The following is a 142,949-nucleotide window of genomic DNA, read 5'->3' as shown; positions in this document are numbered from 1 at the left end:
CCTCTCTCCTGTGTTTCCTGTACATGTACGTAAAAAAAACTTGCGGACAAAGATTTCTTTTTCATTTTTTGAATATAATACATAAGTTAGTTATATAGGGAAAAAAACAAGACAGAATTTTCGGATTTTTCACCTTCTGCTAAGAAAAATGCTTTAGTTATTTTTAAATATTTTAATTAATACACGCAAGAAACTGGCCAATTTCACTGTTTTTTTCCTGGGGTAAAAGTCAATAGAATGACTCCCTGATCTCTAATTTTCATATAAAGGACATGCAGATCGTATATAGCCTCCTTAACTTGTGTGTGTGTGTGTGTGTGACCAATTCGGAAATTTACTTGTTGAAATCTCAATATCTGAGCACAATCACTGCAAACAAATCTAATTATAGAACATTGTGTTTAGGTCTCTATACCAAACCAAACAAAAGTAGGAAACACTTGCTCCATTTGTGCCTAAACAATTGAAATTCTATTTCTCTGATTTTTAGGGGAAAAATTGTCAAAGAACCAAAACAGTCCCCTCCATGATAAGAAGATATAGACAGAATACAGCAATATAAATGGAGTGTAAAAATGCCATGCTTTCAAGGGAATTCTTCAAAGTCTCAGGGAATGAGCAAAATAAACAGTGAAGGTTGACCCCCTCCAAATTATTGTTTAATAACCAGCTATTTTATATTCTGTCTTACGAGGTAACATCAAATTCCAAAGAAGAAACTCAACAATCATGCATTGCATCAGAAATAGACCAAAAATAGCATATCTAGGAATGAAAAAAGGAACAGAAGGTTAGAGCAAGACTACAATGGAAAATTTACGAATGCAGAGCTGGAAGCATACAAAATTTGATCAACTCCACCAGCAAATGTGACCTTTAGCATCACATTCATTAACAGAATGCTACAACATCCTGGAATATCATGTATGAAAAAGAACAAGATAGACCTCTAGGTCAAATGCAACACATAACTAATATCTATCATTTACTCAGAACAGCAAAAAACAAAGGAAGGACTTGATGAACTTTTGAATCAAGTATAAATGCCACAACTCAGACACAAGCTGGTCTCAAGAGGTAAAAGAGTTGATCAGCTTGTATTCCCCAAGTCATTCTCAACAAGCAAAAATGAAATAGTTGCAGCTGTATTCATCATGGATGTCAATAACAGACCAAGCCATTGTGGAAAAAGAATACACACCATACAATAGTCAAATGAAATTCAATTTGTTCAGTATGAAAACAAATAAATGAAATTAACGTATACTATTTTATTGATTGACACATGTCCAACAATCAGCATATGCTCTATCAGTCATGAACTCTACAGCACCGAAACTACAACAATTACAAATTCCAAAAATCAGAAACAAAAGAAAAGGATGGTTCTGGCTTTGTTTTGATACAGCACACACAGAGTGCCCAACAAAACAGAATCCACCAACCACACACTCTTCTTCAACAGAAGACAAGATATTCTTCCTTGTACAGCATCAATTAAACATATACCAAAGACAATTATCGTGCAATGAAAGAACACAGAAATGTTAAGAAAAACAACTATAAGAATCATAATGAACAAGGAATGTTTTCCAAGTACCGAACCAAAAGAATTCATCTCATCTCGCAACAGCTTTCTTGTTTCCATAGTAACTGAGGTACCACCGCACGAATTTCTTCAACCCTGTCTGCAGATCCGTGGTAGGCTTATATCCAAATTCCTTTTGAGCATAACTAATATTCGCGTGCGTATATGGAACATCCCCATTGCGTGGCAACTTCATAATTTTCCTTTTAGCCTTAACCTTCAAAAGCCTTTCCAAAATACTAACAAGATCAGTAACCGGCACAGGCGATGTATTCCCCAAATTGAAAACCCTCAATTGTGCCGGCCCTTTCTTCTTCCCTCCGCTCCCGGTACTCTTCTCTGCCGTATCCAACGAACCCAAACAACCCTTCACAATATCATCAATGTAGGTAAAATCCCTAGCAACATTCCCATGATTCGCAGCCTCAAAAATTGGTATAGTCTTCCCATTCAAAATATCCTTAGTGAAAAAGAAATATGCCATATCCGGCCTCCCCCATGGTCCATAAACCGTAAAAAATCGCAGCCCGGTGAGTGAAAGCCCGTAAATATGATTATAAGTGTGTGCAATTTCCTCACCAGCTTTCTTAGTAGCAGCATATAAACTAGCAGGTTGATCAGTTCTATCTTTCTCAGAGAAAGGCACTTTAGTATTAAGCCCATAAACAGAACTGGATGATGCCCAAACAATAGCTGGTTGTGGATTTGCATCTTTACAAACTTCCAACAAACTAACAAAACCGGCAATATTACTATGCACATAAGAAGCAGGATTTTTCATTGCATACCTAACCCCAGCTTGAGCTGCCAAATGCATCACATGTGTAAAAGGCACCACTTCAAACAATTTCTTCAACAAAGAAACATCATTTATATCTCCTTCCACAATAAAAACACCACTTCTTTCAAGAAGTGCTTGTCTTGCTCTCTTCAAAGTTGGATCATAGTAATCATTGAAATTATCGAGTCCCAAAACACCATCTCCACGGCGTTTAAGGGCAGAAGAAACATGGGTTCCAACAAAACCAGCTGCTCCTGTCACTAAAACAGAGAACCCATTTCGAGACCGGATTCGGGCGGAGGTCCGGACCCTTTTTTCCCAAGCAGCTCCGCCCCAGGTAGCAGAAGTAAGATAACGGCGTGATAGATCGGAGTTTGATGAAGATGGCGGGGATCGATAAAAGAAGACAAAGATTACGGCAATGAAGAGAAAAGACCAGATAGTAAGCTTGGCTACAGAGGAATGCCACCTTGTTCTTGAGTAATATGGTGATTTGTCCATCTTGAATTTGCCTGGTGTTGATGGGGTGTGATCAAGATGAGACATTTTCTTGAAAAATCAAAATATGGGTTTTCTTTTTCTCTTGATTTCTTGATTGCGAGAGGTTATTGTTAGGGTTTGAAGGAATGTGGCTGATTGATTGGTGGTGGTGGTGGTGGTGGAAGGGAGCTTAGGCCTGGCTATTTTAGCTGTTTTTGGTATAAGGAATCGTTTTTTATTTCTGGTTTCTTGGAAGGATGGACTGCTGTTGTTGGTGACTTTCTCTTTGACAGGAATAAAGAGCAAAGGTTCTTGATTTTTTGTTTAAAATGGTGATTGAAAAGAATGGTGAGGCATGAATTTAGAGAATGGGAGAGAGAGGGGGGGTTTAAATTTTAGGTGATGGGAGATCAAGAAGAGTCAAAGAAGTTGAGGTTAATTTGGTTTGAGCTGTTAAAAATAGGGGGGCGAGAGATTTTTTTTTACTGTTCTTATGAGAATTTTCAAAAGTGAGAAATGGAGAATAGAGGGATTCTGCTTAAAATTCTATCATTTCTATATGTAGTACTTGGATTTGACTGGATGGAAAACCTACAATCCGGGACAGCCAAAATTTGCAAACCCACCCTTTATTTATTTATGGCAGCTTGAGAGGCAGTTTCTTAGGAGGAGTGGCTAGCATGAGATTTGAGGATGACGATGTGGATGGGGTTTTGAGGGTAATTATGAAGGAGTTCTTTCCTCGTTCCTGCTCTTCATACCATTGAAATGTGTGAGTGAGTAATTTTTCTCATTAATTTTGAGTTTCATCAAGGTTCAAAGTATGTAAACTACTAGGTTTGAACTGTCATTGATCACATAACAACATATGGCAGTAATCTATCAATTTAGATCTCATCAACTCCAATCTTCTTGTAATTGACTGTGTTTATGATCCTTGTGTACCTATGGTAAAAGAGTGTTCAAGCAAACTTTGGTCCCAGTTTTCAGCTTTTTTCACTCAAACTATGGAAAGGGCCAGACCCAAAATTGACCATGCTTCATAGAACATATAATAGGAAACATGACTATACTTGAATCATGATGAAAATTCTAGCAGTTTACTATACATTTTTCACTGTCAAAGGGAATTTTAAGTAATCATAAGAAAAATGCTGCCTCATAGACCAAATAATAGGTGCACCTTTTTTCTTTTTCATTCTCTCTTCATACATTATATAAAGCAGTATCATAAATTTAGTAGGTGTGAGTGATTATGTGTTGGTGGGTCTGGGTACCGTTTTAGTGTAATAATGATACTTATTCCAGCTTACCATAATCAATAGCTAAATTTGCACAAGATTGTTACCGGATTAAAGATTAAAAAAAATGGAGCACAATCCTTTCCAAGCAAGACAGATCAGTGACGTTTTTATCAAAAGATTAGTGGGTTATTGTGGCGATAGTCAACATTGTAGTGAGCATTGACAGTGCAGCACAAAACTTGAAATGAAGGCAAAAGCATGAAAGCCCTTCTAATGAATCTTTATTGATGTCTTAGATTGAAAGTTATGTTAGACTAGCAGCTAGCTATGCATCATGTGGAATGGTGTAATGTAGGGATTATTGTAGAATCACAAGCCAGCAGTCCAGTTTACTTCCTTTGAAAGCTCAACGTGGCTCAAAATGAAGAGTGATGTTGAAGAAAATTATATCCGAGTTTATATTTGGAAGGAAAAGCAAAGGAAATAGTAATTTTCATAGCCACCACCCACCAGGAGCACACTGTAGACCCCATGTGAGAACCTGATGAAAAATAATAATATAATAACAACGCAGAAGGGGCGCCCCTCTAACTAGTTCTATATTTATATACTTCGGGCAACATGTTCCATGCCTATTTCATGCCTTGCGAGTCGGTGCCAGCTAAAGCTTTGGAGGTGAGATTTCACAGATATGGAGACCAATGCCTTCTTCCCAGTTTCTTTGATGACTAGAGGCACGTGAATGTCATGAGTGTCAAGCGTAAGAGGGTAGCCCAAAAAGCTGTGACAATTAGAGAAATACAAGCATCTCATTATTGATAAAGCTGCTAGAAACCAACCAATGCGGTGAGCATTTACATGTTGTGATCAAGAAGGGGCGAAGAATTGTAACTTTTAAGCCACAATTGTGAAAAAGTTATTCTCTTTAGATTTTTATTTCCGGCATGCCGGAATCAAACCATTAAAACTGTACTTGAGATTGTCATGCGTAAAGCTACAATATGAACTTGGATGTCACTTTAAAAGAGACCAGACTAGGAAAAGTAAAGGATGACCTTTACTCCAAAATCTTGTCTTAGAGAGTGGAATTAAGTTCTGTTAGACAAACCTGCTCAACTCAAATTCCATCCCATATATATCTAAAGGGAGAAAGGTAGAAAATATTGAAATTTATTGATTTAATCACTTCAAGCATTCATTGATTGATTAATGGAGAACAAATATAACCATTTAAGTTCATAGTTAAGGTCTAGCACTTACTCTCTCTCGAGTCAAAAATAAATTAACTAAGTTTGGCTTTTCCTTTCAGAGATGACCATTCTCCAGCACAATAACAACATCAGCCGTGAGTGGTTTAAGTGCAACTCAATGCTTTGTTTAACTTGCATAATTATAATAAAATATTACAGCGTGATACATGATAAAAAAAAGGGTGGGGGGGGGGGGGGGGGTTGATTTCAGACTACCATGGTTGCTAATGGTAATGGATAGCCTCGTATCTCTCTTGTATACATGGTGAATGATTTAAGGGCAACTCAATGCTTCGTGTACCTCTCAAGGACTTCAAAGTAGTCTGGGAAAGTTTTTCGAGTGCAACCAGGGTCCTTGATGGTGACTGGGACTTCTCCACAAGCAGCAAGAGAGAATGCCATTGCCATCCTGTGATCATCGTAAGTGTCAATCTCTGTTACATTTAGTTTCTCAGGGGGGGTAATCACACAGTAATCTGGTCCTTCTTCAACTGTTGCTCCCAACTGAAACATAAAGCCCAGATGTCAACATTAGCAAATTGTTTTATCAAGTACTCTTCTGTGTAGAAATTAAAATGAATAGAAAGCCTCTGAAACTGACCTTCCTGAGTTCCTTCCAAATAGCAATCATCCGTTCCATTTCTTTCACTCTCCAACTTGCCACTGAGAATTAGAGAAACCAACAGAATGGGACAAGTTACATACCAGAGAAAAATTGTGAATCCTGGAATTCCTTGTTAGCATGAGCAGACAAAAATACAAAAATCTAACTATCAATTCATTATTGTTGGGTCAGTGTGACTTTTAGAACTCCAAGGCCAAATGATGAGTATTTATGGATTTTGAAAGATAAGGTTGGTTAATGTTTATTGCTCTTTCTCAGAATCAGAAGTTAAGCCCCGCTCTCATTTTCCATAATGGCAAACTAACATGATCTACCAAATAGTAATCATGAATCCATTGTTTATCAATATGAAATAGTTTTGAAAGTTTAGGATCATATAGATAATAAATTTCTAGTATATAGGTCAGTTTCCCTCAGTGTCATTCTATTTAAAAGCTAAAAGGTACTCCATTTGTCACATTTAAAAGGTTAAACATACCATCTCTTATGGCAGTAGGGCCATTGGTGAAAAGCGCAACAACAGCCAGAGTCATAGCAACATCTGGCATTTTGTTCATGTTTACATCAACAGCACGCAAGTGTTTCCAACCAGAAGAATCTCGTGGCAGTCCAGTGACAGTAACACTGTTCTTGGTCCAGGTAACTTTAGCTCCCATTTTCTCAAGAACCTCTGCAAATTTTACATCTCCCTTAATTTCCAACCAAAAAGAAACTTGAGTTAGTTAGATCGGTGTTAAGCACTGAATGAATTCATATAATACACCGTACTTGTCTGATGCATGTAATATTAAGATGGATTTGTGATATTCTCTCCCTCCATGGAATTTATTAGGAACTAGGGAGTCGATCTGGACAGTGGAATGAAATTTTGAGAAGAAATCTAACAATATTTTTGACACGTGGAAAGCAATGGATGTCGTAAGCATATCTACACCACATTCTTAAATTATTACATGCAAGTAGAAGACCAATATATTTACATGAGAAAAATACCTGCAAACTGTCTGTTCCACAACCTTCAACAGTGATGGTCCCACCAGTGATTGCTGCGCCAGCTAGGAAGTAACCGGCACTTGAAGCATCACCCTCAACAAAAGAATTTCCAGGAGACCTGGTTGAATTGTCAGCATGTTACTTCGGGTGCAACATTATTTCAAACGCTCATGCACTGTGAATACTAAATAAACCTACTTGTATTTTTGACCTCCTCGAATGAAGAAACGATCCCAGCTATCACTATGTTGTATAAAGACTCCATAGCGCTCCATCAACTTTAAAGTCATCTCAACATAAGGAACAGAAATCAACTTGTCTATTATCTCAATTTCCACATCTCCAAGGGCTAAAGGAGCTGCCATGAGCAAAGCAGTCAAGTATTGACTACTTATCGATCCAGCGAGTTTAACCTGAAAATGAAGACAAGGGAAACATGAATTATGAATGATTCATTCCATCATTAATGACAACAGCATTGAGTGTTTGTTTAAAAAATATATTTCTAAAAAAGAAACTAACAATGAAGTTGCCAGCAAAGCCTAAATTTAATTCACAGAAGCAAATTCAAGTTCAAAATGCAAAAGTATTATGCTGTGGCGGCTGAAGAATATGAATGCCCTTCCAAGAAAGCTCAATGAATGATTAACAAAGTGATGGGTGTTTCAAGTTCAAGTATCTCATTTTGGATGAATAACCAGAAGCATGTACATTGAGCACACATGAGAAAACATATATTTTCTTAATGATAGCAGAAAGACTACTCTGATCAGTCACAAACCACACTCAACTATCACCAACCAGGGTTACCACCTCATTTGATACTATGCCTTTTTCAAGAATTAAGCAGTAATCAAGTTAGCAGTTAGACTGAAACATAAGATCACTTAGTTGTTCAATACACTGCCCTAACCCATACCTAATGCCAGAAAAACAAAAGGAAGAAGTAATGATGGATCAAACATATTATAAAACAGGAAAGATCAACGTAGAAGATGACAGAAATCACACCTTTCCCCCTGGAAGGCCTCCATTTGCATTTACACGAACAGGGGGGCAGTTTGTAGGAGAACAAGAAACATCTGCACCAAGCTGCTGAAGACCAATAACCAAATCACCAATTGGTCTCTCTCTCATTCGTGACACCCCATCAAGTATGTAGCTGAAGTGTATTGAATGATACCACCAACAAAAAAGAAGGAATTACTGTAAGTACAGAGCTCTGGAAATGGTAGGATTGATATGAAAGACACAGAGATGCACTCTCATAAAGTGAGTGCCATCCATTGTTGTATTCTACAGGTAAATTATACAATTGAACAAAATTGGGCCATTGATCCAAGTAAAAACTTTCAAAATACATAATGACACTGAGAAATTATAATCTATTCTACTTGGGTTGTTCCTATGGGGATTATACACCCTCAAGCTTATAATCTGAATTCAACTTGGTGATAGTGATTAATGCTTATGACAAGCTGATGCTTGTTGAGACCCAGTAGGAATGTATTTTACACATAGTTCGCCCCCACCCAACTTTGAAAGATCAAAAGAGCACATCTATTCAACCCCTCTAAACGGGTAAGATTAATTTTGTCCGCATCAATATTTATTTAAAAGGAAATAAAGAACAAGGTGGGGAGTGGAGCAATATAGACAGACCTCAAATTTCCACCTGCAGCAGTAACTGCAGCTGTAAATGGCCGCATTGCCGTTCCAGCATTTCCAAGGAAAAGTCCAACATCAATCTTTGCTTCTTTTCCCACTGGAAACTGACCACCACAACCTTCTACGATCACTTGTTCGAGTTCCGTGTTCTCTTCCAAACATAGTCCAAGTGTTCTGAGTGCACCAAGCATGTAATGAACATCATCACTATTCAACAAATTGTCAACAACAGTCGTACCCTGAATGACAGATGAAAACAAGCATTAATGACAGCCAATAAAGTTAACAGGCCAAGAAATGTAAGACAATAAACACATTGCATACAATATTCAAAGCTATTTATTTTATTTATATGAAAGTAAAAGCAAACAGAAGTTAAAATCTATCACTATATAATCTTTATTTTATCATGAATTTCACTATACAATCATCATTGTCAGTGGAGTCCATTCTCCTGTATATTGTCTTTTTACTGAATATAGTCAATGTCATAAAATAATGTCTTTGGTAGTTGCTTGTATTTGTTTGTGTTTTTAACATGGTATTGAATTTGTTTATTTTATGACATTGACTATATATTAATGTTTTTTTTTCCTTTCAACCACATTTCTCAAATCTCTAACAATTCACCTATTAAATTTCATTTCCACCAATAAAGCCTCAGTTTTTCAAATTCTATTCTATTAAACTCACATCCCAGAATGCAACAAAGCCAGCTACTAAAAAAATTACGTCAAAACCAAAAAAGAAATAAGCAATTTCTAGCATCATATATACATATAAAACATTACCTCAGAGAGAGCAGCAAGGAGGAGAATCCGATTAGACAAAGACTTAGAACCCGGAAAAGTAACAGTACCAGAAATATCTTTGATGGGTTGCAAAACAATCCCAGGTACAATTGATGGCTTATCTGATGTAGCAACTGAAGCTAGAACCTTTAAAGGTCCAACCTTTAGTCTGCAATCACCCGTTTTTTTTACTTTGCTTTAATCCCAAAGAAGACCCTTTAATGAGCTGTGATCTAAAGGAAATTGAAGATAAACATTTGGGGTTCTGGGGTTTCGAAAGATTAGGTACCGTGTAGGTGTTTTGGGCTCCACTGCTGATTTTGCTCACTTGAGCCATGGCTTTCACTGTCTCTCTTTTCTTTGTACAACACAAGTACACAACACCCACACTGTGTTTTCTTCGTGGTTTTTTTTGAAGGGGTTTGATTTTATTTGAGTTTTTGGTGGGCTTGTGTGTGTAGTTGTAGTTGGATACTTGGATTCACCAACTAACTTTTATTTTTTGGAAACCCCTTTTATCCTTAAATTATTGCCTTACTCTTAATTTCATCCCCATCCAATAAATTTTATCAATTTCATTCCAAATCTAGTCCAACTATTACATTAGCTCTTATTTCCATCCCAAATCTGTTAAAGACTAGACATTTTTGCTCTTCTGTGCAGGAATCGTCCTGTGTTTTTCTTGGGGTGTTTTGGTTGTCAAAAAGAAAATTTGTCTAATTTCTAATTGATTTAGGATGAAATTGATAATTATACAATATGGTAAGCATGTTGATGAGGTTTCCCTTCATTTAATTTTTCAAGTTTTCTGGCTTGCTATTAGTTTGTTTAATCTTACTCTGTTTTATAGCAGAATACAGGGTTTTGTGCTATGATTGGCTTGTACCTTGTGCTGAAAATAATCAAAATATTGTACACTGGAATCTTTATTTAGGGTTTATTGCGGGTAGTTTAGAGATTTTTGGCACCAGGAACAGGGGTGCGCCGGTTTTGATCTTGGAAATCCAGTATAATGTGTATATCCCCAGTCTTTCATCAGCTTCCATGCCGAGTTACCAACCCTTTGTCTGGCTCCTATGTACTAGCTAGTCATTTAGGTTTGGTTTAGCACCAAGCAACTGTGCTTCCTTTTGTGGGCCCCAAAAAAGTGGGTAGGTATGGCACAAGCAAATTATACTATATTTGTATTTTAAAAATATTTTAAAAAAATTATTTTTTTATTTTTTATTTTAAATTATTATTTTTTATATTTTCAAATTGTTTTGATATAATAATATTAAAAATAAAAAAAATTAATATATGTTTTTTTTTATTTAAAAGTAATCAGTACCATACCAATAAATACTCCGAAAAAAGTTTGGCAGGCCTGTCAAGATTTGACTTAAACCTAACATAAGAAGATTATAATGAAAGGATTGACATGATACTAGTTCATGTCTGTCTGTCTTGTTAAAACAGGAATTAACACCAGTTAATTTTGATATATTTTTGTCAATAATATCTAAAAATATCTAAAAATTAATTTAAAACAAAACATTTAAAAAATAACAAAACGACCTTAAACATCTAGTAACCTTGGACTTCTTGTTTTATAAAACTTGCTAAGGAAAAAGTCTTAGTTATGAAAATGGAAAGATCGAAAACCAAAAAATAAACAAAGCAGTTTCAAGTATAAGTGTGTATAGTAATGAGATTTATAATGTTTTTTAAAAATATTTTTTAATTAGAAATATATTAATACATATTTTTATTATTTACATTAACACATCAAAAGATATACATAAAAATATTAATTTAATATTTTTTAACTGAAAAAACAATTTGAAAAGTAATTCAGTTGATAAACAACAAACACTCACTTATACTGGCTGAGAATGGGCCTTGAATTGCCTGTGACATACTGGCTGCTAGAAGGGATAAACTGAGCCCAGTTATCTCAGAGCAGAAAGATAAATTCTGGGCCTGGTCTATGGATGATCTCCATGAGGCGATGACCCAACCCTAGAGGGAGAATATGCTGTGGATATATAAAATTCTTTCATGAATGTGACTAATGCGACGATATAGACATCAGATAAAACCATTGTAGATGTCTTGAAGGTAGGCCCTAAATACCTCTACTTGTGTGCATTTAGAAACAAAATAGAAAGTAGCTTTTGGTTGTAGAGGATGATGTAACATGTATAGATAGGAAGCTGAGATTATGAGCTCCAGCAACCACAAATTATCGACTGGTCAAGGTCTCCCTTCCTTCCACAGCCGTAAGTGGACCCTAGCAGTTTCAACTTCTTTAGTTAGCCATCGCTCCATAATCTGGCAGCTTGAAATGTGATATCATTTTTGTAAACACAGAAAACAAGTAAAAGAGAGATGAAAACTGAGAATCAGAGCAAATACCTTTGCGCTGCTTAATAACATGAAGGAAAAATAATAATTCGTCTTCAACTCATTCAAGTAACCAAAGAAAACTACAAAACTCAAGAGAGGTCCAAGAGTTGTTACAAATTCAGGATTATTCATAAACCTAAACTCTATCTTTGATCCAGGTTCCTCAACTGACCACTTACAAGCAGCAGAAGAATATTTAATCTGAGTCTTTTATTGAAACAAACGAGGCCAAGTAATGAAACAGATCTCCCGGAACAGCCTCTCTGTATTTTCTAATCCAAACCTCAAATGCGCATTTAGCAAGATATCGTGAACGAATATAGATCCGCCTAGCTAACTTCTTTGGCTGCTGCGATAACAGCCTCCGCGGTAATACCAAACTCCTTGTATATTTTACCTGCTGGTGCGCTTGCTCCAAACCGGTCAATTCCAATAGCCTTGCCTTTGGCTCCAACAAGCTTCTGCCACCCAAATGTTGATCCAGCTTCAATGCTAACCCTAGCTGTTACAGCTGCTGGCAGAACACTTTCCTTGTACGCAACTGATTGCTCATCAAAAAGCTCCCATGAAACAAAGGAGACAACTCTCACAGCCTTGCCCTCCTTTCTAAGTTCCTCGGCAGCTTTAGCTGCAATTTCCAACTCTGAACCAGTACCCATCAGGATGACATCAGGCTTGTTACCAGAGGAGTTATCTGAAATGATGTAGCCACCCTTTTCAACTCCCTCGATCGAGGTTCCGGGAAGTTGGGGTAGCTTTTGCCTGGAGAGGGCAAGGATAGAGGGTCTCTTACTGTTGAGGACAGCAACTTTGTATGCACCAGCAGTTTCATTTCCATCAGCCGGGCGGAGCATCAGAATGTTGGGCATTGCACGGAAGCTTGCCAAGTGCTCAATTGGTTGATGGGTTGGTCCATCTTCTCCAAGTCCAATGGAATCATGGGTCATGACATAGATGACTCCAGCCTCACTCAAAGCAGAAATCCTTATGGCACCTCTCATGTAGTCAGTGAAAACAAAGAAAGTAGCACAGTAGGGAATCAAGCCAGGACTGTGAAGTGCAATGCCATTGCAGATGCTTCCCATTCCATGCTCTCTAACACCAAACCTGACATTGCGTTCCTCAGGGGTATCCTTTTGGAAGTCCCCAAACATTTTCAACAAGGTCATGTTAGAAGAGGCGAGATCTGCACTGCCACCAAGAAGACCAGGGAGCACTTTTGCAAGTGCATTTAAGTTTTGCTGAGATAGATTTCTGGTGGCATCTGCTGGGCTCTCGGGAGTGTATGTCTGCAACATTAATTAAAAAAAAAGTAAGAAAAAGATTGCCCTTATTTCAAATGCAACATCTACTGACTGTCATAATTTTGCACAAGCACTTCTCTAAAAATTCACAAATAGGACAAGCCAATTCTACACCCTGCTAATAACTGTGTTTTGCATTGAAGGGTGGGGCAGTTTATTGAGTGCACAAATTGTGGAACACCATTTCCAGCATCCATAATTATGACAGAATAAACCACTCATGTTAATGGTGATGCAAATATAGAATCACCAAAGAGGTCCTCATGGCAAGATCAAGAGCAAAAACAACTGTCGAGGTTACACTCACGGGAAGTGCTTTCTCCCAACCAGTAGGTAGTTCACCAGTCATGATAGACTTGAACTCTGCAGCTTCTTCACTATACTTCTTCTCATACTCAGCAAACTTGGTGTTCCATTCGGCTTCGAAAGCAGCACCAGCTGGGATGTGGCGGCTCCAGTGCCTAAGAAAAAGCCAGACAGTTTTTAAATACCAAATCAACTCAAGTAGCATGATAAACAGACGGAAACATAATCTTGGTTTACATACTGCTTAACATCCTCTGGAACATGGAAAGGCTCAAATGGCCATCCAAGGTTCTGCCTCGTAGCATCAACTTCCTTGGCACCCAATGCACTCCCATGGACACTGTATGAGTTTGCTTTGTTTGGAGATCCATAACCAATGGTTGTAGTGACCTTCAAAGAAAATAAAATGTACGGAAAGTTTAAAACATACCATCCAATTAATTTATTGAATATTTTTAATAGCAATTCCAATGTTGCCACCAATGAACCACTATAGTGATCTATCAGTGGCTAATCAGAAGACGTCCTATATGATTTAATCAATGTAACAAATCAATTTGCCATCTCACTTCAAAACAAACCACAAGAGATGATATGTCTAACCTTGATCAAAGTGGGTTTGTCTTTTACAGCCTTGGCCTCCTTGATGGCAGCCCGAATCTCATCATATCCATTGTTTCCATTCTTCACCCAGATAACATGCCACCCAAGACCCTCAAAACGTTTGTCAACATCCTCGGTGAACGCAATCTCAGTGTCACCATCAATGGAGATATGGTTGTCATCATAGAAAGCAATCAGCTTTCCAAGCCCCCAATGTGCAGCCAAGGAGCAAGCCTCATTTGAAATACCCTCCATTTGACAACCGTCCCCCAATATAGCATATCTAAATGAAAACCAACACAGAGATGATGTGGCCGTGTAAGATAAGGCTCAATAAGTTGGCATGGAAGAACACTAACAAGATACGAGATTGAGACAGTTATCATACGTGTAGTGGTCAACAATTTCACTGTCCGGTTTGTTGAAGCGAGCAGCCAAGTGCTTCTCAGCAAGTGCCAAACCAACAGCATTGGCAACACCCTGTCCAAGAGGACCTACAGACGAAAATATAAAATTTTACTTTTGAATTTTCGCGAGCACGTATAAAAATATCAAATTATAGATAAAAAAGTTCAAAGTTGAAACTCTTAATCCTACCAGTTGTGACTTCAACGCCAGGAGTCTCGAAGTTCTCAGGATGTCCAGGTGTCCTGCTTCCCCATTGACGGAAACTCTTCAAGTCTTCTTCCTATTAAAATCAAAAGCTCAATGAACATGGACCGTAGCATAATTTAGCCCCATTGCATAATTCAAGCCTGATTTTGTACAAGCAACAACATCTTTAAAGCACTTGAAAGCCACTCGATAGCATCAAGATAACAGAAACAAACAAACAAACAAAAAACATCTAGACATCAAGAAATGGTACTATAAAATGTTGGGTTATCTCTGGTTACTTAATAAAACAAATCCAGATCCATTTCTCATGAAAAAACACATAACAAAAACACCTTAAAATATCCAAAACTTCTATCAGAATTTAATTTAAGAAACAAGAATAAAGAAAGCACCGACCTTGACACTATCATAACCAGCAAGGTGAAGCAGAGCATACTGTAACATACAGCCATGACCAGCAGACAAAACAAACCGATCACGATTGAACCAGTATGGGTTCTTCGGATTATACCTCATAACCTCATCGTACAAAATATGACCCATCGGAGCACACCCCATAGGTAAACCGGGGTGACCCGAATTGGCCTTTTCAACAGCATCAATAGCAAGAAATCTAATTGTATTAACCGACTTCTCCACCAGTGAAGTCTCTGTCGTCGCATCCAATGTCTCCACTGCCGCCGCCCTTACATGACGGGAAGACACACGACGCCGGCGGTTAGTGGTTGTGGTGGCGCGTGAGGCTGTAGAGGTGGTGGATTTGAGGCCGGAGAAAGCAGGGAGGGAGACAAGAGAGAGGCGGCTGTCACGGCGTTGGTCAGTGGCGTGATGAGAAATAGCTCTAGCCAAAAGGGCTTGAGACAGAGTAAGAGAAGAAGTGGAAGCCATTCTTGAATTCTGAAAGACTGAAACTCTGTATTTCTATCTCTCTTACGGTTGTTGGGTCTGTTGATATTTTTAGGAAGAGCTAAATTTATTTTAGAAAGAAAGAGGCAAATAGGCAAGGGGCAAGACAACAACCTTAATTTAGAATAAATTAGTCGTTTAGTCCTTCATGTTTAGAAAAACTATAACTTAATACTTGGTGTTTGAAAACACATAATTTAATCATTTTGGCCTTTTTCTTATTAAATCATCTTAATTTTCTACTTAACTCCACTAATTGGTTTTTTCTATAAGAATTTAGAATTATAAAATAACACAGTTGGATTTTGAAAAAAAAGAGAGGAAGAAACCCAGATTTATATCAATAAGACAAGCGGTCAACAAGAGTTAATGACTAGGCTATATGTTTTAAAAACTAAAGGATTGATTTATAATTAGATACAAATTAAAAGGACTAATAAAATAATTTACTTACATTTATCATTGGACTTCTCGCATGTACAGAGAGACAACTGGTTTGGTTGAACTTTTAACGTTAGATTTGGAGGAGGGTGTAATCTAGACCGGTGAGTGTGGGTAGGGAATGGGAAAATTATCTGCCTTTCATTTTCTTTTTTTCCTTGACCATTGGATTTATAGAAATGGAGGAAGAGATAGAATCTATGCCTTTGACTATGGGTAGGAGTTTGGAAAATGCTCTGCCTTTCGTTTTTTCTTTAATAAAAATATTCAAGGAAAGGAAAAAACTATTGATTTTTAATTGTTACATATATATATATAGTTGTGGTTTTTCAATTCAGCTAAAAGAATGCATTTTTTTAAAAAAAAGCACGTCATCTATTTCAAAACTTAAATATTCATGAAAAAAATTATTTATCATGACTTTACTTGTTAAATTTTGAATTTCACTGATCAGCTTTTTATATTAAAAATATAGAATTTCATAATATACATGGATGAAAAATGGGATGTTGCTGGATATGCATTTTTATGCTTCTTTTCTTAATGACTCAGAAAAAAAAAAATTGGTTGAATTTTTGTATCAGAATAAACTCACGAAGTGTATGTACCGATGCTTGTTTTTTATACATGATTTTTTTTTATTCGGTGTCCGGGTTAGTTTATGTGTACTTTAACTGATTTTCACGGATCCTGAAGTTAAAAATTAAATAAGACTCCAGTAACCATCAATATTAACAACCACATGGCTCGAACCTAAAATTATAAGGAAAACAAACCCCTTGATTCCAAATTCTTACCATTAAACTACCTACTATATAGTTATTTTATACATGACTCTGGTTTCTCCTAAAAGATTTTTTTTTATTTTTTATTTGTCTCTCGGCATTGTGTAACCAGCACCAGCAGGCTTCTAAGTAAATTATCTTGCTCTGTAAATTATAATGTACTATTGAAAAAAAAGGAAAAGGAAATGAAATCCCTGGCAATATATCTAGTTAGAATGCAATGATCAAATGATATGATATGTTAATTGACCGCATTCTTATATTTAATTATATAATTTTTAAAGCTGTAATGTGATGAAATATTATCTGGTGATTTCTTACATTATATATATATATATATATATATATATATATATATAGAAAACCATGGAATGAAGAATTATAGACGAATAATCATTCAAGGATTTAGTTGTGATTTTTTTCTTACAAGGATTCAAATATAGTCTTAAAATAAAAGGACCAGGAAACTTTCTAAGAAGGATCGATTTATAAATAAAAATAAAATATAAAGACAAACAATAGTTTTTTTAGAAAATTCAGAAACTTAAATAAAACTTTATAAAAAGTCTCAATCACGTTACTAAAAAAATCTGTAACCAGCCAAACAAATGCAATTCACCAATCCATTTTACTACATTATATTTTGCACTGAATTGATTATATATATATATATATATTCACTGAATTGATTGTATTATTTAAACATGTCGTGAATGTACTAATTTTTGTGAGACGAGCAGCGTAGATATCTATATTGTGTTTCAATTTAGGTTTTATTTAAGATTATTTATACAAGTTGATTTATTTTTAATTTAAAATTCATTAATATATATGGCTAGAAAGAATTTAATTTGAATATAATTTAGTAAAATAACTGCGTTAAAAATTTGTTTTACTCAAAAGTAAAAATCGTGTCCTACTCGAAATTTAAAATTCTCCAATTTAATCCATATCTTTTTTATAAAAAAAATTCTTTTGATTTATTTTCTACAAAACATTTTTATACTTAATTTGTCTTTGTTTTGAAATGTTTATTTAAATTATTTTCATAGTTTATTTCAAAATTAATCTTAATTTAGTGGGTTTCAAACACTGCGATCCAAACAAAAGAATGAGCGGAGCTAGGCAAGGCTAGAGGAGGAGGATGACGATGGCGGCGGCGGCGTTATTTTATCCAATAATTTTTATCTTTTCAAATAAAAAACTACCATATCATATTCTCATTGGTGGTCTATTTATAATAACCAAAAGCCAAACCAAGTGGTGTAAAAGGCCAAAGAGCATCTGAGCATCTGGATTTTATCCCACTCGCGGACTCTGCTTGCTGCTTCCACCAAACTAAATTCATGGTGGCTTGACGATAGCTTGATTTATGAGATATTACTCTAAGGAGCTACCTTAGAGCAATTAAATATCTGTCTAGGCTATTTTATATTATTAATAGTAAAATATAAACTCATGACTTTTTAATTAATAAAATATAATTTATATTATTTCTAATAATATTAACTATAAAATCGAGAAGTTAGGTGAGAGTAACTCATATGATTTGCCGTATAATTCTAGTGGTTAGACTAAATAATTTCCATGAAATCATGTCCCATCTGCCCTTTTCCAAGTACCTCGCGGGAATCGAGAAGGCCACTTGATTTTTAGAAATTTTAAAAAATTTATTTTTTTAATTAAAATTTAATATGATTTTTATGTTTTGAATTGTTTGGATGGGTTGATGTTAAAAATAATTTTTAAAAAATAAAAAAATATTATTTACATGCATTTTAACATGAAAAGTTATTTTAAAAACAATCGCTACCATATCACTAAATATAAAGGTAAAGGATGGTAAGATTCGTTTATTGTGTTGTCAGTAGATTTAAATTTATATAAACATACTTGAAGGTGTAAATAGCTTGTTTAACACCCAATAAAAAAATAAATTTAATCTTAATAATTAAAGTTGATAAAAAATAGACTGATCATTAATAGAATAAAAATCATAATCTAGACGTCCACGCTCAAATATACAACAAGAACAATAAAAGCCTACGATATCGATTACATCAATATATCATCGATGATAGTGTCTTTCAAAATTATTAATTTTAAATAAAATAACAAGCTTGGGATATAACAATATATATTTTTATTTTATTTTATTTTTACAAGTAAAGTTTTTTCAAGTCATTTTATAGTTCATTTAAAATTAACTATTTCTAAAGTAATCGTAAGAATATATTATTCACATTGATATAATATATTCAAGAAAATACACTCTTCTAAATTCTCACTTTTAAGAGTCAAAGTCATGAAAAAAAGACCCGTTGAAAGTATAAGCAACTTTTTTATATTATTTTGATATGTTAATATTTTAAAATAAAAATATTAATTTAATATATTTTTAAATAAAAAATACTTAAAAAAATAATATAAACTGCTGGAGGCTACGAATAAACTTTTATTTAGCGTGACATGATTGAGTGTACAACTTTTCCTATAATATTAAAAAGAAGAAAAAATCAAATAAATCCCACAATGGCCAAGGCTGGGGTAGGTGTACCAGAAACAAAAGGCAGTGGGTTGTTGGCAATCGGTGGTTGATAGCAAGTAAATTGCTTTGCGTTGAGATTTTGTTCAAAATTAGGTTAGAGAATCCTGTCATTCAACATAAGCCAGCCCATCATCATTTGCCTACAATTTGATTACTATTTAAGCAGATGCGTATGCTCACCAATGTGGTGCAACCTCATTGGTTAATGGTTGTTATAATTTACTGTACTTCCTATTCACATGCTCACCAACCACAGCATATATTATATTCCTCTTATTTCTAGGTGCAAACATCTGGAGTTCAACTTAACTTTCAAAATGATAAATGCATCTATATTTCTTTCCATAAGCTTTCTGCGTCGGTAGAAAACGTAGTTATGATTGTTTTTAAAGTTTTTTTTTTATTTAAAAAATATTAATTTAAAGTAAAGAAAAAAATAAATAAAATTTTAATTTTTTTCTAAAATACATTTAAAATATAAAAACAAACAAGAATGAATCTTCAACACTGCTAGACTGTAGAGGATTATAAAGGCATGTAGTGCGGTCAAAATATTATTTGTTTAAAATTTAATTTTTTTATGTAAAATTAATGTTTTTAATATTTTAAAATTATTTTGATATATTAATGTTAAAAATAAATTTTTAAAAATAGTAAAATTATTTAACTATATTTCTAAAAAAAAAAAACATTTTAAAACTAAACTTTTACCATACTGATACTCAGAAGTATACCCAATCAAATGCTAACAGCCACATAATCTTTAATTTGGTGAGCAATTTATATTAGCAAGGAATTACAAAAGGAGCTTGCTAGATTAATCTGCCCACATTGTCAATCATCCTGCTGGTTCAATCACATCAAAATACCAGTAAAAGTCTCCAACATGAGCTATCTCACCTCTTGTCGATGTTCATGTCGGTACCATTTGTGAAAATCAAATTAAAAATGTTGACATTAAGGAATTGAAAAATCTCAATTGATAACAGACACAAGTAATGTTAGCCTGAAAAAAATCTTATCTGTAGAAAACAGTAATATTAAAAGCGTATAGTGTTTTGCTAATTTTTACTCTTTTTTTTTTGTGTTTTCACTAATTTTAAAAAAATAATCTCTGTCCGACAACTCCAGGTTGCAGTTCAGGAAATGAGTCCAAACAGTGATCAAAACTGGACTTGAGTTGATGAGAACCGCTTTTGTTTCATGATATGATGCTGGAATGAAAACAAACAAGGAATCAAGATTACAATAATTCACCACGTCTGAATTCTACTTCTAAACTCAGTTTCATTTGCAATTTAATAGATAGAACTATGCAACCTCTGGTTCATTTCCTTAAAAAAAAAATGATTGATAAAGAAAATGAAACTGCAGCCTGTACAATGTCCTTGTGAAAATTTTTAAACCAGCTTACTACGTTTACAGTGCGGAGCAGAATTTCGGATCCCTCTACCAGTCACAGAATAAGGTGCTGCTGCTGGTCTAAGGTAAGGTGACTTGTCAATGTATGCATATCGTTCATTTCTGTTCCAGTACAAAATGATCCGATTAGTGCAACAACGTGACCACCTATCACCTACACAGCATCATGAAACAACACAGTTAAGAGATCCAAGTGACACGGGAAACGGACTAGAAAAGCAATAGAAAAACAAAAAACGACATGCCAATAACTTCAGCAACCATGCAAAGAACAAATTTTAGTAAGTCGGGAGCCAATAGAGATTGAGCTTACCCAATGAAAATGATAATTGGAAGGAACCTTCCATGTACCTAGTTGTCACTTGATTCAATAAAACCACCTTGAAGAGCAAAAAAGTCCTGAATCAGTGACAAAAGGATAATAAAGAACAAGCCAAATTTAAGACAAAGTCCTGTCGCATGACGACTGCATAAATGGCATCATTATTCTTTTCCTAAAGGAAACATGCAACATCATACTGATGAGATAAGTGGTAAGCATGCTCAAAATAAACTGATATCAACACAGTTCCAAGAACTTTTCTCAACTCTGTCAACTGTTGTTTGCATATCATATCTGAGATTCTGAAAGGGGAAGAGGGGACAGAAAGAAATCTGCAATATAATGAACATATATTTGTTACCGCTAAATTGCACATTTTTGCAAGCTTCACAAGCTTTAATGCCATTTCACCAAGTATTCGGGTCCTGAGGGCCAGGTCTTCAAAACCTTGACGGAAGTGGAAAGCAACACTATCAATGATAACAATCTTAACCTGGTAAAAAATTGGATAATCAATCAAGGGGTAACAATTGTAATGCACTAAATGATAAGTTGACCCTATAGCTTTTAGTTCACGCAAGGAAAGGCAGTAAGAGAATTGGAAATTTAGTTGTCAAATATTAAACCAAAGAGAAGTGTCTCTATTAGCAATTATAAGTAGGAGTACACATAGCGATGGAAAACTGTTCAGAAGCATACTACAGCATCCCATGGAAAAAGAACAAATTGAGACACTTCTTGTATCTAACTACATCACTTACATCTTTGTGATCTGAAATGAACTCTTCCAAGTAATTTATCAGGGCAATTTGCTCTGTATAACTGCAGATGCGGAAAAAGTATATATTTTGTAGGACATCCTTGCCCTGGATTTCACCTTGGCAGGCTTGCGAATCCTTGTGTAAGAACCTTTTATATTCTGAAATGTCCTCTACACATGCTTCAGCAATTTCTTGAGCACGCTCTCCCATAAAACTACCTTCTGTATCTAAGCATGGCATAATTTCAACAAATTAATGGCATAAAGATAACAAAAGGTCTGCTCCGAAAGCAATAAAACATACAAAAAACATCATGAACTACCTATATAAATTGCCTTTCCTCCTAGGCCACCACAAAAAGATGGCATTTGAACATTGACAGCAAGTTGGATCCTGTGAATTCAAATATAAACTATGCTTCTCCAACAAAGGTGCAGTGTGCAGATGAAAAAGAATACAGAACAAAAGGATAAAATTGCATACCCCAGCTGTGTTTTACCAATGCCTGGTACTCCACCTATAACGAATAGGAAACAACAAATAATTAGAAAAAAAAACCCTGATAACAAGAAATTCAGGAACTATTATTGCTCAAAGAATTTATAAATTCACAAACTAATAGCTTCATTAACTTAGAAAAGAGGAAATGATGACAGACCAATTTCTGTAACTTGTTTGCAACTTATTCCTCCACCTAGGATGTCATCCAAATCCGCACAAGATGTGGTAAGGCGTGTCATCAAAGACCTCTCTTCATGAAGCAGATCCCAGGCATTTTGTGGATCTGTAGTCACAAAAAGATGCAAGTGGTGAGCTGATTGCATTCAATTAAATCACGTAGAAAATACGAAAACAGGCAGAGGGGATCCAATAACCATTATCCTGCACTTACTGAACTGAAGCTGATACATTTTACACATATTGTTCAGGGGTCAAAGTTTATATGTTAAACTATAACATAACATAACACAACAGAGAGAGAAAACTGTGATCATTTCATTCCATTAACTTCTAAGTAACCAAATATTTAAATAGAAGTTTATAATTAAATTTAAAATGAGCAGATATGTGCCTTTAGCAAAGGTAAGCAACTTTCAACCGCAAACCATTTCTGTAGTGCATGAAAAGTCACGTGGTCACACTTGCGAGATGAATTGCAAAGTGTCTAGTCTAGTGTCTAGCATACAAAAGTATCAATTGGCAGAATCGTTTTGTAGCCAAGTATATCACCAGCTAATCGTTGTCACAGCATTACAAATCTTGTTTGGCTGTATTAGGACTAACAACAAACCCTAGGAGAAGTTGGACACCACACAAGACTACAATCAAAATAAACTACCAACTGCAATCCAGTCTTTGGGATTGAGGCTTTGTTGTTGTTGTTCTTGTTGTAGAATAGCATTGCTTCCATCCAATCCATCCATCAGACAACCAGGTGATGATGCTACCTTCAAAATTTCAAGAGCTTCACCATTTGAAATTTCTAAATCTTTTCAAGCACAAACAAAGTAAGCAAAATGAAACCATATCACACTAAAGGAATATTAAAACAAAACAAAAGGAAAGTGGAACAGAAACGGAATCCCCGCAAACAAGTGACATGGATGCAAGAACTAAAACATTTCCAGCAACCCCATCATGAAAAAGATTACAAATTCCACTCAAAGAAAACAAAACCACAAAGGAACACGTTTACTTCAAGAGGTTATGCTTCTAGTGATATTACAACATAAACATCAAACTGAAACCCCATTCCCATTATGAAATATCTTGAAAAATTCATTATATACAAAACCCAATTACCAGTATTGATTCAAGAAATAGATTACAGTGGTAAAAAGCGCTTAACCATTCGCTTAGGAATAACGACAAACACTTGGTGTGTGTAAGAAAGATAGGAAAAAAAAAAACAGAAAGATCAGAGAAGCATGACAAGTAGCGAGTGACTAGAAGAAAACTATGGTGCTTGGAAAGTAATTTACCAGAAGCAAGCTCTGAATGAAAACTAGAAGCAAGTAAAGCGAGGGAAGTGTAGCCTGCTAGCTGTTACTACTCCTTTCTTTCCCTCTCTGCTTCGTTGACGTTGGTATCCTTGAAATTTCGAGAGCGAGTAAAAAAAGTTCGTCTTTTTTTTTACAATTACGGAAATACCCCGCTGATTTAACTAAAAATGAAATTTAATTTTCATTTTTAAATGTTTAACAATATGGTATATTCTTTTTAGTAAAGTTTCAAAATAAAATTACGAGTATTAAATAAAATACAATATCAGAATTATATTTTGAAATGCATTAAAAAATATATAAACAAAACATTAGAGAGCAAAAATGGGGAGCTAGATAGTAAGAAAGAAGATTAAATAGTTTCTAGTTCAAAAAATAGATAGACTAGTGAGTTAATATTGCACTTTAAACTTAAGGAATTCAAAATTATTTATTTCACTACATTAAATCTCAGTTTTCATAATATTATTTTTATTGCTAAGTTTTAAATTTAAATACTTAATTTCATTTATTTTGTTGTGCACTAGCTTCGGGAGCATTTTACTCCACCATATTAATAGAATTTCAATTATAATCCTCTCTTAATCTAAATTTTAATAGTATAATAAAATAGAAGCAATAATTAAAAATTGATATGGACATATGAAGATCTGACACGTACAAGTTTGAAGTGGATATTAATTAGGAGGGTTGACACCTTTGCATTCCTAGTTTCTAGAAGGTAAATAATAAATATTAATTTGTCATGATTGTAAATGGAAAGGGATAGTAAATAATTACAAGTTGTCTGAAAAAACCGTTCCCACGAAAAGCCACCTGGTTATTCAATAAATAAATTCATTGCATTGCTAATTACTAGGAGGTAAATAATAAATAACTAACGAACATTTAGCTCAACTGGTAATAAGATAATTGTTTTATATTTAAAAGGTCTTGTATTCATTTTTTTTAATAAAAAAGAGAGGTAAATAGTAAATACTAATTTATCATGTGATCTAGATTCTAATGCTCTTTGTCAACCCGTCCCTCTTTCGACCTTTTCTGCCCTAACAGTGATGTCTACTCGTACTTCTAATTAACTCCTTAAGTGACTCTAATCAGGATATCTCTGCTGATATATACCACACTTACCCCAAACCCTAACTTGGTTTATGATGTTGGATTGAAAAAGCAGACAGATTAATTCACAACTCTAACACCTTCTTCTTCTTTTTTTGGTTTATTACACTATTACAAACAGAAACACTAGTGAAATTATTTTGTCAATAAATTATAGTAAATTTTATAGACTACATATTTTCTCGTTGTATTCATCAGTAAACATTAACGGAAATATTTACTTGCTATATACCAAAAAAATTACAATGAAAAAAATCTAAAAAGTACGATAACATATTATTTTTATAAACAGAATTATCGATGGATTTGAATCCGTCGGTTAAATCCATCCGTAATATTTAATTATAACTTGACGAGTGACCCTTGATCTCTCTCCCTTTCCTATTTGTTTTTTTTTTATCTGTAACAAACAACACACTCCTCCTCAAGTTTTATTACAAATCAACCTCCTACTATAAAATTCAGTTACTCCAACACTTAGTTTGTCAACATCAATATTTCGATTCAAATTTTATTGAGGATTCTTCACTTTAAGTAAGCAAAACTACCTTCTTCTTTTTTAATTTGAACTCAATTTTAAAATTTTAATTTTTATTGTATATTTTTGTAGTATATATTTTGAGTGATTACTTGTTTTATAGCTTTTTTTCCATAGAAATTTGCTGTATGAATGTATGATTTGTACATGTTAGGATTTGTTTGAGATTTTATAAAGTTGTATTTGTTTGTAAATTGATGATATTTATTTTGGATTTGTGACTTAGGTGTTTTGTAATGAAATAAATAATGGTTTATTTAACGAGTCCATTTTATATTTTGTTGATTTCATTGTAGAGTTGAAATTTTTGGTAAATATATAGAAATTTGAATTTATGTAGATAATTGATAATAAATTAATAATACTATTAAGATAGATTGAATAAGTTTGAGTTAAAACAATATTTTCAAATTTATTTAGTTTACACAATCAATTAATACATGTTGTCATTAATATTCTATATAGATTTGATATAAGTAATAAATGATTGTTCATGAAAATATCAAGATTCATTTGAAGAATTGCATCTGATGAATTATTATAATGAAGTCGAGAATTTATTAATTGTACACTATATAAGAATTCATGCAAGGCTCTGGATCCTAACTCATAGAAATTTCAGTATGAGTTTCTTTTATAGGTGATACTATATTCCACATTGGTTGGATTATAAGAAAACCAAATAAAATATAAAAAGTAATATATGGATATATGCAGTAAGAAATTCTTATTATACAATGAAGATAGTAAGCCTATGGACCCATACATGAACAACTTAGAAGGAAAACACAAAAGGCACTGCTTTTTCCATCGTTGGATCAAACTTTAATTGGTTCCCTTAAAATGAGGATATATATAGATTTCTTTTGTTGGAAAAGCTATTGATTAAGCATAAATATATTATTAATGGAATAGGAAAGGTATACTGACACCATGCAACCTTAGATCAAATATTAGTCCTCTTATTGTAGTATAAGCATAGTAAAAAACTCATAAATAAATAAATAAATAGAAAAACAGTACTACAATAAAGGCCTACCCTGTACAAATATAAAAGCATGAGAACCATATAGGTGGTGATCCAGTAGTAAAAGTTTGGGACCAAGAGGTTTGCTCTCTTTGTGGTCTCAGGTTCGAGTCCTGTGGTTGCTCATATGATGGCCACTGGAGGCTTACATGGTCGTTAACTTCAGGGCCCGTGGGATTAGTCGAGGTGCGCGCAAACTGACCCGGACACCCACGATAAACTATATATATATATATATATATAAAAGCAAGAGAATAATGATTTCTTGCTGTCTGAGGAGGTTGAAATTCTTACTGCCTAATACGTACATGGTAATAAAAAGTATATTTCTTTATAAACAAAAGATTATATTATAAAACAAAGGATTTAATTTCATTGACTAAACAATAAAAGTAACTTGAATGTTAGGTTAAAGGAATTTCTAATGTCCAAGACATCAGCAAATTATCGTTCTAAAAGCAAAAAAACAAACCAATCAGATCATAATGACACGGAGCCATATATAAACAGAACATATTTCCATGCACGAATTACAACTAAATGAAAAAAAAATGATTAAAGAAGATCCAAGATGATGGGAAATAGCTTAAGATTATAGACTTCTATAATTTACACAGTAAACTTTATTCATTCACACACACACACACACACACATATATATATATATGTAGTATGTGGGTGTAAAACCAGAAAGGATTCTCGAACAAAGGTTTATATTTAATTTAGACAGATGACCGGTAATGGAATTAGTAACCCACATTTACCCCGAATAGCTTGACCGGCTTCTTCACCTCAATCTTGTAAAAAGCACAGCTAACTTTATTTTCAAGCTTAGAGAAAGTGATTTTATCACCAACATCGAGATGTTTGCTGGAAACAAATTTGCTCCAATCCTTAGAGATAACAGGTTTCGGATGGTTCTTTTTGCGAATGGTGCAGCGGAAAGTCCAGACTTGCCCACACTCATCCATTACGTGAAAATCCACTGCATGGCCTCTCCCAAAGCATGGCAAGGACCTGAGACACTTGGTTGGAAATGACAATCTTTTCTCAATGTCGGTCTTGGTTAGTGACTTGGAAAAGATTGCCATATGTACAAGTATTTAGGGGCAAGTGATCAGTTATTTCTCTCTGTGGTATGTGTGCTGGAAGGGTTTGTTTGAGCTTACAAGTGTTTTTTATTTCTGAAAAACTGGCTTTATATAGACGAGGTTAGTTCGATAGTTTTTGTGGATTTCGCTATCACTAAGTTAGTGCTGATAGTACAGGGTATAGCAGTGACGATTTTTTTCTTTTAATAAATTTTAGAAATTATTTTCGGGATCTGTTTTATTTAAACAAAACCAATCATATAATACACCAATTATTAATCAGATAATTTTAATATACAAAACCCGATACACTTGTTTGGCTCGTATTTATGGATTGTTTTAAGAGGCTCATGTTTGTCTGATTCTATGACTCGTCAACTAGACCTTCAAGTTCGATGCTACTTTAGGTGTTCTATATTATAGCTTCAGATCTTGAAAACACTTGTGACTAATTATGTTCCTATACTTGAGATCATTCCATTTAAAATAGTATGCATGCACACTATCTTTAATGGATATATCTGTTCTAATTCATTTCCTTACAACTCTCATCTCCTTAGCTTTTATCAATGTATAATCCTCCTCTTGATAGTACAGCTCCCTCATTGTATATACTGTATTGGAGCTTTGCCCCGGAGACAGATGATGTTGACACATTCCTCAGGAAGACGCAGAGTCTGAGAACTGAATGATTTGTTTTTCATTTCTTTGGATGAATGCATGATTTGATACTTTATGTCTGCCAAGTGTTAATTAATGTCAGCTCTTTTTATATCAATATATATGTGGAGATGAAATCTGATTGTGAAACGTAGAAACTCATGTTTATTCATTGAATCAGAGGTTATATATATACAATAAAGATAATGTTGCAGAGTTCTAATCAAACACAATAATTAGAGTTCCATTCTATACAAATCTTATCACTAGCTTAAATCCTATTCTTCAGGAGGTTCAGTTGGAGTTAGTTCCATACTTGGATACTTGCTTACATGCCCCCTCAAGATGGACGGGGTCAATGAGTCCAATCTTGTCTTTAAGAAGCCAGAACTGCAAGCGGGGTAGTGATTTCGTCAGTGCATCAGCTAACTGATCATTCGAAGATACATGAGACACTCGTAGAGCACCTGGTTGAACCCTTTGTCGAATGAAGTGAAAATCAATAGCAACATGTTTCATTCTTGAGTGAAACACAAGATTAGAGCTCAGCTGGGTGGCACCAATATTGTCACAGTAGATGACTAGAGTATGACTCACTGGAAAATGTAGTTCAGACAGTAAAGAGCATACCCAGCTGATTTCAGCTGCTGTGTCTGCAACTGCTCTGTATTCAGCTTCAGTGGATGAACGTGTCGTGGTGTGTTGCTTCTTGGAAGACCAGGAGATAGGATTCCGACCAAGATAGATTACATAGGCGCTGGTGGAGGATAAATCTTCCATGTTTCCCCCCCAGTCTGCATTAGAAAAGGCATAAACTGAACATGGAGAATGACGATGAAGTAGCAGACAGTGGTTGACAGTGCCAAGTAAATATCGAAGGAGACGTTTCACCAGTTTCCAGTGGACATCTGTGGGCTTGTGCATGAATTGGGAGAGCTTGTTTACAGCGAAACAAACATCAGGCCGAGTTAGAGATAGATACTGAAGGCTTCCTATTGTTGCACGATAGTGTGTAGGATCAGCCAGATGAGCACCCATGTCTAAGCTTAGTTTACAACCAGGAGGCAGCGGAGTTGACGTGGGTTTTACATGAGCCATGTTGGTGCGATGTAGCAGGTCCATAATGTACCTGTGCTGTGAGAGAAGCTTGCCACCAGTGGGATGAGACTGAATTTCAACGCCCAGAAAATACTGCAGAGAGCCCAAATCTTTTAAGGAGAACCGAGCTGCTAAACGCTGAATGAATTGATTGACAGCATGTTGATTATCCCCTGTAACAATAATATCGTCCACATAAACCAGCAGATAAATGAGGTGAGATTGCTGATGGAAGACGAAAAGTGAAGTATCGGCCAGGGAGTTAGAAAAACCCGATGCATGCAGAAAATTGCGTAGTTCATGATACCACGCACGAGGTGCCTGTTTCAGGCCATAAATTGCTTTTCTAAGTTTACAGACAAACTCAGGTTTGTCCAGATCATGAAAGCCCGGAGGTTGGGCCATGTAAACATCCTCAACAAGAGTGCCTTGTAGAAATGCATTATTAATGTCAAGTTGGCGAAGTGTCCATCCATTGCTGACAGCAATACTGAGAACCAGGGGGACTGTCGTAGGTTTCATAACTGGACTGAATGTGTCATGATAGTCCAGTCCAGGACGCTGATGAAAACCTTTGGCGACAAGTCTGGCTTTGTAACGAGCCACGGTTCCATCTGCATTTCGTTTGATCCTGAAAATCCACCTACAGCCAACCAAGTTAGAAGCACAAACAGGTGGGACTAAAGTCCAAGTTCCATTGCGTAACAGAGCACTATACTCTTCATTCATGGCAGACTGCCAGTGTGGGTCTTCTGTGGCCTGGGCAAGGGTGGTGGGTTCTTGAGGCTGAGTGGTAAGGGTGGTAGTATACGTGAGTTTCTGAATGGGTTTGTGAATATTGTTTTTGGACTGGGTTGTCATAGGGTGACAAGGAAGAGGTGCTGTCGGTGTGGGTGTGGTTGCTATTGGGTTGAGGATGACCGGGGCAGATATAGAAATGGTGGAAGATGGGAGGGAAGGGGTTTCTGATGGGTTAGCCAGCCCTGATGAGGGATGAAGGATCACTAGCGGGGGAGTTCTTGCTTCAGGTGCTGCCGCAGAAGAGTGTGTAGAAGTGGATGATGGAATGGTGATAACTGGTGGAATCCACATGTCAACTGAAGTGGATATGCATGGTGGCTCCTGTTTATGTAAATCATGGTATGGAAAAATATGCTCGATGAAGGACACATGCCTGGACACAATGATTTTTGAGGACTCGGGTTCAAAGCATAAATAAGCACTTTGTGATAGAGAATATCCTAGAAAAATGCATGGTTTGGAACGAGGATCTAATTTATGAGCAGTGTACGGGCGTAGCCAAGGATAACATAAACATCCAAAACTATGAAGTTTTTCATAATTTGGGGAATGTTGAAAAATAACTGCATAAGGCGAAAGATTTTGTAACTTGGTAGTTGACATGCGATTGATGAGATAGACCGCGGTAGCAAAAGCATAAGACCAAAAAATACGTGGCAAAGATGCATGAGTTAAAAGTGAGAGGCCTGTTTCTACAATATGCCGATGACGGCGTTCAGCAAAGCCATTGTGTTCAGGGGTGTGTGGGGGTGATGTCAGATGAGATATTCCATGCATAACAAGGAATTCTTTTAACGCAATATATCCACCCCCATTGTCAGAATACAAAGTCATAATTTTTGTCTTGAAATAATTTTCCACTACTGCTTTAAAGCGAATAAAAGTGGTTTTGACATCAGATTTTTTTTGTAGCGGATAAAACCATACGTATTTAGTGAAGTGATCCACAAAAAAAAACATAATACTTAAAACCATCAACAGACAAAATAGGTGATGTCCATACATCAGAAAATATTATTTCAAGCGGTTTATGAGAAGTCAAAGTGGAGACAGAAAATGGTAGTTTGTGACTCTTATTACAGTGACATGCATTGCAGACAAAGTCTTTGGATACTGAAGACGAATTCAAATTATGCTTACTTAAAATTGTTTTTAAAACAGAAACAGCTGGATGTCCTAATCGAAGATACCAATTTATGGGAGCTGTTTTGAGACTGGAAAAGGCATGAGGGGTGACAACGCACGACCATTTGTACACACTTTCTTTGGTTTTACCCTTTACGCGAATTTCCCCCGTCAATAAGTCCTTCACAAGAAAACACCAGGGTAAGAACTCAACAGAAACATTATTATCAACGCAAAATTGATATATAGAGAGTAAATTGCGTTTAATATCAGGCACACATAATATATTGTTAAGTTTAAAAGAGTGAGCAGATGAATGAAGAGTAGAGGAACCCAAGTGTGTAATACGCAGACTTTTACCATCCCCTATCATAACATCATCTGTGCCGGTGTAGGGCAACTGGTGAGCCAAATTTTGGAGATCTGCCGTGATGTGGTGGGATGCCCCACTATCCAGAAGCCATGGAGACTGAGTCTGGGAACTAGTATCTGCAAGGTTGGCCTGCGGTTGCCACGGAGTAGGACTGGAATTTTGGTTGCTGTGGAGGGGAACAAGACGAAATGAGGGATATTTTTTCGCTGTGTGTCCTTGAATGCCACAAATTTGGCAATACCCCAGATATGGCCTTGGCTGAGATCGGCTGCTGTTGGAGGTGCCGTGAGTGGTTAAAACTTGTCCTGTGTACCGGTGGTGTTGGCTGGTAGAGGGGCGCCAATTTCCACCTGAGTTATTGGATGTATATCGGCCAACGTTGTTGAAGGGATACCTGCTTTGGTTTCGACTGGAGAGATGTGTTGTGGGGGAGAAATTAACACCCTTACTGGCTGCCTGGAGTGAGGCTTCGAACATTAATAATTTTTCATGAAGTTCATCAAAGCTAATGGAATGGTCTCTGGCTTGCACTGCTCTCACCAATTCTTTGTAGTCATCACCTAGTTTTTCTACGATTTTGTCCGTCAGGTCTTCATTGTCTACAGGGGCCCCTAGGACTGCAAGTTCATCAGCTCTAGCCTTGACTGATTGCAGGAAGTCTGTGATGCTGAGATTGCCTTTGGTTAGCGATTTGAGATTGGCTTTTACCTGTTTAATGCGACCCCGAGATGGAGTGGCATATATGGCTGCAAGGATATTCCATGATGCGCGAGCTGTTGTGGCGCGAGCAATAAAAGGAATAATGGTTGGTGTAATTGATCCTATGATGGCGTTCAAAATCAGTTGGTTTTGACGTATCCAGGTATGATATTCTGGATTTAAGGTTTGAGTGGTGGGGTTGTCTGTATTGGTGGTAAGATATTGTGATGGGCATGGTTTTGTGTCGTCTATGTAGCCTTGCAGATCATAACCAATGAAAAGAGTCTGAAACTGAAGTCGTCATGACAGATAGTTGGTGCTGTTGAGTTTCATTGGAGCCTGAGCTGTAACATTAATGGTAACAAGGGTTGTGTTTGAGGAATCACTCATAGTGATTTAGATAGAACAGAAGAAGGGAAGAAGGGAGTGAAGAGAAAAAAAAAACAATGCAATTTAGTGCAACTGCTCTGATACCATGTGGAGATGAAATCTGATTGTGGAACGTAGAAACTCATGTTTATTCATTGAATCAGAGGTTATATATATACAGTAGAGATAATGTTGCAGAGTTCTAATCAAACACAATAATTAGAGTTCCATTCTATACAAATCTTATCACTAGCTTAAATCCTATTCTTCAGGAGGTTCAGTTGGAGTTAGTTCCATACTTGGATACTTGCTTACAATATAACCTCTCATAGGATGTTCCTCGAACAATTTCGGAACTCCATCTTTTTGACTATATTGACTGGTGTTTCAAGTCGGACCGGAACAGCTGGTCACGACCAAAAAGCTTATGACTTGGCCAGATAATCAGTTCAGGTTGAAGCCAAAGACCGGACATGCAAGAGATGCTTAATCGAATTCAAATATTGGTTGAGCTAGTGGGTAAAACATTGCCACGATTAAAAAGAAGAAAAAAGAACAAAAAATGATGATAGCTTAATTGCAGGGATTGAACTTGATATCTCTATCTGTTAAAGTTAATTGCTCATCATTTTACCCTTTTTTGTTTCTATTTAATATGTTGCAAAATATACATACAAGGACTTAAGATTCTCATCGGTAACCATCTAATTAAATGATCTAGTAGCTTCAACTAGTTATTGTCCAAGTATTGGATTTAATAACATTGAAATTCACAAATTTTGGGTATTGATTTCCCCCGGCCCCCTTTATGTGGACAAGTGGCACACAAGCGGGCCTAGTTTGCCATTAATGTTTCCCCTATCGTGCAAACTGCAAACCTACAACGAAATTCTATTGAATGATTAATTCTTGGTTCGTTTCTTGATTGGAGTATTGGAGATACCTTGCCTCAATCTGCTCTCGATATATCCTAACATCATGTGGCCCTGCCCCCTCCTCCACTATCTACTACCCTCGTCTTCGTCGTCTTCCTCGTAGTTCCCTCTTTTTCTTCTTTTTTAATCTTTAGATAGGTTTCATCTCTAAGAACATTCATGCATGTAACAACATTAGATCAACGTGTTGCACAGACACGGCACCTTTTAATTACTTTATGGTCTAGTTGGAATTGTACATTCTATAAGTAAGTGGTTGTGAAAAAGAGATGTTGATATGGTGCAAAACTACTTTGAAAAAAAGTATTTGATGCTGAAATATGCCATGTGTTTCTAATTACTATTTAAATGAAAGAAAAACATTATTTGAGACTGAAAATCTTAGTTCACGAGTTATTGTTGATTAGGGACAATCAGATTAACATTGATTCATGGGAATAAAAAGAGATTGCAAGCAGTAGTGGCTAGCAAGTGAATAACACGATGCATAAGAGCAATAAAAATGGAGAAAGGGTATCTGGTTTATAATTAATGAATTTATGTGTAGTTTGGGGATAGTTTTGTGGGCAAAGAACACATTTATTCCTCAACTATCACTCAATTTTCGTTATGATCCCTAAACAAACAATTTCCAATTGCATCCCCTATCCATTTAAAATACCCGATTAGCGCTCTCCTTAATTAAAAATCTTGCCTTTAAAGTCATAAGAAAGAGAGACAATTATTATCATAAAATGACACCCTTTTTTCCATAAATCTTTTAATTTTCCCTTCGGGGCTAATTAGGTAATATTTGATATATGTAAATGGTAATTAGGATGAGATTCACGTTGCAGATGGAGGGCAAGTATATTCTTTGCCCTTTGTATTTAGAAGAAAATCAATTCAAAGCTAAAAGGTTACGTAATAATTATTGTTTATTTAATTTTTCAGACAAATTGTATTAACTCGGTCTTTTTACAACTCTCTATTAAGAAATTTAGTCCACTTTATGATAAGAAATTATAAGGTCGGAAGCCTTTAGAAATGGTCAGTCAAATTGGTTCGGCGCCCTTTTAACTTTATTTTACAACAGTAAAAGTTGCAGTCCATTTCCAAGACATCCGAAAAGTTGGAAAAACACTGCCCGTTTCCAGGTAGAAACACTGAGGTCTCAAAAAGAAGACTTTTTTGTAATTAGAATAGACTCATAATACATGTACAGTCATGAAGATAATTCAGAATATACTACCAGAAAACCGGAGAAAAACAACGAAATTACCGACAGAATTTTTCCGTCGGTAATATATACCGACGGAAATAATTCCGTCTCCAAATCTGTCGGTATATACCGACGGATTTAGTCCGTCGGTAATTCCGTCGGTATATACCGATGGAAATATTCCGTCGGTATATACCGACGGTTGTGCCGACAGAGTATACAGTTCGTCTGGAAATACGCAACGGCATGGTGACGTCAGACGATTTTACCGACGGAAATTACCGAGGGATTCAAACTGAGATGGCCGTACAGTGACGTGGCGCTGTCACCGACGAAATCACCGACGGAATAATTCCGTCGGTGATTCCGTCGGAAAAAACCATTATATGCCCCCATCTGCCGACACTCTCTTCTTCTGTTTCTCCTTCTTCTTCTTTCCCATCCCACCTCTCCCCTCCCAAACTGCAGCCAAACACCCATCCCAAACTCTCCACTATTCTCAATACGAGCACTCAAGTTTCTTATATCTTGTACGTGGTCACAATATCCGTTTCTTGTAGATTTTATCATTTTTTTGTAAGTAAATCTATCCTTTTTAGTTTTAATATTTAATTGTGAATTTTATTGTTTTAGTATATGTATTTTGTTAACGTTTGTACTTGTTTAATTGTTATTTGTCAAAGAAACTTGTAGTATAAATGTATAATTTTGTAGTTGTTATAGTTTGTTTTAGATTTTGTCAAATTATATTTGTTTGTAAATTGTTGAAATTTTGTTTGAATTACACCGAATTAAATGTGTCGTTGTGATGAAATAAATAATTAATAGCTTGTTTAAGTGTCTTGTTTAATTGTTATCAATTATATTTCGAAGTTGTGATTAATTCTGTAAATTTATATATGTATAAATTTGCATGTATGAACGTTGATAGTTGATAGTTGATAATGAATATTTAACATAAGTGTTGTTTTAGTTTGTTGGATAATGTCGGGGAAAACCAATATTTTTGTTATGTTTTATAGAGGTTCAATAGAAGTCATGGATGATCGTTCATGGATGTATCGGGACTTACCCCAAGGATTGCGGAGGATGGATTATTGTAACGGTGTCCAGGGTTTTATTAATTTCGCAACATCTATTCCGAGGAATTTTACTGATGGCGGTATTAGGTGTCCATGCAGGAAGTGTAAAAATTTAAAGTTTCTGCATCAAGATTTTGTAACGATGCATCTTCTAACCAAAGGGTTCATGGAAGATTACATGTGTTGGTATGCTCACGGAGAACTATTTGTTCCTGATGAGAGCATGGAAGAACAGGTGGTTGGGTCAACTTCTAGTGCTAGTAACATGCATGAAGTTGGAAATGAGAACAGTAATCCTTACAGGAATATGGTTATAGATGCAATGAGAATGAGTGAAGCTAATGTCAGGGAATGTCCAATCGTAAAAGAAGAACCTAATGCAGATGCAGCAAGGTTTTTTGATATGTTGAGAGATTCTAACGAACCATTATGGGATGGCTGCACAAACCACAATAAATTATCAGCCGTAGCACATGTGTTCACCATCAAGTCAGATCACGGGTTGAGTGAGGCCGGTTATGACAGGATTATTGAATGGGCGAGAAACATTTTACCTGAAGGGAACAGGCTGAAAGAGAACTTCTATGCTGCCAAGTCCATTTTTAAATCGTCGATGGAGATTCCATTGTTTCAATGGAGTCAGGTTTCCAAACATCCTGAGTGGAAACCTAATATCGATGCATGGTTTAAGCGATTTCAGGTCGGTGTTAATTTTTAATTTACAGCTTATTTTTAATAAATGATTTTTATAATTTTATATCTCGTACTATTTTTATTTTATATGAATTATTTATATACACAGAACAAATTTGAGTGGGATAGGGCGGACAACAATGTTGTGAGGAGGATATGGGAGAATCACGCGGCAACTAGGTAACATCGAAAATAATATTTATTTTTGTTTTATAATTTTATGTTTTAAATTCTAATTTGATACTATGGAAGTAGGTTGCGTGATTTTTGGTATGACAACAAAAAAAAATCAAAAAGACATGCAAGGGATAACGGTCTTGAAGGATGGAATGAGGTGGCGGTTTGGCAGGAATTCAAACCGCCATTCATCTCGGGGGAAATATGGACGGCATATATTGAGCACGTGACCTCAGAGCGGTTCTCACGGCGCTCACAGTCTGGCGCCGACAACCGGAACCGGCAAATTTATGGTTCGGTAACCACGCACACTGGCGGATCCGTCCCATTCAGCGCACATGCAAAGCGGATGGTAAGATTAATTTTATTGAAATATATCGTTAATTAATTTGTCGTTCCTTATAATATATTTAACTTTCAACCTATTTTTTCCTTACAGGCTGCGTCTCCTGGACGTGAACCGAGTCCAATGGAGCTGTTTCTAGAGACGCATGTGCGGAGTCAAGACCGCCAAAGAGGGTGCAGCAGTTCGTGGACAACCGTGCTCAGCACTTCGTGGTTTGTTCGTTCATTCATTTTATTTTGTAAGTTATTATTTTCTTGAATTGCATCTTGAATTGCATTTGATGATTTTTTTACCGATGGAATTTTCAGGAGACCTATAATAGCCGGTTGAGGGAGAGATATGGGGACAATCCGTCGACCCATCCAGATTTCGATCCAGATTTGTGGATAGAGGCGGGATCGTCTGGTGGACCCGATAAAAACAGGGTCTACGGGCTCTCCAACACTACGGCTGACAACTTGCGTTCGACTCGTAGTGTCTCAACTGTTGGAAGCTCTCCATCAGTATCGAACACCCAGTCTGAGGAGTTCATTGCGTTGAAACAACAATATCAACAACTCTCGACGAATTATGATGAGCTCCGTCAAATAGTCATGGAGATGAGATCAAAGATGGGTGACGATACTTGTGCAGCTTCTTTTTGACCGTATGGTCCCGGGAACAACCAGCCTCCTCCTCCTCCGCCTCCTCCTCCAGCTCCGCCGCTATTCTAGTTTAATTTTGTTTTTTAAACACATTAAATTTGTAATGAATATTATTACTTTTACATTTTTAATGTTTAATGCATTTTTATTTGTTTATTAAGGTTTTTTACAATTAATAAATTATTTTTTTATATATATTTTAAATAAGTACCGACGGATATACCGACGGATAATATCCGTCGGTATTACACAGAGAGTTGCCGAACAATTACCATCCATGCCATATTTACCGACGGACTTACCGACGGATACTATCCGTCGGTATTACACAGAGAGTTGCAACAAAATTACAAGCCATGCCATAATTACCGACGGATTTTCCGTCGGTAATTACCCTTGAAATTACCGACGGATTTATTATGTCGGTAATGTTCCCGCGGGAAACTTTTTTTTGGCGCGCTCGTATCCGTCTGTATTTCCGTCGGTGTTTCCGTCGGTGGGTGGTTTTTTTTATTTGCGACAGAATTAGCGACGGAAATGGGATTTACCGACGACTGTTTTACCGACGGACGTGTTCCGTCGGTGATTCCGTCGGTATGATTTTCACCGACGGATTTCATTGCTGTCACCGACGGAATGAGTTCGTCGGTAAAACTGGATAATGTTGTAGTGATAAACCATAAAATGTTCGTCTGCACTCTGCAGGTGGTGGAGGATCAGACCTTCACATGCAGAAGCCCCCATTTCCAGGCCAAGCTTCGTTACAATATTACAGTAGCTAATGAGATGAAAACCATGGTATTTGTTCTCCTCGAGATAATAGCAATATTGGTCTTTTACAAACAACATTGTTTACAATATTGGCGACTTTCTATATCAAAGGGAAGCTGGTGGTAGCAGAAGTTTGAGCTTTTCAGATATGACAAGTTAGAGAAGATAGATTCCATTACAAAGTAACGATCGAAACTACTTGTTTATGTCAATCCTATGACTGGTACTTGTTAATTGTATGTTCCAAAAAAGAAGAAGCCAAGAGGTGTCGGGCTCTACTTGGTTGAGAAATGAAAAGGAGAGGGAATTCCATGAATAAAAGAGCAAAATAATAAAACCTCACTTTAATTCATTAATATTCCACTTCCATCATTTTCTAGGAAAAGGCCAGCTTTTTGTTAGCTATGTAGTAATAAAGGGGGATTGAAACAATTGAAAAATAATAAAGGTAAATCTAAGGAAATTTTTTTTTTTTTTAGTTTAACGTAGGTGTCCGGGCCAGCTTGCGCGCACCTCGAATAATCTCACGGGCCCTGAAGTTAACGACTATGTAAGCCTCCAGTGACCATTATATGAGCAACCACAGAGTTCAAACCTGAAACCACAGGTGGAGTAAACCTCCTAGTCCCAATCTAAGGAATTTTAAACCATGAGATATAAGTGAAATATTGATGAATATAAGTTATCCATAATGGTAGGCAAGGGAGATGTGTGTCTAATAAGATCTTTTAATAGGTTTGGGTCGGCTTAATGGCCCAACCCCAAGCCTAGCCCATTAATGTAGTTGGTCAGATAAAACACCTAAGGCTAAGACAGACAAAAGCTTTCAAACCACAACTAAACTCGTCCTTTTGGTTCGGTCAAGAATACATTGTCCATGTCGAGTGTAAGATTTACTTGATGGTTAAAAATAAACATATATCCCTACTTAATCACTAGAATTTAACAATAAATTTTTTTAGTTTTAGTGTGCTTTTGACCATTGAATTCGATCAAGGACGTGATATTATTTTTAATATATAAAATTTACTTGAAAATACCATATATATTCATTATGTTTGTTAAAGCCGTGGAATTTAAATCAATGTGACTAATTACAGTGGATTATACTTGTGATACGATAAACTTAAATTACAGGAATCACTTTAATTCCCACGTATAATATTAGCCGACAGCTTAACAAACACGCACCATATCGAACTGCTTGAGAATGGTTAATTCTCCCACAAATAGGTTTACATAACTGTGTAGGGTGGGGTGCATATAATTTAAAGCTTGACTCCAGTTCGGTCAATGGATCGAAATCTCTAAACCAATTAAATAAATTTGATATGTAATTTTAATTATGATCCGAGTTCATCGACTCGTTTATTAAATTAATCAAATATGGCCTTACCTTGATCTGGTACAATAATAATCTAATTCAAAATTAATATTATTTTTGTTTTTTATAAATATATTATTCTTGAAAAATAAACAATTGTAGGTTTTTATTTAGGATTTATGTACTTTAAATGCTAAATCATGTTATATGTGTGCTTTTATTCTTTTTATTCTCTACATTGACAAATATTCTTTCAACAATCACACGATGCGTTTTTATTTATCTTTTTCAAGTCACAAACTAATTTTATAAAAAATCCAATAAAATAAAGAAACTAATTGTTTTTGTTAAAAAAATAAAAAATAAGTAAAAACATACATATTCAAATAAAATTTTAAAAGAAAAATTCATACATTTTTTATATATTTCTTAATACTTAGAATCCAAGACAAATAATTTATTTATAAGAGAAAAAAAAGAACATTAAAGAACACTAAGAAATTCAAGTGTCATGAAAAATTAAGAAATTAAATCCAAGAATCATGAAATCTATGAGATTTTAATGGGTATTTAATATATAGAATTATAGATTTTATAACAATTTCAAATTTATAATGTCTTGATTGGAAATGAGTTTTTGTCCATTTTAGTTCTTTATAAAAGGTTAGGATTTTCTTTCCTGCCACTTAGGTTGTGTCTAGCGTAGGCATTTTTATTTTTTTCTTTTAACTTTGTTGTTTCTTTCCTGATTTAGATTAATTTTGACCATTAATATAATTTTTTTATTATGATGATTTGATTTAGTGTTTTTTAATAGGGATACATTTTGATTTTGTTTTAAATTGATATGTAAATTATAATCATAACATATTTTCTTATACATGCTGTGGTTAAAACTTATTTTACATCAAACTATACTTTTAAATGCATTCAATTTTTTCTTTGAAGAAATGGACGGATATCCAAATTCTTTCCGAACCGTTAAAGTTCAGATTTGGACCCATAATCGAAAAACTCCGATTTAAATTCATAAAGATCACACATTCATTAAATAAATTCTAGATTCCGAAACGTTATGATTGGATCCGAATTTCATCCTTTGACAGCCTTAAAACGCGTCACAAAAACGCCTTTTGAAAGCTTTTTCCGTCTACAAAATTCCTACATCTCTCAAAAAGCAAAGGAACAAACAGTATTCCATCATTAACTCATAGGGGAAAGAAGCCACCCAGCAACCCTGCATAAATGGGCAAAGAAAGAAGCAATTACAGACAAGAACAATGATTCATTAAGATATCAGGTCATGTGGTCACTATTGGGTCATTTGTAATTACATGTGATTAGACATAACAAAAAAATATGATAAAATTATAAGTGTTTGGTTTTAAAAAATCATGTTGATGCTTAATGTGCATATCCAATTAGTTAAATTTAACTGGGTTTAATCGATTTTAATCGAGTTAGTGTTCTCCAATTCAAATTTAATCATAATTAAAACAACTAATACTAGACATGTAGTTTGAAGTGTGTTTGTTTTTTAGGTAATTTTTATGGTTGTAGTTAAAAAAATAAGTTTTAAAAATGTATGGCTATGTGTAGTTAGTAAGATTTAGATACGTGTTTGGTAAAAATTATGATTGAGATTTATGTGTAGCAAAAAACATGTATAAAATGTTTGATTAGTTGTGCTTGTAAGTGTGATTGCTGTTGTTTTTTAAAATGTTTTTTACTTGAAAATACATTAAAATAATTTTTTTTAAAAAAATTATTTTTGATATCAGCGCATCAAATTGATCTAAAAACACAAAAATATTAATTTAAAGTAAAGAAAAAAATAAAAAAAATTTCAAAGTTTTTCAAAAATCTTTTTGAAACGCAAAAATAAACAATGTTTTATGAAACTCAGTTAAAAAAAAATGTAAAAACTGTTTTAAAAATACTACATTTTAAATTTAATTTTTTAATGGATCTTGTAATATAAAATATAGTTTGATATATTACCAAATATCTTAGTGTATTTTCTGCACCGTAAACACAAAAGTTAAAGGTAAACAATTGCATCGTTAGTGTTCTTCCTGCTTTATATATGATTTAATATATTTTACAAGGAAATGCACGAGAGACCTCTAAGTCCCTATTACCTGTTCTCTAAATAATTGCTTATTTATCAACTTTATATCATTAAGCACTCACACATGCTTAATGTTAGAGACTAGCTCATCGTATGCTTAAAAGAGGGCACGAGAGGGGCATGTGGGTCGAAGACCATTAAAATTTTAACCATGAAATCTATTTATGCACCTTTTTTTTTTAGGATAATATAGTTATGCTTACTTAAAATCATTTAAGAAAGAAATTAGTTTTGATCGAGGAATCTTTTATAATAATAATAATAATAACAATGATATTAATTGATATTCTTAAGTCTTTTCTATTTTAGTTTTTGAAATTCCTGAATGATAATAATAATTGGAAATCCTTAGTGTTTTGAAAGGTTTAATGGTAAATTATTTCATCAATAATACCTTAATTATTATAAAAAGAAAAAAAAAACCACTAGAGAAAGCGGAATCCACCAACACCTAAAGGCTAAAACCACAAACCTTCTTTATTCTCTCTCCTACCCTCGCATCAAGCTCACTGCTCCGTCACTGCTCACTGCGACCATTCATTCCACTCCCCTGTTGCTCCTCATCTGTTGGCCAAGCCAGACAAAACCTTTTGCCCTGTTTTTTTTTTTTTTTTTTTTTTTTTTTTTTTTTATGGGTAAATAATTGTGAAGGGTCTAAAGGGAGTGGAAATTTCCAATATTATTTAGCAGCACATTGCTCATAAAAATGAGGGGACTAATTAATAATGCAGTTGAAGAAAATATCGAGATCGGTGAACACTAGTACTCATTGGAATCATGAATTCAATGACTCACTTAGGGTAATTTTCAATTTGACAAAATCTTGCTTTGTCGCCTGTATCAATCAACCAGCTGGGATCGATGATAGGGGTCGTAAGTCAACAATACTAATCGCGAGTATTCATACTTGATGTGATCAAGCCACACAGTTGATCGTATTGGGAGGAATCACCAACTCCAAAAAAACAGTAGACTTACAAGATTACATATATAGTGCTATAATTCCTTTTTAATATAGAAATATTCATTTCATTAATATGTGGGGTTATAAGATTGAGTCATATGATCGATCTCTTTTGACACGAGGCACTATTTTCATTATTTTTTGCTGTTTTTTTTTTAATTATTAAGATTTTTCTTAAGTTTTGAGGAGTTAGGAACGAGTCCAAAACATAATATAATAAAAACAATCATAATTTTTTATTTAATTATTAGATTTAGCAGAAATTTTATATAATAATTCCAAAAGCTTGTTTATATAATGGCAATTAACCCAAATTAGATTCGGAAGCTATTATCTGAAAAAAATTCCTTATTTTTTTTTTATTTTTTTCTATTTAGATTGCAATTTTCAATTTAATTAGAATTTTTCACCAATTAGAATATTTTTGTTTTTGTTTTTAAACAGCCTTGTAAGCTTCTAAAAGGTCATTAAATCTGTCCTCAGAGCATCCTATATATGCAATTTATTTGTAGTTCAATGGAACATTTATTAATCAAGTATTAAACCATATCTTGATAAATAAAAACAGTTGAAAAATGAAGGCCTGCTTATAAAACTACAAAAGCAAACGCAGTAATAGCTAGGAACTGATCATATCCATTGACAATCCAGAAACAAATATAAACATTACAGACAAAATGAAATGACAAATCAAAGAAGAAGACAAATAAAATCCTCCTCTAGACTTCAAACCTAAATTAAAACAAGCAAACAACATGCGTGCATAACAAAATAGCACTGAGTAATTCAAAAGCAGAGGGCAAATATCTTACAGAACACAAAGATGCTTATGAACATATAAATATATATATATCAAGGGAAATAACCCAAACTGACGCCAAATATCTTTGTTTGCCTTTTCACTTCAATTTTGTATTGAGCACCACCAGTACTAGCTTGATCTTCGGCCAGCGTAGAGAAAATGATTTTATCACCAACGCTGAGACGTTTGCTGGAAACAAATTTACGCCAATTCTTACAAAGAGCAGGTTTTGGGTGGCTTTTTTTGCGAATTACGCAGCGAAAAATCCACACTTCCCCACTCTGAGCATCCTGCACGTGAAAATCTATTGCATGGCCTCTTCCAAAGCATGGCAAAGACTTGAGACTCTTTGTTGGGACTGACAATCTTGTTCCAATGTCAGTCTTGGTTAGTAACTTCGAAAAGATTGCCATGAGTTACTTCGAGTTTCTCTCTGAAACTAACGTCCTAGTAACTAGTTTTGTAGTGCTTTGCCCCTCACTATTGCCTTTTCTCTCAACGAAGCTGGTTTTTAAACACAGATTTCGTGTGCCACACGGCTTGTGATTATTACACGTTTTAAAAAATTATTGCTAAGATTTATACTTGCCTTTTAACTTTTTAGATTAAAATAATTCTTTATTTTAATTAGGTAAACAGAATTATAAATCCTATCATCTTCTTAGTTATACTAAACTTTTTAGTATATAACTAGCTTATTTCTCACGCTACTTTTAAGGCTATATTAAAATTTTGTTGTAAAAACAAAAAAAAAAATGCTACATGAAACTCTTTGGTATTATTATTAAACCTATTATAGTGAATCAAACCTAAAAACTTTTGACTCGACTCCTTATTAAATTTGGATTTCAAATTAAATTATGGAAGAATTACCTTAATATGACATAACCAACTTGATAGATATTAAAAAAAAATTAAAGGAAAAAAAAATAACAAAGAAAAACAATTTGACTTTTAAGGAAAAATAGAAGCTAATATCTTTTTTATATATAAATACATCAAGGAAGTATTTGAGAAAGCGATGGAGGTTGTTTTTCAAAGTACTTTTCGCTTGAAAATGCATCAAAATAATATTTTTTTTCTTTCATTTTTTAAAATTTATTTTTAATATCAGTACATTAAAACAATCTAAAAATACCAAAAAAAATAATTTGAAGCAAAAAATTTAATTTTTTTTAACAAGCAGTTGAATTGCGCTAACAAACACCCTGTAAGAAGATAATATATTGGATCGATTCTAGTTAATCGATCGAAGTTAACTCGCCAAACTCGTGACTTGAGTTGTTGGCTCCAATAGGTTTAGTAATATTTTTTATATTTTAATTATATGATGTGAGAAAAGAAGACGAATTCAAGATCAATCTAATATTAAATGATAAAATTAAAAAAAAAACACAATAATTTTTTTTAACAAAAACCCAATGTTAAAGGGTTTTTTTTTAAAAAAAAAGATTAGGCCAGGTGCTCTGGACTAAGAGGTCTGACGTGTCAAAGCCTTTAAAAAAAAGGCTCAAGTGCATGGGCATGAGTTAAGCCTGTATTCCTAGGCCATATTTAATATATATATATATTTTAAATTGATGACATGTCATCCGTCCTTTATTTATATATAAATTAAAAAAATAAACGATGTGTCACCTGCTAGGTACACGATGTGTCACCTTCTAATGCCCATCTCAGAATTTGGCCACCACTTTGGTGGTTAGAGAATTATGAGGTAAGGGTTTTCGGGTTGAAAATTTATTTTTTAACTTATTTTTATTAAAAAATATCTAATAAATACCATAAAAAAATCTTCCTAAATATCCTACTAACCTCAAAATACCAAAGAAAATCAAAATCAACCATGACCTAAGAATCAAAACGGAACTTGGCCTCAGTGGGATTGTTGCGGTGACTGCGCTTCCTATATTTTTTTAATTTTTGTTAATAGTAGTGGGATTGTTGCAGTGACTGCGCCTCCTAATTTTTTAGTTTTTGTTAATAGTAGTGGGATTGTTTTAGTGACTGCGCTACAACTTGCTATGTGGTAGTTATGGGCCTATTTTGTTTTCAAAAGTTAATTTTAACCCTTATATTGATGAATTATTTTAATTAGTCCATTTTTAAAAGTTAAATTTGACCCTTATTTTGAAGGGTTCTTTCTTTCGGACCCATTAGAAATGTTGGTTATTTTATTTATAACCCCATTTGTTTTAGTTTAACCCAAATTGTATATCTTCATTTTGGCCCTTCTATATATTTATTATATCCTAACTCTGTCATTGCTTCATTCATTTTACGATTGTGTTTGATTTTAATATAAAATTATTTTAAAGCTAAGATGTTTTTTTACAATGATATTGAGAACAACATGAACTCCATGATTTTAAAGCTCCAATAATGATTTATATATATAAACACGACATGTACGCTCCATAATTTTAAATCAATATGCATGCCAAGGACACTTCATATATACATATAAACAAGATATGATATTTATTTTTTTATAATAGTCAATTTTATTAATTATTACAAAAATCCATTAAATATATAAAGTTCTGCCTGGAAAAAATTTAAAGAAAGATATAAAAAGAAAAATAAAAGGAAAAGAGGTTTAAAAAAGAAAATAAAAATATAAAGCTACATTGTGATACTAGTCTGTCCACTTCATAATTTTAAATCAGCTTGCCAAGGACACTGCAATTCCCTGGAAAATATTACTGAAAGTGAAAGATCCTTCGTAAAGGCGCTGCTGACTCGGATCCAATCAACCGATGAAATGATACCGATGTCTTTGAAAATTTAAGCTCCTTTATGTCTTTTCTTATTCTAAAGAAGGGTCCCGACCAGCTGAACGAATGTGTCTTCTTTAACTAGAAGACACTTGGTTGGCAATGACAATCTATTCCCAAAGTGAACCTAGTTACTTAGAGTACGTTTGTTTGTGTGGTTGCTTCTGCGTTTGGAGCAACCACACCACATGATGTTTGGTAATATCAAAAATGCTATTTAATGACCAGTGGGGCCATGCCAATTCACGTTTTGAACGCAAAATTAGTGAAGCAGCTTCTAGCTGCTTTTTCAAATTTGTGTTCGCGTGCACAGTGCAATTCACTTGCACTGTTTGCGCGAACAGTGCAAGTGAATTGCACTGTTCACGTGAACAGTCACTGTTTACGGGCACAGTGCAATTCACTTGCACTGTTCGAGTGAACCTTTTTTTTTTTTTGAGTGTGTATAGTTTTTGTATATTTTTTTATAAAAAAACTAGTTTTGCATTTTCATGTAAACAATATTTTTTTTCCTGAAAAACTAGTATAGAGCGAATTAAATTCACTCGCACTGTAATATCAAATTAATTTTATTCCTGATAATATTTTATCTAATTTTATTGCACGCTCAAAAAATTATAGAAACTGTAGTTCTTGTCGAATGAATTTTGTACGTAATGGAATTGTAGATGGTTTAATGGCATAATAAAAAATATTTTATATAAAGTATTATTTATTTCATGAAGTAATAGCAATAGTTAAATCTACAACATTTAAATTAAAAATCATCAATTTTAATATATATTTTTTAAAATTATTTTATAACTTTAATTTCAAAAGCATTCTTAACCAAACACATTAAACTACTTTTTATTCAACCTCAATTTCAACCACAGTTTTAACCAAACACCTATTTTTTCAAACCAACCTCAATTAAAAGTACTTTTTATAAAACAATTTTTTTTAAACCACAACCACAACAGCTATATCAATACCAAACACACTCTTAGTAACTTTAAATGCCATGAGAACTTCTTGAAGTATGTTCTTTGATCTCAGATACTCAGCGTCCTAAAAATTGGGTTTTAAGCATTTGTGTTTAATTACATATTGATTTTATTACAAGTGAGCTAGGTTAACCCATAATAATTAAGTAGTAAGAAGTTAATTAGAAGGAGAAAATATTTATAATTCAAATTTTATAATTTGTATTTTTCAATATATATATAAATATATAATCGATTGAGAATCTTGAGTTAATCGACTAATTTAACTCTTGAAATGAACGTACCCCTATAATTCATATCCATGAATGTATCCAGGTTGATTCTATTATCTTGAAAAATGAACTTATTAGCAAGGTTAAAAAAATCAATTTTTAGAGATAAGGTTTTAATTACAAACTTAACTTTTATACTTTAACACTTAAATTTTTTAATTCAATTAAAGATAAAAATAATAAAATTTAAATTCTTAATTAAATGATCATTAATTAAAGCTCTATATTATATTAAAAATCATCTAAATTCAAAAATTTAAATTATTAAATAAAAATTTAATAATAGTTTTATAGTCTAACAAACTTACACGGAATTTGAATTTATACTTTAACAACTTTTTAACCCCTAGTTACAGGTTGGACAAAAAGACTAAAAACCACTTAATCAAAATACTTCATTTGTTAAGTGAAATTCAAGAAATGGTTTTATACTTGTTTTTTTCTAATACCAATTAACACCACATTAATTATTTACGAGAAATTTCATTTAAGCTTTGTTGACTGAATTCAAACCCAACATTTAAATCCTATGATCTCTCTCTCTCTCTCTCTCTCTCTCTCTCTCTCTATATATATATATATATATATATATATATATATTACTCTCTTTTTTATACTTATTAGTGGGATAAGTTTTTTTTTTAATTAACTCTGATACTATATTGAATTAAATAGGTTGTTAGAAAGTTTATTTCACTTGGATAAATATAAAAGATATAAAGTGTGTGTGTATTGAAAAAGGACATTGATCACCGAATCATAGTATTTGCGTCGATCATACCTCAAAATTATTTAGTTGCATGCCTCAAACTATTATAATATTTGCATGCCGAGGCATGTATGCTGAACCCTAAAACCTTAACTATTCATAGAATTCAATGCATGTCTTGATTTCAGCAAGCCAACTTAAATAATTATGTTAATTAGCTAAAATGAGACTTATTATTTAATTTGCTCTCTTGTCGTTAAACTCTTCTTTCTTAGCAACTTGTTGTCGTTGCCTTATTGTTGATATATCTTCCAATATTTATGTCGTGTTTTAGCATGTACTAGTTAGGTGTTTCATGCTCTGCTGCGAACTCACCTTTTATTTTCTTAAAAGGTTGGGTATTGACGCTGACAGGATCCAAATCTATTTTGGGCCCTACACAACCAACAACCTAAAGCTATTTTGAATTCTCCAGCATGCGGGGCCCAAAAATAGTTGGGTCTTGGCGTGCCCAGGCGCTACGTGTGCGCTGGGGTGTGTCAAGCCCCCAGGCAGGCAGCCTAAGCGCCACATGTGTGCAGGGATGTGCCTAACACAAAGGCATGATCCAAGCAACACATGTGGGTAGAGGTATGACTAGCACCAAGACAAGACTCAAGCGCTACATAGGCGCAGGAGGTGTGCCCAACCCCTAGGCAGTAGCCTAAGCGCCACATGTCCCCACGTAGTTTTTCTTCGATAGTAATAACAATTTTTTAAAATTTATTAATAATGACAATAATGATAATAATAATAATAGTAATAGTAATTTTTAGTTTTACCTTTCAAATCAAATATATGGTTGTTTTTCAATATTAAGAATAATTTTTTTCTAATTTAGTAATTATTTTATTAATAATATTAATTATTATAAAAATAATAATATTTATAACACAAAAGATAATATTTTTAATATTAATACTTTTGATTATAGTAAAAATAATAATATTCATAACACAAATAATACTATTTTTAATTCTAAGAATATTTAGAACGCAAATAATAATATTTTTTTATAGTAAAAATTTGAATTCTTATAAAAATAATAATATTATAACACCAATAATAATATCTTTGATATGAATATGTAAATTATAAGAATAATAATAATATTTTGATATGAATACTTTGACTAATAAGAAAAATAATAATATTTTTTAGATGAATACTTCGTATTATAAGAAAAATAATAATATTTACAAAGAAAATTATAATATTTTTTATATTAATACCTGGAATTGATATTTTTAATAATACTACGCCGCGGGCTCACTTTTTATTTTTATAAAAAAAACCATAAATTTTTATAATATAAATGATAATATGTTTTCAATATTAATAGTAATATTTTCTTTGAAATTTATTAATTATTTTATTAATAATAATAATAATAATAATAATAATAATAATAATAATAATGATGATGATGTTTCTAAAACAAATAATAATATTTAGAATCTTAGGATCCAGGAAACTTGGGTCTTGATAGAGGACCCAACAAAATTGGGTCCTTACGCACGACCCATTGATCTTGGGTCTTGACGACAAACCCATTCCCCTTGGTTCCACCTCAATGACCCAAGCGCCAAGTGTCCCCAAGTGGGGAGCAGGCATGGTTCCCGCCCAGCGCAGCCTAAGCGCCACGTAAGCGCAGGGGCGTGCCCAGCACGGAGGCAAGATCCAAGCGCCACGTGTGTGCTTCAGGCAGGAGCCCAAGCACCATGTCTGCGTATGTGTGCCCACCCCTAGGCAGCAGCCCAAGCACCATGTGTCCCCACGTAGTTTTTATTCGATAATAATAAGAGTTTTTTTAAATTTATTAATTAATGATGACACCAATAATAATAGTAATAGTAATTTTTAATTTTACCTTTCAAATCAAATCCATGGTTGTTTTTCAATATTAAGAATAATGTTTTTTCTAATTTAGTAATTATTTTATTAATAATATTAATTATTATAACAATACTAATATTTATAACACAAAAGATAATATTTTTAATATTAATAATTTTGATTATAGAGAAAATAATAATATTCAGAACATAAATAATATTATTTTTAATTCCAAGAATATTAAGAGCGCAAATAATAATATTTTTTTATGTTAAAAATTTGAATTCTTATAAAAATAATAATATTATAATACAAATAATAATATCTTTGATATGAATATGTTGAATTTGAAGAAAAATAATAATATTTTGATATGAATACTTTAAATAATAAGAAAAAAAATAATATTTTTTAGATGAATACTTTGTATTATACGAAAAATAATAAAATACTTTGTATTATAAGAAAAATAATAATATTTTTTAGATGAATACTTTGCATTATAAGAAAAATAATAAAATACTTTGTATTATAAGAAAAATAATAATATTTACAACGCAAATTATAATATTTTTAATAATACTACGTTGTGGGCTCACTTTTTATTTTTATAAAAAACACCATAAAATTTTAGAATATAAATAATAATATGTTTTCAATATTAATAGTAATATTTTCTTTGAACTTTATTAATTATTTTATTAATAATATTAATTATAATAAAAATAATAATATTTCTAAAAATAATAATAATATTTAGAATCCTAGGACCCAGGAACTTTGGGTCTTAATGGAGAACCCAATTCTATTGGGTCCTTATGCAAGACCCATTGATCGTGGGTCCCAACGTCGGGCCCATTCCGATTGGGTCTAGCTACATGACCTAAGCGCCAGGTGTCCCCAAGTGGGTGCGGGCATGGACACCCCCAGCGCAGCCCAAGCGCCATGTGTGCGCTGGGGGTGTGCCCAGCTCCCAGGTAGGCAGCCCAAGCGTCTCGTGTGTTAGGGGTGTGCCCAGCCTTGAGGCAGGAGCCCAAGCACCACGAGTGCGCTGCAGGAAGGAGCCCAAGCGCCACGTGGGCGTAGGGGATGTGCCCAACCCCAAGCTACAGCCCAAGCGTCATGTGTCCCCACGTGGTTTTTCTTCGATATTAATAACATTTTTTTAAAAATTTATTAATGATGATGATGATAATAATAATAGTAGTAATTTTTAATTCTACCTTTCAAATCAAATCTACGGATGTTTTTCAATATTAAGAATACTGTTTTTCTAATTTAGTAGTTATTTTATTAATAATATTAATTATTATAAAAATAATAATATTGATAACACAAAAGATAATATTTTTAATATTAATACTTTTATTATAGTAAAAATAATAATATTCATAACATAACTGATACTATTTTTAATTCCAAGAATATCTAGAACACAAATAATAATATTTTTTTCTTTTAAAAATTTTGAATTCTTATAAAAATAATAATATCTTTGATATGAATATGTTGAATTCTAAGAATAATAATAATATTTTGATATGAATATTTTGAATAATAAGAAAAATAATAATATTTACAACTCAAATTATAATAATCTTTATATTAATTCTCTGAATTGTTGACTATTTTTAATAATACTACATTGCGGACTCATTTTTTATTTTTATAAAAAATATCATAAAAATTTATAATATAAATAATAATATGTTTTCAATATTAATAGTAATATTTTATTTAAAGTTTATTAATTATTTTATTAATAATATTAATTATAATAAAAATAATAATATTTCTAAAACAAACAATAATATTTAGAATCCTAGGATCTAAGAACCTCAGGTCCAGCGCCATGACCCATGCGCCAGGTGTCCCCAAGTAAAGCACGAACATGGCTCCCTCCCAGCGCAGCCCAAGCATCATGTGTGCGCTGGGATGACCAGCCCTCGAGTAAGCATCCCAAATATCACATGTGTGCAGCTTCAAGGGGCACACCTCTAGCCTGATGCTTGGGGCTACTAGTACTAGCTGTAACTTCACACATGTACTTATTAAATAGTAAAATTCATAGAAAAAGTACTTAGAGTTTATAATACCCGTGCTATGGTACAGAACAACACAATACACAATGAATTCATTTACAATAAATAGTATTATGCGTTACAATAAAAGATCAGTTTTAGATTTAGTTATACTTAATATGTTCTGATTTACAAACAAACAAACAAATTCCACACACACATATATATTAAAACATACTCTAAATGGTGTGGGGGAATCACTATTTCCCCACACACATTTCACTGTGGATTACAACAGTAATCCACAGTGATTCTTCTCCTTTTTTTTTTTTTGCTAACTTTTCCCTTTTTTCTTTTTTTTTTTTGTTTTTTTTCAAAAAAAATTCAATTTTTTTTTCCAAAATTACTTTTTTTTTCAACTTTCCTAATTTTTCTTTTTTTTCATTTATTTTTTCTTTTTTTTTCCAAAATTATTTTTGTTAATTTTACTTTTTAAATATTGATCTAGTTAAAATTTTTGCTTTGTAATTTTTTTCTTGAAAATACTGTGGATTGCTGCGATATTTTTCCACATAGTTTTTCTATTTTATTTCTTTATTTTTCAAAATTATATTTTTTGATTTTTTTTAATATGGAGCTGATTGAGAATTTAGTTTTGTAATTTTTTTCTTTAAAACATTGTTTATTGCTACGATGTTTCTCCGCATTGTTTTTTTTTATAATTTTCTCCGAAATTATATTTTTTTATTTTATTTTTAATATTGAGCTGGTTAAAAATTACAGTTACAATATGTGAGGAAAGCACTTTAACTTTCCTTGAAAATTACTGATGGTTGCTACAGTGTTTTTCCCCACATGGTTTTTTTCTGTTTTCGTTATGTTGTTCCCTAAAATTATCTTTGTCAATTTTATTTTTTAAATATTAAGCTGGTTAAGAATTGTAATTACAAGTAAATACAAGTTTTTCCTCAAAAAACACTATGGATTGATACAGTTTTTCCTCACATGGTTTTTTTCCAGTTTCTTTTGTGTTTTCTTTTTTTGTAATGTTTTTTTTCAAAATCATTTTCGTCGATTTTATTTTTTTAAATATTGAGTTGGTTAAAATTTAACTTTGTAATAAAGCTTAATCATGTGGGGAAATTATTGTAGCTTTGCTCATAAAACATTGTGGATTGCTACAGTGTCTCTCCACATAGTTTTTTTTTTATTATAATTTTTTTCAAATTATCTTTTTCAAATTTATTTTTTTAATATTGAGTTGTTTGTGAATTACAATTACAAGTCATTACAAATAAGGCTAAATGATGTGGGGAAGCACTGTAGCTTTCATCACAAAACACTGTGAATTGCTACAGTGTTTCCAACATGATTTTTTCCCTTTTTTTGGTGTTTGTTTTGTTATTTTTTTTTCTAAAATTATCTATGTTGATTTTTTTTTTAATATTGAGCCGATTAAGAATTTAGCTTTGTTATTTGTTTTTCTTTAAAACACTGTGAATTGTTGCAGTGTTTTCCCATGTGATTTTTTTATGATTTTTTCCAAAATTATCTTTGTCGATTTTTTTTTTAATATTGAGTTGGTTAAGAATTATAATTACAATAAAGCTAAATCATATGAGGAAAGCGTTGTAGTTTTTCTCACAAAACACTGTGGATTGCTACAATATTTCTCTAAATAGTTTTTTAGTTTATTTTATTGGGAAAAACGCTATAGTTTTCCTCATAAAACATTGTCAATTGCTGCAACATTTTTTCTCATAGGTTTTTTTCCTTCCAAAATTATCTTTGTTGGTTTTTTTTTTAATATTAAGTTGGTAGAGAATTTAGCTTTGTATTTTTTTTTTTGCTTTTTATTAACTGAAAAGCTAAATCATGTGGCGAAAGTACTGTATCTTTCCTCACAAAACACTGTAGATTGCTACAAATCATTTTGTTCAGTTTCTAAGTTTTTGATCACCAACACAACTTTTTTTTCTGTCATGAAATATTTGTTCCATCATATCTTTAATTTCTATTACTTATCTAGTGCTGATTCACAATTATAACACTATCAAGTACATTTGTTTTATAAACCCGTGCCAGGAATGCTTTTATCGGGATGATTCGTTACGGTATAAGACAGTGGGAAAAGAATGACAGTGACAGGTCTTTCAAAAGGAGAGTGCCGACTCAGAAAGAAGGGACGTTGCTTCCCCAACTGAATTAATTATGGAACATGGATACTTTTGTTTAGTTGAGCACAATCTAAGCTGCTTTATGTAACAAACTCTCTTTAGTTTATTAAATTTCAAACACAGAAACCATCCATGTATCTTCTTTAATTATTTTATATTATCGCCATGGATGTTTGGAGATTGAGTTGTATGTTGTCGTATGCAAACGGTGGTCCAGAAACCTTAGAAATTCTTTGTCAGCGTTCATGTCCTTGGCCCCATTTTGCACACCAACCTTCCCAAGAAGATCTATTGCATTATAACAGGATTCGCTTTAGGAAAGAGGACGCTTTTTTTTTTTTGTCGTGCTTGTCTAGCGACATCACTTGCATTGTCACAGGAATAATTCAGTTTTAGCCACCAAAAACTCCGAATGAAATACCACTCAAGGGTGGCTACTGGCTAGTGGAGTACTCAGGTTTTGTCCTTATCTTTACTGTTGAGATTAACCCCACTATCCTCGAATAACCACGAAATTCCCACTGTCTTCCTGGATTTTGGAATGCAAACACTATAGATAAAGTCATTCTACAGTGGGGTGTTCTGATTTAATGCAGATTTCAGCGTAGAGCAATCACTTTACTATTCTGTTGTGGGGAATTCGGAATGCCAAAAACAAACTCATTTTTTAAGATAAAGAGCTAGATTGGAACTTTATCTTTGATCTCGTTCTTCATATGCTAGCACTTTGGCTAAGAACTATGAATTATAATTTTATTTGCAGTGGAAATGATCTGGTAAGAGGTCATGAAGGCATTCTACTGATCTAATCTAGTTAACGTTGACTTGTGTATAGTTTTTACTCTTGTTTTCCTGTCTTTTTCTTTGCTGTCTTTCTTTTTTTCTTGTTTAGAACTCTTTTTCTCTATCAACTAGATTGTCGTTAACTTATTAGTAATTTGGTTCTCTTTTAATAAAATCTCGATTATTAAAAGAAGAAGAGCGTTTCCATTGTCTTCCTGGTACGTACTATAGCTAGACTCGCCACCTAGAGCCAAGTGGAGCTAATTTGACCTTTCGAAGGAATCCTAGCTATGGTATAGTAATAGGATATATAGTCCTCTTTTATTATATAACTACTAGATTAAATTGAAATCACTATGAATCGAATTTGTTTTATTGAAGGAACAATTTGGTATACAAATTGTTAGGTTAAACTTACATGACATAAGCTCTCATAATATTATATTGAATGAAGCTTTTTTCTTTTTCTGGACAGCATTTTGAATGAAACTTTAGTTGCAGAAAAATGTTACTCTCTATATATATATTTTATAATGTTGCTTAGGTGCTGTGGTGTAAAATTGTTGTAAAGTTCCCCTTACAGCCAGGAAAAGCATAGCGTTGAATGGGCTGATATATCATTGATGACATGGGAACCAGCTGCATCCCTCTTCCAGTACGGCAGAACCCCTCGTCGTCGTTACCTGTGGAAAAACTACTGATAGAAACCTTTAGATTTCTTAATTGTATGCAACAACGTCAAATCAGTCCCTCTCTGTAAGATTATAGATCTGCGGTGGAGTTGGTGTTTGATCACCCATTTATAACCGACATGCATGCTCATCTAGCTATACGTATTTTGTACAGATACAATGCATTTCCTTTTCCCATCTAATTAAAGCTGGCATGCAATCTTGGGAAAGTTAAGTGAAGATCACCTGACAACCTGTATTATGGAAAGGATGTCTCTTTTTTTTTTTTCCTTTTTGTCGTTTACTTACAGTATGTATATAGTTTACTTAATATCTAGTTTACTTATATCATTTGTAGTGTATTCCATTAATATTATTATACGCAACCCTAAAAATATATATATAAATATACAAAAGATTATTGTTATTCTCTTCAAAATCCATTACTATTCATACAAATAAATATTGCTTATTTTTATTATTATTAACATGGATGTGGGGTAGTTTACGTGTATTTCGAATAATCATACAAGTCTTAAAGTTAACTACCATGTAAGTCTCCAGTGGTCCTAAAATTTATAGAACTTGAACTAGTAATCTCTAAAAATCAAATTCAAAACCCCCACTAGTTATGTACATCACTGTAAATTATTGCTTTTCTATTTCTAAATTGGTGTTCATCTCAATAATGGACTCTACAAACATAAACTCGCACATGGCTACACCGATTCTTTCTGTTGCTGCAACGATTCCTTCCCCTGTTGACGTCCCTTCCTTTGTTGTAGCTCCTTCATTTGGTGGATATTAAAATTCTTTGGTGGTTTCCCTTCTTCTGCTACCATGATTAATTCCTCTGTTGTTATTACCAACGCCTCTGTTATTGTCTTTCTGTCTCTCATGGCTGTAGCCATCTCTGCTGTTGTTATTCCTCAATCAAACACTCAATAAATAATCTTTTTAAAACTATCACGCATCAATTTTTTATACTGGAGAATGCAAATGAAACCTTCCTTGTTAGGCTAAAGAGTGTTACTTTTTTATTCTAATTGTCTTTGTGTATTTATAAACACTAACTAAAAGATAGGTTGCAAATAAGTAGAAGTGTTAGTGGACATTAAATAAAGTGAAAATTATATTGATATTTCTATAGTTTAGTTATTTTTTTTTACTTTATCTTTATTTTTTTAGAAATTATAATCTATATATAGTATGAACATAATTTTTAAAATTTGATAACATATTACATTCTTACTAATGCCAGCAAAAACAAATTCAATAAAAAACTAAAAAGCACTCGTTATATTAAAATAACAAAATTACCATAATAGTAAATAAAATAAAATAATCGCAACCCTCACCTTTTTCTCTGGCAAAGAATACTACCTTCACCAAAAGAATCCATTCTTTTCAATGATAACAATGAGCTTCTTAAAGAAAAAGACATGGTGCCATTGTGTAGCCAACGGCAACTCCAAAATGATTCAGGTGCTGGACAAATCCACGTATCTTGACCATCAGACCATCGTCTGACAAAATTAAAAATGAAAATAAAAATAATAAATTAGGGTTTTTAAAAAGATTCAATCAAGCTAGCTCCATGTAGCATCAGGACTTTTTCCAAGATTGGACTGAAGTCACTGAACAGCATCCATGTAGTTGTAGTTCCTCTTTCCGGTGAGAGGATCCGATCACCAGAGCGGTAGCAGACAGAGAGCAGAGTAGAAGTACAGGAAGTGACTAGAGAGAAAAACAAGTTGAACATAATTATTATTTTTTATTTACTTGAAACCTTACTTGGTCATATCAAATTTAAGGGGAAAATGGTGTAAACAGGTTGCAATGAATTACCGGTTCGCTTGAGGCCGTCAAGAAGTACAAGAATAATCGAAGTTTTTGAAGGGAAAAAACGGGTTTTAAAATTAATTTGGAGTTTTTTAGGGTTTTGAAAAAAATAAGAATAATTAATTTACAATTTGCAACTACAAATAGATTAAAAACCAAAAATTAGCTTTTGATTTTAGTGAGATTTTGTGTTATTAAAGAGAGAAGAAATCAATTTCTTTTTCTTTCATGAATAACAAATTTTGGTGATCTATTTGTCTTTTCATTTAAATTTAAAATTTATTTTGATATTAGATTTAAATGGTAATTTTTAAAGAAAAAAATAGAAGTAAAGTGAGAAATAGATTAAATTATAACCGTGTAAGGGTAATTTTCTCTTATATAAATATCAAATAATATAAAATTTGGAAGGAAATAATAATAATAATAATAAAATATTTCCATTAAATTTGGTACAGGGCATGTGATTGTCTTTCTTTCTCGTTTCAATAGCAACAACACTTGTAAGAAAAACTTTTACCAAACACATCAAATACTTTTTACAAGCACCACAGTAAAAGAAAATCCTACAGCGTTCCCAGACTATAATAATTGAAATGGCCACGAATCATTGAGATTGCCACGTACGCACTTCGGCTAGCAAAGTAGACCAAGCTGAGCAATATTGAATAATTCCACGCATCCCAAAATAGGAATTTCTTGTTCTCAAAATGATAATTAGATGAGAAAAAAATTAAGGAAATCTCTGCTGACAAACAATGGTCTCTCAGTGAGAAAATAGGGATATGTTTTTTTCTTTTTACTAATGCACACTGTAGACACAAGCTGTCCAGGATGTACAGATTGTACAGTGAGCTCAAGCTACGCACCTAAGGTCCAGATAAATGGATAAAAGCTTTTGAATTAGCACCAACAATTGAAAATTACACAATAACCATCTTACAGGGAGGAACCGGAAGTCCCAGTTTAAATTTTTCCAACAGCTGTTATAACGTGCTGGTGTCATTTCCCAAATTTTAACTTGTATCCCCGCAAGATCTATACATCAGAAACTCAATTCAGGTTGCGAAGTTCAACGTCAAGGCACTGGATGATCAGTCCAAACATGTTGCTCTGCTAATCACAAGGACCTGTGTAGAATTTAGAGCCACCAGTATCATTGCTGTTGGAGTGACGCTTGAATTATAGATGTAAGTGATGGATGAATTCGAGCTGTTCTCAAAGAGCGAGCTTCACTTCTCCCTTCTGCGTACTCCTCTCCTAGCGGCCACCTTGGCCGCAGATCATACTAATTCACACAGCAAACAAGTATTAGTCAAAGCTGTAACAAGACACCTTAAGCATACACAGCATACCTTTAACTCAATAAGTCAGACAAAAAAATGTCATCATCCATGCTACTAATCAGGCACAAAGTCGTTCTCTTCTATTAATCTGCTCGTTAGAGAGGTATGACTACCATTAGGGCATGGTCTCAGCCATAATTCTCTTCCATTTATAAAATGATTATGTTGCTAAAAGAAATTATAGATTTATTAGATAATTCCTAATGGAAACTTTGTGGCTTGAAATCCTTTTGATGGTTTATCCAAAGCGGGGTCCAAATGGAACTTTGATATGAGAGGGAGAAAAGATTGTCCTGGGTCATATATAAAGCATGAGCCCACTTACGTAACTCTTAACATATCCAGAGCTCAATCATATTCAACTATAAATAAAATATAAATTACTGCAGCACTTATGGATGCTGATTGTTTGGAAGTTAACTGACATATGATAACTACAAGATGGTGATGATGATTCGCCTCCAAATTTTTTGGACCAGTTCTAAGAAACATTGAAACAATGGTGTTACATTATTCAATTATGTGATAGGAAGAGAGTGATGAAACAAAACAAAAGTCAGTCATGAGTTTAAGAACAAACCATATAATCTTCATGTTCATCTGCAGGGGGTGGAGGATCAAATCTACCCATGCAGAAGTGTTCAATGCCAGTCCAAGCTACCATTACACCTATAGCGATGAAAAGCACCACCATCAGTTACTTTCTTCTTTGAGATGATAGTGTATTTGCAAACAATATTGATTGTCAACTTCTGGATCTACATAATTACAAAAACTGACTCTATGCTGGCTTTTAGTGCAGACCTATACATGCCAGACAACCTTAGATTGCTGCAAAGTTGGGTTTTTTATTCAAATTGAAGTTTCTCTTCATCTCTCAGCTACCAAAACGGAAAGATGACCTTATTGCAACAGTGAATACCGAAAGGAAGGTGGTGGGATTCAAGCTCTGAAAACATGACAAGTCAGAGATGACTCATTCTCACTAGAAAGCTGCCTTTTAACCCTTGCATATACTCATTATGGACATTCTTTCTAGAAGGGCTAAAGTTATTTGCGTTTAGGGGTTGTATATCAAAATATATAGCACTTTTCATCAGCATGAGAAGAAAGGAAGAATCTAGGCCATTCAGGGGTTCCAAAAAATTACCTTTTAAAGGATAGTATCAAAATTAAATTGTCTTTAAATGACCCAATAACTAATCTTCCTTTTTGGCCCAAGGTCATGTTTTACCACACCGCAATCCATTTAAAAGTTTGAGCATAAGATCAGAGATAAAACTTACCATTATCAGTACAAAGCTTTGGAGGAGGGCAAACAAGTTGAAGACTGTTCTTCTTCACAACATGATCAAGCCGAGCCCTGACATACTGATTTGATGCAACACCTCCAGAGACCACCTGCAGGAGGTGAGAATATAGATAGCTATCATCATCAATACAAGCCAGAAATTAATAGAAAGCATTAGTAAATCAATAGGTTGTGATGGAGCAAACAGAATTTTAAAATCGCAAGGCATGTCACCAAATGCTTTATTGAAGGCTCGATCTTCCTTGCCCATTCAATTGCCCGGTCACACCTTTCCTCTAAATGCAATACTGCAACTCGCTGCAAGAAACAGCCTTAGAGGGAGCGGAACAAACAAAAAGAGAGTGTTTATACTAGACTTCAATAAAGATTAAAAACAAAATTAACCAAAGGAAGGTAACCTGAAAAGAAGCTGCAATGTCAGCTCGGGACCTTCTATCTTGGCTACTTGCAGAAGAAATGGGAATTTCAGCATTGCTGCACATAATGTACACACACATCAATAGGCAGGAAAAAATGTATAAATTGGCTCATTGTTTGCATAGGCCATTATATCCCTGTGGGGGAATAAGTTACCAGAGATAGCAGGAGTTTGGTGTTTTCTACATACATGTTTTTGGATTCAATTGCCAGCCTCACTTGGGTCTTCAATCCAGCATACGAGAAGTTGCAATCTTTATGCTGTTTCATTGGAGTCTGAACAAAAACAAATAAGGTACTTTGGAGAGAGCTAGAAAACAGAAAAATGATATTCATTTTACGCACTCTAGCAAACATGACAACAATGAGAAAATAAGTAAATGAACAAATAAAAAGTACGATAGTTAACTAACTGAAAATTTTATTGATTCTGCATCACCCTCTCGAGCAAGTTCCTCTAGGGCTGGTCCACCACTCCTGCTCATGTCAAGACCAAGCCATTTTGCTGTCTTGTCATATGCCTCACCAATTGCATCATCAATTGTGGTCCCAAGTTGTATGTAGTGGCCAAGGTCATGAGCAAGGATAAGTAGATTGTGTCCTCCTGAGAAACAGAAGCAACTGAAATCAATGGTATGCTTGCAGCCACAACAACTCTCTTAGGTGGGACGCCCGAAGCTAAGCTAAAACCCATGGTATCATGATGTTGATACTCTCTCTCACACACACACACACACAAAAAGCAATCAACTCAGTCAGTGCAAGTTTGGATTACATGTATGTTGGCTTCACTCTTGCTTGCAAACACCACTATCAGAATCCAGCTTAAACTTTTGATGAATAATATGAATGATTGATCAGCTTTAACTACATCAACTTAAGTCAGATGGGCCTCTGTTGATGAGCAGAATTGAGTCATTGATAATCACATGGCAATTACTTCGTGTTGCATGAACCTGCATGCTCACAGCTTTCAAATCACACAAATATGACCTAATTTGACAACTAAGGAAAGAGCATATCCAACCAAACCTACTCAAACAATATTTGCAATTCCATTGATTTTGAATGAGACTTTTTTGCCCTTGGTTCCTAAGATAAAATACCCAGCTTTCTAAGTATCAATCCAACCCATCCACTCACACACATGCTAACCTTAACATTAAAACATTCAGCAGAGGAAAAGAAAGAATCAATAATCATATGATGGTCTTACCTGAAATAAGAAGGGCCATGAAAGGAAATTGCAACTCACGTTCAATTAACCTAGAATAAGAAACACAGGTCATGCAGATGAGCATTTTATATCTCAATTTTGAGTATGAATCAAAAGCATAGACATACAAGCTTCTTAATGTCCAGTGCAATATGGAAATAAACATGTTTTTAGTATGTTTTAGTACACATTGTTGTCTTGTGTGGCTGAGCTATTCTTTGCTCTTCATTCATTATATCATTTTTGCTTCCATACCTGGCTACTAGAGCATGAGCCTCCATATGGTGGATGCCAATGATTGGTAGATTGAAGCTACCAGCAAGTTTACGAGCTTTTCGTACACCAACTGCATCAGAATGCATAAAGAAATTGCCCTAAGGAGCTATTTTGTACTTGAAACAACAAAATTACGTAACAGTACAGAGGGATGCCAGAATATAGACCTCATAGCACAAGATAAAATCGAAAGAAAAGTTATTTGTTCTCTCTTGCCCAAACATGAACTTTGACCAAAAAACCAAGTTGAAAGCCAAGCGACCATAACACTAGCAATATTAGCTAAGGTTCTTAGAACTAGAACAATGCTCTTGTCTAGCTATTTATCCAAATAAGCATACATTGACATATTCCATAAGCACTTCACGATAAGGCTTAGAAATAGAGCCATTTTTCAACCTGGTAGCACAGGTTTTTACAGGCAGAAATTCATCTGTACCCTGTATAAAGCAGAATAAGGCAGAAGACACTACACAGACAGAATGATCCAATGTTGTCTGAAAGTATAATTGAGTTTCTTTATCTAATTTGTACTGGGTTCAACAGTACTATACAATGGTGACAACAATTTATTCTCAATAAGATCAACAAGGGAAAAAATGAAACAGAAACATATGCTAATCAAATTACCGCGAAGACATAGGCTCAAACCAGGACCAATTGTAACAGCAACGGCAGATAGATTCGTTGCTGTTAAATTAGCTTTATCAAGTGCTTCCTGTACGACCTGTCAAATCACAAATGTGCACTCCCGCACAAACTCACATCCATTACAAAATTAAAAACATGCGTTACAAAAAAAAAAGACTAAATTTCCTAGTTAGAGATGATACCTGATCAATAACTTGGGAGTGTGCTTCTTCTGCCATTTTAGGAGCAACACCACCATATTTTGCAAGCAAATCTGCCTTCATTAAAGTTAAGATTTTAAAAATAAGGTAATGGAATCATACATTAATTGCCCAAATACACAGATTCACAACTGATAATTATTTGTCAATTAAGTAAACAAAAAGTCCATTAATAGGCAAGATAAGCAAAAGCCTATAAACAAATTACACTAAAGACATTAAACAAATACCTGAGAAGAAACAACTTGACTTAGAATCTCACCATTGCCCCTCACCTAAAAAAAGAGCCGAAACCCATTAAAATTAGCACAAAATCAGAAACTATAAATAGTTCAAGAAAGACACGATCGGCATACAACAGCAGCTGCAGTGTCATCACAGCTAGTTTCGATTCCAAGAACAACAAGATCATCCTTAGAAACCAAAGTTTCGAATTGGGGTTTTAGTGAAGTTGAAAGTCTTGAAGTGGAATGAGTGGATAGAGAATGGAGAGGTGACCATCTGGGGATTATTGGTTGGGGTTTAAGGGTTTTGAGACATGATGACAGAGAGTAAGGAATTGAGGGTTTCGGGTAGAACAGATTTAGGCGGGAAATTGTGGAAGATAGGGAAGACAGCATTTTTTTAGAACCAGACACGGATGATAATAGCAGAGACACGGAAGCGAAGTGCAAAAGATTTTATAGCTGTTGTTCCGAGAAAAAAAAGAAAAAAAAGAAAGACATTGCTATAACTATATAGAATAGGGAAAATCACAAGTACCGATTGGTTGCTGTCCGTTATATAAGAAATAAGAATAGTGAAAACAGAAAAGATAAGATAGAATAAAAAATAAAAAGAGATAATTATATTTGACAGTAGTATTAGTATACAAAATAAAATGATTTTATATTTGACTTGGTTATAATAGATAAAATATAAAAAATATAAAAAAATTATTTTATTTTTAATATATATTATTATCAAACTTATATAATTAAAAAAAAATTATTGAAAATATTGATTGAACTTGATCCGGTCACGAGTCTAAAACTTGTTAACTTTTTTGAAAAAAAATTGGTCAAAACAAAATTATTTTGATTATTTTTTTTAAAAAAACTGGATAAACATGATTGATTTTCTTGACTCGTGACTTGAATCTTGTATCGAGTCGATTCCCAAGTTATGTTTTAAAACTACAATAATAATTATTTTTATTCATCGCTAACTTGGATCAACCCGTAGTGACCCTCCCAACCCGTGATCTAATTCTTGCTTCGGTCAACCCTTAAATCGGTTTTTAAAAATATAATAATAACAAATTTTATCTTTACATTGATTTAGATCAAACTGTGTTGACCTTTCAAATCATGACTCATGATTCAAGCCTTATCTTAAGTTGATAATCAAGTTTTAAAATTATAATAATAGTTTATTTTTATATTGATTCAAGGCTGAACTTACTCTCGGTCGACCCTCATGTTTTAATTCAAGCTCAGCTTTTAAATGGTCGAGGAGTGAAGAAATTTTAAATACAAGCTCAGCTTTTATACTTCCACTAAAACGCCTAACGAATCTTGCCTTGTTTCAGCCTTGAACGTCTGTCACAGCTCAGTTGCGTCGGATATAACACAGACTGCAGCTCTCAAAGCTGCCTTGAATTGTTCTGTTAGGTAGTGATTGTAATACTAAAATCTTACAAATAACATCCATGAGCATATGAGATAACTCAAGTGGTAAATTCCAAAAAGTTCAGCTCCTAGCTAGCACCGAGATTTGGCAATAAAAACAACAATACTGAATCCTACCATCAACATCTGACATTCACTTTGAGCGACAAAATGCAAGATTTAAATATTTTAAACGCAAGAAGATAACGGGAAGCAATATTGAACTCGAAAATATTAGTCTTCTTTTACTTTCAATCATGAGAAGAGGAACAACAATACGCCTGGTGTGGAATACAAAATAATTATTACCAAAATTTTGTAGCAACCAGAGAACTAGAGTGACAAGAGACAGATATCTCACTTGAAGGTCAGTGTTCAGCAATTCCTCCGGTGATGCCTTTGAAAAGAGGGTGGAAAATTTTGTGTGATGGAATCTTGGGGCCACTTGCTCAAACTTTATGAGTTGAGAGCAAGGACTTATTAGCTTTGGAACATCTCAATAGGGAACTGTAACATCATTTTGAAATTTTTGCTGCCAGTTCCCTTACCAGCTTAGCAGCAACCATTCCAGTCATTCCATCAACAGTGTCACGTTGCGGATTGAATTCAACCACATCTGCTGCAACAACATCAGCTTGAAGGTTGTGGAGAATGTTGAGAACATCACGGAAAGAAAGACCACCAGGCTCAATATGAGATACACCAGGAGCAAAGGCAGGATCAAGGCAGTCCACATCAATTGAGATATACACACCTTTTACACCCTCCCCTAGTTTCTGTCCAAGAACAGACCATAAATAAAAACGTGTTAAATCCCTAAACCAACTTTTACATGTATATGTTGTGTGTGTGCGTGTGTGAGGGGGGAGGGAGAGAGTGAGACCAGATTTTCCAACATCTGCCGATCCCTTGAGAAGGTTTGCATTTCATATTGCTCTACTCCAAACCGTTTGCCTTGCTCACGCCCTTCTTTTGTTATTGATCTGATACCCACCTAAAGTCAGCATTCAAGCTCATCAATATAACATTAAGAAAAATATCAGCTATCTTCACACTCAAAATCTTGGATGCAAACAATAGATGCACTTGTAACTTTCGAAACAATGAGCGAAAAATACATATCATTTCCCTCAACTTTAAGAACCGATATTGCAATAACCAGAAGCTTTTGTAATACAATCACACTGGAAGGTTTAAAGGGATATCACCAATCTACACCTTTTGAATTGGGTATTTATCATATCATAATCAATTCTAGCTTCAAACATAAATTACATGAACCAAGAAAGTTAACACCGCAGCTTGAAAGTAGAAATATATGCTAAATTAACCACAAAACATGAGACACAGAAAAGCATATTGAGACATACACACATACTTGCAAAAGCCGCCGAGCATAACCACCTTCCATGATTCGGGCAAACGAAGAAGCATGAGAATACTTATTTCCTTCAAAGCAATGATAGATGTCAGGATGGGCATCTAGATGAAGAATATCTACAGGTCCCCCAAGCTTCTCAGAGACAGCTCTTACCACAGGAAAAGATATTGAGTGGTCACCACCTAAGACTAACGGGTGCAATGGGTCCTGAAAGAGTTCATCAAACAAGTTGAAAACCTTCAGTTTCTTAGCCTCTGACATTCATTCAGAAAAAAACTTCTGAAAATTCCTAAAATTCCCACTTATCAGAATCACTGATACCATACAAATTAAACGTGGAAAACAGAAATTAACTCGATTCTCGGAACAGATGCTGAACTGCAAAATTAGAAAATAGTATATGGTAATAAAAAAAAAGGATAATTACAAAAACCCTCGTGGTTTGATCTGAACTTTACTTTTCCTCCATGCTTTTATAAATTATATATTTTTATAAATTACATTTTCCATCCTAGATCAAACAAAAGAATGTTATTAAAAAAAATCAAACAAAATGCAATGTCCAGGATGTAAAATGTTATTAAAAACAAGAGATTTTGTAATTATCCCAAAGATAAAAGCAATCACCTCTTCCATTACTAGCTTGACCGATTCACTAATAACATTCATCAGTCTATCATCATCCACACCACAATCTCGTATTTCTTGAACCGGAACATCACCAACATCAGTTAGCACCCGCGGATCGTTTAATTCTTTACCTGCGAGCAGCCAAGCTTCCTATCTCAGCATTAATCAATTTTAACATCATCAATCAAATCGGACCCCTTCAAAAACAATCCAACAATAAGCAGAATAAAAAAAAAAAAAAAGAGACTGTTCTCACAACCTTCTTCGGTGCTCGAATTCGTGCTGCCACACCAAATGGCCTCTCTAATACGCGGAGGAGCAAACGCCGGTCCTTGAAGAAACGATGAATTATGTCCCAAAGGAACTCCAAGAAGCGTTGCAGATGCTTTAACACCTCCTAATGCGCGTAAGAGTTCTCCCTGTGAGAATAAACGAACGTATAAAATAATTACAAGTTATTTAATTGCAATTAAGATAATTATAATTATACCTTAAGCTTAGCGCGCTCGCGAATAAGCGTGAGAGAAGCATCGATGACCCGATTTTGGCCTTTTTCTAGCAATTCGGGAGGGATATTTGCAGCTTTCAGCTTTGACAAGTAATGGATTCCTCTCATATCTGCAAAAACAAAAACTAAAATTTAATCACCTAAACCGATTCTCGTACTAATCATAATTTAAATCCAAAGATTAATTAACAAAAGCTTGATCATCAAAATTCTAGCACGATTTCAATTTCTCCAGCAGTAAAAGAAAGAGAAGGTGATGGTTTTTGTTTACCAATAGGAAACAGTGATTAGCAGAAGAATCAGCAAAGGGATTTGGGGAGTTGGCGCTTATTTAAGGAGAAATGGCCGTTCAGAATTCCTATGCTGGAGTATGATCTGGTTTTTTTTTTTTGTTTTTTGTTTATTAATAATAATAATAAATAGGTAATGCGGGTTGGTGCGATATTGGATTTATTTTATTATATAATATGGTTCAGAATGAATGTTTGATTTTGCTACAATGATTCGAGCACTCGTCGAGTTTATGAATTGAAAAGACTCTATCATCCTTGGCAAGAACGGGCACTTCTCTTATTGATTTTTCAAGTAACAAGTGATTGGCTAACAGTGGATGCATAGTGTGTTTTTAGATGGGAAGTAGTTTATGTTTTTTTTAAATAAAAAATATATTTTTTAGTTTTTGAAGATATGGTTTGTGTTTAAAAAGTGTATACATGATCTATTTAATTAACAATTCAATATGTTAAAAGCTTAATTATCACGAACCACTCTTATTATTCTCTCTTGTTTTATATGCTTTTACATGGATCATACAATAAATTTATGTTATTTAGATAATATGTAATGTATTTTGAGTATTATTTATATGATGAAAAAAATTAAATATAACACTTCTTTTATTTAAAACAATTTATAATGCTGAATAGCTAACATTTTGTAAAATCTACATTTATTTTTGAATATTTTTTGGTAAAGGTAATTTAAAAAAAAATTAACATAATAATTAAAGGAAAAAGAAAGATAGAGTGCATCTATAAAGGAGATTTGGTTTTCCAATATAAAGTTAAAATTTGATTTATGTTGACAAGGAAAAGAATATTGGATAAAAGACACTTACGGGCGGGCATCCAATGTGGAAAATAAATAAATAAATAAACAAACAAGCTTTACTAAAATGAAGGGTAGATTTGTCTATTGAACTGAAAAAGGAGCGGTCCTGGAGGAAAGTCATGCAAGGACAAAAGACAGAGGGAGAGTGATGACGTCTGTCGTCAATTATGGTGATTTGCCGAGTCACTAGGCAAATCGACGAACTAACCATCTCAAAAGTGGGAACTGACGTCACTTACTTCCAGGTGCATTTTTTTTGTCCTTGCGAATACATGTAATGTTTGAGAATGTTTTTAAACCATGTTTTTTGAAAATTAAATTTTTTTTATATAGTAATATTATTTGATATTAAAATATTATTTTAATATATTTCTAAATAAAAAATATTTAAAAACACAGTCACCAATATATTTCTAAATATACTCTAAATCGCGGAAATGATTGTTTTTTAATTAGTAAGTAAATACAGATAAAGTAAGAATATTAGTTTATTCATGATTCAGATGAATTTTTTCTTATTCAATTCCATTTAAGCAATCAAGTGAAAAGAAATATAATTCTAAGGGCCAAAAATGGGAACTGGTATGAGTGTTTTTGAAGTTTTAGTTGATTCTGTTTTGGTTCGTGAAAGAGTAAAAGTGCCAGATTTGAAGTTATAATCACATAATTCTGGTTATTTGTGTATTTTTATGTATGGATTTCTCTACCTGTGCTCGAAGCATGTTCTTTTGACGAGTCAAATGTTGTTCCATGCTGTGACTTGCCTTTGTCTGAATCAAGTTGATTATTATAGCATATGCACATATTGGGAATGCATGCCATATTTGGAGTTTTAGACTCAAATATTCTCTAACTATAAGATACACGTAGGATATATATTGCAAGCACATGATATACATAGAGTTCGAATCTTCAGTTTACTCGGCAAGTTTCTACTGAGACTCACATTAGTTAAGTGAGTCATTGCAAGCTCATAATATATGTAAAGTTCGAATCTCCACTCCATGCTGCAAGTTTCTAATGAGGATTGAACTTTTTTATTATTATTAATGTAAATATTTAAAATAGCTTAAATGTAATTTAACTAATTTTATAAATCTTAAAATTAATAACTACATAAATCTCCAGCACATTTAGTCAAGTGAGTTGTGGCGTTTTAGGATAGACTGACAAGTGAGTTATTGAAAATCAGCTTGTTTTCAATGGTGGACTGACTTTGAAAATTCTTCTATAGATGGCATGATGTGATGCTAAGAGCTTTTCCTTTGATAATAGGGGATTTTTGGATCGATGCTTGGTGGTCTTTTCTTTTTCTTTTACTCGCTTGTACTTTTTTGTCAGCTTTAGATTTGCTACCGAACTGGAGCTAATATTTTTTCCCTCCAAACTAGCTATTAAAATCCTTATATTTTTTTTTTAGTTTAACGTGGGTGTTCGAGCTAGCTTGCGCGTACCTCGACTAATCCCATTGGCCCTGAAGTTAACGACCATGTAAGCCTCCAGTAGCCATCATATGAGCAACCACAGGGCTCGAACCTGAGACCACAGAGGAAGCAAATCTTTTGGTCCTAAACTTTTACCATGGATGACCAACTATATTTTAGTTGTGCCAGAATAAGGTCCTGCAATCAGATTGAGTATTCAAGAACTGAGCCGATATCAGATCTTTCATGCATCATTAGGATCCATAATTTAAGTAGTTCTCTAACAATATTAAGGTTTTAGTTGGTGTCCTATGTCTGGGCTCCTGATTCTTTGGGCTCAACTGTCGAGCACAGAAGGTTTTCCTTCTAATCAATTTGTTATTGGGATTTGCCTCCTATCAATGGGTTTTGGTAGAATTGTTTGGCTTGGAGGTATAGTGGTATTTTTTTTAAAAGTATAATATCATTTAAACACAAACTATATATTTAAAAGCTAAAAAAACATGTTTTTTACTATATAAAAAAAAACACAAACTACCTCTCATCTCTCATCCAAACAGTCACACAACTCCCACCACATGCAATCTTTTATTTAAAGAAAATGTGATTGTGTGTGGTAGACTGACATTCCTGACTCTCTTGTCCTGTTGGGGTCATGTTGATATACACCTCATGACATCTTTGGCTTCTTCAATCCGTGGATACTAGCTGCTTATACTTCTACGGGTTTCACCCTTTAAAGTTTCATTAACAATGTTTGGGGTATCATCTTGTGAATTTGGAGTGTTGTATGCGACGAGAAGAAAGATTTTGTTTTCTTGAATGTATTTATTAAACATTTTTGTCATTTCACATAAACTGATATGTGATCACTGCTCACAAGATTGCTCTTGCATTATGTACAGTTTTGCTATCTAATTTTTTATTAATGTTTTTGATAAATTTTTAGAAAAAACTAAAAATAGTAAAAAACAATGAAAACCCTAACAAAAAAATACATTTTGATATATTTATATTATTTTTAGTATTTTCAACTTCATCTCAGAATAATTTAAATTTTCAAATGTATTTTGAAGTTATTTTTGTTTTTTTTCTGAAAATTTATCAAAAATATGGATTAGAAATTAGATAGCAACACATAGCATTCTCCATTCAGTTTGCTCAATGGCATGAGCCAGAGTTTTGTTAATTTGGACTTTGTTTAGGCTTATTTTGGATTTAGCATGTGTTACTGGGAATTGCCTGAGTTCTGCTTTCTTGCCTTGCTGATAGTCTTGGATGTTATCCACACTTTTGTGGGAGTTAATTTGCAGGTTGTGCCACACTGCTGTGTTTTCAGAAAGAATCCTACTAGACTACCCATCCGTTGAAAGTAGATATGCAACCCACTGGGTTGAAAGATAATCAACCCCGTGAGAACAAATGTCAGAAGGTCCACCCTCAACCCATGGAAGATTCTGCAAATCAAAATCCAGAAGCTGGGGAAGCCTTGATATCCAAAATATTTACCAACATCTCCTCTCTGAAGTCAGCATACATTCAGCTCCAAGCTGCTCATACTCCCTATGATCCTGATAAAATACAAGCTTTTGACAAAGCTGTAATTTCTGAGCTGAAAAATCTATCCGAGCTAAATTATATCTACAGGGAAAATAACCCCAAACCAATATGTGTTTCTCCTCAGGACTCTCGGTTAGCTGCAGAGATCCAAGAACAACTGAGCCTGCTCAAAACATACGAGGTTATGGTGAAAAATTCCAACCTGAAATCCAGAATAAAGATTCTGAGATTCTTCAGTCTGAGCAGATGATTGAGGAAGCAAACCAGAAACGAGCAAAACTGGAAAAGAATCTTAAGCTCAGGGGTTTGTCAACCGAAGAATCAGAGGGTTCTGGAGATGAAAATGGCTTTTATTCTGTGGATCTGACCCCAGAGCTCTTCACATCTGCATAGAAACTGCATTCAAAGCCATTCATAATTTTTCTAAAACATTGATCAATATGATGAAAGCAGCTGGTGGGATCTTGATGCCGCAGCTAACTCCATTGAATCCAACGTTGTTTATGCAAAGAGAGCTCACAAACAGTATGCATTTGAGTCTCATATATCTCAAAGAATGTTCATTGGGTTTCATCACGAGAACTTCTCAATTAAAGCAGACGGCGGGGCAGTTTCAAAGGAGAGTTTCTTTCATCAATTTCTTGCTACGAGGGAAATGGATCCTTTAGACATGCTATGTCAGAACCCAAATTCTGTTTTTGGGAAATTTTGCACGAGCAAGTACCTGGTGGTGGTTCACCCAAAGTTGGAGGCTTCATTCTTTGGAAATTTAGATCAGCGAAATTATAAAAAAAAGGGGAGGGCATCCAAGAACGCCCTTCTACCAGGCCTTCTTGAAACTGGCCAAGTCGATCTGGCTTTCTCACAGGCTTGCTTATTCCTTTGACCCAAATGTCAAGGTCTTCCAAGTTATGAGAGGAAGTGAGTTCTCAGAGGTTTATATGGAAATTAAGTGTCGTAAAAAATCTGATATTGGATGAAAATGATCCAAAGCCTAGGGTTGGCCTAATGGTTATGCCTGGTTTTTGGATAGGAGGCAGTGTGATTCAGAGCCCTGTTTATCTCTCAGGTGTGAAGGTTGCTGAATGATTACCAAACCTGAACAAATCTTTGCTGTATTGTTTATGTGGTGTGTTTCGTTGTATCATGTCGTAATCTATGCAATTGTATTTCTCGTTGAATGAGATTAGACGAGCCTTCATATCCTCACTGCCCCTCACTCTGTCTCCATCTCCGTCTCATGATCAGTAAATTGTTAAGAGAAAACCAGTGCTATTTACTTGTGTGTCTTGCTTGGAATTGTGGTATCATCTCTGGGATGGATCGACGAAAATGTAAGATAATCCTATTAATGGAAAACAAGTATAAGTTGTGCTCGAGGATCCGCAGGAGAATAAAAAAAGTGGATATGATTGAGCTTGTGGTTGATTCTTGCCGAAAGATTACTCATCCTCAGTAGCACATGGTTTGCGAGGTATCGTCACCATTGAACACGACTTTAAGACCCTACATTATTAAAAATGCCTTTGAATTTCCTGGAAGACCTAGTCTATGATTCTTGTTGGCAATAAATAATAGCTATTGCCATGTTTATAGACAGGCCGCCGCGGGCATCGCCGAATCCTCTCTAGCACAACTGATCCAACGGCAGGGATCAGATAATCAGTTGATCCTACTAATTCTGGCCATTCCAAGTGAAAAGTTTACGTGATTTATCAATGCGTTACATGGAAGGGATCATCATATGGCCTCTTCTGTCAAATTGATCCAATTTTCTGAATCAATAATAAACTTAAAGACCCTGAAACATTGACCAACAAGATGAACGTGCTCCTTCCCGAGAAACCGTGCCAGTGTTTTATGGTTAAATTAAGGTTTAGATAACCATTATCTTTGTATTAAGGTTTGTTTTCCATTACTGCCTATCTAAGAAACTCTTGATGATGCAGGTTTAGTGTTAATGATTTGACCGACCCAGATAAGTATAATCCTCTTTTCTATTAGGCTTTCTTCAAGGACCAATTGAGTATAATTTGGGTTTAATACAAGTAACGTGTACGTAATTAAATCAAGTAGATGAAGTTCTAGCATGTGACAGCCTCTTTATATGCACACATTACCTCATCCTAATGTCCTCAACTCAGTGTTTGACATATTTCCTTTCCCTCTCAATTCTACAACCTTCAACATTAATGGCTCGTCTCAGTCTTTTCATACTGCTTCTACTACTCTCTCTAGTTTGCATTACGGGCGCGGAGAAACCAGTTAGGTTTCCAAGACGCTCCCGGTCTCGGGCCTACATCGAAAACGCATGCACTAAGACCCTTTATCCATCCCTGTGCATCCAATACCTATCAGTCTCTGCAAACTCAATGACAATACAAACTCCACAGCAACTAGCCCAAGCTGCCTTATCCGTGAGCCTATACAAGGCCCTCCAAACAAGAACATTCATGTTGAAAGTGGTTAAGGAGCTCAAGGCAAGGAAATCCAAGGATTACCAAGCAGTGAAAGACTGCTTAGATCAAATTGGTAATAGCGTGGATCAACTTAGTGAATCAGTTAGAGAGCTCCATCGCTTGGAACGCCCAGATGCTGAAGGAGGTGATAACGTCTTTTGGCACATAAGTAATGTTGAAACTTTTGTAAGCTCTGCCATGACTGATGCTAGCACTTGTTTGGATGGGTTTCCGGGGAGGAATATGAACAAGTCAAGGGCCATGATTAAGGCCAAGGTTTTGAACGTGGCTCAGACTGCTAGCAATGCATTAGCCTTGTTTCACCGGTATGCTGCAAAGTACAAGCCATAAGTCTAGATGTAATTAAGCTTTGCTTATGTATCTGGATCGAACTTTGTAGTTCAACATTTCTTATTGTGTAATATAGATGTATGCACGAAAGTGTTCAAAGGAGGCATTTGTGAGTGTGAGTTCTGTGAATTTCTTGTAAAGTTATATACAAAGTGAAAGTAAAACAAATTACATTCAAGAATCAGTAATAACTGAATAGCAATCCCATCCTTTTGCATAAGCTGTGGAAATATTTTTTCCTACATCCAACGCAGTTGATGAATTTTAACCCACCCCCCGGATTTATCTAAACCTTTGACCTATATAACTAGTCCGTCGCAATAAATCCATCCAGAACTCTCTTCAAATGTATATATATGAGCCTGTGATGATCAAACCATTAGCCGAGAATTAAAACCATTAGCCTAGAAATAAGCATCATCAGATTTTATTGCTTAAAATGAATTTTTATATATATATTTTTAAATTATTTCAACATGTTAATATAAAAAAATAATTTTTTAAAAAATAAAAAATATTATTTTAATATATTTCCGAGTAAAAAATATTTTAAAAAATACCGTTAAACACACATTTAATATCCAATATTAATTATATAGCTATCTTATTTAGATTGTTAGCTCTATGCTAATGGTGCCATAAAACAACGGTTCTCAAACTTAGTAAAGACCTAAACAAAACTTGAAGCAATGGCATGAAGATCATAAAGCAAGCTAGATCTTAAAGCAAGGATTTTACATGCTTTAAGGAGCTAGAAGCAATACCTCAATTAATATATTTGGCTAGATATCATATGGAAATAAAATAAAGGTCATGAGAAGGGATTGTTTTTATATTGTAATCTCTCAATTGAGCTAGCATATATATTCTCCACATGAATTATTTAAATTGTCGGAAAATTAATTCGTTAATTAAGAAAAAAATAATATAAAATATAAATATAATACTAGATCACTTTGTCAACCAATCCGTTGTAGTCTAGTTGGTTAGGATACTCGGCTCTCACCCGAGAGACCCGGGTTCAAGTCCCGGCAACGGAATTTTTGAGTTCCATTTTCACCCTCTGAGCGGGTGCACGGAATGAATGTTTGCTTATAACCGTACCAGATCTTTCAGCACCTTTAAAATAAAATCCAAATGATATAAACCCTAGAAACATTTTATAACCTTTTTAACTAACCAGTGTACAACAAATATTAGCACAACGTACAGCCACTCGCAACAGACCATTTTTTTTTACAGGTATTTGTAAAACACACTCTCCATTTTAGATCAAAGACAGTGTTAAATAAATCCAGGCGGGAATTCAATCGTTCCTTTCTCTTCCCTCTCTTCCATATCAACAAAGACTGCCGCAACCGGAGAAGTTCCGACTCTTCTTTAAAATGCCGGTATCGGAATCAGTAGATGAAGACGATGAGCACGATTCCAAAGATACAGTTCTCCAAAAATACTTCTTACAGGAATGGAAACTCGTCAAATCCCTCCTTGACGACATCGTTTCCAATCAACAAGTCTCCGATCTCTCCTCCGTCCACAAGATCCGCTCCATTGTACTACTCTCCGCTTTCTCTCCAACTTTTGTTGTTGTTTCTTTTTGTAATTTTTATTATAATATTTTTTATGCAGATGGATAAGTATCAGCAGCAGGGTGAGCTACTGGAGCCGTACCTGGAGAGTATAGTTTCTCCATTAATGCAAATTATTCGTACTCGAACGATCGAATTAGGTTTTGAATCGGATGAAATTCTTGAAATAATAAAGCCGATCTGTATTATTATTTACACATTAGTTACCGTTTGCGGTTACAAGGCGGTTATTAAGTTTTTTCCGCATCAAGTTTCGGATTTAGAGCTTGCGGTTTCTCTGTTAGAGAAATGCCATGGCGCGAATTCTGTTACCTCGTTGAGGCAGGAAAGTAAGGGAGAGATGGAGGCGAAATGTGTGATGCTTTTGTGGCTTTCTATTCTTGTTCTGGTTCCGTTTGATATTTCTTCTGTTGATACTAGTATTGCCAGTAGTAATGAGCTCGGTGAACTTGAGTTAGCTCCTCTTGTTTTGAGGATTTTGAAGTTTTCTAAAGATTATCTTTCGAATGCTGGTCCTATGCGGACTATGGCTGGATTAGTGCTCTCTAAGCTTATTTCGCGTCCTGATATGCCAATGGCCTTTACCAGGTTTTAACATTGCTCTTGTTGGTGTCTATTTTGAAGCATTGTTGGATAAGCATGGTTGAATATCTGTATTTTGTTTTTATTTTTCAGCTTTATTGAATGGACACATGAAGTTTTATCTTCTGGCACAGATGATTTCTCGTCTCACTTTCAGTTATTGGGTGCTGTGGAGGCATTGGCTGCCATTTTCAAGGTTTGCTTTTGTTGATTTTGTCATATTGTTATGATGCAAATAAGTTTTGCATGGGAAATGGATGATGCCTTTTGTTTGTATTCTTTCTTGTGTGCATTTCTCTTTGTCTTGTTTAATTTATAGTTTTCTCATATACTATTTGTTGTGGTCAGGCTGGTGGTCGCAAAGGGTTAATGGGTGTGGTTTCCACTGTTTGGACTGATGTGTCATTGCTGGAAAAGTCCGGTACTGCTGCTCATAGTCCTTTGCTTCGCAAGTATTTGGTGAAGTTAACACAACGGATAGGTCTTACTTGCCTCCCTCCTCGTTCACCAGCCTGGTGTTATGTGGTTAGTATTGCTAAATATTTATGGACATCCTGGTTTAAACTTCAAGGTTTTGACAAATGTATGGCCTTGGGAGCTGCTAACTATCTTCAGGAAAATTTTAAAACATGTTCTAGTTTGAAAGTTTCTTTTACGAATCTTTTGCTTACAAAGGACTTTGCATTTTAGTACCAAGTTCAGAATAAAAGTACAATTTTAACATGTGCATAATTAATTAGAATCTTCCTTCTGGTTTCTGTGCAATAAATGTAAGAAACTACTCTTTCAACATCAATATTGACATGTCCCATGGCCAGCGATTATCTCTGTGCCTTTCATATGATATCAGTACATTGGCTGTTCAGCTTGTAACATGACTCATGTATCTTGTGGAAATTGAAGTTCGCAGGGCATGCAGGGTGCCAAGCCATCCTGTGTGTCACTTGTCATGCTTTTTTGTTATGTCAGGTGGACAAGACCGCTTTGCATCTCCAAAGTGGGAATTAATGATAAACTAAGGACAGATTTGAGGGTTTTTTTCCTTGCAAAATGCCGGGGCCATTATCCCTTAACATTATCAATAGTTCTTTAACCTGCTGGTTTTTAGATCCTCACTTGTATCCACTTCTTGAGTGCATGGCTATGTGTGTAACTCGTATGGTATATACAACTATAAGCTCCTTAATTATTTATCTCATTCTCATTTGTGTGTTCTAGTTATTTAGTCTCTATCACTTCTTGTTGCTTATATCTAACATGATTATTTTGTAAAAGTTGTTACCATTATTTAAATAATCAAAAGCACAAAACAAAGAATGCTACTCTCATGACATTCTTTTGCCTTATCCATAGGGCAGGACCAGTTCTCTTGGGGAAAATGTCTCCTTAAATGTATCTAAAAGAGCCGATCAATGCAGTCATGATGAGAATATTGATTCTGTCAAACCAGAAGAAAGTGCAAACTGCCTTGAAGATGAAGCCATGGATGTTCCAGAAACTGTAGAAGAGATCATCGAGATGTTACTGGCTGGATTAAGAGACACGGTATGTCAAAAGGGTGAGATTCCATTTAGAGCTTATTGCTTTCTTTAATCAAATACTAAGTAGCTTCAAAGGTTAAATTTTGGATAAAATGTTACCCATTCCTATTCTTCTGTCCAAAAGTTAGTATTAGAAGCAGATGAGTGTTATCATTAATGGGACAGTACTTTGTTATCTCATCAATAGCTGCTATATTTAAAATAACATACAGGCATCTTAATAAAGTAACTACCCTGTTGAGCTCCTGATCTACATATAATCACAGCCTGAGGAACATAGTGGAAACTATGTATAACGCCAGAAAAATCTTTCAAAGCTTTAAATTAGTACTAAAGAATATTTATGAAAACCCATTTAGGATTCAGGAATTGTATGAAGTGAAAAATATAATGAAGTTAAATAAAACAAACCATCACTCTTTCCAGGCTTCTATGAAGCCCAGCAATTATTTCTACAACCCTTGAAAGAGTGCTGAGTGTTGGATATGCTTTCTGATTAACAAATAAAGTGTATTGGTATAAGAATTAGTGAAATGCACTGGCCTCTTCTTGAGGTGCTTGTTGCAGTCAATACAGGTGGGTCTGCAGGCATTGTTTACATGTTTGTTTCTCTCTCGAGGAGTCCCATGTTTTAGTCATGATGCCTGGCAACAAGCAGTGTAGCCTAGTCTGAAGTTTCAATCACCTTATAAAGTGTGGAGTCTCGGATTCAAAATTTGACATGATTGTCTGGATTGTACTGTTGTGCATTTTGCTTCTTTGCTATTCTTGTCTGTCAATGAACAGAACGTATTAGAGCCATGAAAAGGTGTTGAACATGCTTTGTTTTTAATTTCACCATTTTTCTGGACAATTTTGTGTTGATACCATTGACAATGCAGGACACAGTTGTACGTTGGTCTGCTGCCAAAGGTATAGGCCGCATAACTTCACGATTGACATCTGCTCTGTCAGATGAGGTCTTGTCATCAATATTGGAGCTGTTTTCACCTGGAGAGGTATGCTTCTATGTTCTCCTTTTCTCTTTTCATATTTTCTTCGTATTTTGATCCTTCTCTGCCAATTTTGAGGTATAGAGCCATAATTAACTTTCATAACTTTCCAGGGTGATGGTTCATGGCATGGAGCTTGCCTGGCACTTGCTGAACTAGCACGTAGAGGATTGTTGTTGCCTATGAGTCTTCCCAAAGTTGTTCCTTATGTTGTGAAGGTAGGATGATTGCATTTTGATTGGATAATCTTTTCTTTCTTGCTAAATCATTCGTTATTGAAAGATTTGTGGACCATTTATAATTTTGCATTATTTTTGGTTTATCAGTTCTTTCTTTATTTTCTTTTTTCCTTTTCTTAACTGTTTCTAGTTATGAGTCCTGATCTCTTTCTATTTGGAGACAGAAGAAATGGTTGAAAAGTAAATTATTCTTAGCATCAAAAGGCAAAAAAGTCAAACCCAGTGAAAGAATAAACTACTTTGCACATGGACGATGAGCACTGGTGTGATTGTGAACTAATTTTTTGCAGTTTTATTGGCTTCTCCTCTCTCAACATCTATATTGTCTATTGGCTTATAAGCAGTAGAAAATGGTTGTTTTTACCAGTGCTAAGACTCAAAGCATCAATTTATTGGAATTGAACAATATTATATTTTTCTCAACAGGCGCTGCATTATGATATTCGAAGAGGTCCACATAGTGTAGGGTCTCATGTTCGAGATGCTGCTGCCTATGTTTGTTGGGCATTTGGCCGTGCATATTATCACGTTGATATGAGATATGTATTGGAACAGCTTGCTCCACACCTGTTAACAGTGGCCTGCTATGACCGCGAGGTGCGAGTACTCTCTGATAGGATATACTAGCCTTTTCCTATTGTACCAATGTCAATGTCAAAGCTTATGATGCATGATGCTTAGGTCAATTGCAGAAGAGCAGCTGCAGCTGCTTTTCAGGAGAATGTTGGAAGACAAGGGAACTACCCACATGGCATTGACATAGTGAATACCGCAGATTATTTTTCACTTTCTTCACGAGTAAACTCTTACCTCCATGTTGCTGTCTACATTGCTCAGTATGAAGGATACCTTTATCCGTTTGCAGAAGAACTGCTGCACAACAAGATTGGTCACTGGGTATGCTCTCAAGCACTTATATTTTGTGCTTCTTCTATGTTTTATCTCTACAATGATGCTAGCTATATCTATTTCTCTTTGCTTTTGTCTTATCTTTTCGTTTCAAATTATCTGTTGAGACTAGAGATGATATATGACCTTGGTCATTGCTACCTTGGTTGCATTGCATCATCAAGTTTAGTTAAGTTCAACAACCTTTTTCATTTTGAGGTTTTGGGGTGGGTATCTGTTGGCTTGCCTAGGATTATCAGATGTAAAATGCTCATAGCACTTGGCACAACATAAGTTATTTGGCTTAGCTCTTGCATGTCATATGGTTTTTACTGTTGTTGTAGTTTTAAGTGCATGACTGTTGTAGCTGGTTACTTTAGGATAAAGGCTTGAGAGAACTTGCTGGAGAAGCCCTTTCTGCTCTTGTCAAATATGACCCCGAGTATTTTGCAAGCTTTGTTCTGGAGAAATTAATTCCTTCTACTCTCTCATCTGATCTTTGCATGCGCCATGGTGCAACCTTAGCAACTGCAGAAATTGTTTTGGCTTTGCACCGATTTGACTATGCTCTTGCCACTGGTTAGTACTCTTTTTTCTTCTTTCAATTTTTCTTTTTCTCACAAATGCAATGAAAACTTTTTATTTGAACTTTCAGAGATTTAATGTGCATGGTTCCTCTGTTTCTAAAAATACAAACTTTTAGGATTTTTTATTTTATTCCCATTTTATGCTTATATCCTTAAGAGCTTGTAGCTTTAAGGCTATTTATGTGATTAATACTATGCTAGAATAATTTCAGAGTTTGTTTTTCTAACAATGTGAGAGAAAAAGAAATGATATTGAGAAAGAAATCCAGATTGGATACAACCAATTTGATTATATCCTCTACATTATTAATATATCACATAGGAAAATTACTTGTTGTCCACATGCTTTTCTTTTATGAATGATTGTTGAGATTTCAAATGAAGTAACTTTTTGAAATCTTAGACAATAATTAAAGTTCATGCTGGATGTGAACTGCACTAACTCAGTTGTTTTGTTGTGAGATGGCTGCAAAACAAGGTTTGGGGGTTTTCACTCTTTCTCATTTTGAGGAAATGAGATTCCTGTTTATTTGATGGATAAGAATTGGTACATGGGCAAAATTTTATAACTCAGTTTATGCTATCTTCTCTATGCTGGTTCTAGAATCCCAGTTCAAGGAAGAAGCTTGAGCTTACGACTTGCATAAACCAGGTTTTAGTATCTGCTATTTTTATTTTGTAGAAAAACAGAAACAAGTTGCTGGTGTAGTTCCTGCTATTGAGAAAGCACGACTTTATCGCGGGAAGGGTGGAGAAATAATGCGTTCTGCTGTTTCTCGGTTCATTGAATGTATCTCATCATCGCATTTGTTATTACCAGAAAAGATACAAAGGAGTCTGCTTGATACTCTTAGCGAAAATTTACGGCATCCTAATTCTCAAATACAGGTGCTTGTGTTGTAATGTTAGATTTTCTTTGCCAGTACCTTTTTTTTTCTTGCTGATAGTCTGAATTGATGAATCTATTGCTCCAAACATGTACAGAATGATGCTGTTAAAGCCCTAGAACACTTCGTTCGAGCATACCTCGTCACCACAAATAATGAAGGTGCCAGCAGTATAACATCAAAATACCTGGAACAGCTGACTGATCAAAATGTTGCCGTAAGAAGAGGATCTGCAATGGCGCTAGGTGTTTTGCCATATGAACTTTTGGCTAACAGGTGGAGAGATGTGCTTCTGAAGCTTTCTAGTTCTTGCATGATAGAGGTGCGTGTCGTGAAAGTTGTGATTCTTATTAAAAACTCTTGCTTTGGATCGTACTGGACTTCTGACTCATGTTTGTGGATAATCTCTATAGAATAAACCTGAGGACAGAGATGCTGAAGCACGAGTTAATGCTGTCAAAGGACTCATACTAGTGTTGAAGACATTAACTCAGGAAAGAGACTGTTCCAGTATTTGTTGTGGAGAGGATGGCATGTCTCTGTATCATCTGATAAAAAATGAAGTTATGCTGAGCTTATTTAAAGCTCTTGATGACTATTCTGTTGATAACAGAGGTGATGTGGGTTCTTGGGTTCGTGAGGCTGCTATGGAAGGCCTTGAAACATGTACATACATCCTTTGCATTAAGGATTCCAATGGAAAAGCACATGGTGTTGAGTCTGTGTCAGAGAGGCCTAATAATGATGTGGCTGATAATAACCAGGTGGTCTCATTTTTTGATGCAAATCTCGCAACCAATGTGATTGGCGGAATTGCTAAGCAAGCTGTGGAGAAGATGGACAAAATAAGAGAAGCTGCTGCAAAGGTTCTGCAGAGGATTTTGTACAACAAGGCTATATTTATTCCATTTATCCCTTACAGAGAAAATCTGGAAGAAATTGTTCCTAATGAAACGGATTTAAAGTGGGGAGTAAGTTTACAGTCCACTGTTTGTACAGTTACTCCATTTTAGTTGTTATTTGTGATTTGAGTTCTTTGACAAGGAGGTGATTGTGGCTTGCTTGTAGGTACCCACCTTTTCATATCAACGCTTTGTACAATTACTCCGGTTTAGTTGTTATAGCAGACCTGTATTGTCTGGTTTAGTTATTTCGATTGGTGGGTTGCAAGATTCTTTACGGAAGACTTCAATCTCTGCATTATTGAAATATCTTCAACCGGTTGAAACTGAAGAGTCCAATGATAGAAGATCAAGAGAGCATATGCTATCTGCTGACATGCTTTGGGTTCTCCAACAGTACAAGAAATGTGATAGAGTTATTGTACCCACTTTGAAGGTAATGGGATTTTTGTTTTTTCTTAAAGATATGCATTTTCTCTGTTTTAACAAGTAATTGAGGTAAACCTGCAGCGACTAGTTAATAGCAAAATAATTTTATTTAAAGGCTTAGTTAAAGAATCTTGCTGATGATGCTTAGGTAGTTGCAATTCATATTTTCCCTCCATAAGCTGATGAGCTGTCTTTTTTTTTCCCTTTTTTTTTCATCTTTCTATTAGTATTTCTATGTAACAAATGTTTGCGCGCCTGTACACATTGTTTAATTTGGGACAATGACATTCTAAGTATTGTTTTTTTCCCTGAATTTCAAGTTTATTCACGGAGTTTCAGAATACTGACCATTAGTCTTGTGTATTTCAGACAATAGAGATTCTTTTCAGCAAAAAAATATTCTTGGATATGGAGGTTAGTTGTCCTATCTTATTTTTCTGTTGGCTTGCGCAATTTACTTATTTTTGTAAAATTGATGCGAGGATCTCACTGTTAGTACACAGGAAGAATATTGCTTTCAGATTCTGATTTCATTGATGCAAACATCTGCTGTCACTAACAGTGAAGATCTCAACATTACTTCGGACAAATACAAACTGCTGCTATTGAAATCATGAATGAAATTTCCCGGCGGATTTGTTATTTTTCTGTTCCATGGTTTGACGACATGCTGAAATACCTTTCCATTTCAATTTCCAGGACCAAACTCCAGTCTTCTGTGCTAGTGTTTTGGATTCCCTTGCTGTTGAGTTGAAGGGATCCAAGGACTTTGCAAAATTATACTCTGGTATTGCTATACTTGGATATATTGCTTCACTCTTGGAAACCATCAATGCTCGGGCATTCACTCATCTTCTCACTTTGCTTGGCCACCGATATCCCAAGGTTTGGGATTTGGCATTTGATTTATATAGCGTGTGAACACTCTTTCGTTGATTAGCAACCCAGTGAATTGAAATCTACGTTGTCTCTTCTGCTCTCAGATCAGGAAAGCTTCTGCCGAACAAGTTTACATCGTCCTACTACAAAATGGGAATCTTGTACCTGAGGACAAGATGGAGAAAGCACTGGAAATTATTTCTGAAACCTGCTGGGATGGAGACGTTGAGGCAACCAAGCTTCAAAAATTAGAATTGTACGAGATGGCTGGTGTGGAACTGGGACTTCTTGTCAAGCCCAGAGATAAACTACCAAACAAGGACAGCGAGAAACAACCTGCCACGAATGATGAAAATGCATCATATTCCTCGTTAGTCGGGTCAACTGGGTTTTGATTCATATCCCCACACCCCTCTTCCCGCTTTACCGAGGTACGTTTCCTAAGGTTTTTCTCATGGAGCGAGGATTCTTTAACTTTTGGAGTTGTACAATTCGATTGGTCCGTGTATCCTTTTTGTAAATTGTACCATGTCTAAAACAGTAAAATGTGCGGGCCGTCTGACCCATTCGAAGGTCATGGCCGGTCCACAGTGTAAACGAGTGAATTTTTGTCGTAGCGTGTTTCTTGATCTGGTTCCAAACCAAACCTGAATACGTTTGCTGTTTTGCTCAGAATTTACAGATACTGGGCTGGGCTTTGTTAATAGAGGCTTCCTAAAATTACCAATCCATTTTTCTAATTTTTTGTTTGGAAGATTTACATATACTGGGCTGGGCTTTGTTAATAAAGCCTCCCTAAAATTACCAATCTGTTTTTTCTAATTTTTTATTTGGAAAAAGTTAGTTTTTCCCGAGGTTCGTTTTTTCCATAAAAAAAACATAATAAGATGTTATTTAAAAAATTTTAAAAACGTTTTTTATTCTCGTTTAAATTGGCTAAAAACAGGATCAAATATGCTCAAGAAAATTTTTATTCGAACAGATTTTTTTTTCATTGTTAATTTTTTTTTATGTATTACTTTTTTTAAAAAAATTTATTTTTAATAATACATCAAAAATAATTTAAAAACATTAAAAAATATTAATTTTAAAAAAACATCAATGAAATCATCTTTTATAATCAAATCGACGGATTAGAAGAAAAGACATGTAATTGACCTGAAGATCAATTATGAACAGAAGCCTTTCGAGGCACTAGCTAAACACTACATGTCTTCTAATGCAAGTGAAGATCAAGTCAATTTCGTTGTCAGGGATAAAAACAAAAAACAGAAACAATAAAAAATCCAAACTTCACCAACCAAGCCATAATGCAAAGGCCCAAGCAACTGGAATGTGCAAAATTCTTTTATATCACTGGGAAAATCCATAAAACACTAATTGGGTTGTGCCAAAAACCTGCAATCGTGCTTTTTTAAAAAAAAACATTTGCAAAAAGTAAACACTCATCGTCATTATTTAAAAAAAGTTGCAACCATAATTCATAACAAAAATATAGATGAAATTATTGTACATCTCTAATAATTAAGGTGGGGCCTTGGTGCAAAATTGAATGTTTGGTGTCCTGATTGTTACAAACCCAAATTCCAGAAGTCCTCGTGCAATATTTCAAGACCTGTCATGAATGGCACAACGTAGGAACGGATCTTGATGGTACTACACCCTCACTTGAACAAGTTATCAATATCTATTCATTTAGCCAGGGGTACACTTTCGGCGATGAAGGCAACCTTGTGGTAAGAACTTCTACTCCAGTTTCTGTCACCTGCAGAACAATACAATCAGCAAAAGAATAAATATGCGATGCTACAGGGACGATTATACATGAAGTTGCCATTATCAAGTAATGAGAAATTGAAGAATGAGAAATCACTGCAGTGTGAAGAAATTCCCAGATATGGTACCCAGATGCAATGAAGATGCAGGGCCACTTGTCTAAATCGACCGCGATAATAGACCGATAATAGACCGCGATAACTATTAGAGGCAGAAGTAAATGGGGGAGTCATGAAGATAAAACCAAAAGGTCAGTTACCAGAAGCGTGTGCTCAAACTGAGCACTGCGTTTGCCATCTGCGGTGACAGCAGTCCATCCATCAGGCCACATCCGATCACGCCAAACCCCTACTCGGGAAATCATTTGAGTTAGAAGCTACAGGCGACGAAAGCTTTGAGAGAAATTCCATCAATTATAGAACCTTGTAAATTTACCTGCATTAATCATGGGTTCAATAGTGAAGATCTGTCCAGCCTTCATTACACCCACTGCTTTATTTCCTGCTCTGGTTTAAGGCAAACAATGCGCACAAACTAAAAAAAAGGCTTAATCTATTAGGTTATATAGTACTGAAGGGGCAGTTCAGCATCATTTTGCATTTTCAAAGCCTCAAACATTGGTTTACTTTCTTTACTAAATACTAGATAAAAAAGCTGGATTTACTGAGGATACTTCCATAATGTGGAATATTTGGAGCACAATGAAAAAGCTCTCCAATACCATGACCACAGTATGATTTCACCTGTTTTGACACAAAAAACAAGGGAAACTATTAACACGGTCAACAGCAAACTATGAAGATTTCATCCAATGACAGTGCTGAAGTACTTTACCACAGACAACCCCGACATTGTAGCATGACGATTAATTACTTCTCCAATTTCACGAAATCGTACACCAGGTTTCACTAAAAGTAAAAGAGGAGCGCAAAACTCAGAAATAAGAACTCGGAATTTAGATGGGATGATCTAACAAGATAATTGCACCAAAAAAAAGGCCGCAAATCCATATCAAAGTCAAACAGGTAGAACTTTGTTAAACACCTGACCTTTTCAGTTACTACATTCTAAATTAGCTATTATTCTTAAAATTAAAAATCGATAAGTTTCCTGGGTGAAAACTTATACAAGCAAAGCATGACGTCAGCCAGAGTGTGATAGCACATGGAGAATTCAAACATAAGTTCAACAGATCGTACAACCAGAATAAAAAAATGGCACATACCAATCGATATTGCTTTCTCCAAGCACTCATAAGTACATTGGACTAATTGTCGAGATGCTTCATCAACATTTCCCACAAAGTATGTTTCATTAAGATCACCTGCACAATGAATCAACCACTAGATCAAGGACTATCTTCATCACACTTGATTTACTCACAAACGAGTCAGAAAATTTCTTACCATGGACACCTTTATAACACACAGTCACGTCAACATTTACTATATCACCATCCTCTAATTTCCTGAAGCAATAAAAAGAAAAATAGAAGAAATATCAGGAAGTTATTAGAACTTAAGCAGTCATAGTGGTTGTAAAGTCCACTCATGTTAATGGAGTTTTATGACGAAATATGATAGCATGCATGGGTATATATTATATGACAAACAAATAGGATAAAACACCATGGTTCCAGAATGTATTAGCGCAAATTCAGTGCACGAGAAAGCAAGATTACAAAATTATACAGGATTGAACTTGACTCGTACCTGGCATCAGGAATTCCATGGCATATTACTTCATTAATTGACCTACAATAGACAGTCACACCCTCTTAAATTATGGATCACAAGTGAAGGAAACATATTGAAATGGTACACAATAGGACTACCTACGTGCAGCATGACTTTGGGAAGTAGTGATAATTTAAAGGAGATGGATATCCACCTACAGCACGGTTCAAGAAAAAAAGGTTTAGCAAACGAAAGTTAAGACCGAATAATGACACCTATTCACTAGGAGTTAATGAATTTTGAACAACTCTCAGGCATAGCTAGAAGGATAAATACGGAAATCATTAACATCTAAATACCAGCTGCAACAGTTGCCTCATGAACAACTCTGTCAATTTCATCTGTTGTCACACCAGGGCGAATGATCCGTGCAGCAGCATCCAGAACCTCCCTTGCTATCTGATATTAACAGATGTTTTAAATTCACACACAAACAAGAAAACAAGGTGAACTAGTGTTGTTACAATTCCAGTTATGGTTACATATTGCACCATTCTTTACAAACAAAAAAAGAGTCAGAACATGCAAAAAAGCTGATTCTTCAGAAAATGTTTCAATATTATGACTAGGTGGAAGCTGTCTTCAATTGCAATTTCTCAAGAAAAAATATCCCACATCCTCTACTCATTTGCAGTCCATTATTTAGCTTTAAAATGAAGACATTAATGAAGTCTCAATTCCACCGACTTGGAGTCAGCCCCATGGATCTGCTTTCTTCACTCAATTCTTTATAGCCTAAACACTTTGTACGCTGTTGCAATGCTAAATCAAGATAAGAATACCACATCCTAGATTGATTGCATTAAATATGAAAATGAAATTCACACCTAACCTAAGGAAAAATATATCCACCCCTGGCTCCTCACCTGAAATGAAAAACCTTCAAAAACAAAACATGAAAAAAAACATATATATGTGAACTACAGTGGAAAGCTACAGAGTTTTGAAGTTACTTGGAAAACAAAACTGTTCCTACATGTGTGGTGTCCATGCAAAAATATATCATCCATTAATTTTCACATAGGAGTTGGCTTCTCATCCCAGATGGTCTGTTATTTTTATAATCTGCAAGTTAGATTTCCTTGTTCAGGGCATGTATTTCTTTGTACTCTTGTTTTTCACCTAATAAAGGAAGCAATAGATAGAACAATGGTCGATGAAGCTGGTACGGTGCTTGTTGATTGGGTATGAAGCAGATCCTACTTAATTCTCTTTATAGAAACAGCATGGAAGATCTTAAATATAATTTCTTGCACTAATGATTCATCAGATATTAATCCCATTATAGAGAATTTTGACATTACTATTATCCACAAATGCAATCATAGCTTAAGAATACAGTCACGAAATTGGCATGAAGGTTAAAAGACAAGAATGAAGCAAGACAGGTTCACTTTTGAATATACTTAAAAGAGTTGGGGGGCAGGGCAACAACTTACTCGACAAGTTTCTCGCATTCTCTCAATTTGCTCAGGAGTTTTGATCTACGACATAGATAAGTAGATTTAGAAAGAGGAATATAGAACAAAGAAAATAAAGTCCACCATGACTACACGTCAAACAATGAAATAATAACCATGTAGAAGGTTAAGAATACGGTTTACCTCCACAACATGCTGCAAATCACTGCTGGGTTCAATCTTAGGGATTCCCTACGAATTATTGTCAAAGAAGAAAGGTGCATCAGTACTACATTATGCCCGTGAAACAAAAATAAAGGGAGGTTCAATGGAAACAAGAAGCATTCATTGGCTATGTAACATGATAAAAACAAATGAGAAATAAAGAGTCAATGGACAATACACGGATCAAAAGTGGTCGGCACCCCGGAAAATTTATGGTCAAATTTCGCTAAAATAAACAATAAGTAAAAGCCACTACTGAACATTAAAAAATAAAAAAAAAAAAAAAAAAACCCTCACATCAACTGCCCAATCAGGTCGATCAATGTGGGGAGGAACAACACGGTAGGGAGATATTGGATACGGTCTTAACCCCCTGCACAGAACAAAACTCATTCTTATTTCACAACCAATAGAACTAAAATTTGGCTAACAGAAAGGGTTTAGATACATGCAATCCAATCGAAAACAAAAAAAAACGTAGAGATATACCCAGTCCAATCAAAATGTGGAAGTTTCGGAGTTCGACCCTGTCCTCTCCTCACACAATATAGCCAACCTTCACTACTTCCATCCCTATTTTCTTCCTCCTTCGCCTTCGTATGCACTGATTTATGAGAGCTCCACGACGCCTTAAAACAATCCTGCGAACTAATTCAAAACAACAAACAAACAAAAACTTGATTTATCTAATTAATTATTTAAAAAAATCATAGAATTATTGATTACCAGAAAGCGGCAGGTTCACGAGGAAGCTTTAATTCAATGCATTTTGGACACCTAAAATTAAATAAATAAATATATATAAACAATCACACAATAATAATAATTATAAAAAATAATTCAGGTTTAGAGAGAGATTTTTGAAAGAATTAAATACTGGAGATGCGCAGGTTTGCCACATCGAGCGCACGATAAGGTAATAGTAGTAGTATCAGTCGCATCAGAGCCACCGGCCATGAAACCCTGTCAGTCCTGTTTCTGGCTTTGTACTGCCTCGGTGGGATTGGTGGTGGAGGCTAGGGTTTTGAAAGAAGGAAAACGGAGGACACGTAGATGAACCGGTGAAATTTGAAGATGTCTATAAGTCAAAGCTTTAACCAGGGTCAACCAAGACACCTGGTGGGTTTTTATTGAGCCGCATACTGCAACAAGAAAAGAAGGTAGAATATATAATTTTGACCTTAAGATTCATCAATGTTACATTTATGCCCTTGAAGTTGTTAAATTTCCAATATAACCCAAACAGTTTTTAAGAAGTTTCAATTTTACCTTTTACTGTTAAATATCTAACAAAAACTTGCCCCTTTCATACTTTTTCTTATTTTTCTCTTGTTTTTTAACCTAAAATCCCCAAACATGTTATAATATCTCACAGAAACAGTCACAAACCTTTAAAAAAGGAAATCCAAAAGGTATAGGTAGGGGTGTTCAAAATAACCGATTAACCGAGAAAACCGATAAAACCGAAGAAAAATTAACCGAAAAAACCGAACCGAAATGAAAAAACCGATTAAACCGATTGTCAAAACCATAAATTTTAACAGGTCCGGTTCGGTTTCGGTTTTGAACCAGAAACCGGCACAAACCGAACCGGACCCATTAAAAGCCAAAAGTTACACAAATCTGAGGTATAAATAGTTAAACTCTAACCTAACCCTAACAGTTAATATAACATTTATGCCTGCCTCTCACAAAAGCCGCCGCCTGCTCCAAAAAAATTCCCAATCTTCCTCTCAATTAATTTTCATTCTTCCTTTCCTAGTTTCCCAATCTTCCTTTCAACCCACTCCCAATCTTCCTTTCCAGTGGGTTGTTGAATGAGCTTTCAATGTGAAGGTCACAACTTTCAACATCACGTACACATTCAAAGATTATAAGCCTCTGTAACTTGAAAATTTACAGAAGCTTGTACTTGTTATATATACTCCATAGGAGAAGAACAAAGCTACCACAAAGACAATATCTTTGCGCATCTTTGTTACTTGTATCTTTTTCTTTTTATTATCTTTCCTCCCTTTTCATTCTTAGCTGTATTCGTGGTAATGGCTGAGATCGATGGGATTAATGGCAATGGAAACCATGGAGGAGTTGTTTTTGATATTAAAGATAATTATCCTTCATCTAGCTCCATCAAGGAAGTTTCTGTCTTGAACTTCTCTGTGCCTTTCATGCAAAAGGGCTGTAAAATCTATCTTCTTTCTGTGCGGCTGTGCCTGTGTTTTCTCCTTGCCATATGCAAAATCCGAATGATAGGATTAGGTTTCTCGGTTTTTTTTCCAAAAAACCGGATTTAACCGAACCGGACCAGTTCGGTCTGAACCGGTTTTCGGTCCGGTTCGGTTAATATTTCACAAAATTAATGTAATTCGGTTCGGTTGGTTTTTTGGGTCTGAACCGAACCGAACCGAACCGTGAACACCCCTAGGTATAGGTGGTGGTTACAGCGAGGATAATAATTTCCGACTTTCTTAATATTATTGTATCAATATTTATTTAAATGTATGTCTAGTTATTAATTCACATGCCCATTGTTTTAATACATTAAAAGAAAAAATCTTTCTAGTTGGATGATAATAAAAATAAATTATTTTTAAAAAAATTATTTTAATATATTTTTAAATAAAATAAATTTTAAAAAATAATCACTACTATAATATTAATAATCAAAACAATCTACAACAGTATAACCTAGTTCATTACTGGCCATGAAAACAGTCCAGAGAGATATATTGAAGTTTTTCACCAAGTTCATCACACATGATTAACTCTTCATTTATGAACTTGTCTTTTAAATGGTAACAACTTTCCCTGTTTTCTTTCACATATTCTTTTTTATCATTCTTTTTATTCTACAAATGAGAAATTTCATTGATCAAGAGAATTAAGTTAAAAATAGATAAGCATAGAATTATTAAATCTTAGTGATTAACTATTCAGTAAGTATGAAAAATAAGCTACGGTAATGATTGCCTATGATAATTAGCTAATTTATTATGTTTCATATATATCAAATTCAAGTTTTGCAATAATTTCTTGCAATAATTTCAAGCTGATACAGCCTACACTGGAGTCCCTTCAAATATATAATATAATATAAAATACTCAATACTCCTTACCAGGGGTATCAACCTGGAATTAATTAGATTTATATATAAATTAGCAAATTATCTCGTAATATATATCGTGGGTCAAAGTAAAAAATAATTTAAGTGCAAAAACAATTTATAATGTATCTCTTAAAAAAATAAATTTTAACCACGATATTTTCATCTAATATTGAAATAAAAATATATTAAATATCTGAAATAATTTCTTGCGAAACTTGCCTGTATATCTTGAAAAACACAAATTGAAAAGCTCAATATAAAAAGACTAGCCTTATAAGAACCTACTCAACATAAAAGGACTAGCCTTGTGGGGATGTTGAAGTTCAATATCAACTAAAATTTAAATTAATTAATAAAATTTAGAGTTTGTAGAAAAAATTATAGTTAATGTAAGAATCCTTGTTAAAGAAAGATTTATAATATACTAGTTTATTAGAATTCTTATTTAATTAAAATATTGAATTATTTATTATATTATAATTTTCTTTAAATAGTTTAATTCATTGATTATCTAGGATTTAAAGTTCTATAAATAGATTTATAATCTTAAGTATTATACATAAATATAGAAAGAGATATAAAAAAGAGTTATAAAGGTATATTTTTTGAGAAAACGTTTAATAAAATATTATTCATTTTATTTTTTTTCTTGTTCTTATTCTTACAAATTAGCTATTACATCCTTCTTCTTTTTTTTGTTTTTCAACAGGGAACCCTTCAAATCCAGGCCGTTTTACCCTTCTAGCAGTAGATGCACCAAAACCTGTATTTTGATACTCTACATAAAACAAAGTCGAAAATGCATAATTGGCATCCCATTCCCTCCACCCTCTTGGATCGATTAAACCATCAAGATCTAACTGAAAAATTATTGTCCTTGAGTACTTCTTCCATGGCCTGCCTAATTAAGTCCTAAACGGACTTTTGACAGCAACAAATTCCTGTGATGTCCTAACTCGACATCCTTGTGTAGACATTCCTGTATTTTCATTAGCATTGTCTCTTTTTTTTTTAATTTTTTTTAATGTGAGTGTTCGGACCAACTTGCGCGTACCTCGACTAATCTCACGGGCCTTAAAATTAACAACCATGTAAGTCTGCAGTGACTCTAAAATTTATGAGATTCGAACTGGTGATTTCTAGATAATAGATCTAGAGTCTCATCAGTTAAGCTATATAGATTAACATTGTATCTATCTTGTGCTTGTGCTGTTATCATGTTATCTTGGTGATTAATTGGCCTTCTTACAAATATGTCATAATTTCGGAAGACCACTGATGCATCACCAAATATGAAATCAATAGTGCCATATATGTTACAATACTAATAAAATTGCCTTGGGGATTGCACAAAGAGCGTGACAAGGACTGATATGGGAGTAACAGAAAAATTAGAGGGCATGCTGTAATTTGATAGGGGCAAAATTGAAAACAAATAGAGGAAAAAGATAAAAAAAAAAAAATTGACCGAAATAAGAAAACTAGAAGTCCAGAGACCAAAGAGCAAAAGACACGGGAAAAGAAGAACCAATCTAAAGTTGGCGCAACTAAATCAGAGAAAAAAACCTAATTTTGATGGAGAAGCAAAAACAATGTCGTTCAACTCTAAGTGAAATGATGCGTTTTGCTTAAATTAGAGAAGAACAAGATAATTAAAGATGAGAAGGAAACAACGTAGTTTATTCATAATATTTGCAGATTTGTAGCAGAAAAAGGAAGGAAGAAACGATTGTATCTTATACAACTTTAGGGATTAATCTTGGTCCTAATTGAATCCCTTGGTGGTGCAGAAACAAAAAAAACTTGTCTTCTAACATGTTAGCACAATCTTGGCGTAAGAAATCAGGGTTTAACTCCTAAGATACACTATATATTCTGAGTCAAACACACCACCTCAACCAGCCAACCCAACCTTTCCATTCTGATGGAAGATTCAACTTTCAAATTTTAATCCTCTCTCCACAAATCAAGATATTGATGGCCAGCATTTAATTTCCAGGAATTTATTTCATTTCAAAAAAGAATTCTTACTCACTTATAAAAAGATAGCAACAATTCCAAGCAAAGGGGGGACAGAGACAGAGACATACACACAAGAAAAGGAAGAAGAGGCAGAATTCTAAACATCATACAGTGGGGTAGAGGCAAATTACAGTATTGAATCCAATACATCCAGTTCATCCTAGGAGTAATATCCTTACTAAATTAGGTTCAAATCTTTGTATACTGATGTTGAATCATACTTTCTGCAGTATATCCTCATGTAAAGCTTGTTTGAACCATTAAGTTTCCATTTGTTCTCATTGTATGAATGTGTGTATGAATACTAGACATCATGAATCACCAACTTTTGCTATTTGAATTTCTAGAGAATCTGTGTTTGATACCTTGTTCCAGTTATGAATCATGACTAATGAAGATTCGTTTCCCATCTAAAAGTCGTTTTTGTGGCACATGTAATTTATAGAATATAATGAACATGAATGCTAGTCAATGATTTTAAGCCAGATGAACACGGGTAGTTTCAGCTTTTATTGTTACAAAAAAGTATCAAACAAGGGTCAGTAGTAATGAGATTTGCAATTTAGGCAGTAGAAAAGGCTTAAGCTCATTTTCCCTTTTTTTCCCCGTTGCTGTTATGGTCTTTGCTGAATCAGTACCTACGTTTTTTTTTCCCCTCTAACTAGCTTCCCTCGAAATATATGCATGCCCACGTGACCTGCAAAAGAAAATAAAAGAACGAATTGGATGCTGGGCAAGTTCTTAGTGATTAATTAGTTTGATCTTCAAAACGTGAAAATGGGTTCCTATACAATGTTTACTGGGCTTTTTGAGTCCGTCTTTTGTTGTTCTGTATTCCGATTGTGGGCCTTTTTCGTGTAAGTGGGCCGACTACTTTGTTTTGGTTTGGACTTCTAGTTTTGTTTAGGTCTAAATGTTTCTTGTGGACTCACAAATGCTCTATGTGGATTTGCATGCTTAATGAGTTGATTTGTTTCGTTTAAATTAGCGTGGATTCAGACTAAGTAGTAGATTAATTCATATATATATATATACACACACACACACTTAAGTTTTTTCGCGAATATTTTAAGCAAATGGGAATTTGATTTTTATTTTTATTTTACCCTTTTTAAGATTGATTCTAAATTTTAATAATTAAATCAACGTGTCTCTTGTTTTTTAGGACCAATGTTAAAACTCTTTTATTTTATATAATAAAAAATAAATTAAAATATTAGAATAATTAATGGCAATTAAAAAAATCTAAAAGAAAAAACATATAGTTAAGGTAACTTTTAATAAAAAAGAATATAACGAGAGTGACATCATTATTTTCTCACGTATAGTTAATTTTTTATATGAATCTTTAAAATCAATTTTATTTTAATTACTATATAGCAACTTTAATTTTTCTTAATATATATTTGGTCTTTGCTGTGATGTCTACGGAGATGCGGCAATATTCATGAGATTTTGTTTAATCATCAATATGAGATGAATAAAATCACTGAAAGACTCTCACACCGGTTTTGTCTTGGAGCTTTTTGTACGGAAGCAAATTTTGTAATGGTAATAATGTTTTTGTTGGAGTTTGTTCAGGAAGAAGGTGTTTGAAATCATGTTTTTTCTAAATAAATTTTATTTGATTTTTTTATATTATTAAATCATTTTAATTTTAAAAATAATTTTAAAAAATAATAAAATATTATTTTAATAAATTTTAAACAAATAATATTTTAAAAAACAAAAACTATTACATTTAAAAAGAAAATGTTTAATAAAAGTGAGATAGCGGTGATTTGGCAAGGTGGTAGATTGGGTACCAGTATACGTGTTGGTGTTGATCTTATGAGACAACGTACTTATTAGCAGTACTGTCCTTGATAATTGATTTGCAATTTTGCATCTTGTTTTATTTCGTCTGCCACACGCATATGATGGAAGAGATTATTATTATTAGTATTATTATTATTAATGGAAGAGATTATTATTATTATTAGTATTATTATTAGTATTATTATTATTATTATTATTATACAATACAATACAATGAGAATTGAGAATTCTAAACAAGTGAGATAGCCATCAAGTTTAAAATTTCAATTCAAACCAAATCTTAAGTAAATGAAAATGATACGAGCAAACCTTAGAGTAGCTCATCGACTATCTACCAATTCTCATATACCTGCTAAACTATGATTTTTTTCAATTTTTTTTTCTCAAAGGTGTTAGACATTTTTCAATTGAGTCCACCTATCCATGTCTGCTGAGGTTTTCCGTCTAAATGACATACATTATGTAATACAGTGATGCCCAATTGAAAAATGTGTGATACTTTTATAGTAATGTTTTTTTTAGCTCATTTGTTTCTATGTTTCGAAAATGATTTAAAAAAATTATTTTTTATTAATTTTATATCGTTTTGATGTGTTAGTGATAAAAATAAATTTTAAAAAATAAAAAAAATATTTTAAAATATAATCACCGGTATAATAACATTCATGATGTTGATTGATTTCTAACTTCTAAAACTCGTGGTCTATCTTTACAAGTGTGAAGGAAAACATTTGTGAGAAGAACGTACTTTTTGTACAATAACCTTTTGGTCAAAAGGGTTTAGCTAGCAATTCAATATGAAATTGATATACTCAGTTGATATACCAACTATGGTTTTGTGGTACTGCCGTGTTTTGAATGATGAACCCAAGCTGTCTGTGGACAAGGAGGAAGTCAAAATATTCCATTAATGATTGTGTGTGTGTGTGTGTTTTTTTAATTGGGGTTTAAAGCCTAACCACTGCAGATTTAATAATTTTATCTACCAAAATTTCTGTCAGTATTTATATTTATAATTTATTGGTAAATATTTTATTAATAGGTTTACTGATGGAAATAGTCTAGAAAAAACTCTTGTCGATAATTTCTAGTCTATCAGTAGTAAATTTACTGAGGAATTTACAGATAGACAAAGCGTACAAAAAAAAAACATTTACTCGCTTTATTCCATCAGTATTTTTCTCGGGAAGTTTACTATATAACCGATGGAATATCATATGCAATTTCGTTAATATTTTTATTTGTCCATTAGTATATTCATTGGTAAATATAACATATCACTGATGAAAAACCATCGGTAATTCCGTTGGAGAGTTAACAGTAGTAGTGATATTTGCAGTAATTATTTTCCAACTCTGTAGAATATACCGACGGATGTGGTATGTCGGTAACCTTGTTGGTAATATTTTTTTAAAAAAATATATTTTTTAAAAATATATTGAACATAAGTAGAAAAATAATTAAAATCAAATATATAAAAAGAAATTAAAATAATATAAAAATTAAATATTTATTATAAATTTAAACATTTATACATTCAAATAAAATAAATCTAAAATATAAACGATGCTAAAAAAAAAAGAGATTAATTGTTGCTGAGACCGTGAAGCCAATAAGTAGAAACTCCTCTATTCATAGCATCAGAATATCGTTCTCAAAAATTGCATTGTTTATCCATCTTGATTTTCTTAATGGATCGAGCCAACATATCAGCTTCTTCAACCGAAGCTTATGTGGTTTTAAGAGAGACCGTTGTTAATGATTGTGTTGTTGATAATGTTTATTGATCATCTTGGAGATTATGATGTTGGCATCTAATATTGCAATATATATATATATATATATATATATATATATATATATATATATATATATATATATATATATATATATATATAAATGAGCTTTCCGTTTGCCTTAATCTGACAATTGTAGCTAATGAAGAGACTGTTTGTAGCATTGTTTTTTCATATAGTGGTTGCGGGTTGCGGAGAGAGAAGCATATCTATATCATTTTTCTAAAAAAAGATGCAAGAATGTCATAGTCTTTCTTTCAAGAATATATAAATGCAAGGAGAAAGATTCACGTATCCTCCTCACCAACTACCAAATTATCTCATACTTCCATGGTTGTTAACAAACAGATTTAGTTAATCAAGAATATTAGCAATCTTAAACATTTAAATATCCTAATTTCAATTATGTAGTTAGGTGCTAATTATCGGAAGGCATAATTAATATGTATATCCATACATTAAGCTAACCGGAAGGCATATATAATCCTGCTTAATTGTCAGATAAGATCAGGATAGTTGTACAATAATATTAAAAACAAATGTACTTAATTTCTATTGCTGACTTTCCATATGGAAAATAAAAATAAAAATAAAAATGATGATGAAGCTCACAGTGCATAAATCCCTTTAAAACAAGGGATTGTTACTTAAATGTACGTCAAATGATTGACAATTTGGTTTAATTTTGGTGAAGGCTACTTTCAAACAAAACTAAAATATTTGCAAATTGCAAATAAAAAATTTCTTATACTAATGTGAAAAAGAACCATCAAGACTATCGAGAAACATATAATAGATAATTACATCTCCCGTGTTGAGCCTGGATTCCAAATTAAGCTATAGTCCATATATATACATGTTACTAGCTAATTATCAACTAAATATGTATTGCGTGAAGCATCCACATGGGTGCACCGTGCACATAATTGTATACCATTAATTCATGTTTTACCATAAAAACAATGTATATATTTTTTCTCAAGAAGAGGAAAAAAAAACAAAAACAATGCATGCATACATACATTAACTAGTTAGAGTTGGTAGGCCTGCATTTTCAGTAGATGTTAACTGCGGAAGGCAGATTCGAAATGGTCATTGACCTCAGGATAAACTATGTGTATGCAGTCTTACAATGCATAAATTTGTTTAAATTTCTGACGAAAGAAATTCTTCGGTTATTTCTGATCTGTGCTTTCCAGATACTACAAACACTGAGTGTAGCTTTTGCCGGCTAAGCGCTAGCAGAAGTTTACCTTTCAAGTCTTTATACTTACGGTCAATAAAACTTATATATTTTATCGACACTTGAGATCAAACCCTTCACCAAATTTTCTCTCTCAAATTGATCCCTCGGCTTTCAATTTGAGCTCCTTCAATTCATCCATTCATGTATGTATGTATGTGTGGCAAAATGAGTTGGATGAGACCCAGCCCATTTTTCACATCAGAAAGTAAGAGTATCAAGTTAATCAAAAATAAAATGAAGGTGTTTATTTCATCAAATATAGAAACTTGATTAATTACCATGCATATTTCATCCATTATTTGAAACCCACAACTATTATTTATAGTATTTTTGTTTATAAGTGTTACAACTTCTGTTTTTGAGTATTTTTTAAAAATATATTCCTTTTAAAAAAATATCAAATTGATTTTTTAGTTTTTTGGTGATTTTAATATATTAATATTAACAATAAAAAAATATGAATAAATATTATTTTAATATACTTTTAAATAAAAAAAACTTTTGAAAACCACTTTATACTACGAACATCATGATATAATGAAAACGGAATATGCAGAACTTCAATTGTTTTCAATTTCAATTTTCCAAAAATGCTAAAGCTCAGCTCCATGGTCAAGATCATAATTCAAATTCCTTGTTCAGTTTGACCTTAGCTACTCTAATTGTTTTAATTATTTTCAAGGAAATTTGATAGCTGTGTATTTCTGTAAATGAAAACCGCCAATAGATTTCATGTCCCCCAAATGTTTAAGACAGCCTTCACCTGAAAGTACAAGAAGATTTTGGCCATTATTTAATGAATAATAGAATCAATGCTTCATAGCTTGCTTACCGTTCCTAATTAATTATGGCAACTAACAATCTAGTAATATTTATTCGAGGCCACGATTGGGTTGGCCTCAGCCGAAGGATCCTCCACCCTCCAAGGCTATAACTAATCTTCAATTTATTCAGGAAACAAAGCACAAATATACACCAAAAATTTAATTGTATGATATTTGAACATAAATAAGTCCTTTTAAAATCTCCAGCCCCAATATAAATTAATGACCACAGGATTCCTCTAGATATGTATGAATTTGATAAACCTAATGCATTTCGTTACGTACAACAATGGATTTATTTATATATACAGTTCTTTTTGCAAAAAAGAAAAGAAAAGGAAAGGTCTTTTAAAAAAAAATTCATCCTAAAATAGAAAAGAAAAGTGAGACTAATTCCTAGTTTGACATTGTGATGTGATAGCTTATATTTTTTAAAATTATTTTTCATTTAAAAAAAATATTAAATTAATAATTTTTTAGTATTTTTTAATAATTTTGATATAATAATATTAAAAATGTCAAAATATTCTGAAAATATATTATTTTTAATTAATGTTTTTTTAAAAAAAAAACAGCACCATGAACTCCGCTTGGCAGTCAAAATTACATGTTTTCCTTCTTGACTTTTAATAAAAATTAGATAAAAATATACCTGTCTAACTTGACTGTTATTTATTAGTTGCAGCTTTCATGATTTTTCAATTATTCGATGTCGTAGCTAGCTGGTGACAAAAGTCGTAGCTCGCAAGTAGAAATAAAGTCTCCAGTCCATCATCTACAGTCTCTATCCATCTAGGATGGTTTCAAATTAAAAGCCAAATAATAATAATAATAATAATAATAATAAACGGAACTACATGAATCTGTGGCCCCCCCCCCAAAAAAACAAAATTGGCTTTTCAAGTGGTGTTCTTCAATTAGCCTACGGGCTTACAAGAGAAAACTTAAAAATATGAATACAGATAATTTTAAATTAAAATGATTGTTTGGACTATATTTAACTACGTAATAAAAGCTGGTCCCTCGCATAATTGTCAGACTTTCATTTAATCCCATGATGTTTTGAGCTTAAAACTTTTTATTGGTATTCCAAATCTTAATCATTTAAACATATATGGAAAACCGTGAGAAATAAAACTACATAATAATCACTCCTTTTCTTGCAACATCACAATCACAATAAGTAAACGTGTCTAATACTGTTATTCAACTTGCAACACTTCGGCCCCTTTTCCCTTGGTGGAAAGCAGTTTGTAAAATCAAGTCACCTAACAGGCCACCGTTTCGATGTTTAATTTAGCCATCCAAATAAATGCATATAAATAATTAATATCAACGGATTAGCAAAATCGTTGACTAGTAATGGATAATACGATCTGCCTGTCCGCGAAGGAGCTGGGTGTTCTCCCCCCCCGGGTCAAATCATACAAGTGTTTTCTTAATTGATCAGCCTTAATTCCTTGTGCATGGATACGTTAATTACTTTGTTCTAGTAATTAATAACTCTTAATGGCATGCTGCATGCATAAGAAATTTTCACTGTCGCGCTTCTTTCTTGAATAATTTCAAATTTTAACTCTAAAATTAATAGATTTTAATATTTTTTTTTCTAATTTAACCCCTAAAACTAATATCCTGACCCCCCCCCCTTTTTTATTTTTCATGACTTAATCTTGCTTCCCATCATCTACAATTTTTCCTCATCCAAAACTAGCCAGCAGTTGGTGCCTAAACAAATTGTCAAATCAAATAATGCTGCATCAAGAAAGAAGGTTGTGCAAGCATATTGTAACCCATTGTTTATCACAACCAACTCAACTACTCAGCTGCTATATAAGGCAATCGATTTATAACACGAATCCACACAAACTGATCATAAACCCTAATCAGCTTTCTATAAATCATATCCATTTCTTCGAAATCCATTTTTCACTTGCCATCGTGTACCTTCAATAAGCCAATATCCATGGCTATTCGAATTATGCTGACATTTCTATTCGTGTCTTTCCTTCTCTCCCCGACCATTTTGGGGTACAATCACGATGAGGTAAAGTCTTGGTGTAGCAAAACACCTAATCCACAACCATGTGAGTATTTTTTAAGCCATAACCCAAAAAATACCCCCATTCAACATGAGTCCGATTTTCTCAAAATTTCTATTGAACTAGCCTTGGACCGTGCCATGCATGGTAAAGTCAATACGTACTCCCTAGGCTCAAAATGTAGAAATGGGCTTGAAAAAGCTGCATGGGAAGATTGCCTTGAGCTCTATCAAGAGATCGTTCTTTGGCTCAACAAAACTACTGGCAGCAAGTGCACAAAATATGATGCACAAACATGGCTCAGCACGGCTCTAACCAACCTAGAAACGTGCAGAACCGGGTTCGCTGAATTCGGGATGACTGACTATATTTTGCCTATGATGAGTAATAATGTGTCCAAGTTAATCAGCAATACTTTGGCTATTAACAAGGCACCATATAGCGAACCTAGTTTCAATGGTGGGTTCCCTTCATGGGTCAGACCTGGCGACCGGAAACTCTTGCAATCATCTTCACCAGCTTCTCAGGCAAACATTGTGGTGGCACAAGATGGGTCAGGGAACGTCAAGACCATTAAGGAGGCCATAGTTGCGGCATCGAAAAGATCAGGGTCAGGGAGGTATGTGATATATGTGAAGGCAGGGACATACAACGAAAACGTTGAGGTAGGACAAAAGGTGAAGAATGTTATGGTGGTAGGTGATGGTATAGGGAAGACAATCGTCACCGGTAGCAAAAGCGTCGGAGGAGGCACTACAACTTTCAAGTCAGCCACTTTTGGTGAGTATCCCCAATCAATTCATAAACATTTAATTTCAATCAATTTGTCTTGATAACTTAATGAATATTTTTGACCTTGTTGAGAATTAATTGTACATTGCTGGAAAGTTTTGATACATGGATATTGCTTTTTAGTTAAGGTGACACGGTCACGCCAAACAAAAGAGAAAAAGTCCCATCAAAGTTTGATACCATAGTAATAAAATTTTTTTTAATGTCATAGTAATAATTATGTTTTAATTTTTTTTGTTTGAAAATATATTAAAATAATATAATTTATATTTTTTAAAATTTATTTTTAACATTAACATATTAAAATAATTTAAAATTATATAAAAAAATAATTTAAAATAAAAAAATAAATATTTATCAAAGCGTATTTAGATGACGTGCACAAACAATAACTAAAGCTGTTATTGGATTAAAAAAATAAGAAATTATAGAAAGATATTGTTAGATTTGTAATTTTCTTTTACTAATTTACACATGAAAGAATTTGCGAAGTTCCAACATCAAGAAAATGCAAATCATGAGGGTCCTTAATTAGTTTTGACAAAACTGATAATTAGGAATTTGAATCTTTTGGAACCCGTCTCTCATATTAAGTAGGGACCATACAGTATCTACATAGGTTTGGATGGTCCTTGATGCTAAAAGGTAGCGGATAGGTTCTTGATTGCGTTGAGAGGAAGGAACAACATTATTTTTAGCAATTACTAGCTGGAAGTCTAAGCTAGGGGGTTCCCCACTCGGAAAGTCTTATAGGCTAGCCTAGGATTAATTAATTTAGTACAAGCATTATCTTTGTGCCACCAATCATTATATTCTAAGATTGTTTATTGTTTATTATTTATTATTTATTAATTTACTTTGCTTCATCAGACTGATATCGAAACAGAATTCTATTCATATTTTTTTTTATTAATTAACATCGCAACTTTCTTTTAATGAAAATATATAATTACTGAAATCTAATAATATCGTTTTGAATATCTTCAGCCGTGGTTGGAGATAATTTTATTGCTCGAGACATGACATTTAGAAACACAGCCGGCGCTAAAAATCATCAGGCAGTTGCCTTACGTTCCGGCTCCGATTTATCGGTGTTCTACAAGTGCAGCTTCGAAGGATACCAAGACACCCTCTATGTCCATTCTCAGAGACAGTTCTATAGAGAATGTAACATTTATGGCACTGTTGACTTCATATTCGGCAACGCTGCAGTTGTTTTTCAAAATTGTAACATCTATGCACGAAACCCTCCTAACAAGACCAATACCATTACCGCTCAGGGGAGGACAGACCCTAACCAAAACACCGGAATTTCAATTCACAATTGTAAGGTAACTGCTGCTTCCGACTTAAAGTCAGTCCAAAGCTCCGTTAAAACATACCTCGGCAGGCCATGGCAAAAATACTCAAGGACTGTTTTCATGAAAACAGACCTTGATAGCTTGATTAACTCAGCTGGTTGGATGCCATGGAGTGGTAATTTTGCTCTTGATACTTTATATTATGGAGAATACATGAATACTGGCCCTGGATCATCTACTGCCAATAGAGTTAACTGGAAAGGCTACCACGTTATCACTAGTGCATCCGTGGCATCACAATTCACTGTGGCCAGCTTCATTTCGGGAAATAATTGGTTGCCGGCCACCAACGTGCCATTCACCGCCGGCCTTTAATTATTCGTTCCGATTATGTAGATGATTGATTAAGGGGCTGTTATTTACATATAATGTTCTTTGTGGGGTATACTAAATTTAGTTTCTTTTGGGAAAAAAAAAATTATATTATTAAATCTTCTTTTGCAGAAAAAGGGAAGAACAAGGTGTTTATCATGTATATTCCAGCAAGTATATATAGTTTTCTTTCTTTGTAATTTTCAGTATAAGAAATAAATGTGATTTTTCATTCATGTCAATGTAATCACAATTTGTGATAGCAATTGTATTAATGATTTCCTCGGAAAAATTAAAGATATTTTATTATTTTGATGAAGCGTTTTGATTTTATCTATTTGTTTTTTTTTTTTTGTCTAGTCAAAGCGGCAAGATTAATGCTCCAATCCAAAGACTTATCTAATTTTTTTTACTGTGTTTAGCTAGTGTCTCAGATATAAAAAAAAAATTTAATTAAAGAGATATAAATATAAAATAAATCAGTCTCTAAAAAAGTTTTAAAATAAATTCTTATATTGTCAAAAAAAAAAAAAAAACATGTTTTTATATTTCCACCAAACAACAGCATGGTCCGACTAGAGTCTATATATATAGTTAACATACGTGTTCAATTTGGTCAAGCTAAAGACTAGAAGAAATAAAAACCCAAACCCATGTAAATCAACCGACAAAATTGCTTACTTTTGTTCATAAATGTTGACTTTTGTGCACCTTGATGCTGAAGAAAGTGAGCAAGTTGATTCGAGACTGGAAAACTTATTCCCTTTAAGTTTAGAAGTACTCCACGAGGTACAATAGGCCACATACGAAAGAAAAAAAGAAAAAGAAAAAGAAAGGAACTTACTTTAGCAATTGGAGGATGTTTCTCTCACGGATACGCGTTCTTAACAAGTTTGTTTTTAGTAAAAAAAGTAAATAAATAATGTGAGGTTTAATTTGATATAACCTGATTAATTTTGATGGATTAAAAAATAATTTGAATAACTAATTAAAATATAATTTGATTAAATTTAAATGATTTTTTTTTTATTATTGAGACAACAACATATTATGTCAATTCGATCAACCTGTTAAATTTGCGATCTGGATTATGAGATAATGATAATCCTGTAAAAAATAAATTAAAAATAATTATGAAACTCAATTCCTAATTAATCTAATATTTGAAAGTTGAAGTTAAAAAAATCAATTAACAAAAAAACCTAAAACATTACTTGAGACAATCTGAATTAACTCTCTAAACCTGCAACTCAAATCATGAGATTATTATAACCTTATAAAATTAAAATTAAATCAAATTATAAACTCAAATTCTCAATTTTAAAAAAAATCAATTAAAAACAACCTCAAATATTTCCACAAACCAAATTTTTTTTTCTCCCTTCAAGCCCAACCAATTCCTAATTAATACTCAATAACTTAATTATGAACTTCAAAACATTGGTTTGTGGATCAATGAAATTTACTTTTTTAAAACTTTTAAAATTTAAATTTTAAAATTAATATAATAGATGTTTTTTTTTTCAACATATCAGTCTGATATGAAAGTGCATCCATCAAACCAAAAATAAAATAATAATTAATTACGATAATTCATAATGGGGATATTGAAAAATAAGAATTACAAAACCACATGGTGCATACGAAATACACCAAAATGAAATATTTTAACAGTCTTGAGTATAAAATATTCTGTGATGCGTCTAAAATAAAAATATTTTAACAACCGGAGAGTTTATTTTCCTTGAGGCCCAAGCCCAACCCACACCTCAATGTTCTATAAAACAAGTCGATTATCCATGCGAAATTAAAATTTAAAATAATCTACACAGCACAAGCGAATACACAAAAACTGGAAATCTTTTTTGTTTTATAGTTAAGCGTTATTAAGTTCACTTTTTATCCCATAAAAAAATAATTCTTCATATAATTAAAAGATTTATAATTTTTTTACTTCTCGCTGTATTCCTGATCATAAGGCATTAAAAAACAGGGTGTCAATATTGGGCCTATTGTTGGAGTGGTACAGCAGCAGAAAACTGATAAATCATCCAAGATTTTTAACAGAAGGCCATGCATGGAATTGGGTTCTGGCTCAAGAGGAAGAATACTCAGAAAGGATTGAATTTAAGATTCTTAATTTAACTGTCGAGACCTCATAGATATTGAAGAGAGCTCATTGACCTGTAGGTGATAGTGATCACATATTCCATCAAAACCTAAAGAAAAACCGTTTCCTGCAGGTCGGAAAAACCAGAGATTTTTTCAAAAATTGAAGAAATGCAAAGTGAATAGTCAGAAAAATTCCATTTTAGTTTTGAACAGTCAGCTAACACATTTCTAGTGCTGCTGACAGAAAACTGAATTACCCCACGATATTTAATCCAAGGTCAAATAGCAAAAGAACTCCCAACTCAAGATGCAGCATCGGAGTTGGAGATAATCATATTTTTGAATAAGTTTCCACTTTAACATCATCTTCTAGACTTGATCTCGAAATGTATAGCCTTGTAAATAAGGTTTCCTTTATTTATGTGTAGCGGTCCGGTAAAGTTTGCGTTTCGTTCCAGTCATGAATTTAAAATTATTTGATTAATTATCATAATTTTATATGAATTCTACTAAAAATCTTTTTAGCTTTTTTAAAATCTGTATTTTCAAATTAAAAAAGCTTATCATCAAACACACACCTAGCAGTAATAAAATAAAATAATATGCTAAAGAATTCTGATAGGGTTTTGGATATATAGCATGAAATGAAGAGAAGGGAATCAGCAGCTCTTTTAAAGTTGATTGAGGTTAGTGTTACTTTACACCAGAGGATAACACCAACTTTTTTTTGTGTCAAAATTCATTACATTTGAAAGGACAAAAGTAAAAAACGGATCTCTCACAGAAATATTAAACAAAACGATATAGGGACCTAGCTTCCACATGGCTACCCTTCAATAATTTGCGAGATGTCTGTGCTTTACTCTTCTTAATCTGCATTGAAGAAGCTATCATTCAATAACCTATATCATATATAATTAAAATGAGACTAAAAGTAACATAGATTTGCAGAAAAATTCCTACCCATAGCTCTTCTGCAAAATGAGAGGAAAACGATGAGGATGGACAGACCTGCTAGCACACCAACAATAATGGCTACTGTTTTTCCCACATCATCCTCGCTGGAGGAATCTATACGAACACCAAAAGCAGCAAAAGCAATAGAATTAGTCCTCTGCAAATGGCTTGAAAAGAGACTAAACAAAGCTGCCACTAGCACATAACGTTGTTCCTTTTAAAGCATATATCCTCAACCTTTTAATTCTTCTATGTTTTTAATAGATGCTTCATAAACAAGTATTGTGGCAAATAATTTAGTGAAAAGGAGATTTTCGCACTTGGAAAAGTTCAGACATTTTTGTTCTTTAAGTCCATTGAATTGTAACAAGACAAAGGAATTAAGGATCATAATCATTCAACTAATTGGGGTATAAAATGATTGTTCTAAGATTCCATCTTGCTCTTCTTTTCGTGCATCCAATCAGTCATCAAGTGGAACTTTGAGGGAAATCATGGCACCTAATTGTGCCACCTGCATATAGTAGAAGTGTGCAAGTGACCTGATCACTGAAAAATAATGTAAGACGACACCTTTTCTATCCACCGGACTATTTAACCACGCCTCATACAAAAAAGAAATCTTTTTTTGAGTAATTAAAAAAGAAGAAGATGGGGGAAAAGCTAGATAGAATAGAGAGGAATGCATTAAGAAATGAAAGTGCCTAAAAGAAAGCGACCAAAGTGCCCATATCCCTTAATGCTTTACTTTATTAAAGAAATATTTGTTGACTTCTTGTTTGGAAAGAAAATTCAAATGGTCTCCTACCACCCTTCTCACTGCTTGAAAAAAAAAAAAAAAAAATAGAGTGGTCACTTTCGTTTTCTGAACTTAATACAACCAATGATTAGTGGATCCACAAAATGACAAAGGATGGAATGGCATACATTGTCACTACGGGCAAATTCTACTGTGCTTTTAGAGCAATCCATTGAGGCATGGCGACACAGTTGCATATAACAACAGCAACCAAGGCTAGATTTCCAACTAGCTAGTTAGGATGGGTTATATGAATCAATTTGAGCTATTCGATAGGATCATAATGTAATACAAATTTAAAGATTTTAAACAGACATTAATATCTACGAAACTTGTACAAAGATCTTGCTCTGGTTTTCAAAACCATTGCAATATGTTTTAAGCCCCCTTTTGTAACAAAGGGACCATGTGTTTGTTTGCAGCCTACCTCTATATATAATTGGTGAACAGAAAAAACATAAGCTTTTGTTTTTTCGCTAAATCCATTATTAATTTGCACCTTGCGTTTTTACTAATTTATCAAGAAAAATCCCTCGATCATCTTTTTTTTTTTAGCCAATTGAATACAATTTGCTAACTTAAAAAGGATACGAAAGAAAAATTGATGATAATAACTCAAAGGTGAAAAAAAATTTCAATTGGCTAGATAAATATTTAATTTTGACAGATTGTATTTTATTTTTTGAAATAAAAAATACTATGGTTCATTTGAAAAAAAATCAATAATAATGGAGCTCTTTTGATGAATTTATGAAAATAACGGATGAAATAATAGATTTTACCTTTGTGTTTAGTGAAAAAATAGGGCACCTTTCTACTTTTAGAATCACATGAAGAAAAGAGGAAGCATGGAGCAAACCTGAAGAGCGATCATAGTAACCAGATGCCCAGTAACGAGCATAGCACTGACCCAGGTACACATCAGCTGCAGCAGCTGATCCACATAGATTCTTCAACTGCGCAACCGCAGCCACGAGGCAAGCAGAACAATCACTTGAGCTCAAATCCCCTAAACACTGTGCATAACCTTCTACTGAACCTGAACTACTAACTTTAAATCCCATAGCTGTTGGCAAGTCAGCAAGAACATCATCTCTACGCTTAAAGAACTCAACATCATTGTTTACACTTCTACTGCACTTCTTGAATCTCAGGCTCGTATCAAGCCTTCCCAAGAAATCAACATGCTCATATCTTACATAGCAACCTTCAAGTTGCAAAGCAGCACCATAAGAGTATGGACAAACCAAACTTATCTGGTTAACAGCACTTTCAATGCATCTTGAACAATCAATAGTCCTCAAATCACCCCTGCACTGGTATAAGCCATAGCAAATTCCTTCGGGGGGTGTTGAGCTTCCATTTCCAATGGCAAAGCTATGATAAGAAGCTTCAGAAGATGAGCTAAAAACTGAAGACAGAATCGAGTTGTGGTTTCCTTCAAATGGAGAGTTGGGATCATACTTTTCTTGAGAGCAGCCTGCATAGATGAAAACATAAGCTTTGACTAAGTTGCCATAGTTACTGAGAGAAAGGAAGAGAAAGAAGAGTGCAGTGAGTCTCAGAGCTGGGATTGTTTTGTGAGTGGAGTGCAAGTGAAGCCTTCTCAACATTTCTTTTCTCTTGTTTTTTTTCTAGCTTGGCCTTCCTTTCTTTTGTTTTTGTTTTGTGCTTTGCTCTGATGGTGAGAGAGTGGAATGTGGTTGCTTTTTGGATTTCTATTTGGAGAATTTTTCCCCACCAAGAAAAGGGCCCATTTAGTCTTCATGGCCTTTTTTTTTTTTTTTTTTTTGCTGACATTTCAACTTTTTACTTCAACCTCAATAAAGATTAGCATATACCATTGCTTTTAATTCTAGCCAAGACCTGAAAAGCAGTTGCAAATCAGTATTATTCCGATTTGATAGTGAGAAAATTGTTGCCACAGCCAATCAGATTGTAACGATGCCTTCTTACATATTTTCGACACGATATAAAACACTCTGCTTAGGTAACGAAGCTATTAACCAGCAGTCTAAAACATGAACAGATGATCAGTTCCGCAAGAATCAAAAACCAGATCAGGGAATGCTATGCCGGAACTGCTTCTTCTTCTTTTTTTATCGCGAAAAGAAAGCGTAGTTTATTTGCCTGTTACATTTATCTTCTTCTTGTGTTTGCCTAATTACTTCCGACGTACAATGCTCGCCAGAGTAGATCCATTCCATCTGTCTCGACCATTGTTTTTTTGGCACGGTAATCGGAAGTTTCTGAAGATTAAACTCCTCTACAGTGAACGCTGCAGGCACATAGGAAACCTCAAAACAGTCATCGTTAATAATTAATCTTTCAAAGAATGAGGTAAGCAGCAGAAGAAAGTCTTGCCACTGTTCCTACTCAATTTTTCAGTTTGATTCCCGCGTCCTAAACACTATCACAAGAAAAGAAAATACATATTGATTCTGCGAATTGTGCCCCTTCGTAGTTCGTGGCAATTTTCTTTACCAAGCGGTGTATATGTGCCTCTTGATTCAATAAGGATACATAAGATGACCTGTCCTATCTCAAGTTGTTGCATTACTCATTCTGTACCTCGTCATTAGCAATTCTATTGTGTGAAATTTGAATACTGCAATGTGGATATCCTATTCGTTGTTCATGTGTCGTGGAGAGGGAGGTATAAAATTACTTCTATAGAAAACTTTATTAAAAAAGATAAGTTAGATTAAAGATTATTGAAGTTGCAATTATTTAAATTATTTAATTAATTTTATATGAAAAATATGAGAAAATTTATGGTGTTTATGGAGTAATTAGTAACATCTTATTAATTATTTTATGGACCGACTTTGAAGAAATAGATAAATACAAGTAATTTGTGAGAAATTTTAGGTGAAAATATTCTTATTATTTTTTATTGGTCATGTATTTTATTCTCTTTTTTACTTGTGTCTATCTTTTTCTTCAAAGTAAATCTAGTGAGTAACTAATAGTATATCACTAGTTACTTTCTAAATGCCATAACGATTTTCAAAAATATAAACCAACTTTGAAAAAAAAGTAACAAAATGACTTAAATGTCAATTATACAAAAATACAAGAATATCAAAATTAAAATTAATAATATTAAAAGAAGCTAAGGATCCTTGGAAAAACACTGTAGCTCCAGATTCATGAGCAGTACTATTCATTGGAACAGTGTAATGGTGTTTTTACCCTTCCATCCAAAAAACTTAATGCTTGCTTCTAAGGGCATTGAAATCTTTTCATATGACCTATTTATCATTTTTAAATTGATCAGAATAAATAAATATTTTCTCATCTTAATTGTACAGTGAAATGACTAGAATATATTTGGAAGCAAAACATTTAAACCTAGTGTCAAAGGATATTTTAGTATTTTCACAATGATTTTTTCGTTATTACAGTTTAAGTTGTAGGGCAATTTGTTATTTGACCAAATATAAAAAATAATAAGCAATTAAAATGCACGATAAAAAGATGAAAATACTCTTAAAATAAAAAAATAAGCATGAGGTCAAGGGGTGTTTTTGGTTTTTTAACAATCATTTTTTTTGTAATTAGAAAGTCATCTTAGAAATACTTTGATATGTAGCTAATTAAAAAAAAACCAAGAAAGGATGTGAGCGTGTGACATACCTGGGAGTGTGTGGGAGATGCATGTGTTGTCTCCTAGTGTCAAAAATATATTTTCATCGTGTTGTTAGAAGTATCGTTATGTCCTCTTCCTGTTGGTGTAACACATATCTCTAGCAGTAGTCTGGTTTGTTATTAGTTGACTTTTTTGTTCTTTTTTTTTCTCTCATTTCAATGAAAATTACAGTTTGGTCCTCTTGATTGTTGGTATTTCAACTTTAGTCTTTATTTTTTTTTTTTTTTGGTCTTGGTATTTTTGTAGAAGTTTCTTTTTTGTTTTCAATTTCATCTTTTAATCTCAAATTACCAAACATTATATTCTCCAATTTTATTCTCATTCTTTGAATTTCTAATTTCTTGCCTTAGTTCTTTTGTAAAAGTTTTATTAGTTTGCGATTTCATTAAATTGATGGTATTATATTTTTCAATTTGGTTTTTATTGTTTTGATTTTTAATTTTTTTTTACCCTCTTGTAAAAGTTATTATTCCTTTTAATTTCACCATTCAATTAAAACATTATTTTTATTTTTTTTATATATTAATTTTGACTCTTATTCTTTTCAATTTCACCCTTTAATCAATTATAAAATTCATTTTGTATTTTAATTTTGATCCTCATTCTTTTAATTGCTATTTTTTAATCCTTTTGCATAATTAATTTTTTTTTTTCAATTTCATCCTTAAATATTTAATTGATTAGGAATTAAATTTCATGATCTTTCTAGATTGGATATTTCAGATCTAATGACTTATATCATAAGTTTTTTTATATAATTTTTTTATTTTTTTAATGAATTATTTCAACCTCGTAATTTAAACTAAACCGAGGATTTTACATGCTATCTCATATCAAATTCTGATTACCGTTTATTATTTTACTCCATTTCAGCGTCTGAATACGGTAACCGAGGCTCGTGGACACTAATTCTTAAATAATTTAATTTCAGAAAAGGTTTGGCTTTTTACGTTTCTAAGGACCGATGAAACTTCTTTGTTATTAGTGTTTTAGGTCTTGAGCCATGGAGGCTCTCCCAAGAATGTAATTCAGTGTAAGAGACAAGTAGAAACATTGTATGCCAAGTTGCTAATTAAACAAGTAAAAACACTCTAAATAATCTTATCTTTTCCATTACTGACAACAGAGTGGCTGTTGGCTAACGGTTTTGCAGTAAGTGAAATTGTCGGATTAACATAAAAACTTGCTTTACCACCTCTGCAACTAGGAACAAGCAGCATTGAATACAAGGGAAAACACTTCAATAGTCAAGTTTGGTGACGAGACATTTGCTTTTTACAAATAAGCTTTGCAATAGCAACAAAATTTCCAATTCGCTACACACAGTGTCATAATTGTAGAGATAGAGTTCTAATGATTGACGCAAATATCATTCACTATCAGATTTAATAGTTTTATCTACAGTAAATTCTGTCGGTATTACAGCGTAAATCTTTCACCACTTATATTAAGCTAACTCAAAAAAGCAATGATGTCAGTTTGATTACGGGAGAGGGGTGAAAGGTCTCTTAGTTCATTGGCAGAAGACAACAGGCATCATGCAGCGCTAACTAAAATTCTTTCCTCTAATTTGATGAATAGGAAAGGAAAACTTAATTAACTTCATCAAAATGTGATTGGCGTAGCAGCACACAGAGCAGCTTCTATAGGAATCATTATGCATGCATGGTATGTAAGTTGGTTTGGTGCAGCACAAAGGCACATGAATGATTGAAACAAGGAATAAATGATTTACAAAGACAAATCACCTTTCCAGGTTTTCCATCTAATTACAAAGACATGACAAAAAATTAAAGAGCTAATGGTTTGCACGTAAGTAATTAAATCATATTAAATCTTCATACAAACTAATATCAACACTAATTTCATATCTCCGAGCTGATAAAAATCCCGCTGTAGCGTTGATCACCCCCCCCCCCCCCCAACTCTCGCTTTGGCTCCCAAATGTTGGGAGCGTTATGCTTTAAAGAGTCGTTGTTCCTGCTTCAGAATTATTGTTTCATTGCAAAACGACGTCGCACTTGTTCATAAATTTTCACTGCTAGAACGGCGACGTATTTGTTGGGGCCTCGCAAATCGGGCTTGGTCCATTGGATCACTTCAGCTACTTGACCAAGTGGCCTTTACGTTGGTCGCCCTCGCATCAGCCACTTGCTTAATTTTTGGCAGAAACTTCATTGGAATGGACAAATTGACCAATTCCTGTATTGACACGCATAACATAGCCTTCCGCCATTATCTACAAGAAAAGAATGACCTTTCCAAGCTGTGGCATACCTGCCTTTAAGAACTCAATTCAGATTGGATCACAAAATGGGTTTGTTTCTATTGGTCCAAATCCAGTGCAAATTGGCAAATCTTGAACATGGCAACAAAATTTTGTGATTTTCTTTTCAGCTTCATGTGAATAATAGACACCGGATTAAAGATATTCCTTGCGTAAGGAATGACTCAAGTGCCGGGAGCTGAATGTTCTAGTTTGTCCATTGACCTTGACAATTATGAGCCTTGATGTTGACTTTCTTGACCTTATTGAACCATCCACACTTCGACTGATAGCTACACCGGCTAAAACCAATCCACAAGGAAGTTTACTGGCCATTATAGATATTTTCTTCGGAATATTGCCAAAAACCTAGAGTAAAATCTTCCATTCCAGGCATTTTTTGGTCCCTTGGTATTATTATTTGCCAAAGTACTTTTTTTTTTTTTGATTAATCCCACCTTCCTTTTCCAGATTCCGCAAGATTGCTATCATCCTGGAAAGTGGAAACATGATACAGTACCTTGCCAATTGATAATTTTTCCCGGAAGGGTCGCTCACATCCATCCACCAAGCTTCAATATACAGCAATACACCATTTGATCCATAGACCTTGACACAATCAAAGGACTGGTATTTGCCCATCAAGTTGTGGTTGGTATGCGTAATATTTTGATTCCGGTCATAAGATTCTCCACTACTGCTGATAAGGACACCAATGGTGATTAATGAAGGGACGGCAAATTACCTATTTATCCCTTTTAATCAAAACTAAAGTTTTAGGTGAAATTGGAAAAAAACTGAATTCCTCAATCTTTCTTTGTCCAATCGTGTAGCATTTAGGCGCTTCATTCTTACCTAAAATCTTACCCGAAAAGAACCTTTGAAAACTCTGCATAACAGAAGAATCCCTTGTATTCTTTAGCCTCCCAAACTGTAAAACAGTATGCTATCTATGGCTGCAAAATTCACCGAAAATCAGACAATTTTTCTAAGCAATAGCAAGATTTAACTTCAATAGCAGGAACCAGAACTTCAGATCTGTAGACGTAAGTGAACCCATCATGCCACCCAAGTCAAGCACGTTATCTGTTCGACTTTATGGAGCTTTCATGCCACCCAAGTGAGTACCGTAACTTCTATGCGCTGTGCCATTCCTATCCGAAGGAGAGAAGCCAAAATCTAACCTTAGTAAACTATGAATAATTATTTTCCGTACAACAAAAAGTACTGAAAAGTGAAAACATAGAACATCTAAATTCAAGTCTCCATTATTTTATAACTTTAACATACTAGGGTTTTGGTGGCAATTGGCTGCTGGCACCCATTAATTTTCACTAGGTTTCATATTAGAATCTCTTCCTTAAACGTGTTGTAAATAACAGTCACTAATCATCAATAAAAGAAAATTGTTTGGATGATCACAATTATAAGGATTGTAATCCTTAATCATAAGTTCTTTCAATATTCTTAATTTGATTAGATTATATTATATAGTAGTATTAATAACGAATCAACTAAAATGGCAAGCATCATTCTACTATCAACATCTCTATTATTATTATTATCTTCATCATCAACTCATCTCTACCAATTTACACCTGCAAATCCATCACTAAAAAAAGAAAAGAGAGAGAAAGAAAGACAAAGGTAAAGCTTTAAAAAGTAAAATCTGACAAAGAAAAAAAAAAAAAAAGTAAACTACTACCTAAATAAAAATTCCATACATAATCATCATCTAAACAGCATTATCGTCATCATCGCCATCACTAGGGGGAAAAACCCCACTTCCTCAATAGTGGTTACGTTTCCACGTCGGCTTCCCTCCAGACCCAGCTTTAATACGGGTTTGGACACTCTCAAACTCCGAGAATCGGCAAGGAATGGTAATCCCACCTTGTTGATTAAACCCATATTCCTCTTCGGCTTCTCTTAATAACTCACCAAACAAAGGATGATTAAAATAAATCACAGGCACCAAAACTCTATGAAAGTCGCCGTCTTTTTGACCAACGTAAACAGCCAAGTGCCCTTTTGGTACAGTAACCGGTTTATCGCAAACCAGTTCATGACCCATGGGTATGTAACCCGACCCTGGTTTTGCACCGCAAAGTGATTTAGCTCCTTTTGTTAAACGACGACCCCAGTTGATGATTTTCGATATGGACTTTGGCTTGGACCTGCATGTTGATTCTGATTGGCCTAAAAGGTTGTAACCCGGTGGGTGGATCCGGGTCCGACGGAAGATCCATGTGGAGATCCGGACTAACCGTTTGCCAATCTTGAAACCTCTTATCTTTCTCATAATTTGTTATATTAACAGCACGAGAGAACAAAAAAGAGGGGTGCTTTTTGAGGTTGTAAGAGGTAGAGGGGAGCTTATTTAGAGTGTGATGAGGTTCAAGAAAAGGGCCATGGGTCTGCTACGGACATGGTTAAACGAGATTGAGTAAGACATACTTCAGAAAGAGAAGTTGGTATGTTGGACATCTCAGTTTATGCTGCAAAATGAGATTTTCATTCCAGAAAGTATCAAGATGTGTCTATCTAAACGTTTCTTCTCGGCCCCAAGTATGAGTTCTTGCTTTACGATGCCAAGCTTGGTGACGGTGGTGGTAGACGTCGGTGGTGATAATTGTGGTGATGCTAGTTATTCTTGTGTGGTGGTGGAGATGAGGGAGGAATAGAGCTTTGGGGGAAATAAAGAGAAGAGGTATATATAAAGGGATGCTAAAGAAGAATCTACCACTAGCAGAGACACGGGGGGAAACTGGAAAGCAATTGCTATGGGAATTTTTATTTTTGGGTAACTACAAATCCGTCCCCGCTCTTATAGAATATAACGTATCGGTCACCGACCTTAAATATTTTTGTTAGCTTTCCCCTGATCTTGCTTTGGTTCAACAAGATCATCCTCCTTGTTAGTTCTATAAGGAAGTGTTAAAAGAGACACGTAAGATTGATTATAAACACATATTTTGATTATTTATATAGGAAATCATCGAGCAGTTTCACCAGATCAAGTGATAAGAAATATTTTTATATTCATATTTTTTTAAAATAAACTTTATTATAGTTTATTTAAGGTTTTTAGTTGAAGTAAAAGAAAACATAAAAAAAACCAAAAGCTCATACTTCATAACCAATATAAAAATTATATGACAAACAAAATCTTAAAATAAAAATCTATGTAGTAATGAATTTTAAAAATAAAAGCTTAATTTGTTAAATGTCTATTTTTTTAGTCAAGTTTTAGCCCTTTACCGAGCACACTCTGCAAGTTCTGTACCGGTTTCCATTAGGGAAAAAAATTAACAAGACGGACGAATTTTAAATCAAGAAATGCAGGTGAAAATTAGCAAAGTCTTAACATTGAGGACTAATTTGTTACTAAATTATACAGTAGGGACTGATTCATTGTTATAGCTTTTTCCTTCAGTTAAGTTAATTGTATGGGAATTTTAACGAGTCAAAAGGGAAGGAAAGAAGAAAGAGAAGTGGCGAGAGTTGATATTGTCGGCCACGCGATTCTGATTTCCTGGAAGATATGAAAAAATGTGTTGAAATTTAGAGAGAGGAAGTCAAAGGTCAGATAAATAAACGGTCGGATGAGTATGGTTGCGGCGAGATTTACCCGAAAGTCGTTAGAAACTTAAGGAAGAAAATTGTTGATTTGTTCTAGCAAAGTCATTTTAAGCCGTTTGATTGATATACGATACCAGATTTTGACTGGGGTTTTTGTTGCTTCCTGGAAATTGTTTGATTCTGCCACGTACACTGTTGGGAATACAAAAATTAAGAGAAGTGGGTGAGAGAAAAGTTATTGTACGGGTGGTTATGGTACTACGCGGCCCTTGATTTTATAATGCTACTCAAGTTCACGTTCAACACGTAGCAAACTCCTATGTGAATTAAATTAGATTATGCATGTTCCGTATTGCTATGGATGTTATTTTAAAAAATTATTTTTTGATTGTAAATATATTAAAATATTTTTATATTAAAATATTAAAATTATTAAAAATACTAAAAAACATCAATTTAATTTTTTAAAGGAAAATATACTTTCAAAAGACACCCAAAGGCATATTATATAGGCACAAATTATTAGATTGAAAACATAGATTTCTTGCCAATAATATAAAAAATATATTAATTTGATTTATTTAGTTGAAAAAAAATTAATATATATATAATAATTATTCTATGAATGCATTATTGAAAACATACATCACCTAGTCATGCATGGAGACATAAATAAGCTCGTTATTAGTCTCTTTAAATCCTTTTCAACTTTTGTACTGGGGTAATATTTTCATCTCGAGTTGTCTAGCATGACAGTAAAATAATATTAACAATCAATTAACTTATTTATTTTTCTCGTTTGGGTTCTCTACTTTTCTTTTTATATGAGAAAAATTATCGAGTCCAAAAATAAATGAAGAATATGGAAATAAAGAGGTTAGAGTAACATTCCTATTTCGAGGGAGCCATTATATACCGTATGTAATGTTCTAACATTTTTTTCCCTCTCTCTCAGCAGCAATAATGAGAACTCATTTCTTGGATTAAACCTAATTACACCGTTCAGTCTCATTCATACCCACCATCTATCTCCCTTTCTTAAAATGTAATATTTATTGGTTGGGAATGTCAGAACAAAAGCTAATGCTAAATGGGATATTTGAGAGTATGTTGTTGATTGATTTTTAAAGTGTTTTTCACTTGGAAATATATTAAAAAATATTTTTTATTTTAAAAAAATAAAATTTTATATTAATATGTTAAAACGATAAAAAAATATAAAAAAATTAAAATATATATTTAAAAAAAATACCGCTTGGAACAAATTCCAAACTACAATAGAATTAAATAAAATCGTGCTTTCAACATGGGAAATTAAGAAGTGAAATCATGAAAGGAATCTATTACTTACTTATATATATATATTATTTCATTTGTATACGAATTTAATGTGTCAATCAAGTCATCATCATCATCTAAGAATGTCACATGGTTGGTGTACAAAGAAAATTAGAAAACATGAATGGTGTGTAGGTTGAAAATGGGCAAATGGTAGCCCGAGGATATTTCCAACCCACAACCTAGTTTTAAGACAACAATATTGTTGAGCTACATGTAGAGGTAAGGCCGTAAGGCACGCAAAAAAAAATGTTTTCTTTATGATTTGTCTTGTGTGTTTTGTGAAGCAATTGTAAACACCAAAGTTAAATCCTTTATTATCATATTTTAAACATGTTATCCATATTTGCATGAATTTTTTTATATGTATAAAAAACCTGATCCAACATTTTTCGAATAAAAATCAAATAAATCACAAAATATTTATTTTGTATTGATAGTAATTGCAACAAAGCAAGTAAATCTTATTGGAGGGCCAAAAAAAAGGAAAATACCATTCATTCCCAACTCAAAACTTCAGCGAACACAGAGGAAAAAAAAAAAGAGTAAAGTCTCCTACGTTAATTTGAATCTTTCCTTAGGTGCATCACGCTCACACTCTAAGATTTGCCCATTTGAGAGAAAAAAAAAATTAAAAAAAAGAGCTTGTAGGGCAGTTGCGATAGGTTTGAAGCAAGAAAGGTCCAAAACTCCGTAGACCGTACACTGTATTGTACTTTAACCTTACACAGCAAAAAAATGCTGATGGTGATGTGGGCCATTAGCCATGGAATCTAGTGCCATGAAAATTCCAAAATGGTGGGCTCATCTGGTTGCGTTTCTGTTTAAGATTGTTTTTGAAGTTATTTTTTAAAGTAATATTTTATTGAAATAATACTAAGATAATATTTTTTATTTTTGTAATAGTAGTATATTAAAATATTTTAGAGCATAAAAAAATAATTAAAAATCAAGATTTTTTAAAAACACAATTCAAACGTACAAACAACCACAGCTTAAATCTGGACACACATGGCATAGGTTGGTTTTGAAAAATGGTGGGGACTTGGCTGTCAGATAATTAGACCCGAAACTCCCAGGTGGCCATTTGACTGTCTCTTTCCATCTCCAACCAGTCTTGTTTTTTTCCAAATAATCTATGATACAAGACAAAACAGCAAAGTTCAGTTGAAAATCTAAACTGTTTTATCTCTAAAAAAGCTGGCAACGTTTTTCGAGGGCAGTCATCTTTCCAGATTTCGTTTCCCACATGAAATCTAATGAAGAGATGTCTATCCATAAACTGTTCCAAGTCCTTTCTTTTCCTATTTCTTCAGTACTTTCTTTCCCTGAGCTGAAGTTTTTTTTTTTTCTCTACTACTTCGCTTTAACCAGGTAAATTAATCGCTAGTTTGTATATTTAAATTTTAAAGTGTTTTTTATTTAAAAATAAATTAAAATAATAATTATTTAAAAATTTATTTTTGATATAAATATATTAAAATGATATGTAAAATGTTAAAAAAAATTTGAAATAAAGAAAAAAGTTTAAATATTTTTGAATGCAAAAACAAATAAGCTTTAATATTCTCTCTTAAATAAAATTGAGTTTATTTTCATGGTTTGATCTTCATAATCATACATATACAGAACTTGTTGGTGTGTTTGGAAGTGTGGTTGTGGTGGTTTTTTAAAATATTTTTTACTTTGAAATATATCAAAATAATATTTTTTTATTGTTTTTAAAATTATTTTTAATATCAACATATCAAAATGATCTAAAAACACAAAAAAATATTAATTTGAAGAAAAAAAAATAAAAAAATTAATTCTTTCTAAAAATACTTTTAAAATATAAAAATAAACAAAATATAAAACTCCATTAAAATTGAGTTTCAGAGACGACATTCTACCCCTCAACTCTTAGGAAAATCCAAGTATCAGACCATGTTACAAGAAGTACAATTATCATCATCTTTCTTTGAAAAGCAAAGAAATTTTTGTTTTGTAAACAGTCCCGGTCATTCTTAACAACCTTTATTTTATCAAAGCTAATTATTACTTCCTTGGTTTATTGTTTCTTTTGCTCTAAATGATGCGTGTTCTTCTGCTGCCTCCATCCTCTCATCAACGTGGGCACTTGAGATTAAACTTCTAGTCTCCTTCCTCTAAACGCTGCCTTGGAGTAACTCTAGTTTGAAAAACTTGAAATTAATGTGAATAATGGGAGAGTGTGTGTGTGTGTATATATATATATGTCCTAGTACTTTAAGCACAAATTAAATTGAGTACGGAAACATGATCCCGAACTTTGAATAAGTGAAGTATCTCAACGGCGTGTGATATGGAAATTGACTAGTTAAGTTTGAACAATACTGATATTAATTAGAGTAGAAACTTCTCAACTTCTAATTCAGGCGTTGAAAATGTGAAGCCGCTGCAAGCATAGTATATATTAACTTCTAATTTGATTTCAATAATATTTATATACACGTGAGGACGATATAGTTAGATCAAATTAACAAGAAACACGTATATCCAATACGACCTCAAAATGACGCACAAAGCATTTTGGAACATCCAAGCTTTCTAGCCGTCCTCTTCTCCTCTTGATGGTTTCTGAATTTTCCCCTCATATGTTACTTGTATACTAGAGGTGGGATATGTATGTTGGAGAATAATATAAATCATATCCTGGTAAAATACGATGAAATGGAGAAGTGGCGGTGGAATCCAAGTAGCAATATGATGAAATGGAGAACTAGAGGCAGAAGCAGAGAGATGACGAAAAGGGAAGACATTTTCAACAAATTTAACATGCCTGGAAATGAATATTTTGAAAGTGGATGGGTCAAGGCAGTAATAGGCACTTTAAGTTAAAGAGTACCCGATGAACACACATGGTTTAGAGCGGGTGTCAAGTTTATGAGCAGAATATGGTCGAAGCCACGGATAACATAAACAACCAAAAATTTTGAGTTTGGAGTAATTAGGAGCTGTGGCAAAAATCTGTTCATAAGGAGAAGAAAACTGCAGGTTTGGGGTTGGCATACGATTTATTAGATAAACGGCTGTGGCAAATGCGGAAGGCCAATAATTTAGAGGAAGTGATGCATGAGAGAGTAAGGCTAGGCCTGTTTCAACAATATGAAGATGTCGATGTTCAGAAAATCCATTGTGTTCAGGAGTGTGAGGTGGTGTAGTGAGATGAGAAATACCATGAATTGAAAGAAAATGAGCAAGGGCAATATATTCACCACCATTGTCAGAATAAAGAGTCTTAATGGTTTTATCAAAATGTTTTTCAACAATGGTTTTAAAGCGTATAAAAATATCTTTGACATCTGACTTTTGCTTAATCGGGTAGAACCAAATATATTTTGTGAAGTGATCCACAAAAATGACATAATATTTAAATTTATCATGAGATATAAGTGGAGACGTCCAAACATCAGAATAGATAGTTTCAAGAGGTTGAGAAGACATAACTGTGGATTGAGAAAATGATAATTTGTGACTTTTATTACTCAGACAAGCATTACATGAAAAATTACTGGAAAATGAAGAAGAAAATTCAAGTTTATTTTTGGAAACAATTTGTTTTAGAATATTGATAGCTGGATGTCCTAATCTTTGGTGCCACTCGGATAAAGATGTTTTGATGCCGGAAAAAGCAAGTAAAGGTGAAGATACCGGCCACTCATACACGCCATCTTTAGTTTTACCCTTCAGAAGTGTTGCCCCCGTGCAAATGTCCTTGACAAGAAAAGTAGTTGGTAAGAATTCAATGGAAACATGATTGGAGGTACATAATTTAGAAATGAAAATAAGATTCTTTTGCATTGCAGGGACACACAGAACATCATTTAAAGTAAATGTATTGTGAGAGGTGTGAAGAGAGGAAGAACCGGTATGAGTTATGGAGAGACCCGAGCCATCACCGATCATAATGTCATCAGAACCAGTATAAGGAGTATGCATCGATAGATTGTCCAGGTCAGCTGTAACATGGTGAGACGCTCCACTGTCAAGGAGCCAGGATGCCGGACGTGGAGCATTGGATGCATAATTGGCCCGGGGTTCCCATGGTGTGGTGGATGGAGTATGTGAAGCAGGAGAAGAATTTCTTGGCGAGTTGACTGGAACTAGTCGAAAGGAGGGACATCTTTGAGCAGTATGTCCTTGGATCCTGCAAATTTGACAAAATCCCAAGTATGGGCGGGAGGGACGAGTACCTTGGGGTGTGAATGAGCCACTGGATGGCATAGAAGGGTACCTGTTGTTGTTATTATTATTAGGACGCCATGCAGGAGTACGTGATGGTGCAGGGAGACGCCAAAGTGCTGAATTTCTATATGTGGGATTAGTTGTGGCAGGAAACTGAAGGAAATCCGGTTTAGAGGGGAGGACCGTGGCCTCAAAATTGAGTAGTTTTTCATGCAATTCTTCAAATGTAATAGGCATGTCTCTAGCTTGGACAACACGGGTGAGTTCTCTGTATTCATCACCAAGGTCATTAAGTATTTTGTCAGTGAGATCCTCTGCATCTAGTGGTGCTCCAAGAAGAGCAAGTTCATCAGCTTTGGCTTTGATAGATTGCAGAAAGACAGTGACACTATCAGAGCCTTTGGTGAGCATTTTGAGTTGGCTTTTGGTTTGTTTTATGCGACCTCGAGAAGGCTGCGCGTAGGTGGTGGCCAGGATAATCCATGCTTCACGAGCTGTTTTTGCTTGGGCAATAAATGGTATGATGGCGGGAGAGATGGAACCAATAAGTGCATTTAAAATTAATTGATCTTGTCGAATCCAGAGAGTGTGAGCAGGATTAGAGTTGGTTGTTTCATTCAGGGTGAGAGCGGCTGAGGGACATGGCTTTGAGCCATCTATATATCCTAAGAGGTCATAGCCAATAAAAAGAGTTTGGAATTGTAGTTTCCATGACAGATAGTTTGAGGAGGTGAGTTTGAGAGGGGTTTGAGCAGCAACATTAATACTAATAAGGGTGTTTTGAGAGTCATTTGTGTTTTGAATAGAAGGAGAAGAAGTAGTCATGGCCGTTGCTGAAGTTAACAGAGTGAGAGCAAGAAAAATGAAATTTGTTCCCTCTGATTTAGCTCTGATACCATAAAATACTGTAAAAGCATATCATTCTCATTGATAAAGCACCCGTATAAATACAAATCAGAAGTGTTTGAAAAACCTACAAACTAGGAAGGTTACAACTGAATCCTATAATTTATGAGTTACAGCTACAACAAACAACGTTTAAATATATTTGAATAATCACAAGCAGATAAGGAATAATGCAAGCTAATAAGGGAGAGCAGTAGATGATAAGGAAGCAGCAGAGGATAAGGAGGCAACTAATTATCTTTGTTACATCTCTATTACCTGGGACCTCACCTAATAGCTTAAGCTATTGGGTTGAGATGGTTCTTTGACATGGTATCAGAGCCTTGATGACCAAGCGGTCACGAGTTCGAATCTCACCATCCCCATTTAATTGATAAAAATTAAGCACAAGGTAATGTGGGCCTGTGCAAGTTTCAAGCCCAAAGGGCTTTCACTTGAGGGGGTGTGTTGGAGAATAATATAAATTATATCCTGGGATCTCACATAATATCTTAAACTATTGGGTTGAGATGGTTCTTGGACAATGTACATTCTTTTTAATGTTTTTCTTAACAATTCACGGACTTAATTTTATATAAAAGATCACAAAGTGGGTGGTTTACAATTTTTCTACTATGATCTACTTACAATGTGTTTGAATTAAAAAAAATTGAATGTAATAAAAAATATTTAGGTAGTAGAAAATTATTTAGTATTTTTATTAAATTCATAATAACAAGTCAATTTTAAAACCTCTTGATTTAACTTTTTATTTAGCTCAAGTTTAATATTAAATCGTGTATGTGAGAGTTGTTCCAACATGCAAATGTATCCTATTCAACTAATAAAAAAAACAATGAAATTAATATAAAAAATCTCTCAAATTGAATTGACTTGATGTGATTATCTTTGTGGATTTAAGAGTAACTTGGATGATTATTAAAAAAGAAATGAGAATGAAATTGAGGAAAAAAAAATAAAATTGAAATAAAGAAAAGGAGGAATGAAAAAAAAATGGGGAGGGGTAATTGAAAAGGAGAAAAAGAAAAATGAGCTTCAGTGAAGCTTCATATTAATTCTCAATCTTTTTAGTAGAGAAGAAGTAATTCTTTTTTCCACCCAACATAGACAAGATCAAAATTGAACAATTCTACACTTGTAAAAAATAATCTCCTCAATGTCTTCCATATTCATGAAGCTTGTGTTATTTCTCTCTACAAACGTCATCACTTGTATGTGCGTGTTTATGCTGGAACTGGCAATAAATAATGAAAAAAAATCACGAGCATATGATCAAGATGTAATTTCTCAAGGGTTTAAGAAGACAAAAAGTCTTTGGGATCACCAGCCAAATCTCCATCCGTACAACCACAGACATTAAGGTACAAGAAATTAATGAACTTAGCTTTATGTTCCAAAATTGCCAAGAGGACTCCCTCAAGAGCTGGGGTGTGAAAATGATCTCGCAATGTGAAGATAAACATAGCAGCGTCAGCCAATATGATCCCATTTTCCTTGTCAACATTCTCGGAAAAGTAAACCTCAAACTTCAACGTCGGTTGCGGACATTGAAAGCCATGTCTCACCGGTGCCGTGGGGTATTAAAATAAATTCATTGACTATTCCAATAACGATAATAAATATTTGATTAATTAAATGCTAAAAATATTGCTTTAATAAATGTAACCTTCCCAGCCTTTTCGGCTTACATGGAGTATTTGATTTATTTGCACGAACACGTGCTCCGTACCCACCGTTGGAGGCCTACTGGTTTTCTTTCTTTCTTTTCTTTTTTTCGAAAAACAAAATGCTTAGTTAATTGCATAACCTAGCGTTATTTAGTTATTTTCTTGGATCATCAGCCGCTGTCTGCAAATTTTATTAAGCTTCCAGTAGCTGAAGCATTATAAAATTTGAAGTTGTTGTGTGGCATGGAGCACGAGAGGAAGCATCCAGTCAACCTGAAAACCCATCATTTAGAGGTAAAAGTCATTAATTATTTTTTATGAAAGCAATAATCAGAAGTAATGGCCAATCTATGATTTAGACGGTAAAAAATTAACTCCAACGTTATATAAAATACGAGAATATTTTAACTATTCCAATAATATTTTTCTTAATAGAATATGTGTGTCATTGTTGAATTGCTAGGAAGCATTGTTTAAAAAAAATTGGAGGAGGATCATTATATTTACTTACACAATCCAAATTATTTTTATCCCATTTGCTTCAAGATTTTATTTTATTTTAATCAAAATCCGTGTAGTTGTTTGCTTCTTCCCCCGTGAGAGATGGAAACATCACTATTCTATATTGTTAAATGAAATCATATATATTATTAATGATAACCCGTTAGCTAATTAATTAACACATGGTTTATCATGTCCTTGCCTCTTGTTTTGATATTAAATTAGGAGCATCCCATATTCAGCTGCCTAGCTAAAACGTACAATGAAGAACCTGTACTCTTTTCCCATGCATTAACCACAGTTTGGGTCTTGCTGTGGAAGTTCTTCAACCACAGTTTGGATTGTTGGCTTGAGTTTCTGACCAAGTCAAGCATCCTAGCTAGAAGATGAAGGGCCTGTAGAGATAATGTTACTTAATCCTTAATGTTTTACTGCGGGCACGTCCTAGAAAGATTGTTGGCTTATGCTAAATTGTCATAAGTGCTGAGCAGGTTTTCCTGAATTCTGCCTAACATATTGGGTCAAGCTTTACTGCTTTCATTATGGTTTTCAATTGAATATGTTTTGCCCCTGAAAACAAGAAGGTTAGTGCATTGATTTGATGATTGATATCTATGCAAGTAACCTTTTTTAATGAATGCATGTATGATTAATCTTCTTGTTTGGATATTTTTTGCCCACCACGAATATATTAAACAAATAAATGTATTAGAAAATACAAGTTGGTAAACAAATCTTCGTATGTCTATCATACTTCAGGACACTTTATGTCTATTATATATGGTGAGGTATGATTTTTTTTTTTATTAAGGAAAACGATGCTTATAACGGAAAATACCATGTGATTTAACCTAATTAATTAAATTGTGCGATTTCTTCAAGCGCATTTTGTGAGAAAACGAGAGTTTTTCCCGCATAAAAAAGGGTAAGTTTCAGCCGGTAAAGGCATCAAAGGAAAATGAAGGAACGACTAATTCAACTTTTACTCGGAACATGTCGTTTTGCATAGAAATTAAATTCATGCATTACAATCTTCTAGCTATAGTGGATGAAAAACTATTACGCAATCAACTTGAGTACTTTCTTGTTGAAATTCTTAAAAGATATCAAATCTGGAATAATATTACTTATCTCTACACATACCGAATCTAAGCTTCAAAATAAAAAAATTAAATTAAATAACAAGTTTTTTAAAAAATCAACAACATAGAAAGAAAAAAAAAAACTCAAGAAAATTCTTTGATTATTTATCACTCATCCAAGACAACTATTTATAGGACTTAAAAACTAAAATTTTTAACACTCATAGTTCATGAATCTTCATAATTTATGGATGTCCATAATTCATAAAAGAATTCATGAATGTTTATAGTTTATGATTTACTCATAATAAAATTCATTCTCATTATGTAATTAATATATTGGTTCATGTATTATGGACTAAAAAAAATTACGATCAAACATGGACTTAATATAAAATATTTTTTTATTAACCAAGCTCAAGCCCAAACTCGTGAGCCCATAGGCTCATTATCCAATTCATAAAGCTATTTTGGGTTTGAAATTTTATTATCCAAAAGTTCTTTAAGAATAATTTTCCATTCATCTTTAATTGGAATTTTTAAATAATTTTAATATTTAATGTTAAATTACTCATGTTTGATAACAAAATTCATTATGATTTTAACCTTAAATTTGAGTAAACTTCACATATAATTTGACTTTAAAATACCCACTAAATATTTTATAAACCAATTCTAACATTATTTCACACAGTTATAATTTATTCTTAATCAAAATTGAAGTTAAATAAACAGTTAAAAGTTGAGGTTGTGAAATTACTTAGTAAGTAGTGTGGATATGGTTTTTGATTTTTGTTCCACTTATATTATGTGTGGTTAGAAAAACAATTAGGAAAAAATTAGTCATGGAGGAAAGTACGTAGTAGGAATCAAAAGGCTAGAAATTTCTTATTAGGGATGAAAATGGATACTAAAGGGTTAAGTATTGTATTATTCATGTCCGAATTCAAATAATTATCCAAATTCAATCCAAATCCAAACATGTATGAATTTTTGAAATTTAAACCCGATCTTATCAGGTTTCGAGTATTCATAACTTGAATATAACTCAAATCTGAAACTTTAATGCTATAATTTATAACTATATACATATAATATTTTTCAAAATTATTTATTTATTTTAAGTTGAATTTGAATTCAAATCGGGTTTCGTGCTGACTTTTTGCCTTCAAATAAACTGAAACTTGATCAGGTGTTCATGTGAAATCGCCATCCCAATTTCTCATTCATAATTGAGAGATGCGATTGCTGGGTCGAGCTTAGAGGGAGGGATCCTTCAAGGGCAGGCTTTCTCCAAGCTGGTTGAGTGACTTATTGGCCACTAGTATTGGCCCAATTATTTCAAGCCCATCAAAACCTTAAGCTTTCCTTCGAGGTCTGGCTTTCTCCAATCTGGCCCAGTGAATTAAAGGGCATTATTTGGCGGGCCTATAATTTCAAGCCCATAAAAACTTTACATTTACGGCCCAGTAAGAAATTGACATTATGATCTCCTTTCCCTCAAGGGGATGATGAAGCTTACAGAAGGAGAAGAAAATAAATAGACTGCTACCAATCAAATCAAACAAGTGACTGTAAATAACTATCGTATCGTTAGCTCACGAAACAAAAGAAATAGCAAGTATTAGGATCTAGATCCAAAATGACGGATACAAATCTGGAGTTACAAGAATCCGGTTGGGAGGAACTACGAAGAGAAGCAAGAAAGATCGAAGGAGATCTCGATGTTAAACTCTCTTCTTATGCTAAACTTGGCTCTCGATTCACTCAAGGAGGAGGAGGAGGAGGTTTGGATTCACTTTTAATTTGTTTTTTTCTTCTTCTTAATTTCCAAGTGTAATAATGTGGTAATTGTTTCTTGGAAATTCAATAATTTTTAGTCATTAGTGGATTATCGGTGTTGATTGTCATGGAGTGTGATTTAGGTTATGTCGAGACTGGTTCGCCAACAGTTGGATCCAGTAGGTCATGGAAATCAATGGAAATGGAAATTCAATCGTCACTTGAGAAGTTACTTGATATAAATGATGCTATGAGTAGATGTGCTGCGTCTGCAGCACCAGCCACTTCAGTTACTCAAAAGCTAGCAAGGCATAGAGATATCCTTCATGATTTTACGCAGGTTTGATTTTTGTTTTGGTAAAATTGGTAATGAAGTGCTTAGGAAAGTTTTGTTGTATCGTATGTGATGCGTGTATTGGCAGCAATGCGGATGGGAAATCTGAAAATGGATTTTTGTTTTTAGATTAATGTGGCCTCGTTCCAATTTGAAAAATTAGGAAATGTGGCTTTATTAATATGGGAGGAGTATAGAGTGGAGAAAAAAATACAAATTACAAACTGAGTATAAGAACCTTATCCGGAATGTAGAAAATGCTGGTGTCGACATTTTAATCTTTTGTCGTGGAAGACAGTTGATTTGATTATTAATGTCATTGTGTTTAATTTCCATCATATTGTCGTGATTGCGGGCATAATCGGTTTCAGTTCTTTCCTTCTTTCTTTGTTTTTTGCGTTTTTTTATTGGTTGATTATATGATTCACACTCTGTTTTTCTTTTCCTTATTTTTTTGTTGCATTTTTTTATTGGTTGATTATATGATTCGTGCTCTGTTTTTGGGACTCAATTGCTAGTTCCGCACCTTAAACAGTGTGAAAAAATGCATCAGTAACAAGTTAGTTTTCTTGTGGTGCTCAATCAAATTTTCAAAGGGTAATTTGAATTCAGCAGTATGCATCTGATCTCATAGAAAGTTTCTTCTATGAGATGTCAAGAACCCAGCTGGTTTTTTTCAAAATCATCAAATTCCAAAATATTTTCTTGGATCTGCAAGTGGAATCTCATTTTGAGTCTGATGTCATTTTAAAATTAAGTGTGTTCCATTTAAAAATATTCATGCTTGAGTGCTGCTTGTCTTGAGCAATGAAGTAAGCGAGGAGAAGGTTTGGGAGCCTAACTTATATACATGTGATACTGATGCACACAATCACTGTTTTCAGTAAGTTCCATCTTCTCTGGTCTCATTCCCATTGGTGTCTAAGTTCAACTCAAGTTCTTATTCAAAATTTCTCTTTCTAGTCGGCAGTGGCAGCATTATTTTTGCAGCGTCTCGGTTTATGATTGATAGCAAAGCCCATGATAGCGCTTCAAAGATTAGTAGAGAGGGGAGAAGAAAAAGGAAAAAATTTCTATACAGAATTGGTCCTAAATTAATTTTTTTCATATCATTGTATATGTTCCGTTAAACAAATTAGCAGATTAGTTAGATGCTAAAACTATAGCATATTAGGAATTTTCATACAGCTTTTATTTCAAACAGTTTTCCCCCTTTAGGACTGCTTCTCATTGTATTATATTCCTAATCATTTGATTTCATTGTGGACATGACATCTATTCTCTTGAGCTAAGAAATGGTATTTTATTGGTTTCTGTCTCATTGATCAAATAAAATTTGTTACTTTAGGAGTTTAGACGAATCAAGGGAAACATAAACTCTATGAGGGAACATTCAGAGCTTCTGAGTTCTGTCAGAGACGATATTAGTGAGTACAAGGTGGGTATCATTTGAACTCTTAAAACTGCTGTATGTTCTCATGTTTTTGTTTCTCAAAATTGAGGTTTGTTTTCTGTGTACTTACAGGCATCTGGTAGTATGTCCCCGAGAGTGCAGTTACTACGAGAAAGAGCTGCCATCCATGGAAGCATATCTCACGTAAGACTTTCTCGCTTTCTTTTGGCCATATCCATGTCAGATTCTTTAGATTAATATTTCTCCTTGCACATTTCTTGCCATGCATGTTGATGGAAAAATAAATAAGGATGCTGGGATGGACAACTGGCAATATTGAACTGGATGGAGTTAAATAATAAGTTTTATTAGATAAGAGGTAGAGACTGAAGAAAATATGGATGGGATGAATAAAAATCATTGACTAGTTCCAGTAGCGAAAAATGTTAGAAAATGAATGTAATTGGGTGTAAATAGTGAGAGTTTTTTTTTCTTCCCCTGATGCACACCAGTTTTACTTATCTGTCACTAGACCCATAAGTCTAACCACCACCACCTCCACTGTTCCACCTTTAATTGGGTTTGAACCTTGAACCTCTACAGCTTTACTCCACTTGCACTCTGTGAAGTGGGAGGTACATCACCCAGCTAAAAAGCTTGGTTTATGAACAGTGTATGTTTAATGCATTTAGATTTCTAGTTTACTAACAATGTGTCGGGCAGGGGTGGATTTTTGGGGGATTGAAAATAGGTGGAAGGGAAATATGGTGAGGAATTTGGTTTTCCACCCTATGGATCACCAGCAGAACAAGGAACTAAGGAATGGAATGTGGAAAGAAATTTTCTTTCCATGCATACCACTTTCAATCTCTCTTATTTGGAGAGAAAGACTTAACATTAAACATGCTTATATACTTTCCCTTCATTAGCTAGTGATTCTCTATCCCTACACAATCGAACCTCTAATTCTACAAGCCACCTGTCCATTCTCTCCTTCAGTTTATCTCTTCAAATTCCTCTTCTTTGATATGTGGTATTGCCATAACTTTGTTATATACACATGTTGGCCTACTGTCCAACATCATAGAAATGGATATTGATGTATTAAATCTATCTTTACATCCTGTAGAACTTTGCGATATCAAATGTCAAAGATGCTGTGTCCAAACTATGGTTTATTTGATTGGCAAATCTTATGTCCAAATAAATGGAGACAAAAATGGAAGGGAAGTTGATTACTAGTTAGAAGTTAAACTTCAATAAATAAGGCGATGAGCATAATTGCAACGTTGCATTCATAATTTTCATTCCACCTCTTGTTTATGTTTTCAAATAAAACAACTTCCATTTTCATTCCTCTCCTTTTTCACGTTTCCCAAACATATGGACTGAATATAATATTCCCTTCTTGTACTTTCATTCCTCCCATGGTCCCATTTTCTTTTCTCACAACTTTTTAGTCCCAAACATAGCATCAGTTACTCACTAAAGAGCAGTTGTCAATGCTATGTTCATAGTATCTATTTTCTGATGCCTGCTTCCTAAACAAAGGGCTCGATGTCATGGAACAATTTAATTAAATGTTGACCTAACATGGTTTAGAAAGATAAGTTGCGTTTGTTCATTTTACATTTGGCTGTGAACTAGGTGTGTGGCCTCCTTCTATCCCTTTCACTGATCTCAATTATTAGGCATAAAGATAGCTACAATCATTAGTGACTTTACCAGATATTTATTTAAAAGCACTGCACCGAATTTTCTGGTTATTTACCACTGAAAAACTTTCTACCGGAAATAGCTGTTTTTGTACTTTTTAGGTTTCCACTTGTCTGAATTATCAGTTGTCATACAACGCATTGTGCATATCAGGAAATCCATGTTCTTTTCCTTGTGTCATATATAGAATCAAGTTGCAATGGCACAGAGCTACCTCAAGTGGTCCTTACAGAGAACCCTGTTATATTGGCTAATTAAAAGTGAAGTCATACAGCCTATAAATGTTGCACGTGATGAGTTGACTGACTTTGTCCTATGCAAAAGTGGTAATCTTGAAACACCAAGTTGTATCTGTAGTTTATCTCACATGATTTACTTTTGAATTCTGAAGCCCCCCTCAGTAATTAATGGCATTATGGTATAAGCTGTGGACTTCCTTTGTCGGCAATTGCTTCTCTGATCTTTAGTCAATTGACAATGCTGGTTCACGTCTGTGCAGATTGATGATGTCATAAATCAAGCTCAAACGACCAGGGCCGTTTTGGGTTCTCAAAGGGCTTTTTTTGGAGATGTTCAGGGGAAAGTGAAGCTTCTAGGCGACAAATTTCCAATTATCCGTGGCCTTCTTGGTACCATACAATAGCCATTTGTATTATAAACACTTATTTTCTGATATTCAGCAACATTCTTCAGTTGCATAACAATTTATTTTTTCTTCTGTTTTCTAAGGTTCTATCAGGAGGAGACGATCAAGAGACACTCTCATTCTGTCCGCTGTTATTGCTGCTTGTACGTTGTTTCTTATTATCTACTGGCTCTCAAAATAACAAATGCTATTAATTGTTACAAAATTTACAAAACGATGATGCTCTTCCAAAGCAATTTTGCTTCTGTAATATGTTGTTAGGATGGATGAAGTTTTGTATGCATCAATGTGGTGCCATTACGCCAGAAGTATATCATTTTGTTTTATATGGGATTTTTGCTATTCCAAATACATGGCTAGATGTACCACTGTACAGATGAACAGCCACACAAGGATCTAGATATCAACAAAAGAAAGAAAACGAAGGTCTCAACATGTCTCGTTGCTGCATAGGAACTGCCTGTCAGCTTGATGCCTCCTTGTCATGCCTTAAAGCATCAATGTCTCTTCTGGTGCAGCTTTTAGCCTTGTTTGGATTACCTCAAACCTTTGCTGCACGGAGTGTTTGCATGTGCAATGACACACTGTTTTTCCAACTCATCAACCTCACATTGAATGCACATAAATTTTACCGGAGGGTGCATGTGAGTGCCAGGCACTTCTCTTGCTGTCTTCATTTCTTGATATGGAATTGTCCATCATGTCCTTATTTGTTCAAGTCTCAATGTAGGAATGACCGTGGAGGTCTGTGGAGGCAGAAGATGTATCCTTCATCTTCGCTTTCACGAGGCTTCTTCACTTCCATACCTGCCTTTATTTTATCAAAGTTATTTTTTTCCCTCCAAAAATCAAAGCCAAAAAATAAATTGAACACTGAAAAAACAAAAACTCAAAAAAACTTGAGCAAAATGGATCAAATATCAAAAAAATATATATAAAGAACACCAAAATAAATCAAGCAACATGAAATCCAAAATAGACTAGATTTAGTCAAGATAAAGATACATGCATGTTGGAAATCATGCAATGATTAATAATCTAATATCAACTCACTTTAATTATCATTTTAACATCATGATTTTGTCAAAATGAGTTTTGGTTTAAACGTGAAATTCTAGGATTAAAAACCATTTAAACACGTTATTAATGCGAATAAACACTAGATTATTGGTTAATCATGCATAAGAAAGAGTTTTGTGCAAAGAAATTAACCGAAATTGGTCCAAACCTAGAAGCTAAGGCAATGTACTTTTCAAAAATACAAATAACATTGTCTAGAAATCCAGAAAAATGCCCAGCCAAAGCAGCCATTGCCAAGCCCAAAAAAGGATATTTTTTGCTTCTAAAACATGCTCTTTTTATCTTAACAAGTCACAATATTACACACAAACATGTTTAAACCAAAAACTAAAAAAAAAAATCAAAGCATCAAAATCAAGCATAAGGTACCAAATAAATAAAAAACTATCAACTTAAAACAACCTATATATTCATGCAACATGGATTTGAAATTGGTTTTCTGAATCCATTTTGTGCATGAACATGTCCAACAAACCCAAGGTAAACATCTTTACTTTAACATGTATAGCTTAAGTTAAACGAAAATTAAAACAACATTGTATATCAAAAACAAACTTAAACAACAACTTTAATATGTTAAAAACATCAACAAAACTTCAAAAGAGCCTCATTAAATAAAAAATACAGCAACAAAGAGGTGAGTGCAACATCTTTTGTTAAGCATTTTAAACCTTTTTTTATGCTTTGAAACATAAATAAAAAACAAAACAAATAAAAAACAACAAAAGTAGGCCACAAAGGACCTACCTTTGGATCAGCAAGATATACCTAGAACAACTACTCTCTCTTGGCTTTTCTTTGAAAATTTTTGCCTCTTACAAACTTGCAAAGCTTCAGAAAACTTTTGTATAGGCTTTTAAACCTCTACACTTATGTCTTTTTTTTTTTGATATTTATATTTTTTTTTCTTATCTTATCTTATCTTTTTTTTTAGCCTCCTTTTTTTTTTTTTTTTATCTTGAGGGGGTATTTATAGGATTTTTTGAGGTCTTGAATCTATTTCTGACTTCTTGATTTTGAGGGAAGTATTAATTGTAAACCTTTGATAAGAACCCATTGAGGAACCTTTGTGTGTGAACACATGAAAAACAAATTGGTTTTTGCATGATGGTTGCACTGTCAAGGCTGATTGAGTTGCCTATTTTCAAGGCCTCGTTGAAGCAATTATGACACCATCATCATCCCCTGAGATCACACGAAATTGGTAGAGGGGGTGCACATCTTTTATTTAGATCTAACTTTGATCATTTTGGAGGTTAGTAGCTCCACATTCATTCATTTGAAGTTGTTAACTCGATCAGCCAAAACTATCAAAACAGAGATGCAAGCTGGCGAACGATGTGTCATTCACCTTCTCTTTATTAAGTCTGAACTATACATCGTTTAAGGTTCTTAATTTAGGATTTGAAAATTTTCAATTGAGTCCCTGTTCTTCCAATTTCTTTTAATTGTACTTGTAATTGTCTCTAAACTTTTAATTTCATGCAATTTCACTATTGTCAAACTCAATTGTCAGCTCCAAAGTTGACCACTATTTTATTTTCATCATTGGTTCTGAAGTTGTGCATTTCAACCCTCAATTGACTAACAAACTTCTATTTTTCAATTTAGCTCCTGATTTGGTCAAATTTAGCCTTTACATTCACACATCTTTTCAGTTTGGTTCTTAGTTTTGGATTTCTTCAATCAAGCCCTTAATTGCCTGTCAAACTTTAATATTTATGCAATTACGCCCCTGATTTGATCAAATTAGCTCTTAGAAATTGCAATTAGATCTCTAGACTTGAATTTCTTCTAATTAAAGCCTAAATTGATTTTAAAAATCAATTCTTCTTGCAATTAAGCCCTCAATAAATTCAATTAAACCTTGAAAATTTTCAATTGAGTCCTTAAACATCTAATTTTAAATTTTCTTCTTAAATTGAATTTTCTTTGCCAATAAAGTCTTCATCAGTCGAAAATACACTGTTAAATTTTTCAATCTTGTATATTTTGATATTTCTCAACCAGTCTTTGACAATTTCTTGGATGTTCTGGTATATTCTTCTTACTGGTATATATTTTTTATTTTCTTCCAATATTTTTTTTAATTTTTTTGTGTTTTCTCTTTTCTTTTTCTTTTTTGATTTTTCTTTTTGTTTATGTAGGGCCCTTCAAAATGGGTAACAACAAGATTAACGAGCATGTGAATAGCATTTCCGGATGTATATCTTGTCCTTTATTTTTCTTGCAAAAGCTACCAACAAATGGCCGAGACTCTCAATAGCCATGTGAATTTTAAGCATCACTGAAAAATTGTATGCAAAAGCTTTCACCGTATGAGTTGCTGTTGCATATATAACATAAAACAACTATATATGGTCCATCAGTTAACCCAACGTGATTTGGCAGTTAGAAATGGGTCATATATGGTACCATTGGCAACAAATGGTGTATACGTATAGTGATTCCTGAAAAAAGAACAACAAATTAATTTAGTGTATTGAAGGCGATTTGGACTCCTTTTAAGATTGGTGATGCATGTACATGCAATATTAAGATATAAATAAGTATGTAATGATAAACTTGCTTCATTAATTAATAAAGTTCACAGGATCATTTATAAGCAAGGTTTCTTCACACACACACACACACACACACATAAATATATATCAAAGATATTTCATTGTTGTATGTTTTGCTACATAATGCAATATCAAGGCATCCGCTGCAACAGAAAGAAGTTGAGGAGTGAAAATCAATAACGTGGGATGGCTTTAAAGATATGCGATATCTTTTTCATCTAGAAATAAGGGGGGAAATCCAAAACATTAGAGGAAAGAAGTTTTAAAATCTAACTGGCATCTTTCTTGTAGCTAGGCTGGATTTTGGCAGAAATTGAACACCGTAAACTGCTGAATTCATACCAATTTATGGCGAGACAGTGAACGTGAGGTGCTTTACAAAAACAAACAAGAAATGGATCTCATTTTCATGTCTTTTGCAACAAGCCTCGAGGTTTACAGCTTGAGATGGCTCTGTGTAACAGAGGCTTGGCTACCTCCCTAACTCAGCGATATAGTGGCAGTACTTTTTTGTCACGGTAAATTTGTACACTACCACATCCACACACCACCCTATTACTCAGAGCTTGAGATGCCAAAAGAAACAGCACAGGCCTATTATCATCATCTTTATTGGATTTCTACCCTATCCGTATTCTTTCAGGCTTTTTACACAGAAGGCTTGTTTTTAACTCTTGTGCATGTATATATGTTATGCTTGTTCATAATGGAAGACGAGATTGTTGTTGTTGTCGTAGTTCTTACTATATTATTATTGTTATTGTTATCTTTATTATTTGTGTGTGATTATATAATTGTTATATGAAGTATGATGTGAATAATTGTTAAAAATTTGATGCATTGATGAGAGAAACAAATACTACTACTAATTTTTCCCACCACCTCTAAATTAAATAGTTGAAATCTGATATATATTCCATTTTATTTGAAGATCTCAGATTTAAATCCTGAAATTTGTATAGGATGACGAATTAGGAAGGGAAGTGAGGATATATATATATATATATTGGTGTGATTATAAATTTCTTCAAAATGTCCTCTAACTATAAGAGGGATGTTGGTAGTGTTCCCAAACAGATGATGCCAGAGATTTAGCTGGTGATTGCTTGTCAATAGTGTGATAATTCTAAAAACCTGAATCAATTTGGGCATGGCACCTGCAAACAGTGCTTGATATTTTGTCTTAATTAAAACCTTTTTCAGCCATAAAACAACTCCCTTACCCAAAAAAAGAGAGAACATTGAAAAGTTACAACATATTTGCTCAGTTACCACAAACTGTGCTTGATATTGCTGTAGGACTTAATTTACTAAAATCTTCAAAGGATTATTTCCAAGTATGTGGAGCACGTAAAAGAAATAAAAACAGCTGGTCCTTTTACGAGGCTTGTGACCCATTATCTGTATATTATATGTTATGCTAATAATTATATTCTATTTATACATATATAAAAAAGAAAAGGATATTGTCAAGGGTTTAATTTCTTGTCTTAGCAATCACATTTTATGTGGACGCTACAGAAATAACTTTCCAATCATAAGGCATCTTTATACATATTTGGGAAGGCAAGACAGGTCCCATGTTCTCTGTACATAGTCTATGTTTTTTTTAAAAACGTGCTAAATAATCTAATGAAAGTTATTGGTTGATGGAGGTTCCAGCTACATATGCAAATTGTTTAATAAGATGTAACATTAGCTAGAAATGGCCATTAAATCTGGCAAAGTAGAAGTAAAATAAATTATGAGGGTACGTACTTCCATTAACGACAGCAATTTTAGACAGCTAAATTCGATCTGCCGTGGAAGGTCTCCTCAGCAGGATACGATCAATTGTATGTCTGATTCTGATGTCCATTTAATGTGTCCCACAATGAATATTTACAGTATTAGTATGTGCCAAAGAAGCTGATATGTCGAGACCTACTTATCAACTATCATCCGTACAACTTGATTACTATGAACATCTTCTGTCTCCTTAATTTATTATCTCTGTTCAGAGTAATTACGATATTCAAGTTAAGATCTTCCCATCTGTAAATTATCATGTAAATAAGATAAGATAAATTATAGGTGCACGAATTCATCCTATATATATATATATATAATTGATCATATCGGTGCAGTAAATTCAAAAACATTGTGATTGGTATGATCCAATGAACCCTTTATGAAAAATCTTCCTTCCACCATATTTATCGTATCAATCATTAATTATTTAATTACTAGCTGGATCAGGTTGAATATGTATTGCTTATATTATTTATTATTGTAATTATCATAAAAGCTTTATTGTTAAACCCTAGACTTAATCATAACCAGTTTAATTTGTTTTGCAGTATTTTCTATGGATTAAAAAAAAACATGATTAATGATGAACACAATTTTTTAACACGAGGAACCAAACAAATCCTTGTAGTAATGAGTTTTGTAGTCCCTGTACCACTCAATATTTGCTAGTATGGTAACTTTTTTATAGGCACGGTTTATTCGGTGCTCGGATATTGGGAACTGGAGAGTAAACCAGTAAACAGCAAGCATCCACTTCAACGCCGTTTCCTGTACTAAACCCTTTTCTAAGGCACCGAATCCTCAATGCTGAAAACAAAACATAAATAAACCGGTGCTCGTATCCTCATAGAAATCTCTAAATAAATGCTGCATATGCGGGTTTCTATTTAACGAGGAACCAAACAAAATCCTCAAGTCCAACGAGGGCAGCCATGAATGCTGTTAATTAATTCTATATATATATATATATAAGAAACTTAATTTAGAATGACAAGTCAGGACTCTCTGTCATTTCTAACCGCGTGACTGAAAAATCTTCTCTTTAAAAGCAATTTTAGGGAAGAGAAAGCCACCCATTTGCACACATGAGCTAGGATGAAAGGATGGTGATGCTTTTCAAAAAATTCAGAGAAAAAATGATAGCCATCTTTTTTAGCAAACCTGGGGTGTTGCAAGAGAAAGTAAAACCTATATATAGGTGATACAGTGTAGGCTAGTGGACTAACTAAACGAGCTAAAACTTGTCCCAAAGATAGAGAAGTCTATGCAAGGACAAAGAAAGTAAATTCAAATAATAAAGTATCTCTGGCTTCCTGGTGCCCCTGACAACTACGTATCTCTGTGCATACATGTGTGTGTGCGAGGGCGAGAGAGGGAGATACCTGAGTGGTCAAATCGGTTAAGATATAAAAGCTTTAACGTTTCCTAACTTTATATGCTATTTTTTTTTTTTGTTATTTATACTATACAGAAGTATACTAATGTGGTGATGAATTCCCTCTTATAATTATTACTACAATAATTTGATTGGTTTCTTTTCAGGTGCTTTTACCGGATGTTTGTAGTTTCGTTCAACGAGGTCTGAGTTTTTGAAAGGCACGGAAGAATTTACTAAAATCTGGTATTTAAGTCGAGGGCTGTAAACATTTCTGCAACAAGTCTATTTTCGTTGCCATGCTTGGGATCACCACATTAAGCATGTATCATAAAACTTTATGATCCTTTAATTAGTGGCCATCGCCAACCATTTGGGACTATTCTCCCTTGTTTCTAACTTCTTCTTTTTTCTCATAGGATGAACCCTAACACTTATTGGCGGTGGCAAATAAAATTTTTCTTAGCAATTAAGTTGTTGGGCATTTTGTATGTGATATAACTTCAACAAATCACCTGAGCTAATCCCAAACTAGCAGTAAAAGATATGGAAAGTTTCTACTTTTGAACAACTTTAAAACTGCAATAATAGGAGATTTGATTGTTGAATCGGGTTTAAATTTTTCTAAATGATTCTACAATCAATGTTCTTATGAGCAATCATAAAGTCACTGGTTAAACTATCAATCTTACAGAATAAAGTTTCAAGCTCGAGTGCTCCTGTTTGAGCTAATTTTGTTATTTTACTCTGTTTTTTATTGGATTCTATGTTTTTTTCAAACTTTTTTTATTTACTTCATGTTTTCATTTCTAATTGTTTTCTTCTAGATGTAAGGTTTTCTAATATATTTAAAGATCTTATAAATCTTTTAAGAAGACAACCACTAAATATTTTGTTTTTAGATAATAAGATTGTGAATTCAGAGTTCATACTTGCAACTCTGTTCGCTTATTAAACCTTCAATGTTTTTATATTGTTGTTGTTCTATTAAGCTTTCTCTTTCATAAATTATAGTATCCTTAAAATATACACATATAAACCCCCGCTACTAGTAAAAAAAACATATATATATATATATATATACTCACAAAACAATTTTCAAAAGCAATTTCAACAAGAAAGAAGAAGAAGAACCTAAAATAATTTGATGATTAACAATCCATGTGATATACGAATCTCTAATGCACATAAAGCGCAGCACCTCAAATCTAAAACTATCATAAATGATTAGGAAAAAATGATTGATGAATATAGAATGGGGGGGGGGGGAGAGAGAGAGAGAGAGAGAAATTATCTTGCAGGATTAGCCAGACTCCGAATGATTATTACACTACCAGAATTCTTATATTTATCGATGGAATTTTTTGTTGGTATTTGTACTATCATTCCATTGGTAATTAATTTATCGACGGGATCACAAATAAAAATGCTCTATCGATAAATCATTTGTCGGTAATTTTTTATCTGTTAATAAGTCTGTTGGTAATAAAAAAATATTATCGTCGATGAATTTACTAACAGGAAAAGCTGGCTAAAAACAAATTACCCGTTTCATTCCATCGGTATTTCTCTCGGAAGCTTGTCATATAACCGATAAAAATATTGTATGCAATTCCGTCGGTGATTATTTAAAAATATATATTTTTAAAAAAATCTATTTAACAAAACAAGAAAAATAATTAAATAATTAAAATCTATATAAAAATCCTATAAATAAATCAACTAAAAATTGCTCTCATATGAAAAACAAAATCCTACAACAACATTCATACAATTATTAAAAACATAAAAATTTAAAAATAAAAAAAACACAAAAAATAAGAAAAAATAAAAATCTTACCTTAATGTAGTTGCGAATGAAGCTGAGAAGAGAAAAAAAAATTTATAAAATATATTAATTAAAAGAACCTAGAAAAGATGAGAAGAGAATATTAGAAGACATACCTGAGTGTGGAGAAAAAGAAAAGGAGTTGAGGAAAGAAGAGAAGAGAAGAGAAAGAAAGGGATGTTGATGTTTTTTATATAAGAGGAAGAAGAAGAAGAAGAACAGGTCTGTCTGTTGTGAAATGAGGGATTCTAGTCTTTTTATTGGTGTATTTTACTGACGGTTTCATCGACGGATAATTAAATATTAATATTTTTAACCATTTTGTCAGTGATTCTGTTTGTAATATTTAATTAAAAATTTTAATTTAATAAAAAATTTTAGAAACCACCAAATCTCACCGATGACTTTTCAATTTATCGGTATTTCGTCTGTAATATTTAATTTAATAAATTTTTTTCTAAAACCCGCCAAATAAAACCGATGAATTTTCAATCCGTCGGTAATTTCGTTTGTAAAGAACAGTAACTAACAATACAATTGAGAAGTGAACAGTTCCAAAGTTTTTTGAAAAATACCGATGGAAAATTCCGTTAGTAATTACATCGGTAATTGACATGATGAACAGTGTTAAGAAGATGTGAACAATTTACCAATGAGTTTACAGATGGATTTTATCGAAGGTATTAAAACTGTCGGTAATTCCGTTGGTATAAATAACATTTCATCATATTTTTTAGTTTTTTTATTTTTTTTTTTACTATAATTCTCTCGGTATATATCGAGAGAATATTTTCATTGATAAAATCTATTGTAATTTATCAACAAAAATATTCCTTTAATATTTTATTTTTATTTATTAATTTTCTAGTAGTTTTACATGAAGATTTAGTTTAAATAGAGGCAGGCCTCCAGCGTTTTTTTCAAATTGCACCAAACAGCCTCAGAATTAGGAACGGATGGTTAATTAATTATGAAAAATAAGTAGATGAATATCATCAGT

General features: G+C 33.8%; 14 protein-coding genes and 1 non-coding gene across 27 annotated transcripts; 6 read left to right on the top strand and 9 right to left on the bottom strand.

Moving 5' to 3' along the window:
- Nucleotides 1-1,251: 1,251 nt before the first annotated feature.
- LOC7488896 (UDP-glucuronate 4-epimerase 3) lies at nt 1,252-3,559 on the bottom strand. Its single transcript, XM_002320021.4, has one exon. It carries the CDS (start codon nt 2,913-2,915, stop codon nt 1,620-1,622), a length of 1,296 nt encoding a protein of 431 aa, XP_002320057.1. The 5' UTR covers nt 2,916-3,559; the 3' UTR covers nt 1,252-1,619.
- A 1,688-nt stretch (nt 3,560-5,247) lies between these two features.
- Nucleotides 5,248-9,889, bottom strand: LOC18105206 (3-phosphoshikimate 1-carboxyvinyltransferase 2). The gene is given in 9 exon segments (XM_024584967.2): nt 5,248-5,847; nt 5,945-6,006; nt 6,447-6,657; nt 6,962-7,079; nt 7,160-7,374; nt 7,973-8,123; nt 8,624-8,868; nt 9,421-9,601; nt 9,603-9,889. Coding segments are annotated over 9 exon segments (1,557 nt in total). The 5' UTR covers nt 9,758-9,889; the 3' UTR covers nt 5,248-5,628.
- A 1,909-nt stretch (nt 9,890-11,798) lies between these two features.
- LOC18105204 (transketolase, chloroplastic) lies at nt 11,799-16,111 on the bottom strand. The gene is made up of 7 exons (XM_006375246.3): nt 15,036-16,111; nt 14,619-14,709; nt 14,410-14,515; nt 14,022-14,304; nt 13,660-13,808; nt 13,420-13,573; nt 11,799-13,097 (listed from the first exon to the last, which is right to left on the bottom strand). Exons 1-7 carry the CDS (start codon nt 15,525-15,527, stop codon nt 12,138-12,140), a joined length of 2,235 nt encoding a protein of 744 aa, XP_006375308.2. The 5' UTR covers nt 15,528-16,111; the 3' UTR covers nt 11,799-12,137.
- Nucleotides 16,112-20,246: 4,135 nt separating this feature from the next.
- LOC7488893 (DNA repair protein RAD51 homolog 3) lies at nt 20,247-23,963 on the bottom strand. 8 transcript variants are annotated; one of them, XM_024584719.2, is made up of 10 exons: nt 23,807-23,963; nt 23,164-23,272; nt 22,483-22,608; nt 22,308-22,341; nt 22,147-22,217; nt 21,825-22,051; nt 21,425-21,556; nt 21,055-21,121; nt 20,734-20,895; nt 20,247-20,533 (listed from the first exon to the last, which is right to left on the bottom strand). In XM_024584719.2, exons 2-10 carry the CDS (start codon nt 23,246-23,248, stop codon nt 20,388-20,390), a joined length of 1,050 nt encoding a protein of 349 aa, XP_024440487.2. In that variant the 5' UTR covers nt 23,249-23,272; nt 23,807-23,963; the 3' UTR covers nt 20,247-20,387. The 8 variants fall into 8 exon arrangements, with proteins under 8 accessions (XP_024440487.2, XP_024440486.2, XP_024440488.2 ...); XM_024584718.2 differs by having other exon boundaries at nt 23,164-23,313; nt 23,807-23,962; XM_024584720.2 differs by having other exon boundaries at nt 21,825-22,045; nt 23,164-23,313; nt 23,807-23,962.
- A 34,713-nt stretch (nt 23,964-58,676) lies between these two features.
- LOC7488890 (probable tRNA N6-adenosine threonylcarbamoyltransferase, mitochondrial) lies at nt 58,677-64,084 on the bottom strand. Of its 2 annotated transcripts, none has more exons than XM_002320016.4 (13): nt 63,685-64,084; nt 63,559-63,603; nt 63,311-63,385; nt 63,108-63,204; nt 62,457-62,547; nt 62,202-62,251; nt 61,399-61,589; nt 61,176-61,261; nt 60,967-61,042; nt 60,782-60,865; nt 60,543-60,657; nt 59,837-59,925; nt 58,677-59,198 (listed from the first exon to the last, which is right to left on the bottom strand). In XM_002320016.4, the coding sequence occupies exons 1-13, from the start codon at nt 63,946-63,948 to the stop codon at nt 59,067-59,069; spliced, it is 1,395 nt and encodes a 464-aa protein (XP_002320052.1). In that variant the 5' UTR covers nt 63,949-64,084; the 3' UTR covers nt 58,677-59,066. The 2 variants fall into 2 exon arrangements, with proteins under 2 accessions (XP_002320052.1, XP_024440058.1); XM_024584290.2 differs by having other exon boundaries at nt 63,311-63,381; nt 63,685-63,771.
- Nucleotides 64,085-65,196: 1,112 nt separating this feature from the next.
- Nucleotides 65,197-67,935, bottom strand: LOC7497357 (arginase 1, mitochondrial). 2 transcript variants are annotated; one of them, XM_024584458.2, is made up of 7 exons: nt 67,768-67,935; nt 67,479-67,606; nt 67,248-67,407; nt 66,986-67,119; nt 66,356-66,565; nt 65,861-65,971; nt 65,197-65,753 (listed from the first exon to the last, which is right to left on the bottom strand). In XM_024584458.2, the coding sequence occupies exons 2-7, from the start codon at nt 67,602-67,604 to the stop codon at nt 65,493-65,495; spliced, it is 1,002 nt and encodes a 333-aa protein (XP_024440226.1). In that variant the 5' UTR covers nt 67,605-67,606; nt 67,768-67,935; the 3' UTR covers nt 65,197-65,492. The 2 variants fall into 2 exon arrangements, with proteins under 2 accessions (XP_024440226.1, XP_002320051.1); XM_002320015.4 differs by having other exon boundaries at nt 67,479-67,621; nt 67,768-67,906.
- Nucleotides 67,936-71,150: 3,215 nt separating this feature from the next.
- On the top strand, nt 71,151-72,889 carry LOC18105203 (protein GRAVITROPIC IN THE LIGHT 1). Its single transcript, XM_024584480.2, is given in 6 exon segments — nt 71,151-71,778; nt 71,781-71,978; nt 71,981-72,043; nt 72,046-72,377; nt 72,379-72,540; nt 72,542-72,889. Coding segments are annotated over 6 exon segments (1,263 nt in total). The 5' UTR covers nt 71,151-71,408; the 3' UTR covers nt 72,680-72,889.
- A 512-nt stretch (nt 72,890-73,401) lies between these two features.
- Nucleotides 73,402-74,591, top strand: LOC7497355 (pectinesterase inhibitor 9). The gene has a single exon (XM_002320680.4). The coding sequence runs from the start codon at nt 73,720-73,722 to the stop codon at nt 74,398-74,400; it is 681 nt and encodes a 226-aa protein (XP_002320716.2). The 5' UTR covers nt 73,402-73,719; the 3' UTR covers nt 74,401-74,591.
- Nucleotides 74,592-75,367: 776 nt separating this feature from the next.
- TRNAE-CUC (transfer RNA glutamic acid (anticodon CUC)) lies at nt 75,368-75,440 on the top strand. The gene has a single exon. It is a non-coding gene; the product is annotated as a tRNA-Glu (tRNA).
- Nucleotides 75,441-75,583: 143 nt separating this feature from the next.
- Nucleotides 75,584-84,642, top strand: LOC7488889 (tubulin-folding cofactor D). The gene is made up of 17 exons (XM_024585173.2): nt 75,584-75,953; nt 76,030-76,577; nt 76,665-76,767; nt 76,920-77,096; nt 77,925-78,116; nt 78,994-79,110; nt 79,218-79,322; nt 79,770-79,940; nt 80,025-80,240; nt 80,612-80,810; nt 81,501-81,706; nt 81,803-82,027; nt 82,119-82,676; nt 82,774-83,043; nt 83,406-83,450; nt 83,736-83,921; nt 84,020-84,642. The coding sequence occupies exons 1-17, from the start codon at nt 75,786-75,788 to the stop codon at nt 84,308-84,310; spliced, it is 3,777 nt and encodes a 1,258-aa protein (XP_024440941.2). The 5' UTR covers nt 75,584-75,785; the 3' UTR covers nt 84,311-84,642.
- Nucleotides 84,643-85,342: 700 nt separating this feature from the next.
- Nucleotides 85,343-90,165, bottom strand: LOC7488888 (methionine aminopeptidase 1A). Its single transcript, XM_024584235.2, has 16 exons — nt 89,930-90,165; nt 89,779-89,829; nt 89,542-89,700; nt 89,350-89,425; nt 89,032-89,079; nt 88,867-88,911; nt 87,727-87,826; nt 87,530-87,581; nt 87,404-87,445; nt 87,098-87,159; nt 86,917-87,015; nt 86,526-86,599; nt 86,365-86,434; nt 86,127-86,192; nt 85,951-86,039; nt 85,343-85,680 (listed from the first exon to the last, which is right to left on the bottom strand). Exons 1-16 carry the CDS (start codon nt 90,007-90,009, stop codon nt 85,603-85,605), a joined length of 1,191 nt encoding a protein of 396 aa, XP_024440003.2. The 5' UTR covers nt 90,010-90,165; the 3' UTR covers nt 85,343-85,602.
- An 11,555-nt stretch (nt 90,166-101,720) lies between these two features.
- Nucleotides 101,721-104,691, top strand: LOC7488887 (pectinesterase 2). The gene is made up of 2 exons (XM_002320678.4): nt 101,721-102,687; nt 103,687-104,691. The coding sequence occupies exons 1-2, from the start codon at nt 101,832-101,834 to the stop codon at nt 104,373-104,375; spliced, it is 1,545 nt and encodes a 514-aa protein (XP_002320714.1). The 5' UTR covers nt 101,721-101,831; the 3' UTR covers nt 104,376-104,691.
- Nucleotides 104,692-107,129: 2,438 nt separating this feature from the next.
- Nucleotides 107,130-109,971, bottom strand: LOC7488886 (plasmodesmata-located protein 8). Of its 4 annotated transcripts, none has more exons than XR_008057213.1 (3): nt 109,023-109,971; nt 107,448-107,555; nt 107,130-107,348 (listed from the first exon to the last, which is right to left on the bottom strand). XR_008057213.1 is itself a non-coding variant. In XM_052446797.1 (3 exons), the coding sequence occupies exons 1-3, from the start codon at nt 109,851-109,853 to the stop codon at nt 107,344-107,346; spliced, it is 867 nt and encodes a 288-aa protein (XP_052302757.1). In that variant the 5' UTR covers nt 109,854-109,966; the 3' UTR covers nt 107,130-107,343. The 4 variants fall into 4 exon arrangements, 2 of the variants coding, with proteins under 2 accessions (XP_052302757.1, XP_002320049.2); XR_008057212.1 differs by having other exon boundaries at nt 107,130-107,357; nt 109,023-109,970; XM_052446797.1 differs by having other exon boundaries at nt 109,100-109,966.
- Nucleotides 109,972-115,690: 5,719 nt separating this feature from the next.
- On the bottom strand, nt 115,691-116,863 carry LOC7497353 (auxin-responsive protein SAUR36). The gene has a single exon (XM_024584341.2). The coding sequence runs from the start codon at nt 116,458-116,460 to the stop codon at nt 115,948-115,950; it is 513 nt and encodes a 170-aa protein (XP_024440109.1). The 5' UTR covers nt 116,461-116,863; the 3' UTR covers nt 115,691-115,947.
- Nucleotides 116,864-128,940: 12,077 nt separating this feature from the next.
- LOC7497352 (Golgi SNAP receptor complex member 1-2) lies at nt 128,941-133,639 on the top strand. The gene is made up of 6 exons (XM_002320677.4): nt 128,941-129,227; nt 129,366-129,562; nt 130,905-130,994; nt 131,082-131,153; nt 133,165-133,294; nt 133,395-133,639. The coding sequence occupies exons 1-6, from the start codon at nt 129,083-129,085 to the stop codon at nt 133,490-133,492; spliced, it is 732 nt and encodes a 243-aa protein (XP_002320713.1). The 5' UTR covers nt 128,941-129,082; the 3' UTR covers nt 133,493-133,639.
- The last annotated feature ends 9,310 nt before the right edge of the window (nt 133,640-142,949 follow it).

Source organism: Populus trichocarpa, chromosome 14 (genome assembly GCF_000002775.5).
Source record: "Populus trichocarpa isolate Nisqually-1 chromosome 14, P.trichocarpa_v4.1, whole genome shotgun sequence".
NCBI lineage: Eukaryota > Viridiplantae > Streptophyta > Magnoliopsida > Malpighiales > Salicaceae > Populus > Populus trichocarpa.
Note: the sequence above shows the minus strand (reverse complement) of the source record. Positions and strands in the feature narration are given on the sequence as shown.

What these genes read in the sequence shown, in the direction of transcription:
- LOC7488886 (XM_052446797.1), bottom strand. Translation starts at nt 109,853, where the DNA reads ATGTTGAGAAGGCTTCACTTGCACTCCACTCACAAAACAATCCCAGCT. An exon ending in TTACTATGATCGCTCTTCAG is followed by an intron (nt 107,556 to 109,099) that starts GTTTGCTCCATG and finishes GTGTTCGTATAG; the next exon opens with ATTCCTCCAGCGAGGATGAT.
- LOC7488888 (XM_024584235.2), bottom strand. Translation starts at nt 90,009, where the DNA reads ATGGCCGGTGGCTCTGATGCGACTGATACTACTACTATTACCTTATCG. An exon ending in TTCCCAAAGTCATGCTGCAC is followed by an intron (nt 87,446 to 87,529) that starts GTAGGTAGTCCT and finishes TGTCTATTGTAG; the next exon opens with GTCAATTAATGAAGTAATAT. An exon ending in TGAACCCATGATTAATGCAG is followed by an intron (nt 86,040 to 86,126) that starts GTAAATTTACAA and finishes TTTCCCGAGTAG; the next exon opens with GGGTTTGGCGTGATCGGATG.
- LOC7497352 (XM_002320677.4), top strand. Translation starts at nt 129,083, where the DNA reads ATGACGGATACAAATCTGGAGTTACAAGAATCCGGTTGGGAGGAACTA. An exon ending in TCCTTCATGATTTTACGCAG is followed by an intron (nt 129,563 to 130,904) that starts GTTTGATTTTTG and finishes TTGTTACTTTAG; the next exon opens with GAGTTTAGACGAATCAAGGG. An exon ending in AATTATCCGTGGCCTTCTTG is followed by an intron (nt 133,295 to 133,394) that starts GTACCATACAAT and finishes CTGTTTTCTAAG; the next exon opens with GTTCTATCAGGAGGAGACGA.
- LOC7497355 (XM_002320680.4), top strand. Translation starts at nt 73,720, where the DNA reads ATGTCCTCAACTCAGTGTTTGACATATTTCCTTTCCCTCTCAATTCTA.
- LOC7488893 (XM_024584719.2), bottom strand. Translation starts at nt 23,248, where the DNA reads ATGGATGGATTGGATGGAAGCAATGCTATTCTACAACAAGAACAACAA. An exon ending in CAAAAATGTGCAATTTAGCG is followed by an intron (nt 21,122 to 21,424) that starts GTAACAAATATA and finishes TTGCTCTTCAAG; the next exon opens with GTGGTTTTATTGAATCAAGT. An exon ending in CCAATTATCATTTTCATTGG is followed by an intron (nt 20,896 to 21,054) that starts GTAAGCTCAATC and finishes GATGCTGTGTAG; the next exon opens with GTGATAGGTGGTCACGTTGT.
- LOC18105204 (XM_006375246.3), bottom strand. Translation starts at nt 15,527, where the DNA reads ATGGCTTCCACTTCTTCTCTTACTCTGTCTCAAGCCCTTTTGGCTAGA. An exon ending in TGGCGTTGAAGTCACAACTG is followed by an intron (nt 14,516 to 14,618) that starts GTAGGATTAAGA and finishes TTTCGTCTGTAG; the next exon opens with GTCCTCTTGGACAGGGTGTT. An exon ending in ACAAACCCACTTTGATCAAG is followed by an intron (nt 13,809 to 14,021) that starts GTTAGACATATC and finishes TTTTCTTTGAAG; the next exon opens with GTCACTACAACCATTGGTTA.
- LOC7488889 (XM_024585173.2), top strand. Translation starts at nt 75,786, where the DNA reads ATGCCGGTATCGGAATCAGTAGATGAAGACGATGAGCACGATTCCAAA. An exon ending in ATCCTAATTCTCAAATACAG is followed by an intron (nt 81,707 to 81,802) that starts GTGCTTGTGTTG and finishes AAACATGTACAG; the next exon opens with AATGATGCTGTTAAAGCCCT. An exon ending in AAATATTCTTGGATATGGAG is followed by an intron (nt 83,451 to 83,735) that starts GTTAGTTGTCCT and finishes TTCAATTTCCAG; the next exon opens with GACCAAACTCCAGTCTTCTG.
- LOC7497357 (XM_024584458.2), bottom strand. Translation starts at nt 67,604, where the DNA reads ATGAGAGGAATCCATTACTTGTCAAAGCTGAAAGCTGCAAATATCCCT. An exon ending in GCGAGCGCGCTAAGCTTAAG is followed by an intron (nt 67,408 to 67,478) that starts GTATAATTATAA and finishes TTATTCTCACAG; the next exon opens with GGAGAACTCTTACGCGCATT. An exon ending in ATGCTCGGCGGCTTTTGCAA is followed by an intron (nt 65,972 to 66,355) that starts GTATGTGTGTAT and finishes TGCTGACTTTAG; the next exon opens with GTGGGTATCAGATCAATAAC.
- LOC7488887 (XM_002320678.4), top strand. Translation starts at nt 101,832, where the DNA reads ATGGCTATTCGAATTATGCTGACATTTCTATTCGTGTCTTTCCTTCTC. An exon ending in TTTCAAGTCAGCCACTTTTG is followed by an intron (nt 102,688 to 103,686) that starts GTGAGTATCCCC and finishes GAATATCTTCAG; the next exon opens with CCGTGGTTGGAGATAATTTT.
- LOC7497353 (XM_024584341.2), bottom strand. Translation starts at nt 116,460, where the DNA reads ATGAGAAAGATAAGAGGTTTCAAGATTGGCAAACGGTTAGTCCGGATC.
- LOC7488890 (XM_002320016.4), bottom strand. Translation starts at nt 63,948, where the DNA reads ATGCTGTCTTCCCTATCTTCCACAATTTCCCGCCTAAATCTGTTCTAC. An exon ending in ACTCCCAAGTTATTGATCAG is followed by an intron (nt 63,205 to 63,310) that starts GTATCATCTCTA and finishes GTGATTTGACAG; the next exon opens with GTCGTACAGGAAGCACTTGA. An exon ending in CAGAATCAATAAAATTTTCA is followed by an intron (nt 61,262 to 61,398) that starts GTTAGTTAACTA and finishes GTTTTTGTTCAG; the next exon opens with ACTCCAATGAAACAGCATAA.
- LOC7488896 (XM_002320021.4), bottom strand. Translation starts at nt 2,915, where the DNA reads ATGTCTCATCTTGATCACACCCCATCAACACCAGGCAAATTCAAGATG.